Source organism: Eurosta solidaginis, chromosome 3 (assembly GCF_040869045.1).
Source record: "Eurosta solidaginis isolate ZX-2024a chromosome 3, ASM4086904v1, whole genome shotgun sequence".
In the NCBI taxonomy this organism is placed as follows: Eukaryota; Metazoa; Arthropoda; class Insecta; order Diptera; family Tephritidae; genus Eurosta; species Eurosta solidaginis.
This window is the reverse complement of record NC_090321.1, coordinates 232,070,931-232,210,749: the sequence shown is the minus strand read 5'-3', so window position 1 is coordinate 232,210,749 and position 139,819 is coordinate 232,070,931. Positions and strand designations below refer to the sequence as shown.

General features: G+C 37.2%; 9 protein-coding genes across 27 annotated transcripts; 5 read left to right on the top strand and 4 right to left on the bottom strand.

Annotated features, from left to right (window-relative positions):
* The first annotated feature begins 6,199 nt into the window (after positions 1 to 6,199).
* On the top strand, positions 6,200 to 11,282 carry LOC137247009 (cytochrome c oxidase assembly factor 1 homolog). The gene is made up of 3 exons (XM_067778076.1): positions 6,200 to 6,408; positions 10,783 to 10,905; positions 10,966 to 11,282. Exons 1-3 carry the CDS (start codon positions 6,252 to 6,254, stop codon positions 11,118 to 11,120), a joined length of 435 nt encoding a protein of 144 aa, XP_067634177.1. The 5' UTR covers positions 6,200 to 6,251; the 3' UTR covers positions 11,121 to 11,282.
* Positions 11,283 to 14,641: 3,359 nt separating this feature from the next.
* cpa (F-actin-capping protein subunit alpha) lies at positions 14,642 to 25,567 on the bottom strand. Of its 4 annotated transcripts, none has more exons than XM_067775532.1 (5): positions 25,451 to 25,567; positions 24,907 to 25,308; positions 20,427 to 20,596; positions 20,174 to 20,347; positions 14,642 to 17,368 (listed from the first exon to the last, which is right to left on the bottom strand). In XM_067775532.1, exons 2-5 carry the CDS (start codon positions 25,145 to 25,147, stop codon positions 17,093 to 17,095), a joined length of 861 nt encoding a protein of 286 aa, XP_067631633.1. In that variant the 5' UTR covers positions 25,148 to 25,308; positions 25,451 to 25,567; the 3' UTR covers positions 14,642 to 17,092. The 4 variants fall into 4 exon arrangements, with proteins under 4 accessions (XP_067631633.1, XP_067631635.1, XP_067631634.1 ...); XM_067775534.1 differs by having other exon boundaries at positions 24,907 to 25,342; positions 25,451 to 25,544; XM_067775533.1 differs by having other exon boundaries at positions 25,374 to 25,502.
* Positions 25,568 to 26,242: 675 nt separating this feature from the next.
* On the top strand, positions 26,243 to 27,767 carry LOC137245222 (synaptic plasticity regulator PANTS). 2 transcript variants are annotated; one of them, XM_067775536.1, is made up of 2 exons: positions 26,243 to 26,401; positions 26,462 to 27,767. In XM_067775536.1, exons 1-2 carry the CDS (start codon positions 26,330 to 26,332, stop codon positions 26,858 to 26,860), a joined length of 471 nt encoding a protein of 156 aa, XP_067631637.1. In that variant the 5' UTR covers positions 26,243 to 26,329; the 3' UTR covers positions 26,861 to 27,767. The 2 variants fall into 2 exon arrangements, with proteins under 2 accessions (XP_067631637.1, XP_067631638.1); XM_067775537.1 differs by having other exon boundaries at positions 26,262 to 26,397.
* Positions 27,768 to 41,581: 13,814 nt separating this feature from the next.
* On the top strand, positions 41,582 to 42,812 carry mRpL54 (mitochondrial ribosomal protein L54). Its single transcript, XM_067775530.1, has 3 exons — positions 41,582 to 41,779; positions 41,853 to 41,998; positions 42,070 to 42,812. The coding sequence occupies exons 1-3, from the start codon at positions 41,683 to 41,685 to the stop codon at positions 42,229 to 42,231; spliced, it is 405 nt and encodes a 134-aa protein (XP_067631631.1). The 5' UTR covers positions 41,582 to 41,682; the 3' UTR covers positions 42,232 to 42,812.
* A 548-nt stretch (positions 42,813 to 43,360) lies between these two features.
* Positions 43,361 to 48,399, bottom strand: LOC137245218 (transcription factor Adf-1-like). Of its 3 annotated transcripts, none has more exons than XM_067775528.1 (4): positions 47,940 to 48,399; positions 45,657 to 45,777; positions 45,423 to 45,601; positions 43,361 to 44,244 (listed from the first exon to the last, which is right to left on the bottom strand). In XM_067775528.1, exons 1-4 carry the CDS (start codon positions 48,100 to 48,102, stop codon positions 43,946 to 43,948), a joined length of 762 nt encoding a protein of 253 aa, XP_067631629.1. In that variant the 5' UTR covers positions 48,103 to 48,399; the 3' UTR covers positions 43,361 to 43,945. The 3 variants fall into 3 exon arrangements, with proteins under 3 accessions (XP_067631629.1, XP_067631628.1, XP_067631630.1); XM_067775527.1 differs by having other exon boundaries at positions 43,361 to 44,253; positions 47,940 to 48,395; XM_067775529.1 differs by lacking the exon at positions 47,940 to 48,399 and adding an exon at positions 47,094 to 47,256 and having other exon boundaries at positions 43,361 to 44,253.
* A 3,925-nt stretch (positions 48,400 to 52,324) lies between these two features.
* Positions 52,325 to 82,215, top strand: MFS16 (major facilitator superfamily transporter 16). Of its 8 annotated transcripts, none has more exons than XM_067775507.1 (9): positions 52,325 to 52,505; positions 59,618 to 59,783; positions 59,854 to 60,005; positions 60,070 to 60,647; positions 65,892 to 65,927; positions 66,568 to 66,772; positions 69,004 to 69,152; positions 73,138 to 73,339; positions 82,006 to 82,215. In XM_067775507.1, the coding sequence occupies exons 2-9, from the start codon at positions 59,665 to 59,667 to the stop codon at positions 82,170 to 82,172; spliced, it is 1,608 nt and encodes a 535-aa protein (XP_067631608.1). In that variant the 5' UTR covers positions 52,325 to 52,505; positions 59,618 to 59,664; the 3' UTR covers positions 82,173 to 82,215. The 8 variants fall into 8 exon arrangements, with proteins under 8 accessions (XP_067631608.1, XP_067631615.1, XP_067631609.1 ...); XM_067775508.1 differs by having other exon boundaries at positions 52,328 to 52,491; XM_067775509.1 differs by lacking the exon at positions 52,325 to 52,505 and adding an exon at positions 52,604 to 52,675.
* On the bottom strand, positions 82,187 to 90,149 carry Pmvk (Phosphomevalonate kinase). Of its 2 annotated transcripts, none has more exons than XM_067775524.1 (2): positions 90,015 to 90,149; positions 82,187 to 84,029 (listed from the first exon to the last, which is right to left on the bottom strand). In XM_067775524.1, exon 2 carries the CDS (start codon positions 83,788 to 83,790, stop codon positions 83,236 to 83,238), a length of 555 nt encoding a protein of 184 aa, XP_067631625.1. In that variant the 5' UTR covers positions 83,791 to 84,029; positions 90,015 to 90,149; the 3' UTR covers positions 82,187 to 83,235. The 2 variants fall into 2 exon arrangements, with proteins under 2 accessions (XP_067631625.1, XP_067631626.1); XM_067775525.1 differs by lacking the exon at positions 90,015 to 90,149 and adding an exon at positions 89,125 to 89,282.
* A 223-nt stretch (positions 90,150 to 90,372) lies between these two features.
* Positions 90,373 to 114,205, top strand: LOC137245213 (transcription factor Adf-1-like). Of its 3 annotated transcripts, none has more exons than XM_067775520.1 (4): positions 90,373 to 91,021; positions 101,877 to 101,997; positions 108,536 to 108,723; positions 111,888 to 114,205. In XM_067775520.1, exons 1-4 carry the CDS (start codon positions 90,859 to 90,861, stop codon positions 112,190 to 112,192), a joined length of 777 nt encoding a protein of 258 aa, XP_067631621.1. In that variant the 5' UTR covers positions 90,373 to 90,858; the 3' UTR covers positions 112,193 to 114,205. The 3 variants fall into 3 exon arrangements, with proteins under 3 accessions (XP_067631621.1, XP_067631622.1, XP_067631623.1); XM_067775521.1 differs by having other exon boundaries at positions 90,375 to 91,021; positions 111,897 to 114,205; XM_067775522.1 differs by lacking the exon at positions 90,373 to 91,021 and adding an exon at positions 99,636 to 99,735.
* Positions 109,631 to 139,197, bottom strand: Adck5 (aarF domain containing kinase 5). Of its 3 annotated transcripts, XM_067775504.1 has the most exons (9): positions 139,092 to 139,196; positions 138,684 to 138,730; positions 137,987 to 138,619; positions 134,856 to 135,101; positions 129,188 to 129,353; positions 128,778 to 129,129; positions 117,137 to 117,301; positions 116,927 to 117,072; positions 109,631 to 109,879 (listed from the first exon to the last, which is right to left on the bottom strand). In XM_067775504.1, the coding sequence occupies exons 2-8, from the start codon at positions 138,696 to 138,698 to the stop codon at positions 116,952 to 116,954; spliced, it is 1,698 nt and encodes a 565-aa protein (XP_067631605.1). In that variant the 5' UTR covers positions 138,699 to 138,730; positions 139,092 to 139,196; the 3' UTR covers positions 109,631 to 109,879; positions 116,927 to 116,951. The 3 variants fall into 3 exon arrangements, with proteins under 3 accessions (XP_067631605.1, XP_067631604.1, XP_067631607.1); XM_067775503.1 differs by lacking the exon at positions 109,631 to 109,879 and having other exon boundaries at positions 112,381 to 117,072; XM_067775506.1 differs by lacking the exons at positions 109,631 to 109,879; positions 134,856 to 135,101 and having other exon boundaries at positions 112,381 to 117,072; positions 139,092 to 139,197.
* Positions 139,198 to 139,819: the final 622 nt, after the last annotated feature.

Below are 139,819 nucleotides of genomic sequence, written 5' to 3'. Positions count from 1 at the left end.
ACCGTCAAGATCTTTTCTTGTGGCCCCGTTAAGTTTACATCATGCTTAAGATGCTTCCACATTAGCTTGCTATCTGAACTATTGATGTCAATATTATTCTCCATGTATTTAATTTTTTTAAATTTGATTAGTTTTTTGTAGTACTTCGCGACCATGTTATATTCGGTATAGTCACCCGTTGCTCCAGCTTGTGAGTGCAACCGGTATTTTAGTTTATTCTATTCTGTCAATTCTTGGTCATACCATTTATTTCTTAACTTTACCGTACTGTTTTTTTCAAACGTTAGTACTCCCATACAATCTAGTAAACAAGTATTTATATAGTTGACATGTCGTTGACATTCATGCTTCTTATTAAACTGAGATCGCAATTCCTCAGTAGAGCCGTCAAGTTATCGGCAGAATAATTCTCCCAGGATGTTGATGAAATGGCTCTTCGTAACGGGTTTGAATTACTTACTTTTATAGCAAATGAAATAGTTTCGTGATCGGATATTCTGTGGTCTTCAAGATTTACACAAGACAGTATCAGCGTTTGCATATAATAATCTATTTTTGTTTGAGAAGTTTCCGCGAAATTGAAATTTATTTTTTGTTTCATTGCGCTACGAGTACAAATTTCATTCAGTTTGTAGCTACTCGAAGAGTTGATATTTAAGTTTATATTGAAATCTCCAACTAGAAGTGAATTCGTACCTGATTCTAATACTTCTGATAAAATACTCTCTACGTGATTTAAAAATTCACTGTCTCTAGAACTTGGGGAATGGTACAACACACCTATTTGCCACTTAATGTCCACATGCTTTAATTTTACTATAGCACACCATACATTTCTATCAATTGATCGATTAAACCTGACTTTGTACTTGATTTCCTTTTTCAGTAATAAAACGACCCCTCCCGTATGTCTACTATGAGAGTCGAAGCGAATTAATGTATACGGTGCAATATTAATTTCATAATCAAGAATATCTGAAGTTATACGTGTTTCTGAGCATAAAATAATGTCCGGATCCACTTCTATCATTTTTTCGAGCTCTGCTTTATTTGCTAACAAACTACAAATATTCAAGTAGACACATTTCAAATCGAAAACATTTATTACTGGGCTTGTACGTCTTGGTTGCTAAAAACCAACTCGTTGTTTTTCCAGTTTAAGTTTCCTTTGATAAACTGGGCAGTCATGGCTCATTATGTTATGGTAAAATCACACCAGTTATTCCAGTTTCAGCATAAGTGGCGTGAATTAGCAGCATAGTAGTGAGATAAAGTTTTATTCCGTCTCCCCTTCTCCGCTTTCAAATACCGGTACAGACAGCGAGTACTTTCTGGTCCACAGCGTTTCCATAACATGACCTAGCCAGTGTAGCAGACAAGTATCTTGTATGTGTTTGGACTTCAAACTTTGAAGGTGCCGAATCCATATCCAGGCCCCTTTCAAAATTTCTAGTAAAATTTATAAATATGTACATATGTATATGGACCCTTAATCTGTATTACTATATGAAGGAAATGAGTTTTTCGTTGAAATAAAATAAGAAAAGGCTAAGTCCGAGCTTGTATTCCACAGTTGGATTGAAAATATCTTGTGTTCCAAAGTCTAGTACTAGCACCGGCAGTTCAGATTTGTAAGCCCTTCTACAATAGTCCATTTTCGAGAGGATATCTTGATTTTCAGTCAACGTCAAAAAATCGATTCATGTCGGACAACGGTCGTAATGATCTGGAGGCAGAAAACCCGATTTGCAAGTAAGTGCAATAAGAACGATCTGAGTCTGATGTAGTAGCAAAGCTTTGCCCCATATAAAACGTGCGATCACTCACAAAATGTCATCAGTATCCTCTAACGGGAGTCCGAGGCAACATGCTGTTTCAACAGGGTTGGACCAAAGAGATAGGGGTAATTATGCTGTCATGTAGAGACACGTTACAAGCTACAACAACAAATTTTGGGGTTGATTCTAGATAAGTAAGCGTTGAATCATAACGAACTTGAGGTCGCCGGAGCCTCGGATTTTAAAGAAACAGTATTCCCCACGGGTAGGTGAGGTTGACAATTGGGTTGAAGAAAAGGCATACCCATAGTGTACCTATACAAGTGTGTTCACTAAGCGATAAACGTCAAAACTACAAACAGCCTCGCTCACCTGATGGAAATCTCAGGTCTAGAGTCGCATTTTTGGTCTCAACGACAACATTTTTGACTACCAATCGCCTCGACTTTTACAATTTTTCAATCATTCGGCGCATTCGGTAATGGTATCCATTTTGAATTCGCTGTCATTCCGAATCCAGCGAGTGCCTGTCAGAATGCTTGACAGATAAGTCAAGACACTTGTACTTGTACACTATGGGCATACTTGCGGCGGGTATATTGTAAGCACCCGCTAGGGTTAGTATAGCTCACAAATCACTAACAGAAGATTGCGCATTCACGAGTCTAAAGCCGGAGTCATTGGTGCCGTATGTCGTATCGCTGTATCCGTATCCCTAACGTAATCAGCTGTTTATCGTTACGACGGTAAACCAAAACCGAATTGGTTGGCTACGATACAGTTACGACCTTAGCGGCACCAATAATCGATTGCATTGATTCTCATAAGGTTGGTCGAATCAGCTGTTATAAGGTTACCGATACTGTTACCGATAAAGCACCAATGTCTCCAGCTTAAAACTGGCTTCTTTCTGCGTATCACGTCACATTTGACTGCTTGAGCGAATGAAAGAAAGTAGAGTTGGGTCGTTTCGTTCTGAACTTGTTCAATTGACCGGGTCTCTCAACTGAACAAGTGAACTAGATCTTCGATTTCGGTTCTTTTTGTTCTTTTAGTTCATTTGTCTTTTAGTCCGTTTTATCTAATGTTATTCTTTCTCTCTTCTCGTTCGCGAACATTGTAAATTCACACATACATACGCAGAAATTCTGAGCACGAATGTCGATGATGCCACTTACACTAAAGATATGTGTGGTCATCTTTGTGTGTGGCACTGCTACAACAATATATTTATGGACTATTTATGAAAAACACGCTTGTAAGAAACTAATTTTTACATTTATTAAACTTGAAAAGTTCATATTTACAATTTGTGTCTGTACTCTTTCAATTTCCTGGACCTTCCGAAATTTTTAACTTTTTTTGAAGTTAATTATACTTATATATTAACTTATTTATTCATTACTCATTTAAATATACCTACACAAAGCATTGCTACATACACACCCTCATCTATACTTGTTGGTTTTTTCGCGGGTGCGAGGAGCAGTGATCAAATTTGCTTGAAAAAAAAAAGAACAGATGAACAAAAAGAACAACTTGTTCGTTCATCAGAAAAAGAACTAAAGATTCGAATCTCTGAAATGAACGAAAAAGCACAACTCTAAAAGAAAGAGAAAAACAAGAGCTAAAGGAAAATTACGTAAAAATTGCCCATAAAACACAGCTGATCTTTTGTTTACATGCGCAATCTTGTGTGGGTGATTGTGGCATAGCTTACTATAGGGCTAATTAAACTTCCTTAACCCTAACGCAATAGTCGTAACCATACCATCTCCAATTTGCCTTAACCTAAAAATCGTGAAAATTTCATAAAAATGAATAAAACGCAAAAAATGTCAAACATGTTCCACAAAAAATATGTCTCTTAGTCATAAAGTATCCAAAACAATGAATAAAATCTACAAAAGTTATTAAATTCACCAACTCAAATATTTTTAGGTTATGGATATGGCGGGAATTCTAAAGCTGGAGTCATTGGTGCCGTATGTCGTATCGCTGTATCCGTATCCCTAAAGTAATCAGCTGTTTATCGTTACGACGGTAAACCAAAACCCAATTGGTTGGCTACGATACGGTTACGACTTTAGCGGCACCAATAATCGATTGCATTGATTTTCATAAGTTTGGTCGAATCAGCTGTTAAAAGGTTACCGATACGGTTACCGATAAAGCACCAATGTCTCCAGCTTAAAGCCAGAGTCATTGGTGCCGTATGTCGTATCGCTGTATCCGTATCCCTAACGTAATCAGGTGTTTATCGTTACGACGATAAACCAAAACCCAATTGGTTGGCTACGATACGGTTACGACCTTAGCGGAACCAATAATCGATTGCATTGATTCTCATAAGGTTGGTCGAATCAGCTGTTAAAAGGTTACCGATACGGTTATCGATAAAGCACCAATGTCTCCAGCTTAAAACCAATTGGTTGGCTATGGTATGGTTATGGCGTTAGCGTTATGGTATGACACCATTAATCGATTACATTGATTTCCATAAGGCAGGTTCGATCAGCTGTTTTATCTGGTTATGGCATTATAGTTATAACTAAGAGACATATTCACCTTTATCGCGAGTTTTGTTTTCACCCGAAAATATTCACAGTTTTTGTTTACCCTATCGCAGAGGATGGCGAACAAATTTTTCGTGTTGAAAAAGATTTCACCTTATCGGCAACTCTTTGTTCCGGCGAAATGAACAGCGGGTAAGCCCAAATTTGTTCACTTATATTTTACAGGCGAACGAGAGGAAATGAAAAGGAGGATTCAAGGGGGATTCAAGGGGTTGTGTAGCGCAATATATAGCTTCTCCAACCCAATTGTCAACCTCACCTTCGAGCGGCGAATCCCGTTTACCTAACAGACGAGGCTCTGGCGACCCCAAGCTCCTCATGGAACTTGGGAGTGGGGAGGGAGGGATGGCCTGAAGGTTTAATGTGGCCATATAAATCGTTCCCGAGATGGTCGGGCCAGCACCTTAATGGTGCTGTGTTACCGGAGCGTATCGGATCTGTATCCGACAAAGGACCATCACATCGATAACACTCCCCAATGCCTTCAGGGAGTAACTAATCGCTACAACAACAACAACAACAACAGGAAATGAAAATGCTAAGTAATTTTTTGTTTTGAAATTTGATACTCTTATGATTATATGTACTTTTATTATTAGAAATACATCAATAAATAATGCACAATCGGAAGCTGAGTGGAAAAAAGTGAAATTCCTGTATTCCTAAGTATGTAAATTCTATTTTTTATGACAACGTATCAGTCGGCCAAGTTATCCATTGTGGACAAAGCGACGGTTCCAAAATGTTGAACACCTCACTGGAACAAGATTGACTAATACCCATTTCGTCCTTTCCAACGCCTTTTCCCTATGCGAAAAAACGAATACATGTACTCAACTTTACAATTGGTGGAACTCCAAATTTTTGCTTCAATGGTGGCAAGGAGTTGGTAAGAATATCTAGCCAATATTAGAATGCCGGCTTGTTTAGCCTGTAATATTGGCGAAAGCTAATTGAATAAAAATTAACTTGTTATTCAAAAGTGCTGGCAATAGTAATTTTTAGCTTACAGTGAATCAATTAGCTCCAAAGGGTTAGAACTGTCCCTTTATTGTTCCGAATCGCTTTCACATTTATATTCTCCTCGCGCTCAATCAATACCAACCTAATTGCAATACTAAACATTATTTTATAAATTTTTTATTTCTTTTTTTTTGTTGTATTTTAAGGAGATATATACTTTGTTACAAAATGTCCACAATTGTAAGTAAATTATTTGTTCACTGCTAATTCACAATAGAGCATCAGTTGTTTCGAAGTGAACTTTTGTTCGCCCGAAATTGCCGATAGGCGGAAAAAGTTCACCCGAACAAAAGGAGTGAGGGCGAACACTTTTCCGCGTGAACTTCGCGATAAGGGTGTTTTTTGCGGAATATGTTTGTAATTTTTTGCGTTTTCTTCATTTTTATGAAATTTTCACGATTTTTAGGTTAAGGCACATTGGATCGATCACATTGGAGATGGTTATGGTACCATTGGTACCATAGCCAACCAATTGGTTTTTAGTTTTTCGCCATATGCATAACCTAAAAATATTTGAGTTGGTGAATTTATTAACTTTTTGTATATTTTATATATTGTTTTGGATACGTTTTGATCAAGAGACTTATTTTTGGTGGAACGTGCTTGTAATTTTTTGTGTTTTCTTCATTTTTATGAAATTTTCCCGATTTTTAGGTTAAGGCACCATTAATCGATCACATTGGAAATGGATATGGATATAGATATGGTTACGACTATGGCGTTAGGGTTAAGGAAGTTTAATTTGGCCTTTAGTTTGATTCGCAATGGAACAAACCTTTTGTTTTGGGCGATGGCAGCTCTAAATTAACAGCTGATTAAAAAAAAACAAACAAAATGAAATGATAACAAGGTATAAAACAAAACAACTAACAGAATGCGTTTTCCCGCAAATAAAACTCTCGGAAAAATTGCTGTTTATACAGGAGTAGTGTCCATTTCTGCCGTAATGTACATGCGCCATAGAATTGAGGATGGAATAAGAAACTCTGAGTATTATCGGGTAGCAATGCAGACATTGAAGCAACATAAGGGTAGGTGGTACGTATGTATGTATTTCATTGCAAAAAAGCAGAATGAAAATGTGTGCTGGAGTGACAATTGGAGTGGTTGTTGTTGTTGTTGTAGCAATGCTCGCCCCACCTAAATAGCCGCGACCGATCACAAATTGTCATCAATATCCTCTAACGGGAGTCCAAGGAAACTTGCCGTTTCAACAGGGGTGGACCATAAGGAAAGGGGTGTTAGAGGCGTTGGTTCCACATTACAATTAAAGAGATGGTTGGTGTCATGTGGGGACACATTGCAAGCAGGGCATACATTTTGTATGTCGGGGTTGATTCTGGATAGGTAAGAGTTTAACCTGTTACAGTATCCAGAACGAAGTTGAGCAAGAGTGACACGCGTTTCCCTGGGGAGTATGCGTTCCTCTTCTGCGAGTTCTGGATATTTTTCTTCAAGTACTGGATTCACCGGGCAATTCCCGACATAAAGGTCCGACGCCTGTCTATGGAGTTCACCAAGGACCTGCTTGTGTTTTTCCGCTTCATACGGCTGGGTTCTCAGGTGCCGTATTTCCTCAAAATGCTTACGGAGATGACTCCTTAGGCCCCTAGGCGGTGCTGGTTCGTCAATCAGATGTCTGTTGGGATGCCCAGGTTTCTGGGTATTCAACAGAAACTGTTTGGTCAGCATCTCATTTCTCTCCCTGATGGGGAGTATTCTCGCCTCATTATGCAGATGGTGTTCTGGGGACATAAGAAGACAGCCCGTGGCGATTCTGAGAGCAGTATTTTGGCAGGCCTGTAGTTTCTTCCAGTGGGTGGTTTTTAGGCTTGGCGACCATATGGGTGACGCGTAGCACGTAATCGGCTGGCTAATTGCTTTGTATGTGGTCAAGAGCGTTTCTTTATCTTTTCCCCAGGTACTGCCAGCAAGGGATTTGAGGATTTTATTACGGCTCTGAATTCTTGGAACAATTGCGGTTGCGTGCGCACCAAAATGTAGATCCTGATCAAACGTCACACCCAAGATTTTGGGGTGTAGGACAGTCGGTAGCGTAGTGCCATCGACGTGGATGTTCAATATGGTCGACATTTGGGGCGTCCATGTTGTAAATAAGGTCGCGGAAGATTTAGTCGGTGACAATGCCAGGTTTCGCGAGGCGAAAAAACTGGAGAGATCAGGGAGATAGCCGTTTATTTTATTGCATAGCTCATCGATCTTTGGGCCTGGGCCTGTGGCCATTATTGTGCAGTCATCGGCGTAGGAAACGATTGTGACTCCTTCCGGTGGTGAAGGTAGCTTAGATATGTAGAAATTAAACAAAAGCGGGGATAGGACACCACCCTGTGGCACCCCTTGTTTAATTCTCCTTTGTTTTGATGTTTCGTTTCTGAATTGCACCGATGCCTGCCGACCACCCAGATAATTTGCGGTCCACCTTTTAAGACATGGGGGAAGGGTGGACCCTTCCAGGTCTTGCAGTAACGAGCCATGGTTGACCGTATCAAAAGCTTTTGATAGGTCTAACGCTACGAATACTGTTCTATGGTGGGGATATTGATTCAAACCGCAATTTATCTGGGTGCTAATGACATTTAGCGCGGAGGTAGTGCTATGGAGTTTTCTGAAGCCATGCTGATGAGGGGCTAGCTGCAAATGTGCTTGGAAATAAGGGAGCAAAATGGCTTCAAGCGTCTTTGCCACTGGCGATAGGAGAGATATCGGACGATATGACTCACCTACATTAGCTGGTTTCCCAGGCTTTAGTAGCGGGACCACCTTGGCCATTTTCCATTTCTCGGGTATGACAAAGGTGGAAAGAGACAGGTTGAAGACATGCGCTAAATATTTGAAACCCTCTTTCCCTAGGTTTTTAAGCATCGGCATGGCTATGCCGTCTGGGCCCACTGCTTTGGATGGTTTAGCGCGACCAATGGCGTCCTCAACCTCTCTAGCGGTGATGGTAATTGGTGACGCGCTGAGTTTGTGTTTATGTGCGTGTCTATTGGCTCTCCGTCTATCTTTGTCGACCGTAGGATGCATTATATATTGTCCGCAGAAAGCGCTCGCGCATTTTTTCGCATCCGACAGCACCTTATCGCCAAAGGCGATGGAAACTTTGTCTTTGTGCTTAGTCGGATTCGATAGGGACTTTACGGTGGACCAAAGTTTACCCACACCGGTAGAGAGGTTACAACCTCTTAGGTGCTCTTCCCATTTCGCCCGCTTGTGTTCGTCCACAAGCAATCTGATGCGTTGGTTTATATCCCTTATTTGGGGGTCGCCTGGATCAAGCTGTCTTATAAGGTCGCGTTCCCTCGCTAAGCTCGCGGCCTCCGCCGGGAAGTGGGGCCGGATTTCGGGAATTCTCCCGGCGGGAATGAAATGTGCCGAGGCGGATTCAATGACCTTACGGAAGGCACGCTCCCCTTGGCGGGCATCAGTCGGGATAGGGAGGGCAGCAAAGCTGCTGTCTGTTGCAGATTTATATTCTTCCCACTTTCCTTTTTTGAAGTTTATGAAAGTGCGTTTTTCGGTGACGATGAAGTCGGCGGTACGCTCGAACGAAATAAGTATGGGCAGGTGGTCGGATGCCAATGTTACCATCGGCTGCCAGTTGACGCAATTTACGAGTTCTGCGCTCACGATTGAGATATCTGGCGAGCTATGACAGCTTCCTACCATACGTGTGGGGGCGTCTCCGTTTATTGTGCAGAACGTCGTTTCGTCTATTTGATCCGCCAACATCTCACCCCTACTGTCCGCCCGCAAGTTTGAATGCCATAGGTCGTGATGGGCATTGAAATCGCCTAAGATAATGCGATTGTTGCCAGTGAGTAAGGCCTCGATATTAGGGCGGTATCCACTGGGGCAACAGGTGACAGGAGGGATGTAGATGTTGATGATTTCTAGATTTGCATCGCCTGACCGGACAGATAGGCCTTGACGTTCTAAGACATTGTCACTGCGGTCGATGCCAGGATCAAATATATGATATTGCACAGAGTGGTGTATAATAAATTGGAGTGGTCTCATGTAACTGTAAACTTACGCAATGGAAAATGCAGTACAATTCGATGACTAATCAAAGTACGCCTCGGCCCATATGTGTGGGATTCAAGGGGTTGATAAGCACAATACAACCTTTATAGCTCCCAAAACCTAATTGCAACCTCACCTCCGCTAGGGGAATCTTGTTACAAATATGAATGTATCATACACATATTTAGCAGGCGAGGCTCTGGCGACCACAAGTTCCTCATGGAACTAGGGTTGGGGGCGGGATGGCCTAGAAGGTTTATGTATCATATAAATCGTTCCCGAGATGGTCGGCCTAGTACCTTAATGGTGCTTTGTTACCGGATCGTACCGGATCTGTATCCGGCAAAGGACCATCAACATCGATAACACTCCCCAAAATATTCGAGGAGTGTCTTTGTCGTTAATACAACAACAACCCATATGTGTAATATGTTGAACTAGAAGTTAATTGAGATTAAGAGGAATCATGCGAAGAAACAAATACAATACTGCACTTATGCTGTTACGTCACTGAAATATCAGTTATAGGCTTGTAATTTCTTTTGCATCTCAAGTCGGAAGAGCAGAAAGTCCTGTTGAAGGCCAAATGCAATGTTGTTGTTGTTGTAGCAATGCTCGCCCCACCTAATAGCCGCGACCGATCACAAATTGTCATCAAATGCAATGGAAATTCATAGCACATATTATTTACTACTCCCGTTTTTCACTTCGGAATTGTAAAGCTGTTCGCTTCAAACGATGTAAACACTTCTGATGATAATAACATCTCTGTCATCAATGAAATTTACTCTAATAGTAATCGCTTCCAGGATTCCCCGTCTTTTTTTTCGCCGACATAGTTCCCTGTGACATGTACGAATTGGACGACTACAGCCAACCAACGACGGGCAAAAGCAATTTTTTCGTTCTCTCGGCAGTCGTGTCTAAGCAACCGAAAGACTTATTTCCTTTCAGAAGAAATACTATCAATCCGGCAGCACTGCCTATATCTTCAAGGCGATCAGCCATCCGATTCCACGTTATGCAGTGGAAAAAATTACAAACTTGCATTCAGAATGAACGAGGGACAATAAATATATTTTGACGAACTCTCTTAAGTTAATTTGAAAAAATACGCGTTCGCTTCTCTAGGTTCGAATGTTAATTGAATGAACGAATGTAAGGCGCGATAGCCGCCGAGATGATTTTAGACCGAGCTTCTCTTCCAATTTGCGACGTGCTCCCTTTTTAATTTTTCCTACAAATTGGCGGGAGGAGACCTACTTGTTTTATGCCGACTCCGAACGGCATCTACAAGGCAGATGATAACTAAGATAATTAATATTTGCAAATTAAAATATGTATATGTAATTCAATTGCAGGTGCTGCTAGTTTATTGGGTGAACCTATTAAAGATCTGGGTATAGATTTAACCAATAAGGAAAATTTTGCGTATGGACAAAATGCGCATTTTGAAGTGAATGTAAAGGGTCCCAAAGAGAAAGGTAATAACGGTACAATTTATTAAGAAGTTTTTGTGCTGATCGCAATAAATATATATTTAGGCAAAATGTACTTTTGGGCAACGCATATACCTGAGCAGGGATGGCAAACGGATCGTTTAGAATTGGAAGTGCATTCACAACCTGAAAAACGTTATCTTATAAAAAAAGCTGAAGAATTGGTGATAAGTGAAGAAATTACAGAAAATTCAAGTTGAGACGAAGTTATATAAACAAGTAAAGGTGTCTAAGGTGTAACCGAACATTATATACTCGGTGTGAGCTTCAATTTCAGATAAATTTCTTTTCTACCTAACGCTCTTAAAAAAAAATTGTCTCCCCATTTCCTCTTACAATAAAACTTGATAAGTGAAATCTCATTGCTTCAAAACATTTTTTTGCTAAGTTATAGCTACGACCCTTTTAAACTTGTTTTATGTAAACGTGGGCGTGGTCTTTAACCGATCCCGTCCATTTTTCTAGAAATATTTCCCGCTATAGGGCAAATTCGTGTACACAATTTCATTACGATATGTTAATTTTTCTTCGAGTTATGGCTCCCGAAATATAGAATATTGCTTAGTCATAAAAGGGGCGGTGCCACACCTTTTTTTTTAATTTGAAGTTTTTCCTATTTATTGTTATAAATCCACTTGGGGAAATAAAAAACCATTGATATAAAGCTCTTTTTTGCAAATATATAGCTTATTTTATTCCTCCACGACCCTTTTAAAAATCTTTTATATAAAAGTGGGCGTGGTCCTTAACCGATTTCGTAAATTTTTCTTCAAAGCATTCCTTATAGTAAAGGAAACCTATATGCCGAATTTTGTTACGATAGGTTTAACGATTTTTGATTTATGATTAATATTTGAAAAATTGATTTTATCGCAAGTGGGCGATGCCACGCCCATTTAAAAATTGTTTTTCAAATTTTTATCAAAAGTCTCAATAACAGTCCACGCGTCAAATTTCAGCATTCTAGGTGTATTATTTACTAAATAATAAGCATTATAAATTTTACCAAGTAGCGCAACTAACAGCTGATCGGTGAAAATTCGCACATTCACACGCACAGTTCTCGACTCAGTTTCACAAAAAAACTTTAGATTATTTAATTCAAATTTTAAAGTGAGATAATCCTTACAAATTTATGTATACAGAATATATATGGTGTTTTTGTTGTTATTAAAACAATAGTTTTATTTATATTGTAACGATTTTACTTGCAACTCCTCTTATTTGCAATCCTCTGCTAAGTTCGAATCACTAAACTGTTGAATAAATAACTCCAATTTGTAATAATGCAAAATGGCCTTTATTAAGGTACTTCACAATACACTCAACTGTGCAACGAATAGCTTGCTTAATAACCACACTGATTGATAGCTCAATGAAACTCTACTATTCAAAATAATACTGCTATTGCTCGCTAGATATCGTCTTAATCGCAACTGCTTGACAACTCAAATCAAACTGAATTACTTCTTACTCGCCTGCATCGCTTTTATAGTTTACGCTGCATACTTCTAGGCTCTTCGATTTCCAGAAGTTACTAGTTGTTTCGGCTACAAAATCGCCAGCCACAACTACGTGCACAAATTATTGCTCTCTCTTGTGACAACTCAGATAAGGTATATGCATGTGTTTGTAGTTTACAGTCTCCCGCACACACATAAGCGTATAAGTAAATTCATCGGTGTGTGACATCTCATCTCTCGCTGCCTTGTATGTAAATGTTGGTCGTCGGAATGTGTACATGTGTGTAGACGCAATTATTGATTCGTTTATGTAGATACATAATGATTGAATTATTGATGTGCATTCACGTCACTGCTTAGATCGGCTTAGAGCTGGCAGCACTCCTTAGTTTTGCTAATATTCGTAACAATATTAAAGCTTTTATCATTGAATTTCAACGCATAATTTAATTTTGGACTTTCCCTTTTAAGTTAATATATTGTTCTTTTTAGTATTAGTTTTAGTTTGAGTTTTATTTGAATTAATAAATATAGAATAATAAACATTATCATTCTATATATATATATAAAAGTGGGCGTGGTTATCATCCGATTTGGCTCATTTTCAATAGCAATCTATTCTGCATCCAGATAAGCTCGTGTACCAAATTTGGTGAAGTTATCTGAACATTTACCCAAGTTATAGTGTTAACGGACAGACGGACGGACGGAAGGACATGGTTCAATCAAATTTTTTTCGACACTGATGATTTTGATATATGGAAGTTTATATCTATCTCGATTCCTTTATACCTGTACAACCAACCGTTATCCAATCAAAGTTAATATACCCTGTGTGCAAAGCACGCTGAGTGTAAAAAATGGTAATAGTCTAGTTGAGGGGTCGACTGCTAATACGCTACCAAAAATATTGAGAGAGGTGTCAAACGACGCGTCTTGAAATCAGTATTAATAATCCGAAGGCGGAAAATACAAATTTTAACTCGTTCAAAAGATATTAACGAAAAACCGAAAAAAGACCCGCGGGTACCTCCGAAACCGGGGGTGGGATCCATAGTATTTTTGCGCAGAACACCTTTCTGCGTTGGCGGCCTTTGGCCGCGCTTATAAAAAATAACCCTGGGCTACGTCATGCCAAGTCCGGGTGTGTGGTATAATCGTGGCTGCCGCCACGTTGATGCACAATTTTTTTTCAACTACAAATATCTCCGGACAGAGATAAAATTTTTCTTTTCTGCCTTCGGATTATTGTTCTCGAGATTAATTCGCGTCTTTTGACACCTCTCTCGATATTTTTGGTTGCGTATTAGCAGTCGACCCCTCAAATAGACTTTTACCTAAAATTTTATTGGTATGAAGGAAAGTTTTGTAAAACAAACAAAAATATATTTCTTAATTTTAGCTCAAGAGCGCAAGGATAATTAAATCACCATGTGTTTGCTGGTATTATATATTTAAATAATTGGTCGATATTTCGGATTCACTCTAAAACCATACTCAGGACTAAAATAACAAAAGCGTAAGAATAACAAACATTGAGCTCAATAAAAACTCGAAAGTTAAGATACATATATCGTCGGTCCCATGAAAGTCTAGTATAAAGTTCGTGAAACTTGTTAGTTTTCCACTTGAACACCGAACTACATTGGGCATTGGGGAGTGTTATCGGTGTTGATGGTCTTTTGCCGAATGCAGATCCGGTACGTTCCGGTAACAAGCACCATTAAGGCACCAGCCCGAACTTCTCGGAAACGATTTAGTATGACCACATGAAACCTTCAAGCATCACGCCCTCTCACCCCTAGATCAATGAAGAACTAGGGTGTCGCCAGAGTCTCAGCTGTTAAAGTAACAGGATCTCCGCGGGTAGCTGAGGTTGAAAATTGGGTTTAATTTGGTTATATTTTGTGCTGGCAACACCTTGAAAAGGTTGCGCTACACAACCCCTTAAATCAATGTTGGATTTTAGTCGCCTCTTACCACAGGCATACCTGCCGTGGGTATATTCTAAGCCCCCTAACCCGCTGTGCTTGTCTTCCACGCAAATAACAAACAGTGCTAGTTGTCGACGCGAACATGAAGCATGTAAGTCTTCCATATGAGTTCGATTCTTGCTTGGTTTGCATGGCACCTATATCGTCGGGCTTAGGATAATAACAAACATCAAAAACAAAAAAAAATCAAAATTTCAGTCTGCGGGATGCATGTTTATGTGCATAGGTGAATTTAAACTTTGTAAATATTGAAATAATCACTAATTTTTTGTTTCTTTTGTAAACTAACTTTATTAAAACTCCATTTATTTATATATTTTAGTCCCTTATTTAATATATTACTTTTCTTATTTACTGCATTCAACGACAAAGGCGACAAATGGTGATGCAATATGCTACACTGAACTGCTGAATTCGCAATGATAGCCACCATTATACATATATGTGACCCGGTCTATGAAAAGGTGGCTTATGACTAAAAAAAAAACAGCTGTTAAGAGCTGTTTCTCCCAAAAAAACAGCTGTTAACAGCTGTTCCTTGCAATTTCTTTTTTGAGGCCTAAGCCACCTTTTCATAGACCGCGTCACATATTTAAAGATATTTATAATTAGATACGAGTTATATATGTATGTATATATAAGCTTTTGCGGGCTAAGATTAATGCAAGTGTTTCTCCTTTTTTGCAAAGTAAATGTAGGCGAATTCTAAATATCAATGAAAAATATGCATGAGCACGCTTGCGAAGTCGTCGAAAAAAATAAAAATTTGTTGAACAACATGATTTTGTATACTAAATATTTGTGCCAGGTTTGAAAAAATAGTTATTACATGATTCAATCACAAGACAGACACATTTTTTGACAATTGCAACCATTTTGCTCCCCAAGCGAATTTTCGAAAAATATTAGTAGTAGAAATAGGAAGCAATCAGTTTGCAAATACCCGATAAGTACTTAACTGTATAATTCCTTAGAAAATTTTTTTTATTTTATAGTGAATTTATTAACTATGCCTCGATCTATTAGTATGGCTGAACATTGAACATGGGTAATTTTATGAAAAGTGTGGACACCAAGAAATCGGGTACTTTGGTAACCTATGAACATACGAAACCTAAACCAATTCAAAATTCAACGTTCAACGTCAAAACATCGACTATTAAATCGATTCACGTAAGGATGTCATTAGTAAATAATGGATATGCCATAACGAAATGTACTTATTGGCCATGTTAACTTATTCAGGTAAAAGTCTAGAACAGGAGTCTACTGCTAATACGCGTCCAAAAATATCGAGAGAGGTGACCTCGACAACAATAATCCTAAGGCGGAAAAGAAAAATTGTATCTCTGTCCGGAGATATTTGCAGTTGAAGTTGGCAATTTTCATGTGGTTGTTGTAAAGTTTTTGTGCACTGAAAAAGATTTTGTGTACAAAGGGATTTTGCACGCATTTAATTTTGATCCCACCTCATTGGTGGACCGGCCAGGGAAATTTTTCTAAGCTCGGCTGAAGGCCGTCAACGCAACCCGGGGTCATTTTTCGGTTTTTCGTCAATATCTTTTGAACGAGCTAAAATTTTTATTTCCGCCTTCGAATTATTGTTGTCGAGGTCAATACGCGTTTTTGACACTTCTCACGATATTTTTGGGCGCGTAATAAAAGTCCTATTAATTCCGTATGTTCGGAACATTCGTCTCCATTTAAGAATTTGGAGAACCGGTTTATATTTGGAATATTATGAACGTATTCCGAATATTCTAAATTAACAGTTTATTCGGAACGCTTCCATAAATACTTAACGGAAGCTTTCCGAAATTTCATAATAAAAAGGTGAATACTCCCTGTGTAGAAGGACCGCACAAAAGCTTAACTCTTCTGTCAAAGTCAAGGTAGGAATATAAAGTTCTAAGACAATAAGCCATTTTCTTATATTTTCGTTTTCGTCAGTTCATTGCGGCTGCTGAGTAGCGTATCACCCCATGTCGGCTGCCTGTTCAAAATCATGCTATCTCAAAATATTTTTAAAAAATTTCCCAATTCAGGATTAGTAATAAAACTGTCCTATATTAGAGTTAGATTGAAGAACGCTTCATCTCAGAATGCTTTTCGTTAACTCCCTCTTATGTCAAAATGCATTGAACTTATTCTCATGTAGGGAGTTTTGGAAACAAATTTTGAGCTAGTGTATTTTTGAATGAAATGCAAATGCAATGCTAGTGCATTTGAATGAAACGTACGGCATTGTTCAAACAATTTCTGAAGGAATGACCAAACCAACATAACTTTATCAATTTACGAAATATTTAGTAAAAAATTAATTATTCCCCTAAAACCTGTCGGCATTTACGAATTTATTATCACTACTAATATACTAATAAAGGTACTTTTCTACTACAATTTTCGCTGAAGGGGATTGAATTTTCCCCGTTTTCCTTACTTCATAAAAGCAACCCGTCCAAATTTTTCAATTCTCTAATAATTGAATCATGTACTTATTACACATATGCAGTTACATTATAAAATTATATTTTAGAATTCGCCAATTTTTTATGTACTGTTTTGAACTTATTTACGTTTAACAGTTAGGGGAAGGCTGGTAGGCCGCTTCAAAATATTATATTGTTGTAAATGTTGTGCGACTACACCTGCCATCATAACTTTCCCCTCCTTTGACGACGACGACGTTGACGTAGCTTCAAGGTCCACCGTATCTTATTGTGTTTTTAATTCTTTACCAATACTATATGTAACAATTTTCCCCCAATCAATTTTAGTTCTTGTTATTGGCAGAAGGCGTCGCATTGCTTTAAATGTTGTATCGGACATTGTTTGATAATTTTCCGAAATAGCCAATTGATATTCGTTTTCATCTTCTTCAATTAAACGTATGGCTTCCTTTGCGACTTGCTGTTCATTCGATACTACAACAGATTCACGAAATTCCTTTGTAGAAACTAATTGCACATTCCCATCCTCGTAATAATGCACCTATAATACAAGAATATTTATTTCGAAGTTTATACCAATTATACACAGAGCCTTAATGAAATATTTAGTACACTTGTACCACTCTCGTGTTGTTCGTTCAACCACCATCAGCCAGTAAGCTTTGTTTCATAATTAGTATATCGACTTCTTATATGTATTCAAAACCCTCCATCAGCAATTTTTAACGAAAATGAGTTTTACATGGTGAAATGATATCTGACAGCTTTAAAACTTAGCTCAAATGGTATTAATTCTCGATTTTTTAAATTATCCATATCGAAAATAATTTTTATTCGGCCAGGTCCATTGCCCACCGTTGAAAGGCGTCATTCTCAACACATACGCTACAACCAAAAAATATATTTTCTTTGCTCTGCAAAAAACCTCTACCAATAATATTTCTATAAAAGTAATATTTATTCGAAAAACAAAAACTTCTATCGGATTTTTTAATTAAATTAAGCTGAGTTTAGAACAAAACAAGTAAAGGTGTCTAAGTTCTGGTGTAACCGAACATTATATACTCAGCGTGAGCTTCAATTGTACATTTCATTTCAGATAAATTACTTCTCTACATAATACGTGGCACCGCCCGTTTAAAAAAAATTTCTCCCCATTTCCTCTTACAATTAAACTTGATAAGTGAAATATCATTGATTCAAAACTATTTTTTGTTAAGTTATAGCTTATTATTCTAGTATACGACCCTTTCATTTATTGATAAGTTACATTAGTACAATGAAATCTATGATCTCGTATAGTACAACAGTATATGGAACAGCAAAAATACATATAATTCTTAAATCTAGGCAAGATCATAACACAAGAAACAAAAGAAACAAATACAGATATAGAAAGATAAAGCATGAAGTCAATAATCACAGATAAATTATTATTTAGATAGCGAAGCTTGTGAACAAATCAACTAGAGAGTATTGATGTATTTTACCGGTAGTAAGCATATAAAACTCTTCTAAAGTTGCTTTTAGTAATACTACTGTGAATGGACATTGGTATCGAGTTCCAAGTACGAATGGCATTGACAAAGAATAGCTTAATATAATCAGATCATGAGTCCGGGAGGACCTAGTAAAAATTAGCTTATCATAAAGATATCTAGGTTCCTTACATATAATAAGTCTGCAGAGAAAAATACAATTTCTGGCCTTCAGATAGTCAGCTATATCACACCCTAGTAATCGTGTTCTCCAATTCGAAATATGGTCAAATTTGTCTAACCCGAACACAAGTTCGGGATAGCATATAGCCGGCAAAATTAGCTGTATTGCAAGTTTTCTCCTAACATGGAGATGGGTAAACGCCGCTGATGTTCGAAGGTTCCTTAATATATAGTACACTTTGCAGACAATAGAGTTTACATGATCATCGCATGTCAAGCTACTGTTGATGATAAAGCCAAGATTGGTAACTTTTGGCACCAGTTTTAGAACATTACCACCAATATATAGAGGAGGAATATTTGAGAAATATTTGACTAGTTTTATATCTAAGTTGCCGTGGTCTTTAATCGATCCCGTCCATTTTTACTAGAAATATTTTCTGCTATAAGGAAAATATGTGTACACAATTCATTACCATATGTTAATTTTTCTTCGAGTTATGGCTCCCGAAACATAGAAAATTACTTAGTCATAAATGGGGCCGTGCCACAACCATTTTCAATAATTTTAGTGTTTTCCAATTTAATGTTATAATTCAATTTAGAAAGTAAAATTTTATTGATACACAGCTCTTTTTCGCTAAGATATTGCTTATTATTTTCGTCTACGACCCTTTTAAAAATCTTTTATATAAAAGTAGGCGTGGTCTTCAACCGATCTCGTCCATTTTTTCTAGAAATATTTCCTGCTATAGGGAAAATTTGTATACCCAATTTTATTACGATCCGTTTATTTGTCCTCGAGTTATGGCCCCGAAACCTAGAAAATTGCTTAGTCATAAAAGGGGTGGTGCCACGCGCATTTCTTAAAATTTGAAGTTTTCCCTATTTATTGTTATACACTTGGGAAATGAGATAACATTGATATAAAGCTCTTTTTTGCAAAGATATAGCTTATTTTATTCGCCCACGACGATTTTAAAAATCATTTATGTAAAAGTGGGCGTGGCCCTTAACCGATTTCGTTAAAAGCATTCCTTATAGTAAAGGCAATAATATTTGTAAAATTGATTTTATCACAAGTGGGCGGTGCCACGCCCATTTAAAAAAAATTTCAAATTTTTATCAGGAGTCTCAATATCAGCCCACGTGTCAAATTTGTGTATTATTTGTGTTTTCCAAAATGTTATATATATAAAAAGTGGGCAAGGTTATCACCCAATTTCGCTCATTTTCAATACCAATCTATTCTGGGTCCAGATAAGATCATGTACCAAATTTGGTGAAGATATCTCAATATTTACTAAAGTTATCGTGTTAACGGACGGACGGACATGACTCAATCAAATTTTTTTTCGATACTGATGATTTTGATATATGGAAGTCTATATCTATCTCGATTCCTTTATACCTGTACAACCAACCGTTATCCAATCAAAGTTAATATACTCTGTGTGCAAAGCACGCTGAGTATAAAAACAATTTGAGTACACAACGGGATTTCTTTATCTATTGGGGTACCTCATAAAATCGTTTTTTTTTTTTTGCTTTTTGCTCTCCTGAAAAACTGGGGATTTGTCTGATAGAGTACATTGAATAAAAAGCGACGATATGATACTCGCATCAAATCATGAAGTGTTCGTTAAATATTTGCATTGTATTTGTGTTTTTGTTACTTAGCCAACCTGCAATTTAAGCACCCCTTTAAGTTCAGCACTGCCGTTACCAGGCTGCAAGGTAAGAGTCCATTGTGATCTCCATCGGCCATTCCAATAGTTTTTCGGTTGAAATTGATGATCCTCAATGCAAAATGTAAGTACTATTTGGCCTCCTTGTGACTTTCCAAATACAGAGGATACCTTTAATTATACAAAAACATATTCGCTTAATACTTAACATTCATCATATGAAGATATATGTATATGCATGAATACATACGCCATTCCTATAATGGCTGTTTGTGTAGTTGATCGCTTCTAAATCGAGAGCAGCACGCCACGGCTCAGATGCTACGTCAGGTTCCATATCCTGATAGTCACTGGCTTCTTTACGTAGATGATCAAATTTAAATGACTGCCTTGTACGTGGATCATAAAAACGTCCATTGCCTGGGATATTTTTGTATGTTGTGTAAAACGAAAGCAAATAAGTATAAATATATAGTCACAAGTGGAAATGTGTTGCATTTCCTGGTGTGGCACACATACAAGGTTGCGTTAGACTAAAATAAACAATTTTTCTTCGATTGCACACAAATTTCCTGTTTATCAAGTTTTATGAACTTAGTAGTTATCCAAGTTGAATGAAAGTGAAACAGGATTCACCACGGATAGGTGAGGTTGACAATTGGGTTTGGAGAAGCTATATATTGCGCTGGCAACCTGAAGGGTTGCGCTACACATCCTCTGGAATCTGGTATTTTAGTCGCCTCTTACGACAGGCATACCTACCGCGGGTATATTCTGATCCCCGTCCTCCGTCATACTCCGCAGTCTCATATTGAAGTTTCGTAGTCTACATATTTTGAAAAATTGCTGAAGTTCTCTTCCTTGTTGCAATACAACATATAGCTCAGTAGGCTCTTACTTAGATGTGAGACGAATTCTATTTTATTCGAAGATTTTTTGGTTCAAATATCTTATAGCGTCTCTCACAGACCCATCGTAATAGAGGTTGTTCGCTAAGTTCCAACAAATTAGGAGCCACATCGGGAAGGAAGATACTACCATGTTATGTTAGTACTTTAAGCACTTACGTAACTTGAAATTAATTGCAGGTTTGTGTGACCGTCATATTGTGCAAATGTAAATACATATGTAATTTGCGATAACTATTTTTAAATCATACAATACAAAAGATCATTTTGTTCATTCGATGCCGAACATCTAAACAAATATCTACAAATATGATGTTATCGTTAAATTATGACTAAATAGCCTATGAATAGGAAATAATATCTAAGCACTTTTCGTTCAAATTAGTATTCCGTTTAAGGTAAATGAATAAACGAAGGCAACAACAAGCGCAGTAAGACGTTAAAGTGGTATCTGTTGAAGATACTGATTATATTGACGTTAACTTTCGCTATCCTGTAATCAGATAATTATGCGATGAAGTGCATCTACCGGCGAACCAGGCTTTAAAAGGATGAACACAAGTGGGCGAAATGGGAGGAGCACCTAAGCGGTTGTCATATCTGCCGGTGTAGGTAAACTTTGGTCCACTGTAAAGTCCCTATCGAATCCGTATAGGCACAATGACAATGTTTCCATCGCCTTTGGCGACAAAGTGCTGTCGGATGCGAAAAAATGCGCGAGCGCTTTCTGCCGACAATACATAATGCATTCTACGATCGACAAAAATAGACGGAGGGCCAACAGACACGCACTTAAACATAAGTTCAGCGCGTCACCAATTACCATCACCGCCGAAGAGGTTGAGGATGCCATCGGTCATGCTAAACCATCCAAAGCAGTGGGCCCAGACGGCATAGCCATGCCGATGCTTAAAAGCCTAGGGAAAGAGGGTTTCAAATATTTAGCACATGTCTTCAACCTGTCTCTTTCCACCTTTGTCATACCCGAAAAATGGAAAATGGCCAAGGTGGTCCCGCTACTAAAGCTTGGGAAACCAGCTAACATAGGAGAGTCATATCGCCCGATATCTCTCCTATCGCCAGTAGCCAAGACGCTTGAAGCCATTTTGCTCCCCTACTTCAAAGCGAATTTGCAGCTAGCTTATCATCAGCATGGCTTGAGATAACTCCATAGCACCACCACCGCGCTAAATACCATTAGCACACAGATAAATTGTGGTTTAAATCAGAAGCCTTACCATAGAACAGTACTCGTAGCGCTAGACCTATCAAAAGCTTTTGATACGGTCAACCATGCCAGGTTACTGCAAGACTTGGAAGGGTCTACCCTTCCCCCATGTCTTAAAAGGTGGACCGCAAATTATCTGGGTGGTCGGTAGGCATCGGTGCAATTCAGAAATGAAATATCAAAGCCAAGAAGAATTAAACAAGGGGTGCCACATGATGGTGTCCTATATCCACTTTTGTTTAATTTTTACATATCAAAACTACTTTTGCCACCGGAAGGAGTTACTATCGCTTCTTACGCCGATGACTGCACAATAATGGCCACAGGCCCGGGCCCACAGATCGATGAGCATTGCAACGGAATAAACGGCTACCTCCCTGATCTCTCCAGTTTTTTCGGCTCGAAACCTGGCATTATCACCGACTAAATCATCCGCGACCTTATTTACAACTTGGACGTCCCAAATGTCGACCATTTTGAACATTCACGTCGATGGCGCACTACGCTACCGACTGTCCTACACCCTAAAATCTTGGGTGTGACGTTTGATCAGGATCTACATTTTGGTGAGCACGCAGCCGCAATTGTTCCGAAAATCCAGAGCCGTAATAAAATCCTCAAATCCCTTGCTGGCAGTACTTGGGGAAAATACAATGAAACGCTCATTACCACATACAAAGCAATTGGCCAGCCGTTTGCGTGCTACGTGTCCCCTATATGGAAGCCTAAAAACTACCCACTGGAAGAAGCTACAGGCCTGCCAAAATACTGCGCTCAGAACCGCCACGGGCTGTCTTCTTATGTCCCCAGAACACCATGTACATAATGAGGCCAGAATACTCCCCATCAGGGAGAGAAATGAGATGCTAACCAAACAGTTCCTGGGACTTAAGGAGTCATATCCGTAAGCATTTTGAGGAAATACGGCACCTGAGAACTCAGCCGTATGAAGCAAAAAAACACAAACAGGTCCTTGGTGAACTCCACAAAAAGGCGCCGGCCTTTATGCCGGGAATTGCCCGGTGAATCCAGTACTCAGGGAACAGTACCCAAAACTTGCGGTAGAGGAACGCATACTCCCCAGGGAAACGCGAGTCACTCTGGCTCAACTTCGTTCTGGATACTGTAACAGGCTAAACTCTTACATATCCAGAATCAACCCCGACATACAAAATGTATGCCCCGCTTGCAATGTGTCCCCACATGACACCAACCATCTCTTTAATTGTAATGTGGAAGCAACGCCTCTAACGCCCCTTTCATTATGGTCCACCCCTGTCGAAACAGCAAGTTTCCTTGGACTCCCGTTAGAGGATATTGATGACAATTTGCGATCAGTCGCAGCTATTAGGTGGGGCGAAACATTTCTACAACAACAACAACAGTGCTAAATTGACTTATTGTCCATGAAACCCACTCATACGAAGTTAGGGAAAATAATAATTTTAGAATACCTTACTTTAAAACGGAACCATAATGATGGCTTAAAATATTTTGATAAACTTCCAAGCCATATAAAAAATAGTAACGATTCTAAGATAACATCTTTGACTTTTTCATGTTCGTGACACCATGACTGAGCGTGTAAAACTATTAACACCTAAATCTAGTAGCTGTCATTGGATGAACCAGGATTGGCTCGCCCAAAGCAAATACGTAGACTGATGGATCGGAGACCTAAGCATTCCAACCTTCCGTTTGGTTTGGTCTTGAAAAGTTGTTGTTGTTGTTGTAGCGATAAGGAAAAGAAAAGGAACACCTGGTACTGACAGTCGCTATGTTGATCGGAATTAAGTCCTTTCCGATAACAATAATAGAATACTAAAATTATTTTGCCTCTATAATAGATGGTTTGGCAGTATTGGCTGATACTAAAACCAATTTTGCATCTATGTATAAGAGCTGAAGTTGACTTCATAACTCGTAATTTGGAACTACAAATTTCTGTGCCGTTCGGAAACTCATACGTACGTATTTAAGGTTTCACTGCTACAACAACCACAGAAATAATAAGTAAATAATTATGGGTCGGGGAATTGTATGTATGTATGTATTTATTTGCAATTTTTTTTTCTTGTGGTTGTCATTACTACTCGTACTAACTGATGATTTCAGAGGTCTGGTTTCATATGCGCTCTCCGATATAAAACAACGAGATGACAAGAAATTACCTACATTGTAATGTTTTGGTGAGTATTTAAATCAGTTCTATCGTCCCTGATAAGGGTTCTAACAGGGCACGCATGGTGCTAGAATGGGGGCAACGACCTTCGACTATTTTCGCAGCTGCAGATGTACAAAAGAGGAGTGTCCAGCACCTACTCTGTCATTGTCCATCATTTAGTAGGCGTTAGTTGGTCATCCTTGGTAAACCTTTTCTACATGACCTTGCTGAGGTCTCTAGCTATGAAGTCAAGGCTCTAGCAAAATATATAAATTCGACGAAGTGGTTTAACCCGATTTAGGCAGGGTGGGGTCCTCTTGAGACCGTATAGGGTATTACAGTGAGCTGTTACCATAGTGTCCAGCTCAGCCCTTGCAACATAACCTAACCTAATGTTTTGGTGTAGACTTCCATATCTAACACGACTTACCCAAATCATTATATTCTGATATAATAGCGTTATTTTCACTGCCTTCAATATGTACAGGTGTTAACTGCTCTTTATTATATAAAGCAAAGGCATGACTAGCTCCCTCCTTTAATAACGCATCATTATTCAGTAATTGACGTACATCGGTGAAAACTTCATTGAATTCACCAGGCGGTGCATGCATAATAAAATCCGAGACGATTCGCACTTTCTCGGCATCGCTTATTTGTGGTTGGTCCATTTCGTTTCAGTTGGCAATTTAATTGATGTTCGACAATAGTTTTTTAGTAATGCTTTACAATGAATGAAATTTTAAGTGGCAAATTTTGTTGTGACTCAAGCTCTTTAATATCTTCGAACACGGTTATACACATAAAGACACACACCCAAATTTAGTGATCTCTAAAAAGATTTTGAGGTTTTTAGTGAAGTACATCTAAATAATAAAAAAAAAGAACACACTAAACTTTATTCATTTTCAAATCAGTATGATTACATATGTGCCCAGAAAAATATTTCCTGCAAGTTTTCAAAGTTTATTTACCTTGCTGTAAATTTATTGCCTTAAAAGAAATTGTATAGAAAACAGCGATAAAAAATTGACAGTTATGAATCAGTGACAGCCAAGGCGAATTCATTACAGGTGGTGTTATCCCATCAGCTGATTGCTTCTTCTTGATAATTTTCCATACAAAGCCTTGTACTACAACATGTCAGTTAATCGCAATCAATGAAAATTTTCTTTTGACTTGACATTCTTTCGCACGGCGAATTGGTTGAATTCGCTTAGCCACCACCTAGTATAGATTCGCCTTGGTGACAGCAGTGCGAAAAGAGAAACTGAAAGAAACGACAAACCACAAACAATGACAGAAGCAAGGCGAATCTATACTAGGTGGTGGCAAAGCGAATTCAATCAATTCGCCGTAAAGTAGAATGTCAAGCAAGGCGAATCTATACTAGGTGGTGGCAAAGGAAATCAATCAATTCGCCGTAAAGTAGAATGTCAAGTCAAAAGAAAATTTTCATTGATTTCGATTAACTGACATGTTGCAGTACAAGGCGTTGTATGGAAAATTATCAAGAAGAAGCAATCAGCTGATGGAATAAGGCGAATTCATTACAGGTGGTGTTATTCCATCTGCTGATTGCTTCTTGATAATTTTCCATACAACGCTTTGTACTGCAACATGTCAGTTAATCGAAATCAATGAAAATTTTCTTTTGACTTGACATTCTTCAGCACGGCGGATTGGTTGAATTCGCTTTGCAACCACCTAGTATAGTTTCGCCTTGCCTTGGACAGAAGTAAATAGAAAAGTCATCGATAACTAATCGATAAGATCGATGAAAGTATTAGCTACTGTTTGCGAACTCTACCTCCAACTTTTCTTCAAGTTTCGTTGTTAAATAATTTATAAAAATGTGTAAGGAAAATGAAAGCTCACAAAATAAAACCGAGACATCTGAATCAAGGATGAAAGACGCATGGTCTGTAAGTTGTTTCTATAAAACATGTTTAAAGATTAATTCATAACTTCCAATGTTTACACAGATTCGACCATGTTCAGTGTATAGGGATGAGTACGATGATTGCACAAGTATCAAAGCGAGGTTCCACCAGTATTTCATATTTGGAGAAAGTGTAGACTGCTCACAATGGAAAAAAGATTATGATAATTGTAAACGTTATCAGGAATCAAATGGCAATGATGTTGCAGCAAGCGAAGCCATAATACAAAGTGAAACGGACAGGCGTCGAAAACGTTTAGAAGCACATTTTGGCAATACAACGTGGTCGAGGCGGAAACTACCACCGGAAGATTGGTCAAAGCCTTTACCTGACTGGATAAGGAAGAAAAACGAGAACACATATTTAGAGATAAAACAAAAAGAACTTGATGGGCTTACGCCAGCCGAAAAGCCTGACAAATTCTTCTGTGCTATTATGTAGTAGTGCAAAATCCGCATAGATATGTGCACTATTGAAATGTTAATTAGACGAATATTACACAGATTACTATTCCTAATAAGGCTAACGGGGTAAATGCATAATATTAAATTTCTTTTTTTTAATTATCATTATTATTATTTATTTATTTATTACGGCCAGAAGCCTAATTCGTAAATTTGAATATATTACAGTGTTTTATCTTATAGCTAAGGTTTTACAATATTCATATAATTTTGTTTTAAATACTGTTATTTGGTTGCAACTTTTTATATCCATAGGCAGATCATTCTAACTTTTCAACGGCAATTTGAAATTATGTTTGTTCCTCGTATTTATTTGTGAGTTTTCTCAACTAATGCTATATTTTTATTTAAATACTCAGGTACATTTCCATATTTGATATTAAATATGAACATATGTATTTAACTAGCGAGCTTTGCTCATATTGCTTTATACAATGGTTTTTGTAATTGATATGAGAGAAAAATTGTAAGTTTACAAACGGCGATGGTTACTAGGACATGTTTCTGAATTTCACTTCTTCATCAGCTAGCTTTTCGGGAGCTGAGCGTTGAACTCGAATCTCCAACATTCATATCAGTGCAAGCCTTTAGCTGCTAAGCCATATGAATGTCCCGTTGTTCGCTGTACAATTGGTCTGTAAGAGTTGCCTTTTTGTTTATATTTTGTATTTTTTTGTATTTATTAGGCAATTCATCCCAGCACAACAATTTGGCAAAAATTATTTTATAGTGCTAGTCGGTAAAAGGCATAAAATAGGAACAATTTAAACTTGAAACTTAAAGCTAATGACTATGGCTAAGAAAAGGTTACAATAAATAATATATTTAATAAATAGTAAATAAATAAAATAAGCGAATGATAGGGTACATTTGCTTAGAAGAAATCAGTATTTTAATTGTCTAGGCTATTATAGAAACTTGTTAATTCTTTATTGAAGAGCAGAGCATTGCTTATAAGCCTAAGTCTAGAAGGGAGCGAGTTCCAAAGACGTATGGAAGTAATGAAGAACTGGCGATCAGATATTAGCATATGATGTCTGAAGTGGGTAAAGAGAACAGATCTAGACGACTGGAGAAAATTTAGCCTCCGATACAAATAGTCAGGTTCCTTCATATATATTAAGTTATGTAGCGTAGTGAGCGTTTTAAGTTTAATAAGGTTATCGAAAGAAATGTAAGCATGATGAGAGACGTGGTGTAGTCTTTTCAACCCATAGACGTATCTAGCAATGTTGTTATAAACAACATTAAGTTTCCTATTACATACATAGTCACAATTAGAGTAAACCTCACAACCATAAAGGAGCGTAGGTATTAAGTACGCTTTTGCTATTAGTAGACGAATATGTAACGGAGTAAAATATTGTGTAAGCCAGAGTGTACGAAGCATCCCATACACTTTTCCCAATGTGCGGAAGATGTGATCTTTCCATGTCAAGGTTTTGTTAAAAACTACACCTAAATTTTTTGCCGTGTCAACATATTCTATAATAGTGTTGTCTAAAATTAAATTTTCCATTCCACTTTTATCTAGTGACCTTCTATGAATGACTATACATTTCGACTTCTTAGGGTTAAGACATAAGCCGTTCATAGAAGCCCACGTACCAATTTGACATAAATCGCAATTTAAGTTATTAATACATGAACTGGTACGATCACTAGGACAGCACATATACAATTGTACGTCGTCAGCATAAATGTGAATATTACAATACTTGAGAACACCAGGCAAATCGTTTATATACAAAACAAATAACAGGGGACCAAGGATTGAGCCTTGTGGGACTCCTCTTAAAACACTGACGAAGTCAGACTTTCTGCTACCAACACTAACTGCCTGAGTTCGGTCGGCCAAATACGATCTGATTAGGGCTGTTGCACAGTTGGAGAAATTAAATAGGTTGCCCAGCTTCTTGCAGAAAACGGTGTGGTCGACCGAGTCAAACGCTTTTGAATGGTCGAGAAGAGTCAAGAAAGCAGTAAAAATTTTGTCAACTTGTTCTCGAATATCCTCTATCACCGATAGGAGCGCCGTTTTACAGCTACGATTTGACCTGAATCCAGACTGGGAATCTGTGAGAAGGTTATTATCCTGCACATAAGTATTTATCTGGCAGAGCAAAATTCGTTCGAGGACCTTGGAAAGGAAAGGCAGAATAGCTATAAGTCTATACTCCTTGTTTTGCTTGGGGATTCGGATTACCTTAGCAACTTTCCAACATTTGGGAAATACACAGGACGTCAGCACAGAGTTAACCAAGTAGGTTAAGTGAGGAAGGATTTTAGGAAAAATTATTTTTAAAAATTTCGGACATATACCATCGAACCCCATAGCATTACACTTTACTGAAAGAATGGCTTGAACATCACAATCATCGACACTAGCAAACTCAAGAGGACCAAAATCAACATTAGCGCGAATACAATAATTGTAAGCACATATATTGTCAGTTGAGATTGTCAGAGTTACAAAATTTATATTTATCTCGTTAATGTCTACATCAGGGAGGACAGAAATATCGCATTTGGATTTTCCGATACCAATATGTTTAATCGACTTCCAGGTTTCCTTCGAACTCAAAGCAGCACTAAACTTGTTATTATAAAATTTCTGCTTAGCTGACCTAATGGCTTTGTTTGCAGCGGTCCTAGCTGCTTTGAAGCAGTTGTGAGCCTCCAGGGTTTTGTATCTTTTCCATCGTGAGTAAGCAAGTGGAGTGGAAAGACATCTTTTGTTTCACACTTAACCAATCTAAAGCCTTCAACATGTCAGCCGTTCGTGTATCTCTAGGTTTCTGAAGAATAAATCTCATGCATCTATTTTGAAGCTTGTCTACTTCTTTATCCTATATTATGAACAAAATGGGCCGGCAGTACACGAAGTGCGGTTCTAAAATTGATTTGTATAAAATTAGTTTGTACTTTTTTGAATGAATTTTTAAGTATTGTGTAGGATTTATTTTGAATTAAAAGCGCAGCAACGACTACCGCACAAATGGGCGGCTGTCGTTGTGATGGTAGCGTGCTCCGCCTACCACACCGAAGATCCTGGATTCACGCCCCGGGCAAAGCAACATCAAAATTTTAGAAACAAGTTTTTCCAATTGGAAGAAATTTTTTCTAAGCGTGGTCGCCCCTCGGCAGTGTTTGGCAAGTACTCCGAGTGTATTTCTGCTATGAAAAGTTCTCAGTAAAAACGTATCTGCCTTGCAGATGCCGTTCGGAGTCGACATAAAACAAGTAGGTCTCGTCCCACCCATTTCTAAGCAAAACTTAAAGGAGCACGACGCAAATACTATTATAACAAAAATGGAACATATCCAACCTTTCTTACTAAGGAAAAATTTTATCAGGTTTATAGACCTTTATAGAGTAAAGACATCTAAGTTCGAAAGTAACAAGACATTTACATAGGTGCTCGGGTAATAAAGGCGGTGGAGGATTTAACGGCATGAAAAAAGTTGACATATTCATAATCATATTTTAACTTATCCATATCAATTGGCATCAATTATGTGTGCCTTAACCTAAAAATCATAAAAATGAATACACACAAAATTACGATCATATTCCACAAACACTTGTCTCTTAGTCAAAACGTATTCAAAACAATAAATAAAATATACAAAAAGCTAATAAATTCAGCAACTCAAATATTTTTAGGTTATGGTTATAACGAAAAACCAATTGGTTGGCTATGGTATGGTTATGACTAGGGCATTATGGCACGGCACCATTGACCAATTGCACTGATTTCCATAAGGTTGGTTGGGTCAGCTGTTTTATATGGATATGGATACGTCAAGTTTAAACGGCCCTTTAAACATAGCCGTTCATGGTAGCACATACACCCATTTAACCCAGATCACAACTCTCAATTATAAATAAACCTGAGTCATGGCGCAACTATACATATAGTTCCGCCATGACCTTAGATAAGGGCTAATTAAATTTCCTTAAGGCCAAATTAAACTTCCTTAACCCTAACGCCATAGTCGTAACCATATCCATATCCATCTCCAATGTGATGGATTAATGGTGCCTTAACCTAAAAAAAAAGTTAATAAATTCACCAACTCAAATATTTGTAGGTTATGGATATGGCGAGAAACCAATTGGTTGGTCATATATGATATGGTTAGGGCGTTATGGTATGGCACCATTAATCGATTACATTGATTTCCATAAGGTAGATGCATTTCATAGGAGTTTTTTCACTTGTTAAATTAAAGGGAATGCATCAAAATAGTTAAAGGAAATTGGTTCTTTTAAGAAAGAACACTTATTTGTACAAATTTATGCTAAAATATGTATGTACATTCTACCACAATATTATCACTGTTAATACAACAACAACTACAACCACAATATTCTTTATTTTAAGTCGAAAAGTATAGCAACGGTAGAGCTCTTAGTATACATATTTGATGCAGCCATCCAGAAATTGCGCAAGGATTTTTTAATAAGGCTTAAATAGATTTTGGCATATGACGAAGGACGAATTCAACTCAACTTGGCTGCCAGAAAATTGCTTTGCTGAATGAAAGCAGGCAATTCCGGCAGATTTGTGTTATGCGGCCGTCTTCTTCTTATGTTCCGCTGTTGATGTTGCTGTGGCACCAATTCATTACTCATTTCAGTGAATACGACATGAAATGCAATAAATACTGCGCATTGTTTATATTTAATTTCTTAATTTCCAACAAATTTGCAACAATAATTAAACTTTTCAATTTTTTAACCAAAATAAGAAATGTGCAACGAAATTTCAATTGACAAAACAGCTGACTTTGAAAATTCGAAATTCCTATTCCCCAATTATTGTTCTCCCTAGGAGAACAGAATTGGAGGAATTTTTCCGCGGGAATAAAAAAATCCGCGAGAATATTTAGAATTGGTCTGGTTGTGAGGTTAAGCACTGCGACCTATTGGTCTATTGTGCCCTCATTCTCTTTACAACACTTCATCCAAGCCGAGTTCTATGAGAAAATCCAGAATGGTTCTCGGCTTTAGAGAGTGTATGTGACTATTTTCTAGTTTGGATGACCCTAGGATCCTAAGTCTTCGTCTCGCGACTGTCTCACATTCCTTCAGGATGTGTTCTGCAGACTCATCTTCGACATCACAGAATCGACAGAGGCTACTAGCTGATATGCCCAATTTATGCATATGGCACTTTAGCCTACAGTGACCTGTGAGTATACCTGTTAAAATCCTAAGGCTACTTTTTGGGAGGTTAATCATAGCCTTATATCGCTTCGAGTTGTGCCCTCCTATTAGTGCCTTTGCATGCCGAAGTCCTGGACTTTCGCGCCAGTGTTGTTCTCTAAGGCACGCTTCCTTTTGTCTAAAGTCCTCCCTTATTGGCACCATAGGCTCGGGTTCTATTGGCTTTCCGGCCGCTGCCAAACTGTGTACCATAACGGTGTACCATATTATAGTGTGTTCCTGGTGAAGCGCTTCAACCCTGGAGGTGTCCCACGAACATTTGTTCCCCAGCTCTATTTTGAAGCGCTTCTCAAACTTAATTATCTTCCTGGTATCATCTCTGGGAAGTTGGATAAGTGGAATCTGCTCCTGCAGCTTCGCCATGCTCCGTGATTTCATAAGGTAAGTTCTATCAGCTGTTTTATCTGGTTATGGTTTTATGGTTATAAGTCAACATTAATTGGCACTTTAACCCTAACGCCATAGCCGTAACCATACCCATATCCATAAACATCATCAATGTGATCGATTAATGATGCCTTAACCTAAAAATTTTGAAAATTTCATAAAAATGAAGAAAGCGCAAAAAAACTACAAACATATTCCACAAAAAGTAAGTCTCTTAGTCATAACGTATCCAAAACAATGAATAAAATCTACAAAAAGTTATTAAATTCGCCAACTCAAATATTTTTAGTTTATGGATATGGCGAAAAACCAAAAACCAATTGGGTGACTATGGTATGGTTATGGCGTTAGCGTTATGGTATGGCACAATTAATCGATTACATTGATTTCCATACGGTTGGTTCGATCAGTTATGGATAAGTCACCATTAATTTGCCCTTTAAACGGCACTTTAAACATAGCCGTTCATGGTAGCACATACACCTATTTTACCAAGATCACAACCATTGTGTATGATAACTAATTGTGTTATCTTATCTGTCAATTGCCTGACAGGATGTTCAATATGGCTACTTTTTAGGGTTTTGACAGGGTGTTCAATATGGCGGCGCCTATCTTCAGCGGGTGATAGAAAGAGATACAGAATGAGACAGCGATAGTCAATTACAAATCAGGTGATCCAATCACTTTGGAATTTTTACGTCTATGCAGAAGATATCACACTTTGCTATCATTCACAATGATGACTCTCAATTATAAATAAACCTGAGTCATGGCGCAACTATACATATAGTTCCATGACCTCAGTTATGTTCAAGACGTGTGTCGCTCTTGAAAAGTTTGGAAATTAAAAGAAGTTGCGACTTCGATGTGCAAACTTTAAATCTCTGTTTATTCCAACCGAATTCAGTAGAGGTGGTGTTATCCCAACAGCTGATTGCTTCTTCTTGATAATTTTCCATACAAAGCCTTGTACAACATTATGTCAGTTAATCGAACTCTATGAAATTTTTCTTTTGACTTGACATTCTTCTGTACGGCGAATTGGTTGAATTCGCTTTGCCACCACCTGGTATAGATTCGCCTTGGTTTATTCAATAAATTCTTTGTCTTATATAGTAATTTACTTAACCTATACATTCATAAATATCTTAATACTAATAACTAAAAATATGTACATTGAAAATGGGGTATGAGTACATGTATGTTTGTATACAGTCTTTGTATACATGTAGTTTAGTATGCTTGACTCTATACATGTAGTTTTGTATATGTTATTTAGCAACGTCGGCAGATCAATGTGAGTACTTTGGTTAAGGCTATGCATACACGTAAGTTTGTAAGTTTGTACGCCTGTTGGCATATCGATGCGAGTACTTTTTAGTTGGTTCCCATAATGGTTTGTATGTACTAAGCAATTTATTGGCTGTGGACGGATAAGGGTTTCATATTCGGCATTCCATTGAAGTTAGTTAACCGTCTGGGTTAGTTCAATAATTTATGTTGGAAAATATTGTAATATGATTATTACTAAAATATATTTGGAGTTCATGATGCGTATTATTGCAAGTGTGTTACAGTGGGTATGAAGCATAATGCTACATTACAGTGGGTATGCCGTATAATGTTACACCATCCGCCTTATAAAAAAGAGTGTTATATAATTGTTTTGTGAACAATTGTATAAGACTCTTTGTCATATTTTCACTGATTTTGATATTTTATCGTTATTTGATATTGTAGTGAAAGAGGTTGGTTGCTTTGCTTTTGATCTGCTGACTTTGATGTTTTTATTGTTTATATTTTAATGCATATCCCCTTTTTTTTTTTGAAATGTTTACATTTTATTTATATTTTTCTTTTGTTTTTGTATACGTCCTTTTTCAAGATTTAAAATTTTTAGATATAGAAAAAATTTATATATATTTTTTTTCGAATTTTACTTATTTTATTTATCCTGTTTATTTTATTTATTTTATTATTTTATTGCCGGATTTTAAATGTGTCGACCATTCTAAAATTTATTTTTAATATTTGTATGGAAATATGAAACAGAAAAAAAAATTGTTTTCAATTGTTTAGATATAAATTATTATTAAACAATTGAGTAAATTGTTTTCATTTACTTGGGTATAATTATTACTGAGTAGATTGGAATATTTATTTTTAGGTTATTTTCAAGAGATATCATAGATGTACTACTAATTCCTTATTTATTGCTTCTATCACTAGTTTCTAAACTATTTTTACCATTTTTATTCTATCATGAAAACTATATTCTATCGAAATATTTTAGTATTAATATTTTCTAATCTATGAAGTAAGAATATTTCTTACTACTATTCAATTCTATTTAGCGTAGAAGATATTTCCTATTACTATTTCCTATTCTATTTTATCGGAGTTAAAGAAAAAATATGTTTATATAAAAGCGAGTTTTTATAGCTGAAACACCTCATACTTATATATTGTCACGGATATTAGCATCACTAACTTATCCCATCACTAAGGCGATGCTAAGACCATGCCAAGCAGTATATACGTTAATAATCAAATCAAGTATACACATATATAAGGCAGTCCAGAGAGATGTCACACACAGATGCATTTACTTATACGCCTATGTATGCGCGAGAGACTGTAAACTACAAACATTCACATAAATAATTCAATCATTATGTATCTACATAAACGAATAAATAATTGCGTCTACACATATGTACGTATACGAGAAGCGGAGCGGCAATGCACAAACACATGCATATATCTTATCTGAGTTGTCACAAGAGAGAGCAATAATTTGTGCACGTAGTTGTGGCTGGCGATTTTGTAGCCGAACTAACTAGTAACTTCTGGAAATCGAAGAGCCTAGAAGTATGCAGCGTAAACTATAAAAGCGGGGCAGGCGAGTAAGAAGTAATTCAGTTTGATTTGAGTTGTCAAGCAGTTACGACTAAGACGATATCTAGCGAGCAATAGCAGTATTATTTTGAAAGTCAGTTTCATTTAAGCTATCAGTTTGGTTATTAAGCTATTCGTTGCACAGTTTGAGTGTTATTGTGAAGTATTTTAATAAAGGCCATCTTTTTCCATTATCCAATATTGGAGTTATTTATTCAACAGTTTAGCGATACGAACCTAGCAAAAGGGCAAATAAGAAGATTTGCAGCAAATTCGTTACAATTGGTGTCAGAAGTCGGATTGTTGAATAAATTCCAGAGGACAACAAGGACATGGCAAAGTTCGGTGAATTGAAGATCCAGCAACTGAAAAAGGAGTTGGAGAACCGTGGATTAAATACAACCGGCAATAAGATCGAACTTCAAGTACGGCTACGAGAGGTAATGGAGTCGCAAGGAATTGATGTGGACGAGTTTGTCTTTTATCCTGATGGGGACGAAACAACAACAAAAATTGAAGAGAAAAACGAAACATCGCAGACAGTTACGAGCACAGACTTGAACATGATATTGGCTGCAATATCTGCACAAACATCGACAGTAGCATCAATGTCGTCGCAATTGGCATCCCAACTGGAAGCGCAAGAGGCACGTATAACAGAAATGTCATCACAAATATCCACAAATATGTCATCACAACTAGAAGAACAGAAAACGTATATGGTATCTCAGCTGGAATCGCAGGAGAACCGTATAACAGCGAAGATTGAAGCACAAGAGGCACGGATATCCGAAATGTCGGCTCAAATTTCAGCACAGATATCATCGCAAATCTCTGCTCAACTGGAAGAGCAAGAAGGACGTATTTCCTCGAAGTTGGAGGCGCAAGATACAAAAATTTTACAGTTTGAAGAAAAAATCGAGGCCGAGGTGGATGCTTTGAGAGGACGTATCGAGCAGTTGCAACTGAATCGCCCAGCAGTCTCAACTAGTAATTCAAAGGTAAAAACACCATCCTTTGACGGTTCTGTTCCTTTCCAGGTCTTTAAGCTACAGTTTGAGAAGACCGCAGCAGTGAACAACTGGAATGTGGAAGATAAAGTTGCCGCACTCTTCGTAGCATTGAAAGGACCAGCTGCCGAAATCTTACAGACTATTCCAGAGTACGAACGGAACAGTTATGACGCATTGATGGCTGCTGTAGAACGGCGATACGGAAGCGAACACAGGAAACAGATATTTCAAATAGAATTGCAAAACCGCTACCAAAAAGCTAACGAGACTTTGCAGGAGTTTGCTTCGGACATTGAAAGATTGGCTCATCTTGCAAATGCGGATGCACCCGTGGAATACACGGAAAGAGTGAAGATTCAGAGCTTTATAAATGGCATAAGGGACGTCGAAACGAAGCGAGCCACATACGCGAACCCAAAGCAAACATTTTCTGAAACGGTATCCCATGCATTGACTCAGGAAACGGCGTCATTATTGAGTAAACCAGCATACAAAGCTCATCGTGTGGAAGTAGAAAGGCCAGAGTGGGTAGATACAATTTTGGAAGCTCTGAAGGGATCACAACAGAAAAATGCCGGAGTTATGAAATGTTTCAAGTGCGGTAACCCAGGTCACATTGCACGTCATTGCAGTAGCAATTCCAATAGTTCCAACAATGTGGGTGGCCGTAAACGCAGAGCTGAAGGAGACGAGCAAATCTCCAAATCCACTCAATCGTTAAACTAAAGCGAGTCAGCCGCAAGGGGCGACAGCTGGCTCCCTCAATTGAATGCCCCATAATCTCTATCTCGCAAATTGGAAGAAGGTCAAGCAATCTTACTGTCGGAGGACATGTGGATGGAAAGGAACGTTTACTGACTGTAGATACGGGTGCATCCCATTCCATCATTCGATCAGATTTAGTCAACAGGAGAGTAAAGTCATTACCTGGAGCAAGGTTGCGTACGGTCACCGACGAATATAATCAAGTCCAAGGCGAAGTGGTATGTGAGGTATTAATTGGGAAAGTCATGGTTCTACACAAATTCGTTGTGGCGGAGATCGTTGATGAAGTCATATTGGGAGTGGACTTCTTGGTTGACCATGACGTCAGGATCGATATGCGGAGAAAAATTATGCGCTATAAGAACCAGGACATACCACTTAACTTTAGTTTGGAAAAAGGGTTCAGCAGTAATCGGGTACTGGTGGAAAAGACTCGACAAAGACCACGAAAGTCAAAGACAAAAGTTGATAGATCGAATGGGCCAAATAAATCAAAATCAAAAGTACCTGCGAGAGAAACACTGGCATTGACAAAACCTAAAAGACGCAGGAAAACGAAGCAACGAATTTCCGAGAAAGAATGCGAGGGTAGTTTCAAGCCGGAGCGCACTACTGTTGTAAAATGTGGGAACGATACCGATTATGCAAAGAAAATTCGTCCAGCGCAAGCTCTACGAAGTGGTTCATTAACCAAACAACAGAGTGTGAAGGAACGGCCCAGGGTAATGAGTAGTAAGATGAAACACTGGCATGACAAGAACTTTAATTCGGAAGGTTTCTTGGCGGGAGATTTGGTACTGTTAAACAGCCCTCACCGGCGGAAAGGTGTTCCAGCTACATTTCGGTGCAGTTGGGAAGGCCCGTACAAAGTTGTGAAGAAGATCAGTGATACCATCTACCGCATACAAGCCACTGGGAAACCACGGGTTAGAAGAGTGGTACATTTGGAGATGCTAGCGGCAGTAGGTACAGTGGATGAAAAAAAAAAAAAATTTCGTATCTTTGAATGTTCTTTTATATTTTTGATAATTTCATATTTTCCAGCAATTTCTTTGATCTTATTTGTCATGCGATTTCTGCGGCGGCCACCAAGACAGAATCGTCATGACTTTTATGAAGAATTTATTTTTATTTTTATACCGGGGTTTGTCACTTTCACAATTTTTTTTTGGGTTTGTGCAATTGTTTGATCTTAGAGAATTTGGGTACCTACTGTTATTATTTTAAATTTGCCTACTCGAGTAAATATTCAATTATTTTTCACCAATTTGTCCCTCAGGACAACTGTGTTTTTCTTAAAAATTTCAAGTCCTGGATTGACGGTATTTGTACAACTTGTGTACAGCCTGATAAGTAATTGTCCTAAGTAAATTTTTATCATCTACAACCAGGTTTCTTGTATTTCCTACGCTACCATTTTAGGAGCGCGACATGTCTTATTGCAAATTTATATAGTGGTTTAACATATATATATATAGGTTCTCATTGTGACTTTTCTTCATTTTTGTTGTTAATATTGGCTGGTTGTAAAATGTATGGTTTTTTTTTTTTTTTTTTTTGCATATGTCCACTGACTGAAATTTTACTAGGGTTGTTTTATTAGTCTTTTCCTTTGACAGCCTTCAAGGATGTTATTTTGATAACTTCCGTTGAAACTACTATTTTGAAGTTTGCAAATTATTGATTTGTCATTAAATTTGGGCAGGTCTAATGAAGCTGCCTTTAAGGTCATTTGCTACATTTTGAGGGTTAATAATTTAATTGTTTATCGCTCTTCCTCAGCTTTGGGTTTGGAAATTTGTGTAGAAGAGAGAGGGAAAAAAAAATATTAGACGCGCTGTTGCACGTTATTCATTTGCCTATATTTAAATTTCATATAGGTTTTAAATATAGCGGCTATCGCTATGATTAATAGCACTATCGTGCATATTAAAGCACCTAACCAAATGTCTGTAGGTTTTGTGTCTACTTGGGCTTGTGGCTCATATTTTATCAATTTGTTGTTAACTACTTCCTCTTCGGAGGTTTCTTTACCGAATTCATAGCCAGCTATCGTTATCATTATGCCTTGGGCTATTTTTGTCCACCAAGACATCTTGAAAGTTTTCTAATGTTAATAAGAAGTTAGATATTTTGTTTTATAATTTTTTTTTTTATTTTGTCAATATTGTTGATTAAAAATATTTTATATATAAAAATTTTAATATTCCAGAAAAATATATTTGGAAATATTCTTATCCATTTGTATTAAACTAACTTTTAGTATATATATTTTTTTTTTCAGGTGCTACCTAACATTTGGAATTGTTGGGGAACACTTTCCTCATCATACGCATTATTTCTTCCACCGAGGTAGTGGGGTTTATAATGTCCTCAATTGTGGGTTCCCTTTCCATACCTATTGTCTTCCAAAATTTCTTTAAACTCTCTAACTCTTTGGGTAGGTCCCTAGTATGTCGGGTATTTTCGTCCCACCAATAGAGAGGAAAGTCTGAGGAATTTATTTGCATTTTAATAGTAGTGGACTGAGTAATTTAAATTTTTAAATTTTATTAAAACATTTTATGGGATTTCTCCAGAGGCTAGGTGAAATGTTTGAAGTTGATTGATTATTATAAATATTACAACTTACTTTAACATATTCTTTATAAAAATTTAAGATAATTTTTTGAATTTAAGAAATTTTAATTTTTCTGCTACTTCTTTTCCATAAAGAAATTTTACCTTAAATTTTAGTGGGGTAAATTATATATTTTTTTTTGAAATTTTTTTTTTTGAAAAAAATTTGTTTAACGTTTAATACAACTGTGTTTCTAAAAAACTAATTTTCTTTCATATCCTACTTAAAGAGTGCAAAAAAAATCCTAAGCAAAAACTTTCGTTTTTGCTCATTGTTTAGCGTCCATAAAGGCCGCCCAATTTATTTCTAAAATTTTATATACTTAACATACGTAAAAATCGTTGCCAATCGTACTGCTCATCTGGTCCTGCTGGTTTGCTATAGTTGATCTCCGGTCGTCAGTCAGATATTATATTTATGCCACCCTTTTTTATGCGTGGTAATTGCGGTTTGCTGTTTGCCATGAAGTATACCTTTTTGTTCTAGATTATTGTCTTCTTTTGCCTTTGTTCGTTTTTTAAAATTCAAATCGGTTGCCTGACGAGGAGCCTTGGTCTTACATATCGCTCTGGTATGCTTTCAAAATTGTTTGGTGACTCAAATTTTGTGGTAGGATCTTTGAGATTTTCTTCGATATATTTTGCTTCAGACTGTTGGGATTTATGCTAATGAAATCCTTTTGGCATTGCTTGATCAGCAACTTTTGCCTTAAATGTTGAACTGGCAGGATTTTACAGGCGAATCCTGCTTTATTTATTTATTACCGCGACTTAAACATGAAAATAAACAGGCTCTTCTCGCCAGCTAGATATTTTAGCAGTTGTGCTAGTTATTAACCTAGACTGGCAGGATCGCCATGAAAAGTTTGGAAATTAAAAGAAGTTGCGACTTCGATGTGCAAACATTAAATCTCTGTTTATTCAATAAATTCTTTGTCTTATATAGTAATTTACTTAACCTATACATTCATAAATATCTTAATACTAATAACTAAAAATATGTACATTGAAAATGGGGTATGAGTACATGTATGTTTGTATACAGTCTTTGTATACATGTAGTTTAGTATGCTTGACTCAATACATGTAGTTTTGTATATGTTATTTAGCAACGTCGCAAGATCAATGTGAGTACTTTGGTTAAGGCTATGCATACACGTAAGTTTGTACGTCTGTTGGCATATCGATGCGAGTACTTTTTAGTTGGTTCCCATAATGGTTTGTATGTACTAAGCAATTTATTGGCTGTATACGGATAAGGGTTTCATATTCGGCATTCCATTGAAGTTAGTTAACCGTCTGGGTTAGTTCAATAATTTATGTTGGAAAATATTGTAATATGATTATTACTAAAATATATTTGGAGTTCATGATGCGTATTATTGCAAGTGTGTTACAGTGGGTATGAAGCATAATGCTACATTACAGTGGGTATGCCGCAAGGCGAATAGTAAAAGTATAGATTCGCCTTGGTATTCCGTATAATGCTACACTCTCAAACTTTTGAATGCAATTTGACGTAGTTCGATTTGAATTGGGAAGTGATCCTTGTGGACATCGTTTTATTTAATTTAATTTTACTGGCAGCACTCATCCACAAAACCAGCTGATTTTTATTTGACGTTATGTAATATCATGGCGGAACGATACAAGGTGGTAGCATGGTGACATACCTACAAACATAAATAAAAGTTCTATCTACTTTTTTTTGTAAATTCGATGGACAAATGTCAAAATCGTACTGCGCCGGAAGTTGATGTATCAAATAAAAAAGAAAAAGTTTATATCAGCTTTCCCGTGCTTCCACCTTGTATCGTTCCACCATGTGTAATATAGAGCATTTTTTGTATTAAAAACAAACTAAAATTTTGTTTGAAGAAAAATGAATATAAATATTTTTACAAAAACATTGAGTAATATACGACAGAACTGGCTTATACCGGCATTTGTGATACGCTCTTATACCAAGCCTGTAGCTGGTAAGATGAATGCGTACCATTGAATTGATGCGGGAGTTTTGGGATTGTTTATTAAATATGTAAAAATATTTAGCCGCAGGTGGAGCAAAACAGAAGAAGAAACCGGGTAAACTAGGTCCCATAATGGAAAAGAAGGAAATTCCAGTTGAAACAGATGTGAATAAGTTGCTAAACTATGTTTGTGGGAGTAATATTTTAAAAACAGGACAGGACATCAAGGTGTGTATACAAACCTGAAAAGGCATAGGATAAAATCTAATATAATCGCTTCTTTTTATATTTCAACCTAGCTCAAGCCAGATTCAGAATACCCAGATTGGTTGTGGTCACTTAATGTTGATCGTATAATACCTCTTGACGAAATGAACCCTGAAACAAAACAATACTGGCGGCGTATTCGCAAGCACGCTCTTCGACGAAATAATCAGCTGAGAAAATTAAGAAAGTTCTAATTTTATATTTGTGCATAATGTTATGTTCTGCGTGAATAAAAGGTAATAGTCTAGTTGAGGGGTCGACTGCTAATACACTACCAAAAATATCGAGAGAGGTGTCAAACGACGCGTCTTGACATCAGTATTAATAATCCGAAGGCGGAAAATAAAGATATTAACGAAAAACCGAAAAAAGACCCACGGGTACCTCCGAAACCGGGGGTGGGATCCATAGTATTTTTGAGCAGAACACCTTTCTGAGTTGGCGGCCTTCGGCCGCGCTTATAAAAAATAACCCTGGGCTACGCCATGCCAAGTCCGGGTGTGTGGTATAACCGTGGTTACCGCCACGGTGATGCACAAATTTTTTTGTGGGTACAAACACAACAACAACCACATGCAAATCGCCAACTTCAACTGCAAATATCTCCGGACATAGATAAAATTTTTCTTTTCCGCCATCGGATTGTCTCCAGATTAATACGCGTCTTTTGACACCTCTCTCGATATTTTTGGTGGCGTATTAGCAGTCGACCCCTCAACTAGACTATTACCGAATAAAATAAGAGTCGCAATAAAACAAATTCACTGTGGTTAAATTCAAATTGTCTTATCAAGAGGGAAAATCGTCAAAAAACCTACATACATGAAACTTTAGGGGTCTTAGAATAAACCCGCGGCACGGATATACCTGCGACAAAATACCCATATGATTCTAAGGGTTGTGTAACTCAGCCGTTTCAAGGCGCACAATTTATAGCTTATCTAACCCAATTGTCAACTCCACTTAAAGTGGCGAATCATATTTCTTTAGCAGTCGAGGCTCTGACGAACCATGTTTCTCATGGAATTAGGGGGTGAACTAGAAAGTTCAATGTGGTTATATTATTACCGAAATGTAACGGATCATCCGACAAGGGACCATCAACATCGATTAACTTCAACAAGATTAACATACCCCAAAACCTGCGGAGTGTTTAAATCGTTAATTGTAATAATTAATTGTATTTAGTAGTTTAAGTTTTAGGCCTGAACAGACGCAATAATAAATAATTTAAAAGCTTGACAAGGCATTTAATAGTACCATCAGGGTAACATACCTTGGCCGGATATATTTTTTAAATTTTTTAGAAATAAAGTTTAGATATTTAATTACAACAATAAAACATATTTTTCATCCAAGTTTTATTTTTAATTTACATTCAGTGTAAACTTATAATTCAAACTATTCCAAACAGATAAATTGATGCCAACATTTCGGAATCAAATATGTACAAAAATTATTATCAAATTTTTTAACGAACTAATTACCAAGACATAAATTTACTTAAAGCAAATGGCGAAATCCAAACAGTTATCAGATATTCAAGTATATATATAAATATATGTATGTGTGATATTAGAAGTAAAAAGGTTGCTGCTGCTGCTATAGCATGTTGTGAAAAGTCTCCAAACTTAAATTCTATAAGTTCTCCGTTAAAATTGTAATGTAGTTAGTTACCTTCGTTCAGTTGGCACTTCTTAGTTGAATTTTATTTATTTTTTGGTAATGTTGCTGCTTTTTGGAAGTACATTTGCATGTGTGTATGCTGAAATTTTTATCATTGGCTGGGAAACTGTTGTTATCTAGGCCATTCAATTCATATTATTTTTAGTAATAGCCTTTAAATCCTACACCACCCCATACACTTTAACTATTTAAATCAACTTTTGCAATATACTCTCCTTATTCTTAATATTTATTATGTTGTGCCAACAATTGCATATCCGTTAGGTACTTAATAATATGTACCTTTGCCTCCGCTTTTTGTCGTACCCCAAGTGTATTTAGCATGTCAGTTACAACCATGCCAAAGGATTGGTCCTCAGCGCTTACAGCTTGTGTCATTGAGTTTTGGAATATTTTGATAGTATTTAGCATATTGTCATGATTATTCTCTTCTTCAGTGCGTTCACGCTTCAATACTGGTTCGTAAAAATATGGCTTCTGTTCTTTGGGAGCTGCAACGGTTATTTGGGTGTCGCCTGTAACTGTAATTTCTAAACATGAACTTGAGTGTATAGTATGATGCACAAGAAAAAATTAATTAAAAAAATATATTGAAACCGAAAGCAACTTGCGATTAATTAATTACTGTTGTTATAGCTGCAAAAATACTGCTGAAATATTTTGAAGAAATATTGACCGACTGTTATACTTTGTTCGTGTATGCTACCAAAAAGTGGCAATTTTTTTTATCAAATTTCGCCAATTAAACCCTTTGTTTTATTTTCAATAATTTAAGAAAAAACTTATATAAATTTTGTAACTGAAACAATGCAAACCGATATCAAAACCATTTTCCGAAAAACTCGCGAATATTTTTCAAAAATTAATACGACTTGTACTTTGTTAAGACAAAGCTGCATACTCAAAAAAAAAAAAAAAATTCAGAAAGCTTTCTCGAATTTTTCGAAAAAGTTTTCCAGATTGGTTTGTGTAGTTTCAGTTACAAATTCATGTAAAATTGAAAACAAGAAAATGAAGAATTTAATTGGTGAAATTTAAACTGAACCAAAGCAAACCAATATCAAAACCATTTTCCCAAAAACTCGCGCATATTTTTCAAAAATTAATACGACTTGTACTTTGTTAAGACAAAGCTGCATACTCAAAAAAGAAAAAAAATCAGAAAACTTTTTCTCGAATTTTTCGAAAAAGTTTTCCAGATTGGTTTGTGTAGTTTCAGTTACAAATTCATCGAAGTTTTATCTTAAATTATTGAACACAAGAAAATGAAGAATTTAATTGGTGAAATTTTAACTGAAACAATGCAAACCAATATCAAAACCATTTTTCCAAAAACCCGCGAATATTTTTCGAAAATGAATACGACTTGTACTTTGTTAAAAAAAAAAGCTGCATACTCAAAAAAAAAAAAAATGAGAAAACTTTTTCTCGAATTTTTCGAAACAGTTTTCCAGATTGGTTTGTGTAGTTTCAGTTACAAATTCATGTAAATTTTTTTCTTAAATTATTGAAAACAAGAAAATGAAGAATTTAATTGGTGAAATTTGCCGCTGCTCTTTGCGTATTCTTCTTTTTCTTCTTGCAGCTGGCGTTTATTAATATTACAAGCATTCATGTGCACTTTTATGTATAACTTGCATGATGTTTTTGCTTTCAGCTTTATAAAAAACAAATTCGTTAAATTAATGAATATACCTACCATGTGGATGAGCCAGAGCCTGTGTGGATGTTGTAGCAGTACCATTAAATGGTTGGGTAAATACATCAACGACAGTTTGTTGTTGCGGCTGTTGCTGCTGATTTGGATCGACTTGGGTAACCTGGTTGGTAGCCTGTTGAACACTAGTTACTTTTCCCAAGAGAGATTCGCGATATTGTCTGTGTGAAGCGATATGGTTACTGAAGGTTTTTAAGAAACAAATATGAAATTAACCTTATTGAATCCACTAAAAACTGCATTTGCTTGAAGTAACGCCAGCGTGATTCTTGGCATAACTTCATTTCGCGTGCAAACTTGTCGCGCAAGCTCTTCCAGCGTTTGGTGCATTTTTGTTCTGTTAAAAAAGAAGCCAAACAAATATATTCAAGTCTTTATATTAATTAAGTCGATGCATATGCTAAACATCCTACCGAGCATTGGCAAAACTGTGTGGCTGGATAGTGAAACAATCACTTATTTATCCTGTATCTTTTTAAGAATGTGTGGATGTCTGGGTTCACCACTTGAATCCTTTATTATTCAAAAGACAAAAGCTCACCTTTGGGCAAAATTAACATTTTGGTTGCAATGTATACTTTTTACCAACACGATGTAATTTTGAGTTTAGTTTGAAATTGACAAATTATATGGCCGTTTTTTGTGTCTGCTGAACAGTTTGAAAGTGTGGAAACATTCCCTTTTAATAAAACATTCCATTACTGGTAAGGTTTTGCAAAAACATTGACGATATTAGGTGAGTCGAAAAATATTTGTGAAGTGTTGTTAGCAGATATATGTACATAGATCCGGTACGTTGTGGAAATTAGCACCATCAAGGTACTAGCCAAATAATCTCGGTAACGCTTTGACATTAAATGGTTTTACATTTATGCCGTGGTAATGGGCAGCCGCCGTGGTGTGGTGGTAGCGTGCTCCGTCTACCACACCGAAGATCCTGGGTTCAAGTCCCGACCAACGCAACATGAAAAATTTAGAAGCAATTTTTTTTTTTTCAATTAGGAAAAAAAATTCTAAGCTGGGTGGCCTCCGACACTGATTTGGCAAACAATTCTGCCATGAAAAGCTTCTCAGTGAAAACACATGTGCCTTGCAGATGCTGTTCGCAGCAGGTGTAAAACATGTAGGTCCCACCCATCCAATTTCTAGGAAAAATTAAAAGGAGCACAACGCACATTGGAAGAAACGCTCAGCCTGAAAATCCGCGGATATATCGGGTCTTGAATTTATTATAAGTGTTTATATGCCATATTCCCAAAATTACCACAAAAAATCTTTGACTTTTAGGCAAATTTCTCTTAGTAGCCGTGTGTTAGCATTGGACGTACATATATTAGCAGTCGACCCCACTTATAGACTTTGGTAATTCTTTACTTTAGCTCACAACTGCTAAAACTCGTCCAAAAATATCGGAAGAGTTGTCAAAAGACGCGCTTTGGACCCAGGATCACGAATCCGAAAGAGGAAATTGGAAAATTTCATGTGGGTGTTGTAATTTTGATGAATTTGGGTACCCGCAAGAAAAACTGTGAGTAAATGTGTTTTGCGCGGAGGCCGCCAATGCAGAAAGGTGTTCTGAGCAAAAATACTATGGACCCAGTTGTGAGCTAAAGTAAAGTATTACCATAATTGTCCTTGCCTCATTATACTGGCCTCTATTCCCAATGTGTGTGAAAGTATTTATCCGCATGTATACGTGCTATACTCGAAAAGACCAACCCATGCTTATCCGTCACGAAGACTTTAATGATTGCGTTTCGTTGGGCGAGCTGAACAGTAAAACAGTCTAATAGTGCACTTAGTTCAGAGCTTCCTTTATAATCACCTGTTAAACTCACACATATTCACTGGAGGCCATGTTGATCTGATATTATTGGCTTCGTAGAGCTGCCCTTAAAAACCTCAAAATAAATTTCAATATCGTAAATCCAATGCACTTAACACCAACTTTGCTTGATGAAGTTACCATTTTTGGGAAATAATTTACAAAAAAATTAAAATTGTAACCTATGGCCAAAATATCGAGTAATTGACTCAATAAAATTATTTTATTTATTTATAGACGACCAATTTCAGCGCAGACTTGATTTTACCAATAGCAATATTATAGTTGCTTCATTCACACCCATAGTATACACATACTAACAAGCAGGCGACAACTTTGCAGCGGAAAACGACAGCAGGCAATGCAACTCAGCAAGTACAGCAAACGCAAGCAGTTACCAACGGCGACATCGGCACCGACGACCAATTAAAATGAACGAACGAATTATAAAAACAACTATCAACTACCGACAGCGAACCAAGCCAGATACAACTTCACATGTGTAGGCTTATACACACGAATCGAATCACCTATTTTTACATTCACCCGTCGCCATTATGTATCCATATATGTATTTTGTGGGGCTACTGGCCTTAATATGGCAGACATTGTTCTTTAACTAAACTTTTTCATGGGCCAAGAACACATTCATTCATACGTATATATCTACTTACCAGGAACTCCAAGTAGCTCCGCAATTTGCTTCCAGGTTTGTGCTTTCCTTACAAAATGCTTATAATTGTAATGGGAACGATCGTATATAACTGGATTTTGCTTTACGGCCTCTATAAGATTCAAATCGAATTGTGTCTCCAAATTTGCATCCAACTTTTCCATTTTCAATGTTATTGTTTATTTTTGCAAACAAATTTTTTAGAGATTGGTTTTAGCGCTAAATTTCATTTGCACCATTTACTACTGACTGTGCTGCTGCTGCTCACAGAGGCGTTCACACAAAACTTCGCCGTTAACGTTTTATGCACTTGATGTGAAAAATAAGAAATAATTTCTATTGTAGTCAGCAGTCGCTGCCTACAGTGATTTATTTTTCTTTTTCTTTTTATTATTGCGGCAGAGAATTTTCTTTTCTGGATGTTTGTGTAGCCAGACGAAATCACAAACTGCGAAGCGACGGCAAAAACTACCACCACAAGCAAAGAGGATAGAGCACCCAACAAGCATTTCTCTAAATGTTTTTAAAAGTAGCTTAAAGTAAACTTGATTTGTAAAACGACCCATTCAGCATTTAGGTGATTAAATTTTGAATTTCCCTACATATCAATACAATTTGATTACTCTTTCTGACTAAATAATGAGTTATCATACAATTGAACAAAAGAACTAATCAAATATGAATACTTTTGATGATCAAAAACTGAAAATCATTTTTCGATAACTTTTTGGAATAATGTTTGAAGTCCTTTGATGATTAAATTTTAATATTTTATAAAAATCAACAAAAAGAATAATCAAATATGCTAATCTTTCGATGAACAAAACTGAACATAGTTTTTCAACCACATTTTGGAATCATATTTGAATCAAATGTGTTTACTTTAGGTGATCAAAAATTTATAATCTTTTTTTAATTCAGCTTTCTGAATCTTTTATGAGTATATTTGTTGGCTGAGTAATGAATTTTATACTTGTTAAAATTTTACTTTTCATTAAAAATCTTATTTTTTTCACATAGACATGTTTTTTCAATCATGAAGCTAAGAAAAAATATACAAAAATTGTATTATTTATACAAAAGATATTCTTCAAGATAAAAAATAATGTAATGCTGCTCGTGACCGAAGATTTCCCCACCCATTTCTCCACCTTCGGCTTTCCATAAAATACATAATGATTGGACAATATAAAGGCGTTGAAAGCTATTTGAACCCCGAGTAAGTGAAACTAACTTGACATACCTAGATACGGCTTCAACATCCCGTATCGTATCCGTATTTTAAGATGTAGACGATAATAGCTGATGTTGGATGGTGTGGACGGCAGCCACTTGAACCTAACTAACCTAACCTACCTGTGGTTCGAATAACTCACTTCCGCATGCTTTCTTCCCCTGATGAAATAAGATTATTATGTAGTATCTTATTTTGAATAATATATGAAGAATAAATGCATGACAATCGCATTCAAAAATCTCAACCAAAAGCGATTGAAATATGTTCACGAATATGATCAGAAAATGACTGTGAAAGCAATCAAATATTACTCTAAAATTATTAAAGCTCAATTTTACAATGATATCAAATATGAATAAAAAGCGTTTCGAAATAGGAATCATAATGATTGTTCAAGAATAATCACATTTATGGTACATTGGTCTCCCGACGTTACATTAATTTTCGAGTAGAAAATGCTTTTAAATTTGAACGTTTTTAGTCATCTTGATGTATGATATTTAAATATTTTTTGATCAAAATTTTCAAAAAATGCTGGCTGGGAAGCGTTTTCAGTAGTAAATATTTTTTAACTCATTTCAGAAAACGTTTTATAAGCGTTGGAGGAAAAAGTTTAAAAATTGAATTCTGAAAGCAAATTGTAAATGTTTACAAACAACACTAAAAAACTAGCAATGTGTTTTAACTTGGAAATTTTCAAATAATTTCCAAAAACGTTTGTACACGGAAGAGAATAGCTGCATTAAACAGCTCCTTGCATTGTCCAAGAACTCGTTAGAATTGCAGCTATACTTCCTTTAATGAATGTATGAAATTAGGAATTTATGTTTGTATATACATATATTAGCTGTGTTTTTTTTTACATCTATAGACGTTTACGCTTAAACTTTATATGTGCTGCTAAGCATCAAACTTTAAATACACCTCTGAAATTGCTGCGCATAAAATTAGTACTACTAAATTTCAATACGCATTATACTCAGATGTAACTGAAATGTGTGTCTATGTTTTACCTCTACACTAATTCTATGTATCACCTCTTAAAATGATGCGTAAACACAATTCATCGCAACTGATTCAGCTATATGTTATACATTATGGCCACCAGAGGTGTGTGTCTCCGAGTTTAGGTACACCCTGTTCTGTAGCTAGTTATTTAACAACTGCCGCTAGATGGGTCTCCTAAACATTATCTAAGCGAGAATAAGGGTTTTTTTACGCGCAAACGTAAACGTATACGCGTGTAAAAAAAACACGGCTATTATTGTACGTACATATTGAAATTATTAATTGAAATGGAATGAAGCCTAATAAAACTATATATAAAAAGGTTTTTCTTAAAATGTTTTATAAGTTTACATTTATAAGCTTTTCGGCAACGCGCCGTTTTGATTATTTCACGCTTATTTCTAAACAATTTGTAAACGAAAAATCAACGTTTTTTAAGCTTAGTGTTTAATTCAGTAAACTTATAAATTTACATTACATTTACTTTGCTTGTTGGGTATACATTTATAAATATATACACTTTGCTGCTACAACCAAAGAGGATAGATATATCTATCTATCTATCCTCTTTGCTACAACACAACAATCAGTAGACAGAGATAGACGATAGCCGAAAAGCCAGCAAAAACCACGACTTCTTGTTTACTTTATTTATGTTAATACTTTAACTTGTTTTTTAATTGTAATATTTCAATATTTAAAAATAATTATGTTACCTTTTTTAAATGAAAATTTTTGAATCTATCAAAAAAAGAAAATTTTATAATGTAAATAAATTTTTTTTTAACATTTAGAACATTTATTTATTCAAATATTTTCCTAGCACAAGAATTTGGTAAATTATTTTACAGTGCTAGTCAGGAATTGTAAATAATTAAATTTAAAATGAATTAATATGACAATAGAATTAACAACAAGTAATAAACAATACAACAATGATATTAGTAAAGATAAAAATAATACTTATACAAATTATTAGACAATAGGGAAAAAGAAAAAAGGAAACAAGATGACGAGATAATACAATTTCATTAGCAAGAATACAAAAATAGTTTCGGCTTAAAAATCATTGTAAAAAGTGGTTAGCTCATTTTTGAAGTGCCGAGCATTTCCTATTTGTCTAAGTCTTGCGGGAAGAGCGTTCCAAAGGCGTATGGAAGTAACGAAGAACTGCCGTCCAGAGGTTAGAAAACGGTATGTTATGTGCGGGAGAAGTAGCACAGATCTCGATTAATTGAGAAACGTAAGCCTACGATATAAATAATCAGGTTCCTTTGTATATATATTTATTTTTGTGAAGGATAGTCAGTGTTTTAACTTTTAAAAGATTGGGAAAAGAAATATTTAGCAACCTTTCAGCATGATGTGAAACGTGGCCAAGTCTTTTCAACCCAAATACATATCTAGCAATGTTATTGTAAGCAACATTAAGTTTATTCATACACACATAGTCACAATTTGAGTAAATCTCACATCCATAAAGGAGTGTAGGTATTAGGTACGTTTTCGCTAGAAGTAGTCTAATATGTAGGGGAGTGAAATATCGAGTTAGCCACAGTGTACGAAGCATTCCATACACTTTTCCTACCGTGATAGAAATGTGGTCTTTCCATGTTTAGGTCTTATTAAAAAATACTCCTAGGTTTTTTGTAGCGACAACGTATTCGGTGACAGAATTGTCAATAACTATGTTGTCCAAAGCATGAGTAGAGAACGACTTTCTATTAATAACGATGCATTTCGACTTTTTGGGGTTAAGACATAGGCCGTTCTTAGAAGCCCACACACCAATTTCATTCAAATCATAATTCAAATTATTTTTTTTTTAATTTTGTTAAATTAAAATTTAAAATAAATAAATAGAAATATTAATAAAATAAATAGTTTTTTCATATTAAACTGTAACTACATTGAGAAAACATCGAGTAATTTGCCAAGGAATCTATTGAAAAGGTATGAAAGGTTTTAAAATTATAGACGTTTTTCCCCGAAGGGAAAAGTTTTAAATTTCTCAATTGTACACATCCATACTTTAAGAACTCATTTTCCCTACAATGATGGAAACATGTTTGCAACGTGTGAACAAATTCTCTTTATTAGAACATTTCAGTTGTTGGCAACGCAATGGTTTGACCTGTCATATTTTTGTCTTTGTTGTCACCGCTACCTCCTGCACAACTTTATGAAGTTGTAAACAGCTTTAAATATTCCTTATTTTATGTTTCATATATCTAACTTAAATCGCTCATGAAGTAAATAACTAAAACATTTTAAAAGCAATAAAACTAATTTCGGCAATCAATTGGAGGTAAATTGTAAGCGGTACGTAAAGCATCATTTTTATATTCTTAGGGTGAAGTTTGTATATTGTATATATACATTACACACACACATATATATATATATATATATATATACAAATCAAATATGTGAACAGTGAAAAGACAAAAGATACAATTTAGGTACAAAAGCCTTTGTTTATTAATAAAAAGGTTGGTGCCAACAAAGCATCAAATTCATATTTTCCGCTGCATGGTGAATCATTTAAAAAATGTTTTGCAATGGAAGTAAACGGTTTTTTTTTTTTAATTTATATAGAAAACAAAAAAGTGAGACACCGATTATGTATATGTGCCAGAACTGGTGATACAAATAGTTTATGAATCTACATACAAATATAATATTACAACGTTGCTTCAGTTTAGACGCACAAAAACCAATGTCCCGAAGTATTTCAAAAAAAAAAAAAAAAAAAAAAACGATCCGTTTTCGCGATAGCGGAGCTAAAGATATCCGCAAAAATACTACCCATCTCTTGTTGTTGTTGTTGTTGTAGTGATAAGGTTACTCCCCGAAGGCTTTGGGGAGTGTTATCGATTTGATGGTCCTTTGCCGAATACAGATCCGGTACGCTCCGGTAACACAGCTCCATTAAGGTGCTAGCCCGACCATCTCGGGAACGATTTATATGGCCACATTAAACCTTCAGGCCATCCTTTCCTCCCGACCCCAAAGTTCCATGAGGAGCTTGGTGTCGCCAGAGCTTCGTCTGTTAGTGAAACGGGATTCGCCGCTCGAAGGTGAGGTTGACAATTGGTATATTATAAAAATTTAACTGAGTGTAAACTGCAATTAACATCTCACTTAAAAGGTTGTATGTAGCCCCATTTCGGAAAAATTTTAGTTGGAGGGTTTTATCTTATACCCGGTCCCAAAATGGCCAAAGCCGAAGATACAGTTCAATGCCCAAATTATATCTTCAAAAAACTTGACATCTAAATTCTCATCATCTTACTTACTTAATTGGCGCTTAACCGTCTACACGGTTATGGCCGTCCAACAAGGCGCGCCAGTCGCTCCTTCGCTCCGCCAACCGGCGCCAATTGGTCACAACATGGGAGTTTAAATCGTTTTCCACCTGGTCCTTCCAACTGAGTTTGGGCCGCCCACTACCTCTGCTTCCATAGGCGGGTTCCGATAGAAACACTTTCTTGGCCGGAGCATCATCCTTCATTCGCATAACATGGCCTAGCCAGCGCAAACGCTGCGTTTTAATTCGCTGGACTATGTGGATGTCTGCGTATCATTAAATCTTCTTCGGTACTCGCCAACGCGTAGAGGTCCATAAATCTTTCGAAGAACTTTTCTCTCAAACACTCCCAAAGCCGCTTCATCTGCTGTTGTCATGGTCCATGCTTCTGACCCATATAGCAGGACGGGTACGATAAGTGACTTGTAGAGTATGATTTCAGTCGCCGACTATCATTCAAAGCGATCAGACGTCTATTAGTGTTCACTACTGTGCTAAGTACCGCTATTCTATTTACTTTTCAATTCTTTTGTTGTGTCATTCTTACACGATTTGCACGTGTATAATTTCGAGTAACCAAATTTAACAAAATTAAAATTATATAGCTATTTTGCCAACATGCCGTGGCCTACGGATAGGCCACCAAATCGATTTTCCGCTTTGGCGGATCTCGATGATAATCCGGTAAAAAAGAAAAAAACAAGCAGTAAACAATTTGATTTTCCACTACTCCCCCACAAAGCTACCCCAACCAATAACCCCAAGTTTATCCTAATATCATCTGCTGATAATAATACCAGTCTTTCACAATTAAGCCCATTCGCGATCCAAAAGTGGGTTGAATCTATTTCCACGGAAGTAGAATCGATCTCGCAGATTAGGGACGGCAACCTCCTAATCCTAGCACGCAATGCTTAAGTCGCCGAAAAGTTCCTAAAAGCTAAAACCCTCCTAAATATATGTCCAATCAACGCAAAACTTCACGACAGTTTAAACTCTGTCAAGGGTGTAATATACGCTCCTTGCTTGAAACACGTGCCAGAAGATGAAATCGTAAACGAGATGAAAAGCCAAAATGTCACCGGTGTATATAAATTTTCGCGCCTAATTGAAGGCAAACCCACCATCACCGGACTAATGGTCCTCACATTTGATCTTTTCCGTCTACCAGAATCCGTTGATATCGCCTGGTATAAAGTAAAAGTACAACCTTATATACCTAACCCCATGCGTTGCAAAAAATGCCAACTACTTGGACATACCCAAAAACGGTGTATAAAGGACCCAATGTGCAATGGGTGCAACCTCCCACCCCATTCGCCGGAAAAATGTACAAGAACCCTTTGCGCCAATTGCTCTAGTGACCACCAATCATCATATAGGAAGTGTCCCGAATATATCAAAGCCAAAGAGATTCTCAAAATATTAACGCTAGAGAAGTGCAGCATCGGAGAAGCACGCCGAATGTACAAGGAAAGACTCCCTTTCCAACAACAAGCAGCCTCATACGCTAACATGACCAAAACAAATCCTCCTAAAAAATCCAACACAACAACCCATCCTCAAAAAACCAACACAACAGCCAATCCTATCAAAAAAACCAACTCCTCATCCATTTCAGAAACAAATACTAACCCACCACCTTCACAAAATATATACACTACTAAACCAATATCAACCCAAGTAGAAAAACCTCCATCCAACACAATAAAAACAACCGAAAACAACAACATAACCACCACAGAATCAAATAAATCTACCTCATTCTCCACCCCAGAGCCTCACAGCTCGGTCAATTTAACAACTCCAGTTTCCTTATCCCAACAATCTCCAAATATATCTCCATTTTCCCAATTTACCGAAAAATTACTAAAAACCAATGACTATTTTGTCAATATTTCTAAAGACATAGATGACTCTATGGACTCTTCCTAAGAAGATCCATAGAAAAAGCTTTATTCTAAACAGCAAACACACCCCCTACATCTCTATATATCCCATCGTTTTTGTAAACCCTTGTTTACAAAAATCGTATAGTTAAATTTTTTTTTCTGCACTTATGGACTTCAATATTCTTCAATGGAATATGAAAGGTTTCATAAATAACTACTCAGAACTTCAAATACTTCTCAAACACTACAACCCCTACATCATAGCAATCCAAGAAACCCACTGTAGCAATAATTTCACTCCAATACTCCCTAAAGGATACAAAGGCTACTTTACTAACGCCGTCTCAAACACCCAGTCAAAACAAGGTAGTAGCATTCTAATCAAAGACTTTATACCTCACAAACGAATAAATATTAACACCCAACTTCAGGTGGTTGCCGCCGAGGTTTAAATGAATATTAAGTTCACTATTTTGTCCGTCTACATACCACCAAATGAAACCTTTAATAGCAGAGATCTAACAAACATTTTTTTGGCTATTAATACTCCTATCATTGTTCTAGGAGACTTCAACAGTTGGAGTAACTCATGGGGATCTAGGGTGATCAATCACCGGGGAAGACTTGTTGAAAATTCAATTACACAATGCAACCTATGCGTTTTGAATGATGGTAGCGCAACTCACTTTTCCACCCACGCCACTTTTACACATATAGACATTTCACTCTGTTCACCCTCCCTTCTTCCAATAATCTCCTGGCAAACGATCGACGATCTGTACAATAGCGACCACTTCCCAATCATCTTGAAAATTTACTTTAACACAAATAGACCAAGCAGAATTCTTACTAAATCTCGCCGACTGGGACACCTTTGCAAGATTGGTAGACCTAGAGCTAGAAATTAGAACTCCTACAGCCGCGACTAATCACGATGCAGCAAACTTCGCTAAAGCCATTCGAGTAGCTGCAAACCAATCTATCCCACAAGCTCGAAATACCAAAAGACATAATGTGGCCTGGTGGAGCAGGGACCTAGCAGAACTAAGATCAAAAAAAATTAAAGCTTGGTATGATTTCAAAAATAATCCCACTACTCAAAATCTAGTTCTTTTCAAAAAAAGCAATGCAAAATTCCGTAAAGAAATGAAAATTCAAAAGAAAAATAGCTTTAGGCAGTTCACCGAATCTATTAACCCTAACTCTTCCATCACGTCAATATAGAGCAAAATTAATATGCTCGACAACAAAAAAACAGCGAAACCCCCAATAGCGTTGAAAACCAACAATATAACCACAACTGATCCAAATACCATTGCAAATATATTTGCCTCCGAATGGTCCGACTACTCCTCTGACTCCAACTTCCCAAACGAATTTCAATTAGCTAAAAGCCAAGTAATCGATCTTTCCTCAATAACCAACGTTCACACAAAAGCTAGGGCCATCGAAAAAGCTAATGGGAAAACGCCAGGTTTCGACCGTGTCTCGTATGCCATGATGTAGTCGGCATCTCCTTTTGCCAAGTCCCGTCTATTATTACTTTACAATCAAATTTTTGACTGCGGTGTAATTCCACAAAGCTGGAAAACAGCCACAATAATTCCCATCCCTAAACCTAATAAAAACCAACTCTCAACTAGCGGATATCGACCGATCTCACTATTGTCCTGCCTTTCAAAGAGCAGTAGCTAATCGTATATCATGGTTTACGGAAACCCTACATCTCGTTGATTCTTCCCAAGTAGCATTCAAGCCAAATAGAGGATGTACAGACGCTCTACTTCATATACACTACGTGTGCAAAGCACTATCTGCCCGTCATCACGCAACTATTCTTTCGGTTGACTTCGAAAAAGCGTTTGATCGAATTGGTTCACATGTCATTCTCAATTGCCTACATAACTGGGGCATTGGCCCAAAAATATTTCAGTTTGTCAAATCCTTTTTATCAAATAGACAATTCAGGGTAAGAATTGGTGATACTTTCTCCAACGTCTACCCACTTAATAACGGAATTCCTCAAGGATCTCCCCTATCTGTTGTCCTTTTTTCTATCGCATTTAACGAAATTAGTAAAATTATCAAAACAAACAATTCCATAGAGCACTGTCTCTATGTAGATGACTTGTACATTCTCTGCAAGAGAGATGCTACAGAAACAAAAAACATACTTGAAAATATATCGAACGACATTGTGAATTGGTCTAAATATTCCGGAGCCAAAATATCATTGAGCAAAACAAAAAACTTTCACGTATGTAGAAAACGCAAATGCGATTTTAACAATCTAAAAATATCAATTGACAATGTCGAACTAGAGAATGTGAAGCATCTTAAAATATTAGGTATTGTATTCTCCAACAATTACAGATGGAATAACCATTGTCTAGAATTAAAGAAGTCATTAGCTGCCAGAGTAAATTTTATATCATATCTTTCAAGCAAAAAATGTCACATTCACATAAATACATTAATTTATCTCAGTAAGGCACTAGTTTTAAGTAAGATCGACTATGGGCTATACCTTTACGGAAACTCTCCGAAATCCACACTTAAAATATTAAGTCCGAGTTACCATCAAACAGCAAGATTGTGCACCTATGCTTTCCGAACAACACCAGTAAGAAACATCTTGGCAGAGACGAATCTACCCACACTGGAAGAAAGAATCCACCATATAGAGACATGATTAACTCCCAAAATAATGATTGAATGCGATTCCATTATATATAAAGACGTAAAAATGATAATGCAAAGTTCGCCTGGCAGCAGTCCAAGACTGCGATCTGCTCTGTATAGAATATTCGATACCGCAACAAATTTGGGACTACTATACGTTGAAGAAGAGGCTCAAACTAATAACCCCCTGTGGGCGATCCGAAAAACATCATGCGACCTCAGCCTGTCCAGATACAAAAAACATAACACACCACCTAGCATATATTTACAACTCTTCCAAGAACGGAAAGCTTACTACGAAGAAAATGAATGGAAATTCTTATACACAGATGGGTCAAAAACCCGCCAGCTACTCTGTCGTAGACACTAACGGTTACGTACTGAGGGTACAAAACCTAACAGATATTGCTTCAACTTTCACCGCTGAAGCCGTAGCCATACATCATGCTATACTTATAGCAATAGAAGAAAACACCAAAACTATCATATGCACCGATAGCCTGTCGGTTTTGAAAGCAGTTCTTAACCCAACAATCTCGTCAAAAACAATTCAGATGATCAGAGATAACCTTATTGATCACAACGAAACACTTAGACTTCTCTGGATACCAGGACATGTAAATATTTCAGGCAATGAAGCAGCAGACACCGCGGCTAAATCAGCTAGCAACTTGCCTGTAACGGCAGATAGCACCATTGAAAAAAATGATATGCGACGGTTCATTCTACACCGTCTACGACAAGAAGATAAAGAAAAATGGAATAGCTACAACCACCAACACTATAAATCAATTAACCAAGAACTGGTATCTCCAACCTATCCACCAAACATCTGGAAAAAACAAATTGAAATCTATTCTCGCATTCGCCTTGGGCATACAAGATGTACGCATGAGTATCTGCTCTCAGGAGAGCCTGCACCAACATGCGCACTCTGCCAAAATACATTAACCTTGAAACATATTTTCTCCGACTGTACCATACTACAAGCAACAAGAAACATCTATCTAAAGAAAAATTGGATAACCATTCTAAAAAATCCCACAAACGACAACCTAAACGCAATATACAATTTCATCAAAGCTATTAAAGCAACAATCTAGCAAACCAACTCAAAAAACTCCTGTTAATTACATATATTTAAGTTATAATATAGAGCCGATAGCCCTGGCAGCTAGTGCTCACTAGTCTATTTAACTAGTTAATTTATTTAATTATGTTAATAAATCATAATAATAATAATAATAATAGAGTATGATTTTCGTTCGCCGAGAGAGGACTTTACTTTTCAATTGTCTACCTAGTCCAAAGTAGCATTTATTGGCGAGATTGATTCTCATCATCTCCGCTACTCATTATGTACAAGCAACCTTGACTGGGAGATAAAAGTTTCTCTATTATAATAGCATTCTTAGTACGATAAGTAGCATAAGTATATCTATACATTGGATATGTATAGACATATGAATTAACAAAAATAGTGTATTTGTACATACATACATGAATATTCATGATAAATAGCTTATTTCTTGTATATAATTTTTCCACAGGCTGTATAGGCGAATTTGCTAGTTGCAGTTGAAGCTCAATTATTTGTATGCATCAGCATCGCTATCGCAAAAATATTAACATGTTTGATATTCCATTAGGAGTGGTGGCTGCACAGAAGTTAAGCACAGTATGTTGTCCACGTTTGCAAGTGCGCAAAGATATAATGTACGTATAGCGCACGTTGAAATAATAGCATCACTTGTAAGGTAAAATAACAAAAAACGTTTATTTCCAGATTCAAAGGATCTACAATTGTCCTTACCTATTTAGCGTATACGGCTTATCATATGTCCAGAAAACCTATATCAGTCGTCAAATCAGTATTACATCAAAATTGTTCAAATCCAGCCAATACCACTGATAGTGACTGCGGCTATCCACCTTTTGGTTTGTTATACAAACAATAATTATTAATATACCAAGTACCTAACAATCATTCTTTCTTTGACAGACGTGCCAGATGCATCTACACTATTTGGTACACTCGATTCAGCATTTCTTGTTACTTATGCCATTTCGATGTTTGTCTCTGGCATTGTTGCTGAACGCGTTTCATTGCGCTATTATCTTAGTTTAGGCATGCTATTCTCAGGACTGTTTACACTACTTTTCGGTGCTGCTAAATCATGGAACATACATAGTATGTTGTATTTTGTTTTAGTACAAGTTTTAGGAGGCATTGTTCAGACAACCGGATGGCCAGGTGTTGTAACTCTAATGGCACGTTGGTTTGGACGTTCGAAACGTGGCCTCATTTTTGGTATATGGAATAGTCATACATCAGTTGGCAACATTTTGGGCACTTTAATTGCCGCACATTTTGTGGAAAGTAACTGGATGTTATCGTTTGCTGTGCCGGGTGCTATTATAGCTGGCTTGGGATTTGTAATGTTTTTATTTGTTGTTGATGATCCAGAAATTGTTGGTTTACCATCAACTAGCCATCATGCACATTTACCAGTTAGTCATAGTGATGCAGATTATGAAGAGGAAAATGGCAATACGTCTGTTGTGGCTAACTATGAAGCGGTAAGTTGTGGATGATCTTATCGCGTAACTTTTTTTTTATATACATATATATTTACGTGTTAAGTTACTGAGTTCTTTATACATCGAGCTGCGCAACGGCGAATTTTTAGGTCTTTACTTAAATGGTTGCCAGTGAAAAGTAACAATTACTTTTGGATCCTGAGGGTTCGCCATTGTTCTTGGCATCCACATGAGATCTTCTTTATTTTAAAACAAGAACAAAGATAAGAAACACGGAATCTATAAGTTAACCTATTAACATATCTTTGAATATAAAACTTTTAAATCGGTCAACAAATGGTTAATACTGCAACTAAAAATTAATAGAAAAACAGCTTTATTCAACACGATTTTAAAACACGCTTACACTTATTCATAGCTCAACAGTTTTAGAGTGGATTATTAATATAACTACTCACAGTAAAAGTCGAGCAGGCAAGTGGGTTCGAGGGTATCGGGAAGATCATTAAACATTTCAACATTTATAAGAATCTAGGAAATTTAGTTTATTCTAAGGATGTGTTTATTGAGTGAATATTTCCCACAGTCTGCTATACAATTATCTAACACGAAATTAGGAAACAAAGCAAGAAATAAAGAATTAGAGCAACCCAAACTCTGAACTATTCGATCATGTACTTTTAGGCGAAATTAAATAATTAGACAATTAGTACTCTAGTCTTAACTGACCGGTCAGTTCAACCTAACCTAACAAAGCAGTACACCATTGTTTTTGGAAACACTTTAGCATTGGATTGATTAATTATTTTATTTATTTAAAGTCGACGCAAACGCAAAGCGATCTACTATTTTTTGTAATAGAACAAATAAATACAAAAACATCCTTAAAATGAAATTCATAAGATTTGCGAAAAAATTGTGCCGGTATATAAAAAGAAAATTTATAAATCTCCCTGGCACAATAGTGAGCTCAAAAACTAAAAAATTTGAGAAACAAGTTCTTTAAAAAATATAATTTTACTAATCAGCGTCGATTTTATGATTTGTTTATTGTTTATAAGAAAAAATTTAACAATCTTTATAAGTCTTTATATGCTAAGTACGTCCGTAATTTTGAGGTAAACATCAAGAGCAATCCGAAGAACTTTTGGAATTACATAAACTCCATGAAGAGCGTATCTAGCATACCGAAATCAGTATGCTACAATAATATTATTGCCAACTCTGTTAATGAGGCTGCTAATCTCTTTGCTGACTTCTTCTCGGCAAACTTTATCACAGATAATGATTTAACTGTGGAAGATACAGATAACATACACAAGTTAATTAAGTCTCCCTCCGCTAATAATTTTGGGTCACTTACTCTCACTGAGGCAGACATAGTTGAGGGGATTATGAAACTTAAAAATTCCTCCAGAACTGATGTTGACAATCTTTCAGTTATTCTATTGAAAAATTGTCCTTCGCTAGTACGACCGTTAATGATTATATTCAATAAATCATTGGCATCGGGTATTTTTATTGATGACTGGAAACAAGCATCCGTCACTCCCATTTTTAAGTCTGGCAACAAAAGTAACTGTTCTAATTACAGGCCTATTTTCAAATTGTCTACAACTTCGAAGCTTTTTGAATGTGTTGTCAATGCCAAGCTTTACTTTAGTATTAAGCACCTGATTTGCGCCAATCAACATGGTTTTGTCCCGGCCAGATCTACATTAACGAACCTCGCTGTCTTTTCTGAGGATTGCTACGCGGCATTTAGGCGGGGTTTTCAGGTTGATACAATATACTTAGACTTGTCCAAGGCATTCGATAAAATTTCTCATAAAATTTTAATTGCGAAATTAGCTTGTTATGGGTTCCACTCTACGTTCCTACAGTGGATTAAATCTTACCTGCACGAAAGAAGTAATGTTGTAAATATTGACGGTGTTTATTCGAAACCATTTTGGGCCACCTCTGGAGTGCCCCAGGGCAGTATTCTGGGCCCTTTACTATTTATCTTGTTCATTAATGACATTAGCTCTTGCTTCTCATCTACCAAATTTCTGCTTTATGCTGATGCTCTCAAGATCTATTCTGAGATCAGTTGTTATAATGATGTCGTTGTTCTTCAATCTGAGATTAATAAGCTTTATATCTGGTGTGTTAAGAACCGTCTTTTCCTTAATATAAGTAAGTGTCACACTGTGACGTATGGTAAACTGCTGAGGCCACTTCATAACTCCTATCATATTGCAGACACTTTTCTTCGAACGACTCTTGAAGTTAAAGACTTGGGGGTATACTTCGACTCAAAGTTTAATTTTAACACTAACGTCAGCTTCACAATTTCTAAGGCGCTTTCAATGCTTGGTTTTGTCAGACGCCATTCCGCAAACTTCTCTGACCCCTACACACTCACAGTTTTAAATACGTCCTTTGTGCGGTCCAAACTTGAGTATGCGGCTTTCATTTGGCGGCCTTACCACGCAGTTCACATCAACCGCCTGGAGCGGGTTCAAAAAATCTTTATGAGCTTCGCACTTACTTCATTACGATTCTCTGAACCGATCCCGTCCTATATGTCTCGATGCCAACTAATATCCTTACTAGCCCTAAACAATCGCAGAATTCTTTTGGCCTCGTTGTTCATTTTCGATCTTTTCACGGGCAAAATTGACTGCGTGTTGCTTCTTGAAAGACTATGCTTAAATACTCCCTGTAGAAACCTCCGCCACTTTGAAATCTTTTTCATAGGGCTGAGTAGAACTGTTTGTAACTCAAAAGCGCCTATTAACAAAGCCCTATCAGAAATTAATTGCTTCTCAAGTGTTTTGGATATTGATTTCTCCGACTCAAAATATGCTTTTCAACCTAAACTAAAAATTACTTAATCTGTAATAATATAAATTGTTTTTGCTAGTATTTTCCATACAATACAATACAATAATACATGTCAAAAAATTTCGGGAGAGGTGTCAAATGAAGCGTTTTAATTTCGGAAGCAATAATCCTTGTAATACTTGTACTCTGTCAAGATATTTTTGCAAAAAAAAAAAAAAAACAAGTTTAAGACTTTCATGTGGTTGCCCAACAAACATTTAGGTTAGAAAACGATTAGAAGACGAATCGAGTTCTAATGTATTTCTCTAAGGTAGAAGGTTAGAGGACGATTTGCGAAACTGTCGCGAATTATAGCATTCCCGACAAAAAGGGGACTTCGTTCTCGATATCGAGAAAAGGGTTAGAATTCTAATCGAATTCTAACGTCAATTGCTGATGGGTTTCTAATGAGAATTTTTAAGTGAGGCGAAATTAAGTTAAGTTATTTAAAATCAGCGAAATTTTCATTGTTTCATTATATCAGATACTTTTATTTGGTTATAAGCTTATAAATTATAATAAAATAAAAAAAATTCAAAATCCTATCGTATGTTTCACAGTTTTCAGTACTAGTTATTGTGTTGGAATTTTCGCTTCCACTTATTTCCTCAGGATTGAGCTCGGCATTGGTTTAAGGTACGGATGAGGAAGCGTTTTCTTCATGCCATTCAAATAGCCCTTCAATAATCGGCTCGCTTTCCCTTTTTAACTTTCTTGGATTCATTTTCACTTACTAGTATTTATTATTATAATTTCTCAGCTTATAATATTTCCACACAACTTGTCACTATTTTTATTTTTTTTTTTGTATAACACTGTAACTGATCATGTCGTGCGAATAATCGATAACTGTGACAATATTCATAACATCGCATTTCTAGTGTTATTCGAATAGTTTCACAGTCGAATTCTAATCGAGTTCTCTAACCTAGTTTTTGATTCGAAATGCATTAGAGAACTACAATAGAATTCTAATGTAAAACTACAATATTGCTCTAACGTTAGAAACTGTGTTTGCTGGGTGATGTAATTTTGGTGATATTGTTGTACACAGAAAAGAATTAACTAAAAAGGCGTTTTGCGCTAATACAATTTTCACCAGTTTCGCAGCCTTTTGAGGGTAATTATTCGATTTTTGTGTATATCTATTAATAAAAGAACAATTTCTTATTTCCGACTTCTAATTATTGAACTACATTACAGAATTCTTGAATTCAATTCTGCTGACATTTCCTTTTGTGTCTTCTATTCCCCTTTACATTTACCAATTCCTCTTAAAAGAAATCGTGAAATAAAACACGGAATACAACAAGAATTAGCAACAAAAATTTTAGGAACTGCTTGGTACGGGCGCTCCTGAACTACTTCCCCCTTTATCACTCTCTTAGTCTATGTCATGATCGACTTGAGTTCAATGATTTTCTAATGTAAAAGGGACTTACACTTTGCAGGTCCATGTACAATGGCTTAACATTCTAGGTCACTTCTTTGCTATGGAAAACTATACTAAACTCCCTTTATTTATGCTGACTTTGCGAAGACAAACCTAAATTTGATTTAACCTGATTATCATTGAATGTCCTGCATACTTATTAGTATCGAGGTTACAGATATCCCTATTCGGTTTCGGGTGTATTAAATTAGACGGCTTTAACGGTTAGGGCCACCTAACATTTACGGTTTGCATCATTTTGGCCGTCACATCTGTCTTAATGCAAACAACTTTTCTTTACAACATTCTTACAAACTATATAAACTATTCAACATGAATACGAGTGCATGAGTGAATAACCTTTTTGCTACCTTTGCTTTAAGGAGCCCAAATCCGTGCACTGTGCACTCAATTTCAAATTGAGGGCTGATAAAAAACAGCAATTTTTTACAAAACGTTTGCTAATAACTTTTTTATAGAATTGAATGATAATTATCCACCACCGGATTATGATCAAAACGCGTTTTCAGGTACTCCTTTGACCATTTTTGTGGTATTGTAAGAGTTTTTGTCAAGTAAAAAATTACCATTTTTTATACGTGGAGTCAAGTAACCACGGTTGTAAGGAATAGGGTGAACTTTTAAAACTTCTATAATATTTCTTCATAGCGCCAATCAATATTTTTTTTCATGCGGATACCCTGTCCATGATTATTTTAGCTGGAAACTGTGTTTAATATGTCTGCGACGGACCAAAATTTTAAATCCCATTTTTAATTTAGGCAAGATTTTAACTAAAGAGTATTTTAGTCAGCGACTATGATTACGGGCCAAAGAATTTAAAAGAGGTACATAGAAAAATAATATGTTATAAAAATTTGACATTGCATTAATTGTTCAGTTAGTCAATTAATAAGAACCTTAAAGCCTACATAAACATTTAAATTTGTATATTGTAGAACTATAAATTTTTTTCATCGCAGAACATTGGCATTCATGGTTATGCAGACGATTATACTGTAAGTGCATGCTTTGCTTATTCTAATAGCGTTTTCTTTTCTGGCTAAAGTGTTACACTTTTTGTACGCCGCGCAAGGGTTGTTGTTCTATTCTAAAAAACAGGCAACACATTTACGGGGTATTTCGTTCTTTTGTGAAAATTGTTGCCTGCTCGCAACGCAAAAGCGTTACACTTTTACCCTGTATAAAATTGCGGTGTGGCAGTGCAACTCTGTGAAACTTTCAATTCGCTCTTAAGTTCCACAAATACTCTGTTAGTATGAGTGAATATAGTGAGTTGAAATGTTCTTTGTATGCACTATAAATGTTTAAAATTTTCTGGGGTTAGGAGTAACTCTATTAAGGCTTTACCATTTACTTAGGCAACAATTTATTTCAGAAAAGAAACGCTATAATATGTGTAGAAATACATATATATGTACATCTGTAGATGTGTATGTATACATAAATTATAGTAATATTTTAACTTAAATTTTTGAAATTGGAACGTTTTATTTTCAACTGAAATTTGAAAATTAGTTTGTGATCTCGTTTTTTAGAACAAAATTCCTAACTGTTGGGCCCATGTTTTTGTGTATTGTCTAATTGTTCTCAAGATTTTAATATTCGTATTCATAATATTTTACACTTATATTTTAGGAAATCAATCATCGTGCATCTGAACGTACACCCATCTTGGCACGCATCAGATCGCAGTCAAATACACATCAAGAACGCAATGCTGTTGGTATATTTCAAGCTCTGGCAATTCCTGGTGTCATCGAATTCTCTTTATGTCTATTTTTTGCTAAACTTGTTAGTTATACATTCCTCTATTGGCTACCACTTTACATACAGTCTTCAAGTAAGAATTTTTTATTATTCTAATTACTTTAGGGTTGCTCTCTCTGTCCGGAAATCGTAGAAACTTTTCCATTTGACTGTCAGAAGTTTTCTACATGCAACAACGAAAAACATTTGTGAACAATTTCGTGCGGTTACTCTTCTAAACTCAAACCCATGATAAAAACACTCTCTCTTCTGTTCGGCCATAATTTGTATTTTGATGTTTTTGCGCAATATAATACATAAATATCGATCTCATAACAAGAGGAAATCAAACAAGTAAGGAAGGTTAAGTTCGGGAGTAACCCAATATTACATACTCAGCTGAGAGCTTTGGAGACAAAATAAGAGAAAATCACCGTGTAGGAAAATGAACCTAGGGTAACCCTGGAATGTGTTTATATGACATGGGTATCAAATGGAAGGTATTAAATATTAGTTTAAAAGGGAGTGGGCCATAGTTCTATAGGTGGAAAGCGCCATAAAGGTGGACCCGAGGTGACTCTAGAATGTGTTTGTACGATATGGGTATAAAATTAAAGGTACTAATGAGGGTTTTAAAAGGGAGTGGATCTTAGTTGTATATGTGAAGGCGTTTTCGAGATATCGAACAATATGAGGACCAGGGTGACCCAGAACATCATCTGTCGGGTACCGCCAATTTATTTATATATGTAATACCACGAACAGTATTCCTGCAATTATTCCTAGGGCTTTTGATTTCGCCCTGTAGAAATTTTTCATTTTATTCTACTTAATATGGTAGATGTCACACCCATTTTACAAAGTTTTTTCTAAAGTTATATTATGCGTCAAAAAACCAATCCAATCACCATGTTTCATCCCTTTTTTCGTATTTCGTATAGAATTATGGCATTTTTTTTAATCATTTTTCGAAATTTTCGACATCGAAAAAGTGGGCGTGGTCATAGTCGGATTTCGCCCATTTTTAATACCAAGATAAAGTGAGTTCAGATAAGTACGTGAACTAAGTTTAGTAAAGATATATCGATTTTTGCTCAAGGTATGGTGTTAACGGCCGAGCGGAAGGACAGACGGTCGACTGCGTATAAAAACTGTGCCTGGCTTCAACCGATTTCGCCCATTTTCACAGAAAGCAGTTATCGTCATAGAAGCTATGCCCTTACCAAAAATTTTCTTTTATTTTTGTATTTTGTTGCACCATATCATTACTGGAGTTGAATGTTGACATAATTTACTTGTAAAGATATTAAATTTTTTGTTAAAATTTGACTTTTAAAATATTTTTTTTTTTAAGTGGGCGTGTTCGTTATCCGATTTTGCCAATCCGATCCGATTTTGCCATACATAGTAATAGGAGTAACGTTCCTGCCAAATTTCATTATGATATATTCAACGACTGCCAAATTACAGCTTGCAAAACTTTTAAATTACCTTCTTTTAAAAGTGGGCGGTGCCACGCCCGTTGTCAAATTTTTTTACTAATTTTCTCTTCTGCGTCATAACGCCAATCCACCTACCAAGTTTCATCGCTTTATCCGTCCTTGGTAGTGAATTATCGCAGTTTTTTGGTTTTTCGAAATTTTCGATATCGAAAAAGTAAGCGTTAGTTATTAGTCCGATAGCGTGAGTTATAGTCCGATTTCGTTCATTTTAAATAGCGATCTGAGATGAGTGCCCAGGAACGTACGTACCACATTTCATCAAGATACCTCAACATTTACTCAAGTTATCGTGTTTTCGGACGGACGGACGGACAGACATGGCTAAATTAATTTCTTTTTTTCGCCCAGATCATTTTGATATATAGAAGTCTATATCTATCTCGATTAGTTTATGCCGTTACAGGGTACCGTTATGCGAACAAAATTAATATACTCAGTGAGCTCTGCTCAGCTGAGTAAAAAAATAAGCTAATTTGTAATAAGTAATATATTCAAATTTGTTTTTGTACCGGGTAGGTGCTTTTATCAGGCACAAACCCATATATATTTGAATAGAAAATTTATAAACATAACAAGTAAACACTGAATTTTTAATATAAAATATACATTTTATATTTAACCTTTGGCGCTAAATGCAGTATCAAAAGGATATTACTTTCGTCAGTGGTGCGTTCTCTGAGTGTTTTATATTTGGTATAGAAAACGTGGAATATTTTCTGCGTTTACTACGCTTCCTAGACTGAGAGAGTTGAGAGTTGAAACTGAATTTCATAGAATACACTACTTTCATATTTAAAAAATATTTATTTTAAACTTTTTTCAGCTACATTAAGCCCTAGCGTTGCTGCCGATCTATCCACACTATTCGACATTGGCGGCATTTTTGGTGCAATCGCAGCAGGAACAGTATCAGATCATACGGCAATGCCAGCAACAACTTGTCTTGTTTTACTTGTTTGTGCAGCTCCATTGGTAAATATTAAAATACATTTGACGACAGAGGAATCACTTTAAGCTTTGTTATGTTGTGCGTAATGCGCTAAATTTTCTTTATACATACATGTAGCAGATGTATTTCACAGACTCAAAGCCAAGGCGAATTCCAGGTGTTGTTATTCCAACAGCTGATTGTTTTTTCTTGATTATTTTCCATACAACGCCTTGTAGTTTAATATGTCAGTTAATCGAAATCAATTAAAATTTTCTTTTGCCTTGACATTCTTCTGCACGGCGAATTTGTTGAATTCGCTTTGCCACCTCCTGGTATGGATTCGCCTTGGTTAATCGAAATCAATGAAAATTTTCTTTTGACTTGACATTCTTCCGTACGGCGAATTGGTTGAACTCGCTTTGCCACCACCTGGTATGGATTCGCCTTGCTTCAAGCTGTACCAAGGCGAATTAAGTATCAGGTGTTGTTATCCCAACAGTTGATTGCTTGTTTTTGATTATTAAAACGATGAATATTTACTTTTGACTTCTGCTCGGCGAATTGATTGAATTCGTTATGCCATCACTTTGTATAGATTCGCCTTGAGCTGTACCGATATTCTATAAGAACTTGAATTAACAAATGCCCACTTCGATACTGTATTTGAACCATGATAAAACCGTTGGAAGTCGATAAAGCAGTGCATGCACAATTCCATGCTAAAATCGTTCGAAGTCGTGGTCAAAACCCACGCAAAAATTTTGTGTTCATTTATTTCACAACCAATTTCATTATTTCCCCGTTGTTTCACACGCTTTGGCATTCTTTATTTATGGGACTCCTGTTGGAAAACGAAAATAAATTGCCAACATGAAATTTAAATTTCAAATTTGCCATCCCGTTGGGCAATACCCGTTTTCACTTGTGTAGCATGTACGTGGCCAAATTTGACCAAGGGTAAACCAAGCATTACGAAGTGGATCTAAGACGTTATACTTTTTGATTGCATTTTCTTATTTTCTACAAACTTCGTAATTATAGCGTTTTGGTATGGAGCTCCTTAAACAAAAATATAAAAAATATGTAAAATCAAATGAAATTGACATAGAATTATGGTGAAATTACTTGAAATTGAATTCAAAAATAGCTTTTTCCACACCACCCGGGAGGTACGTCGTTGGCGCGCTACCGATGTTATTTTTGGGTGCTCGGTTCCCCAGTAGGCCTATATCACCCACATATATCGCCCATTTACTTCAATAGTTTCATAATTCAAAAAATACAAACTAGTTAAAAATGAAGAAATGTGCTAAAGGGATTTAGCCTATTTCGCACCACCCGTTAGGTATGCAATTGGCGCTTAATACATATGTAATATGTAAGGGTGACACAAAACGAAAATTTCGAATAGAATAGAGGATACCTTCACAAAAAATAATATAAAAATATAAAAAAATTATGTAATGGGAGTGAAGGCAGAGGTTACTACAAAAAATTAAAATTAAAGAAAAAAAAATTAAGTGAATAAACAGTTCCATATAAAAACACAATTAGTGGACTTAGATTTTTTTCGGGTTTTAATGTTATCATTGTGGAAATATGAAGATTCTAATGTTCGGATATTTAATGTTGGTATTCCCATTGAGATCTATGTACGTAATTAATTTATATTAAATTTGTAAACACTCCATTTCATGAATATATATGACCATATCTACCATAAAATATCGTCTATAGGCCTTTGCACTGCGGCTGATCCATACGAATCGATTCTTATAACTTTTATATGATTTTACGTATGCTAACTATGCGAAACAGCCTGTCAAGAGAGTCTTTAGTTGTTCCACGTGCAATTTTTAAGCCGAATTTCAAAAGCAACGAATACCTGCATTTCGTTTTAATATTATAGTGAAGTGTGAAAAATAAAAATCTATATGTGACCCGGTCTATGAAAAGGTGGCTTATGACTCAAGAAAGAAATTGCGAGAAATAGCTGTTTACAACTGTTTTTTTTTTTGAGTCATAAGCCACCTTTTCATAGACCGGGTCACATATATATAAATATAAAAAGAATGGCTAAAATGTGTTAGTTGGTCGCCGGTGTTTGAAGAAACGCGTCGGTCAATTTTGTTCAAACTTTCACACAAGTTGCGTATACCTCACTAGGTGGTTATTACATAGGTTTGGTTGCGATCGACGTACAGGGTCTCGAGATATAGGCCGAAACGTGGACCCGGCTACCCCTAGAATGTGTTTATAGAATATGGATATCAAATGAAAGCTGTTGATGAGTGCTTTAGTACATAGTAATATATTATACCGCTGGGTGACTAGGGTCTCGAGATATAGGCCAAAACGTGGACCCGGATACCCCTAGAATGTGTTTATAGAATATGGATATCAAATGAAAGCTGTACATGAGTGCTTTAGTACAGAGTAATATATTATACCGCTGGGTGACTAGAGGATCTCGAGATATAGGCCAAAATGTGGACCCGGATACCCCTATAATGTGCGGGTAATATGGATATCAAATGAAAGCTGTTGCTGAGAGCTCGTAAACTAATTTTCATTGTGATATTCGATTTAGTCGCATCAACCTAGAAAACTGATAAATATGCATCCGAAGCCGAAATAAAGACATGAATTAATAATACCCATATACCTATTTACATACATCCTATTCAATTTGCCTGAAATTTGGTATATAAATTTGCCTATATTAGTATTTACGATCCATTTTACCGGGAAGGGGACAGAGATTAGGACTAGGACTGGGACTGAGACTCGGAGTGGGACTGGGACTGGGACTGGAACAAAATACATACCGCCCTCTGGGACAGGCAATAAGGGATGAAGAAGAATGAGAAGAACCTGAGAGAAGAGAAAAGAGAGAAGAAGGAGACTGAGAAAGTGATAGAATGTGACGAAGATGGAGGTAGATGAAGCGAAAAAGACGGAGTGCGGAGTGAATGAAAGGATTAGGAAAAACTGAAGAGGGGGGAGGGCAGATTAAAACAGCTTATTAAAATGTATGCAGATGGACCAAATTTAGGGCAGAACAACGTCTGCCGGATCTGCTAGTTCTTCTTTATATTGTAACGAATTTTGGGAAATTCCGCTTATTTGAAACCTTCTGCTAACGTTCGAATCGCTAACCTGTTGAATAAAACACTCCAATATTCTGTATTGCAAAATGGTCTTTATTAGACTGCTTTGGGAGTAGTACAATTATATTTCACAATTATACTTCACTTCGCAACTGATATCGTGTTTAATATAAGTTGATTAGTCATGCCTCAGCTTGCGCTGCTTTTATACTCTCTGTTGTCTCGTCTGCATATTTCTACTAATGTCTAGACGTTTCGCCGTCTAGAATAGTTGTATCTCCTACTTGGTAATTTCTATATACATGTATATTTGTAGTTTATCGTATAGCCATATGCGGGTGTATGCGCGAGTACTACTTCGGCTGATGATTACATGTGTTTATGGGTATCTCTTCGTGGCCTTGTATGTATATGTGTAAATGATGATTGATTTGTTTTCGTACATGAGATTGGCAGCTTGCTTTATTGTTGTTGTGCCTTTGCCTACTAACAGCTTAGTGATGCTAAAATTCGCCACAATATTATAGCATAGCTTACATAAATGTTATCACTTTGTTGTATTAACGATAAAGACACTCATCGAATGCTAAGGGGAGTCGGGATCGATTAATATGACCACACTAAACCTTTTAGGCCTTCCTACCGCCACCCATGGTTCCATGAGGAATTTCGGGTCGCTAGAACCTCGCCTGCTATACATATATGTTTATGATACATTCATATTTGTAACAGGATTCCCCTCGCGTAGGTGAGGTTGACAATTGGGTTGCGGAAAGTTTGAAGCTATAAAACTATGTATTGCGCTTATCAACCCATTGAGTCCCGCTGTCCTTTTTTCGTCAACCTAAACGCATAACTTAACTTTTACATTTTTTAATGATCTTTTTTCTAATTTTCTTTTTCTTATAATTTTCAGTTATTCCTTTATGTGCATTTTGGCAGCATATCACTTTTCATAAATGTTATTTTACTGGTAATGGCTGGTTGTATGGTAAATGGTCCTTACGCACTTATAACAACATTTGTTAGCGCTGAATTGGGACAACATCAATCGTTGTCACACAATTCCAAAGCATTAGCTACAGTAACCGCGATTATTGACGGAACTGGTTCAATAGGTATGTACACTTTCTAATTCATTTTGATCTTGGCCAAGTTGCCTTGTAGTATGTAGTCCGTCGCAACCGCCAGCTGAGTGCGCGAATACTCTACTTCATGAGAAAAAACTGTATTACAGACATATTTTTTTTAAATACGCTCTATCTTTTATTAGGTATTATTTTTAACATTGGCCGATCTTCTAAAAATTAACAAACAATCGTTTCTCTAATACCTTTAATTTCAAAAATGCCCGGTTTTAACATTAAGGGAGTTCATGACTTTGTGCAAATAGTCTAGCGTCATTGCATTGATGCACAATAGATCCACACAAAGGTCGCAGTGCTTCCAGGCCTAATAATAGCTGTGTTTTTTTTGCATCTATAGACGTTTACGCCTAAACTTTATATGGACTGCTAAGCGTCAAACTTTAAATACACCTCTGAAATTGCTACGCATAAAATTAGTACTACTAAATTTCAATACGCATTATACTCAGATGTAACTGAAATATGTGTCCATGTTTCACCCTCTGCACTAATTCCATGTATTCTATGCGCGTCCCCAATCTATCACAACTGATTCAGCTATATGTTATACACAGAAATACAATAGAGGGTTGTGTGTGCGCTTTTCGGTACACCTTGTAGCTGTAGCTAGTTGTTTAACCACTGCCGCCAGATGGGTCTCCTAAGCATTATCTAAACGAGGATAGGCGTTTTTTTCACGCGCAAACTAAACGTATACGCGTGTAAAATAAAACACGGCTATAGAAAGTTCGGATATCAAAGAGTGGCTTTACGGATTCAACACAAAGCGTGGCAAGTCCTGAAACTCGCTCTTGAGATGAACACGATATATGAAAGTTTTTGATTGTTGAAAGGACGCTGAAGGAACGTTCTGCACTAGCTACAGTGACACGTATAGTGCAAAAGATACGTAAAGCAACACAAATGTTGGGGAAATCGTATACGAATTTTTAAAATATGTAGATGGCATTTAGCAATTCCAATGTTGACAGACCTTTATCAAAATTTGCTTCGTAAATGTTATTCAAGTGAATTATTTCGCATTCTAGGCTTTGAGAAATGTCCGACTCAAATTTCTCATAGCTGCAAATCGTTCAGTAATGCCAGTGATTGCCGAATCAACGATCACCAGTAGTATCTTGTTTTTAAAATCAGACTCTGAATCATCCGTAATCATCTCATTTAAATTATCTTCAGAACGTGTTTTGGGTTTTCTATTTCGAATGTCCGGAAACTTTGGCGAGATGTTCAATTGAATAGCAACTGTTTTGCATTCCTTTAAAATTTTTTCCCATTGGTTCCTGATCGACTTCAAATCAGCTAGTAAGGCATCTAGATGTCGGACCTCAACATCTATGGTGGCGTCTCTAGCTTGGAGGACCACGTTTTTTTCATTAATGGTAGTCAGTATTTTGAACCAAATTTAGGACAACAAGATACATTCGAACTTGTTGATGTACTTGAGAATGTCGCAGTCAAATTTGGCTTTTGTCTGAAAGACTATGAAGAGAGTTCGGTACATTTTTTTTAGGATGTCCCATCGTTGTGGAGTGCTGCTGAGAATAGTAAAACATTTTTGTACAACTCCGAAGAAAGTAAAATGCAGCCGTACAACATCAGCATGCAACATCAACACCACAAGGCGAATAATCAGCATTCGAGTTTTTGTCGAGAATGTGACGTAGTGCTCCGTTGTAAGCTCCTTTTATATTGGCGCCGTTATCGTACCCTTGTGCACGGCAATCTTTTAATGGGATTTCATGTTTACCTAGAGTATGGCAAATTAGGTCAGCGATTTTCTGACCAGTTTTTTGGTCACAATTCACGAAAGCCAAAAACCGTTCTTGAATTGTAAAACTTGTTGCTTTCGAATTGAAATGGAGTTAGCGCAAAATGAACGTAGTCAGCGTGACTAGCATCAGGCATAGCATCAACGATAATAGCAAAATACTTGGCTTTCTTGGCTTGATCTACTACAGTTTCTCTCACGTGCTTTGCACAAATTTCTATAAACTCGTTCTGAATGTCTGGGGAAAGATAGTGCAATTGTAAACATTTGTGCTGCTGTTGTGAAATCCTAACTTTCTCCAAATGGTCTCTAAGTATCGGATCATATTGGCTTATGAGATCTTAGATGCCCAAAAAAATGTCCATCGTTTCGTTTACCAAGATATATAATTTCGCCTTTGAAAGCTAGACCTCTTTCACCCAAAAATAAAATAGTATCCAAAATTCTATATAAAATTTCTTACCAGTTTTGAGTTTCAGTGATTAGCTGTCCATTGATAAGTATATCAATTGTAGCCTCCTTTTGAATTAGATTTTGTGATCTTGAGTATTTTCGTGTGATGGCAGGTTATCGTATAGCTTCTTCCATACCTGGAATTTCGAATATCCTCACAACAAATTTAGGTCGATTTAAAGTATTGGTGCTTAACAGACGACATGGTAGGCAATGAAAAGCATTGCTACGGGCACTCCGCACTAACCAGTCACGCTCCACTTTCTCTCCATTTGGCAAGATTCTGTTTAACAACGAGGTAGGAAATGCCTCGTCATGACAATCACGTTGAAAAATAACAGGACACTTTTGATGACCTCATGTAAACATACATTTTTATTTGATGTTTTTGTCTACTCAGGCCCAGGCAAAAAATTATCAATATTCGTTGCTTTTGAAATTCGGCTTAAAATTTGCACATGGAACAACTAAAGACTCTCCTGAATTAAAAAAAAATGCCTTTCTTACTTACTTTCTTAATTGGTGCTTAACCGTCTAAACGATTATGGCCGTCCAACAAGGCGCGCCAGTCGCTCCGCCAACCGGCGCCAATTGGTCACACCAAGGGAGTTTAAATCGTTTTCCACCTGGTCCTTCCAACGGAGTGGGGGCTGCCCTCTACCTCTGCTTCCATAGGCGGGTTCCGATAGAAACACTTGCTTGGCCGGAGCATCACCTTTCATTCGCATAACATGGCCTAGCCAGCGCAGCCGCTGCGTTTTAATTCGCTGGACTATGTTGATGTCTGTGTATAGCTCGTACAGCTCATCATTAAATCTTCTTCGGTACTCGCCATCGCCAACGCGTAGAAGTCCATAAATCTTTCGAAGAGCTTTTCTTTCGAACACTCCCAAAGCCGCTTCATCTGCTGATGACATGGTCCATGCTTCTGCCAAATACAGCAGGACGGTGCGATAAGTGACTTGTAGAGTATGATTTTCGTTCGCCGAGAGAGGACTTTACTTTTCAATTGCCTACCTAGTCCAAAGTAGCATTTATTGGCAAGATTGATTCTTCGCTGGATTTCAGTGCTGATGTTGTTGCTAGTGTTGATGCTGGTTCTTCGTTTTGTCCTCATTCACCATCAAACCCATCTTTACCGCTTCTGTTTCCAGTTTGGAGTAAGCAGAACTAACAGCGCGGGTGTTTAGGCCGATGATATCAATGTCATCAGCATATGCCAGTAATTTTTTTTTAATTTATATGCATTTGCTGCATTTATATAACTACTACAATCAACTCACAAAACACAAACAAAATTTAATACTTGTACATACAAATTACAAATTCTTTGAAAGCCTCATTCACTTGATTTGCATTGCGTTAGAAATTTAAGATTGCGCTCACAATCCTTGTAGGCCACACCTAATCCAAAGCTTGCCCCCAATATGGGTGCCCAACCACGACCACCAATTAAAATCCTGCACAAAAGTCCGAGTCCAAAACCGGCACCACCTTTAAACATAGCGCTCGTCATGCAATATTCCATAAGCTTATCGACCCTTTCCTCAGGCAAAAGATCCATTGCACGCTTTTATAGTATATTGTTTCAGTGCGGTTAAGTTCTGCAGCTAGTATAATTTTCTCCAGCATCAAATTAAAGAAATCGCACGATAGGGGGTCACCCTGTCTGAAACCTCGTTTAGTTTCGAACGGTTCGGAGAGGTCCTTCCCAATTCTGACTGAGCTGATGGTGTTGCTCAACGTCATTTTCCACAGCCGTATAAGTTTTGCGGGGAAACTAAATTCAGACATAGCGGCATATAGGCAGCTCCTTTTCGTGCTGTCGAAGGCGGCTTTAAAGTCGACGAAGAGGTGATGTGTGTCGATTCTCTTTTCACGGGTTTTTTCCAAGATTTGGCGCATTGTGAAAATCTGGTCGATGGTAGATTTACCAGGTCTGAAGCCGCACTGATAAGGTCGAATCAGCCGGTTCACGGTGGGCTTCAATCTTGCGCAAAATACACTTGAAAGGACCTTATATGCGATATTAAGAAGGCTGATTCCACGATAGTTGGTGCATTTTGCAGTATCCCCCTTCTTGTGGACTGAGCAAAGAACACTTAGATTCCAACCGTCGGGCATGCACTCGTCCGCTATTTTTATACTCAGTTGAGCAGAGCTCACAGAGTATATTAACTTTGATTGGATAACGGTTGGTTGTACAGGTATAAAGGAATCGAGATAGATATAGATCCATATATCAAAATCATCAGTATCGAAAAAAAATTTGATTAAGCCATGTCCGTCCGTCCGGACGTCCGTCCGTCTGTCCGTTAACACGATAACTTGAGTAAATTTTGAGATATCTTGACGAAATTTGGTATGTAGGTTCCTGAGCGCTCATCTCAGATCGCTATTTATAATGAACGATATCGGACTATAACCACGCCCTCTTTTTCGATATCGAATATTTCGAAAAATCGTAAAATTGCGATAATTCATTACCAAAGAGGGATAAAGCGATGAAACTTGGTAGGTGTGTTCAGCTTATGACGCAGAATAGAAAATAACTAAAATTTGGGACAATGGGCGTGGCACCGCCCACTTTTAAAAGAAGGTATTTTAGAAGTTTTGCAAGCTGTAATTTGGCAGTCGTTGAAGATATCATGATGAAATTTGACAGGAACGTTACTCCTATTACTATATGTATGCTTAATAAAAATTAGCAAAATCGGAGAACGACCACGCCCACTTTTAAAATTTTTTTTTTTTTTAAGTGAAATTTTTACAAAAAATTTAATATGTTTACAGTATATAAGTAAATTATGTCAACATTCAACTCCAGTAATGCTATGGTGCAACAAAATACAAAAATAAAAGAAAATTTCAAAATGGGCGTGGCTCCGCCCTTTTTCATTTGATTTGTCTAGGATACATTTAATGCCATAAGTCGAACAAAAATTTACCAATCCTTGTGAAATTTGGTAGCGGCTTAGATTCTAGGACGATGACTGTTTTCTGTGAAAAAGGGCGAAATCGGTTGAAGCCACGCCCAGTTTTTATACACAGTCGACCGTCTGTCCTTCCGCTCGGCCATTAACACGATAACTTGAGCAAAAATCGATATATCTTTACTAAACTCAGTTCACATAATTATCTGAACTCACTTTCTATTGGTATAAAAAATGGCCGAAATCTGACTATGACCACGCCCACTTTTTCGATATCGAAAATTACGAAAAATGAAAAAAGTGCCATAATTCTATACCAAATACCAACAAAGGGTTGAAACATGGTAATTGGATTGGTTTATTGACGCAAAATAAACCTTCAGAAAAAAACTTTGTAAAATAGGTGTGACACCTACCATATTAAGTAGAAGAAAATGAAAAAGTTCTGCAGGGCGAAATCAAAAGCCCTTGGAATCATGACAGGATTACTGTTCGTGGTATTACATATATAAATAAATTAACGGTACCCGACAGATGATGTTCTGGGTCACCCTGGTCCACATTTTGGTCGACATCTCGAAAACGCCTTCACATATACAACTACCACCACTCGCTTTTAAAATTCTTATTAATACATTTAATTTGACACCCATATTGTACAAACACATTATAGAGTCACCCCTGGTCCACCTTTATGGCAATATATCGAAAAGGCGTCCACCTATAGAAATAAGGCCCACTCCCTTTTAAAATACTAATTATCACCTTTCGTTTGATACCCATAATGTACAAACGCATTCTAGAGTCAACCCTGGTCCACCTTTATAACGATATCCCGAAAAGGCGTCCGCCTATAGAATTAAGGCCCACTCCCTTTTAAAATACTCGTTAACACCTTTCATTTGATACCCATATCGTAAAAAAATTCTAAAGTCAACCCTGGTCCACCTTTATAACGATATCCCGAAAAGGCGTCCACCTATAGAATTAAGGCCCACTCCCTTTTAAAATACTCATTAACACCTTTCATTTGATACCCATATCGTACAAACAAATTCTAGAGTCACCCCTGGTCCACCTTTATATCGATATCTCGAAAAGGCGTCCACCCATAGAACTAAGGCCCACTCCCTTTTAAAATACTCATTAACACCTTTCGTTTGATACCCATATCGTACAAACGCATCCTAGAGTCACCCCTAGTCCACCTTTATAACGATATCCCGAAAAGGCGTCCACCTATAGAACTATGGCCCTTTCCCTCTTAAAATACTCTTTAATACCTGCCATTTGATACGCATGTCATACAAACACATTCCAGGGTTACCCTAGGTTCATTTTCCTACATGGTGATTTTCCCTTATTTTGTCTCCATAGCTCTCAACTGAGTATGTAATGTTCGGTTACACCCAAACTTAGCCTTCCTTACTTGTTTTTGCTATTTTGCTAAGAAGCTGCTGCATGCGCCTTACCAACTCCTCGCCGCCGTACTTGAATAGCTCCGCAGGCAATCCATCAGCGCCCACGGCCTTGTTGTTTTTCAAAATTTCTTAGTACCTCTAAATCGCGGGCCCCCTGAGAAACCCCGGGCGTGGGGGGGATCCCCCTCTCTCGTCGGGCCTGTATGTATCACCTGGGGCGTGTCCACTATTGATCGCAACTGATGAGCTATACGATATGAATTATAGCCACCAGAGGTTTGTGTCTCCGATTTTAGCTACACCCTGTTCTGTAGGTAGTTATTTAACCACTGCCGCTAGATGGGTCTCCTAAGCATTATCTAATGTAATGTAATGTATTTATTTATTACGGCTTTCCTAAGCCTAACTTAAATCTATTTTACATGTTTATAATTATCTTCTGGACTATGCAATCTAGAATAGTTACATCTATGTCCTACCTTGGAGTACTATGGATGGGAGACTTCCAGATCATGCGAACGATGATAAGCGTTTTTTTTACGCGAAAACGTAAACTATACGCTGTAAAAAAAAACACGGCTAATAATCATTGCACTGAAAACTTGTGTAGAAAAAAATACGCAAATCTTTTTTTTTTTTTTTCAACAATGAAAAGAAAAATTTTGTAACTGTTAATACAAAAACAAAAAAACCAGGAAAAGAAATATACAGCCCAATTCTAAACAAAAATTCCGTGCGAGTTTTTTCCCTTCTCCCATTCCTCGTATTCTAAATAAAAATTCCTTGTGAGTTTTTTCACTTCTCCCTTTCCTCCTATTTTAAACAATGTTCGAAAAAGCGGAAACCGGTTATGGGAGAAAAGTAGGTATTATGAATGTGAGGGAGAGGGAGATTTTTCTGCCATTTCATAGGAGTTTTTTCACTTGTTAAATTAAAGGGAATGCATCGAAATAGTTAAAGGAAATTGGTTCTTTTAAGAAAGAACACTTATTTGTACAAATTTGTGCTAAAATATTTATTTACATTCTACCACAATATTCTCACTGTTAATACAACAATAACAACAACCACAATATTCTTTATTTTAAGTCGAAAAGTATATCATAATCAACGGAACGGCATATTTGATGCAGCCATCCAGAAATTGCGCAAGGATTTTTTAAGAAGGCTTAAATAGATTTTGGCATATGACGAAAGACGAATTTAACTCGACTTGGCCGCCAGAAAATTGCTTTGCTGAATGGAAGCAGGCAACTCCAGCGAATTTGTGTTATCCCGCCGTCTTCTTCTTTTTATGCTCCTCTGTTGATGTTGCTGTGGCACCAATTCATTACTCATTTCAGTGAATACCACATGAAATGCAATACTGTGCATTGTTTATACTTTATTTCTTAATTTCAAACAAATTCGCAACAATAATTAAACTTTTTTATTTTTTAAACAAAATGAGAAACGAAATTTCAATTGACAAAACAGCTGGCTTAGACAATTCGAAATTCCTATTCCCCAATTATTGTTCTCCTTATGAGAAAAGAATTGGAGAAATTTTTCCGCAGGAATAAAAAATCCGCGAGAACGAAATTCCGAGGGAATATCTAGAATCGGGCTGATGGTATACACCCTTACACCAGTGCTGAAACCATATTAGGAGGGAGGGCGACAAAAAATATAAAGGAAAATACAGAGAAAATAAAGTCATATAGGTATTAGGGCCTCATTCTCTATTACAAAACGAACATTCATTTCGCCTCAGAGACGAATCACTAGTGTATTTGCACTGTGTGAAACGATGGGCATATCATTTGACAATTGCTTTCGCCTTCCTGTTGGACACAAAGTAAGAAACGTAAAGGGAGAACGACAGTGATAGAGTATACCATTGCTAGACGAAATCGTTTGGAGGCGAATCGTTCGTCTCAGCTATCGTTCGCAATACAGAATGAAACCGTTAAAGTTGCTCACGATCCCCACCTTTTATTAGCTATTATTTTTAACATTGGGTGATCTTCTAAAAATTTAGAATCAATGTAAATACATATGTTATCTCTTTTTTCTTTTTAGGTGCCGCTGTAGGTCCTTTCATTGCCGGTTTAGTATCACAAAGCGGTTGGAATAACGTGTTTAATATGCTTATATGCGCCGATATATTAGCTATGGTTATAGTATTGCGTGAAGTAATTAAGGAAATAGTTAAGTTACGTCGTGGTCGTCGTATACGTATAGAATGAACTCTAGCACAAAATCGAAAATAAAAATTTGTGAATACCTTTATTGTTTTTGTTTAATTTAACTGGAACGTCATTACGTTGTAAGCTCTGTATATATTTAATAAGACAATTAAAATAAGATAAACAACTTATATTGCAACAAATATGTTATCTATTATGCTTACTCTGATTTTGATGAGTTCTTATATAAATGCTATATAAAAATTTAACTTATTCTTATGCTTATTATATTGAAGGCAACAGCCGAGCTGGCCACAAGAGGCACCACCGACCATATCCTTCCGGGAAATGACTCGGTAGGTATACCCATGGCCACTTTCAGGATTCGTGTGAACACAAGCACTATAAGAATTGCAAATGGACTATGGTCAGCCATATCATCGTGTGAGACATCCAGGCTAACCTGGCCCTCATATGACAAGGGGCGCAAAAGAGCGCTTCTGATTTTAAACAAATCAGTTCTATCGTCCCTGATAAGGGTTCTAACAGGGCATTGTTTAATAGGCACACATGGTGCTAGAATTGGGGCAACGGCCTTCGACTATTGTCGCAACTGTAGATGTACAGAAGAGGAGGAGAGTGTCCAGCATCTTCTCTGTCATTGTCCAACGCTTAGTAGGCGTAGGTTGGCCATCCTTGGTAAACCTTTTCTACATGACCTTGCTGATGTCTCTAATTATGAAGTCAAGGCTCTAGGAAAATATATAAATTCCATGAAGTGGTTCGACCCGCCTTAGGCGCGTGGAACCAACGCCTCTAACACCCCTTTCATTATGGTCCACCCCTGTTGAAACAGCAAGTTTCCTTGGACTCCCGTTAGAGGATATTGATGACAATCTGTGAGCGGTCGCACCTATTGAGTGGGGCGAAGCACTACTACAACAACAAGAACAACAACCCGCTTTAGGCAGGGTAGGGGTCCTCTTTGAGCCCGTATAGGACATTACAATGGGCCCATTGGCGGCCTAAGTAGTGAGCTGTTACCATAGTGTCCAGCTCAGCCCTTGCAACCTAACCTAACCTATGCTTATTAAAATGTTCTAAACTTACTCTTAATCTAAAACTAAATATTAAATTGCATTCGTATAGCCTTAATACATTCCTCTCCATTAGCTACACAATTATTCTGCAACACAATATCCCATTGCTTAAAGTCATCTAAATCACATTCGGATGCAACATCATCGACACCGCTTTTGAATATCCAACCGCGTTCAACACGTATTCGATCTTCAACATCAATCCGTATTGTAAATACTATTGAACCGTATGTTTCGCGAAAATATTTAATATCTGTTTTCCGTCGTATATCGCTTACGATTATAATTTCTGCCTTTACATTCAACATTGCCGTACGACAGAAATAGCCACAATCTTTGGCACGCTGTGAATCGCTCCATTCTATCATATCTTTACGATATTTTTCCTTGTAGGGGCCGTCACTAAGTAAATCCTCTAAATTGAGGTTCAATCGATTAGCCCATTCAGATTTAATGGGTTCTGATATTCGCACTATTTGGCAACGTTCATTAAGTATGCATTTAAGTGTATTAGCTAGATAATCTTTACCAGATTTTCTTTTTCCGCTAATAAGCAATATTTTTTTGATACTGTCCATTTAAAGAAACAATTTAAAAATGATATGATATTTTCGGTATATGGAATGTATTTTCAGTATAGTGCTGATCTCATTGATGCACCATCACGCTATTTATGTAGACGTGTGTGTGAGAATATGTGTCCACTTTAAGAATAAGTTATTTAAATTCTATGCAAATGTTTGATAGGGAAATAACCTTTGACAAGTTTGTATCTTTTGTTCTTAAAGATGATATTATCACTTCTGAACTGTAATATCTGTAATGCAAAAGAGTAAAAAAAAACAAAACCATGAAATTGATCTTTTGTAGTGTTATAAAAAAAATCAGTACCAAGGCGAATTCAGTACCAGGTATTGTTATCCCAACAGCTGATTACTCCTTCTTGTTTACTTTCCATACAACGCCTTGTACAATAAAATGTTGCCTCGTATGGATTCGCCTTGATTCAGTACGAAAATTTACGATAATTTTTAAAATTTGTTTCTATTTATTTTTATATATATATATTTTTTTTTGTTGCCTTCAAGGCGAATTCAGTATAGATTCGCCTTGGCTGTTTTTATACTCAGCTGAGCAGAGCTCACAGAGTATATTAACTTTGTTCGCATAACGGTAATCCGTAACGGCATAAACTAATCGAGATGATATATCAAAATGATCTGGGCGAAAATAGAAATTCATTTAGCCATGTCCGTCCGTCCGTCCGTAAACACGATAACTTGAGTAAATTTTGAGGTATCTTAATGAAATTTGGTATGCAAGTTCCTGGGCACTCATCTCAGATCGCTATTTAAAACGAGCGAAATCGGACTATAAGCACGCCCACTTTTTCGATATCGAAAATTTCGAACAACCCAAAAAGTGCGATAATTCATTACCAAAGATGGATAAAGCGATGAAACTTGGTAGGTGGGTTGACCTTATGACGCAGAATAGAAACCTAGTAAAATTTTGGACAATGGGCGTGGCACCGCCCACTTTTGAAAGAAGGTAATTTGAAAATTTTGCAAGCCGTAATTTGGCAGTCGTTGAAGATATCATGATGAAATTTGGCAAGAGCGTTACTCCTATTCCTATATGTGTGCTAAATAAAAATTTGCAAAATCGGATGACGAACACGCCCACTTTTTAAAAAAAATATTTTTAAGTCAAATTATAACAAAAATTGAATATCTTTACAGTATATAAGTAAATTATGTCAACACTAAACTCCAGTAATGATATGGTGCAACAAAATACAAAAATAAAAGACAGTTTCATAATTGGCGTGGCTCCGCCCTTTTTCATTTAATTTGTCTAGAATACTTTTAATGGCATAAGTCGAACAAAAATTTACCAATCCTTGTGAAATTTGGTAAGGGCACAGCTTCTATGACGATAACTGTTTTCTGTGAAAATGGGCGAAATCGGTTGAAGCCACGCACAGTTTTTATACACAGTCGACCGTCTTATCTTCCGCTCGGCCGTTAACACGATAACTTGAACGAAAATCGATATATCTTTACTAAACTTAGTTCACGTACTTATCTGAACTCACTTTATCGACTATGACCACGCCCACTTTTTCGATATCCAAAATTACGAAAAATTAAAAAAATGCCATAATTCTATACCAAATATGAAAAAAGGGTTGAAACATTGTAATTGGATTGGTTTATTGACGCAAAATATAACTTTGTAAAATGGGTGGGACACCTACCATATTAAGTAGAAGAAAAAGTTCTGCAGGGTGAAATCAAAAGCCCTAGGAATCATGGCAGGAATAATGTTCGTGGTATTACATATATATGTAAATAAATTAGCGGTACCCGACAGATGATGTTCTGGGTCACCCTGGTCCACATTATGGTCGATATCTCGAAAACTCCTTCACATATACAACTAAGAGCCACTCCCTTTTAAAACCCTCATTAATACCTTTAATTTGATACCCAAATCTTACAAACACATTCTAGAGTCACCCTTGGTCCACCTTTATGGCGATATCTCGAAAATGCGTCCACCTATAGAACTAAGGCAGACTCCCTTTTAAAATACTCATTAACACCTTTCATTTGATACCCATATCGTACAAACACATTCTAGAGTCACCCGTGGTCCACCTTTATGGCGATATCTCGAAAAGGCGTCCACCTATAGAACTAAGGCCCACTCCCTTTTAAAATACTCATTAATAATGATACCCATATCGTACAAACACATTCTAGAGTCACCCCTGGTCCACCTTTATGGCGATATCTCGAAAAGGTGCCCACCTATAGAACTAAGGCCCACTCCCTTTTAAAATACTCATTAACACCTTTCATTTGATACCCATATCGTACAAACACATTCTAGAGTCACCCCTGGTCCACCTTTATGGCGATATCTCGAAAAGGCGTCCACCTATAGAACTAAGGCCCACTCCCTTTTAAAATATTCATTAACACCTTTCATTTGATACCCATATCGTACAAACACATTCTAGAGTCACCCCTGGTCCACCTTTATGGCGATATCACGAAAAGGCGTCCACCTATAGAACTAAACATACTCATTAACACATTTCATTTGATACCCATATCGTACAAACACATTCCAAGGTTACCCTAGGTTCATTTTCCTGCATGGTTATTTTTCCTTGTTTTGTCTCCAAAGCTCTCAGCTGAGTATGTAACGGTCGGTTACACCCGATCTTAGCCCTCCTTACTTGTTTTGTATTTATTTTTATATATTTTTTTTGTTGTTTTCAAGTCGAATTCAGTATAAATTCGCCCTGGCTGTTTTTCTTACTTAACTTCACTTTAGACGAATAGCAATTTCTTTTTTTTAATATATAAAATGGATGGCTCTGATGGCTCTTGAAGTAGTCGAGAGAAAATAAAAGTCCAAAAATATCGGAGAAGCGCCAAAAGAAAATTTTATTTCTGAATATAAAATATATATATATACATATACCCCGGACCGCTCCGAAACGGGGGTGAGATCCATGGTATTTTTGCGTAGAACACCTTTTGCGATGGCGGCCTTCGACAGCGCTTATAAAAAATTACCCTGGGTGGGTTCAATATTGCTTTTCTTCACAATCTTTTTTGTGGTTACAACAAAACTATCGAAATTACAACAACCATATGCAAATTTTCAATTTCTCTTGCAAATATCTCTTAACTGCAATAAAATTTTAAGATTCCGCTTTCCGATCCGAGGTCCTGTGTCCAAAGTGCACCTTTTAACACCTTTCCCCATGGACGTTTATTAAGGGTGTCGTGCTTTCGCATAGAATTACCGAACTTTTCCCATAGGAAAGCTCTTGGAGGAGATTTGATATCGAATTTGGTGTCAGTTATCGCGCAACGGAAACCTGCCGTAACGTATTACGCAATGGCCAAAATCGCCTAGGCGGTTACGGGCTATTAAATGATCTTTTTAAACGAATTAATTTCTGCCCTTGTTGAAAAGGTTTAAGGCTTATTTTTTTTGTTCGGATCATGTTGTTGTTTTTGTAGCGATAAGGACACTCCCCGAAGGTTTTGGGGAGTGTTATCGAATATTGATGGCCATTTGCCGGATGCACATCCGGTACGTTCCGGTAGCAGACACCATTAAGATACTAACCCGACCATCTCCGGAACGAATTAGTATGCCCAAATGAAACCTTCTAGGCCTTCCCGCGCTCCCACTCCCTAGATCCATGAGGAAATTGGGGTCGCCAGAGTCTTGGCTGCTAAAGAAACTGGATTCGCCACGGGTAGGCGAGGTTGACAATTCGGTTGGGAGAAGCTATAAATTGCGCTGGCAACCCCTTGAAAGGGTTACGCTACACGTCCCATTGAACAAGGTATTTTAGTCGCCTCTTACGGGCATACCTGCCGCGTGTAAGTTCTAAGCCCCCTAATCCGCTGGGGGATCATCGTGGGCCGCTGTCAGTTTTAAATTTATTTTTTTAATAACCCTGTATTGGTCAAGTTCAAAGAGTTTTTATGCCACGATACTACTTTGCTATCTAAACAGACTTTATAGGTCGGTAGTATAAAATGGATTTGAACCATTTTATATGATACTGTTGATTCGTTCTGCTTATATTAGAGTTTCGTTCGATTGGAATTGTTTTGTGGTTATTGGCGGTATAGAGCAGCTTTTATGTTGAACCCAATATTATAGGATACCCCTTCATAACAAACGTAATAGGACATTGGTGCAAACCAAGGCGAATCTATACTATATTCGCCTTGTGCGCTAGCTCTAGTTTTCGCCACGTATTTATATCCGGTAAAGGACCATCAACATCGAAAGCCTTAGGTGAGTGTCTTTATCTTTAACACAGCAACAGAAACTTATTTTGAAGGCCTTGGATAGTGTTATCGATGTTGATGGTCCTTTACCTTATGCAGATCCGGTAAGTTCCGGTAGCAAGCCCGACCATCTCGGGAACGATTTGTTATGAGCACATGCGACCTTCTAGGCCACACCGCCCTCCCACCCCCTAGATCCATGAGGGGTTCGGGTTCGCCAGAACCTCGGCTGTTAATGAAACAGGATTCGCCACGGATAGGTGAGGTTAGGTTGACAATTGGGTTGGAGAAACTATATATTGCGCTGGCAACACCTTGAAAGGGTTGCTCTACACAACCCCTTGAATCTATTTGGTATTTTATTCGCCTCGTTAAGACAGGCCTTCGGCCACGCGTAGATAAAATTACCTTTGGGTACGTTGTTTATGTTATAGCCATACATATCCTCCCGAAAGTTTTGGAGAGTGTTATCGATGTTGATGATTCTTTGCCTTGTTGTTGTTGTTGTTGTTGTAGCGATTAGGTTACTCCTCGAAGGCTTTGGGGAGTTTTATCGATGTGATGGTCCTTTGTCGGATACAGATCCGATACCCTCCGGTAACACAGCACCATTAAGGTGCTGGCCCGACCATCTCGGGAACGATTTATATGGCCACATTGAACCTGCAGGCCATCCCTCCCTCCCCACCCCCAAGTTCCATGAGGAGTTTGGGGTCGCCAGAGCCTCGTCTGTTAGTGAAACGGGATTCCCCGCTCGAAGGTGAGGTTGCCAATTGGGTTGGAGAAGCTATATATTGCCTTGTGTAGGTGCGGTTGACAATTGGGATGCGGAAGCTGTGAAACTATAAAGCTCTTAACTGCGCTTATCAACCCCTGGAATGCCTCCTTTGGGTGCGTCTAACACCGGTTTGGGGCTCAAAGTAGAATCCGTGCTGAACACCTTTTTGCAGAAGTGTGTGTACAACTAAATTACGAAATTACAAAGCAGTAAAAATTTTTCTCCGGATTCTTTTTATTGTAGTCAAAACGCGTGCTTGGCACCTCCCGATAGATACTTTTGGATGTAAATTAGATGACTACCTCTGGTTTAGATTTGTCCTCGTGTCTCTACTCGCAGTATCTTTCTTTTACAATAAAGAAAAGGTATTTATACATAGCGCTCGCCTTTCCACAGCTTTCTCAACATTTAGCAACCACAGCAGTGTTGTATAAAGAATGCTTCCTGTGTAGATTTTTTGGTAATAGTCTAGTTGAGGGGTCGACTGCTAATACGCTACCAAAAATATCGAGTGAGGTGTCAAAAGACGCGTATTAATCTTTAGAACAATAATCTGAAGGCAGAAAAGAAAAATCAAAAGAAAAATTTTATCTCTGTCCGGAGATATTTGCAGTTGAAGTTGGCGATTTCCATGTGGTTGTTGTTGTGTTCGTACCCACAAAAAAATTTGTGCATCACCGTGGCCGTAGCCACGGTTATACCACACACCCGGACTTGGCATGGCGTAGCCCAGGGTTATTTTTTATAAGCGCGGCCGAAGGCCGCCAACGCAGAAAGGTGTTCTGCGCAAAAATTCCATGGATCCGACCCCCGGTTTCGGAGGTACCCGCGGTTCTTTTTTTTTTTTTTGGTTTTTCGTTAATATCTTTTGAACGCGTTAAAATTTTTATTTTCCGCCTTCGGATTATTAATACTGATATCAAGACGCATCGTTCGATACCTCTCTTGATATTTTTGGTAGCATATTAGCCATCGACCCCTCAACTAGACTATTACCCAAATATCTCCAGACAGAGATAAAATTTTTCTTTTCCGCCTTCGGATTATTGTTCTCGAGATTAATACGCGTCTTTTGACACCTCACTCGATATTTTTGGTAGCGTATTAGCAGCGACCCCTCACTAGACTATTATCCGATTTTTTTTCAGGTAATGGATAAACATGTTCGTACACATTTTGTTTCTTTACTTACATATAGATCCTTAACACACATTTGAAATTTACTTAGACTCCAATTTTGTCGTATTAACCAATTAGGTTATAGTAAACAATGAATTGGTCCTACCAGCAGCCGAAAATATGTCACAAGTTAGAACAAAAATTAAAATGAAAACAAAAAACAGCTGTTTGAGAGATGTCAACTAGTTGGGAGATGTTCGGAGATGTCTTTATAAACAAAAAACGCGCTGCCAACTATCGTGAAAACATTAGAATGTAGGCAAAATATTTATTTATTTATATTTAGCTATTTTTATTTACTTAAATATTTGGCGGTATATACTATAAATGCATTAATAGTTAGAATGATTAAAGCAAAGTTTCTAATAAATAATACATAATATAAAAACAACATATTAAATACATTGCACCTGTCTCCGGAGTGGCATCTCTGCTACTGCGCGCTGCGTAACAAATTGCCAAGCCGAGTTGGCTTTTCGGTAGCCATCATCGGCTTCGCTTTCGCCGTCATCCATCTCTGTCCGCAGTCGTCATTTGAGTCGCTAGCATAACATTTGCGTCGCTTCGCAGTCGTTCTGCACAAAGCTACAGAAATAGCAAATATCTACCTACTTTCTTCTAGAATAAAAAAACAAGTTGCTCTGCCTCAATTGAAAAAAACCTACTGCAAGCAGCGACTGTTGACTGCAATAGAAATTAGAGATTTTTGTGCGAAAAACCAAGAGTTAAATCGTTGACGGAGTTCTGTGAACGTCTCGGTGGGCTGAAGCAGCATATTAAACGTGCAAGTGCAATACGACATCCAACCGTTAATAAATCCAAAAAATTTTCGATTGAAGTAAATTACAAAAACAAAAATGGATAAACTGGACACTAATTTGGAGCAGCAATTTGATTTAAATTTAATTGAAGCAGTCAAAATGAATCCGGTCATATATGATCGTTCCCATTATAATTACAAACATTTTGTAAGGAAAGCGCAAACTTGGAAACAAATTGCAGAATCACTTGGAGTGCCTGGTAAGTACCAGAAATACTACATAATTGTCTTCTCTGTGCCATAATATGGATATACACATATCCATACATCTATACATACACATGTTTAAATGGTGGGTTGTTGTAGCTAAAGAAAATCCCTATGCAGCTACATATGTATATTGAGCACCACTATAGTCGCCGCATTATAAAACTAAAAAGACGGCCAACGTCACTGCTACAACAACAACAACCAGCAAATATGTATAAACGAAAATCGACTGCGACATTAACCCACCGTATATCGTATGGGTCAAAAATGACAAACATATCGCACACTAACTACAAAAGAGTCATAACTTAAAATTTTTCAAAATCGGTTTTTTCCATAAACCAATTCACAGTACACATCGCTAACTGCCCCTTAAATTTCGTTGTCATTATTTTCTTCTTTAAGCTGGAGACATTGGTGCTTTATCGGTAACCGTATCGGTAACCTTTTAACAGCTGATTCGACCAACCTTATGAGAATCAATGCAATCGATTATTGGTGCCGCTATGGTCGTAACCGTATCGTAGCCAACCAATTGGGTTTTGGTTTACCTTCGTAACGATAAACAGCTGATTACGTTAGGGATACGGATACAGCGATACGACATACGGCACCAATGACTCCGGCTATAACTGGAAAATTACCGTTATGCCAGTTTTGGTGTTGATTGCATCGCTTGCGCTGTATCAACTACTGAGTACTATTTTTAGTTGTGTCAATGTGCTTAAGAACAAGTGAACAGTTTTTTTACACATAAAACGTATTATTTTAAATTCTGGCAATCTTGTTGCAAACAAGTTTTAACTTTGCTGTGTATTAATTAAAACTGTGTCTTTTTATACGTAAAGAGTAAGTAAATTTGCTTGTATTATTGTAAAATGTGCCTTTTTTGATTAAATAATTTATTTATTTCATTCAGTCTAAATATAATTGTGATAATTCAAAATTACTATATATTTCGTCCGTAAACAAATAATTACAACGAAATTTCGTCAATCCATTTTATAATGAAGGTCTCCTTTGTAAAACTGGATTTCAGTATAACATTACAGACGTTTTCACATAAACCGTTTGTCTTCTCTCCCGAACATTTACATTTTTCAAGTTTGTGACTCTTTTGTTATTAGTGTGCGATATGTGCTGTGCATCTGCATACCAACTCCAAGTTACTTATACATAAATAAAAAATTTCGCGAAAGAAAGCTCATAAATAAATTATACTACTAGAAAAACAATTCCTTGAATTGTGGTGTCATGAAAAAAGCCACACTGTGAATATGAAGCATGGCACTAAAATATAATACGATGAGTGGTGGGTGGGTTAAGTGTATAAATAAAAGCGAACTTTATTGTACACAAAAGACGGGAGAGGCGAATGACTGGTTGGTATGCTGCTTTGTGTATGTGTATATTGGATACACAATCGCAAATGCGATGGAGCAAACAGAGCACAGCGCGGGCAGGTTCCCCATGTATAGATTTTGCTGCACAAGGCAGCAACAGCAACTTAAACTACAACTGCACAAAAAGCAGCAGAAAATGTTCGAGATACCAGTATGGCGGCGATGTGCTAAATTAAAATTGGAGCCCCACACCACAATCAGCGCTAGCTGGTTGGCTGCCAGTTGTGCAGAGGTTTTGTTTTTCAATGCTTACGATTAAAGCGGCGCACAGTCAAGCGAAATACTATCAAGTGGATGAATGATTTGCATGATGAGATTGACAGTAAAAACTTGTACGACAAAAATTCTTTAAAAAGTTATTCAAAAGACGTTGCAATATAAAAAAGAGCGACTTCTGGGCCAGTATTACGTGTTACGATCAGTGACTGAAAACCCTAACCTATTGTGATTAAAAAAATGATTTTCGATCACGGATGGTAGCACGTAACACGAGCCCTGTATTAATGAATATCTTGGTGACCGCAAAATTGACAAAGCTTGCTATAAACTATGTTAGGCGTGAATCGGTATTTGTCTTCATATATTTTACAAGCTTAAAAATTTTGCAGGTATTAACAATTTTCCATCTTTATAATGCAATAATAGCTGTGTTTTTTTACATCTATAGACGTTTACGCTTAAACTTTATATGGACTGCTAAGCGTCAAACTTTAAATACACCTCTGAAATTGCTGCGCATAAAATTAGTACTACTAAATTTCAATACGCATTTTACTCAGATGTAACTACAATATGTGTCTATGTTTCACCTCTACACTAATTCTATGTATCACCTCTTAAAATGGCGCGTGTCCACTATTCATCACAACTGATTCAGCTATATGTTATACACTATGGCCACCAGAGGTTTGTGTCTCCGATTTTAGGTACACCCGGTTCTGTAGCTAGTTATTTAACCACTGCCGCTAGATGGGTCTCCTAAGCATTATCTAAGCGAGGACAAGCGTTTTTCTTACGCGCAAATGTAAACGAATACGCTTGTAAAAAAAAAAAAACGGCTATTAGGGGGACTCATGAAAGCATATAAACTTATAAGGTGTAAAATTATATCCATTTACACACGCGGTTATATGAACGCACCTAGTAATACTCTTGATAAACTTGATTGTTTATCAGCTCTATTATTGCCAAACAAAAATTCTTTGATTGTTATACTAATTAAAAAATGCCAAGATTAAGTGAAAAATCAAAACTAAAACGCCTTTACTTGCTGATGTTGGAGATTTCTTATGAAAATGCCTGCTGTAATGTCTGCAAGGTTGCATTCCTTTGAGTTTACCGCGTTTACACAATGAAATGTGCGCGTAAATTTATACAAATTGTGTAAATGATTTTTCATACAAAATTTGACAGCTCGTTTACGCACTAGATAAATTTATACGTTTACACACTTTATAAGGCATTTATACGGTTACATGAGTCCCCCTATTAACAATCGACATAGAGCAAGAGTGGCAGAAGCTGAATAGGTAAACCAAATTGTTTAGCCTAGGATTATACCACTTTTGCGCTGATAACCATGAATACAGAATTAGCTAGGATTTAATAATGGGAATAATCATAAGAGAGATTTAGGTATGATTATTCACCGTTAATTATTTGGTTCCGAATTTGAGTAATGCTATACAACTGTTTGCTGGGTTGGAAATGTTATGGTATACAACAGGGCTGCCGGAATTGGTACTTTCGTACCAAAATTGGTACTTTAAAACGATTTGGTACGTTGGTACGTTGTGTTTGATTTTGGTACTTTTTCCTAGAAAGCGATTTTTTATTTATTTTAATCTATTTTTCATATACTATTTTTGTTAGTCAATTAGAAGTACTGAGATGTAAACCGGAATATTAACACATTTAAATCGACAACACTGTCAAAGTTATCGCAAAGCCATCGATGTTCGGAAACATCGACTCTCAGTGCGAACTGCGCATCTCTACAATTGTTTTTCACTACGCAATAAATAAGCATTTGTAGAAATCAGCCAGCATTTCATAGAAATATAGTGATGGATAAGTAGGAACGCTTAACTAATTTAAAGTGCAATAAGATGATTAAATTTGTGGCTTGTTTGCAGGTTCATGATTAAAAGACAAAAAGAAAGTTGCAACAGAACAAAGATGGTTCAGCCTTTTGTAAGGCATGCAATAAAGGCTTAATCAATCACCTGACTCGTTTAAAAAGCCATGAAACTGTTACTGCCCATATTCAAAGTATGGAAGCAAATACCAATGGACTCCTTTTTAGATGCAAATAAGCACAATGGTACAAAACGCTGAGCTTACATTGGTGATGTTCCCGATAACGCACAATTTACCATTCACATTGATGAATTACTTGCCCGAGTTGCTCGCTGAATGCTGTCCTGACTCAGAAGTGGCAAAACATTTGAAAATTGCAAGGACTGAAGTTACGGGATTAACGGAAACAATTTTTTAGTACACTGAAAGACTTAGGCAAGGTGCACACGAGGCTACGTGTCATAGAGGCGTATTAGACGCTGCAATCGAAATTTGTACGCTTTGATGTCGAACATGTACTTGCACACGAGGCGTAAGCTGCATGAAAGCGACAAAGCATGAAAGCTTCATGTAGCTAAGCGTACAGCAATGTTGGTAAAAGAAGTTTGTTTAAATTTTTTTGTATGCAAATTTGTGTAATTAGTTAGAAAATGTTATTTTAGTTAATAAACGTGCGTGACATGTATATTACCAAAGCGAAAAAGAGTATTAAACACCATAAAAGCTGGGTTAGACATTCTTGAAACGATTAAAAGGCTAACAAGTGTTGGAAACTAGAAATCACTTTTTTCTCTAGTCTGCGGTGGTGTAAAGTTGCCTTTCATAATTTACAAAGGCACGGGGATGCAAACAACTTTTGATACCTATTTTTCTTTCGTTTCGGGGACGGATATACCTGAAGAAATCTAATTTCTTATTTTTTTCAATAATTGTTCGCTTTTTGTAGCGACGATCGAAAGTAGCTTCGTGTGCAGATCTTGAGGCGTAGAGAAATCGTAGCTACATGACATATCTTGTACGCGTCTATGAAGCTACGCCTCGCGTGCATCTTGCCTTAGTTTCGGAACAGTTTTTTTTTTTGGTACTCTCAAAAGCCTTTTGGTACGAAAAAAAGTATGTAAGTGGCAGCCCTGGTATACAATTTAATTCATAAATATTTAGCACTTTTTGGATACTACTACCCACCGTGTGAAGTTTTAATTATTTCCCTTCATCAGAAACGCGGTCGGTGACAGCGATAGCCGATGTCATGTAGCCAATGAAGCTACAGCGCATGCCTCTCCCCCACCGCAGCCAGCGTCTTCAGCGTTGACGACATTACATATTTTTCGCTGTGCCGGGTGAATGTTAGTCGACGTTGCTGACTGCTTGCGTTTGCTGTACTTTTTGCTCAGCCGATCTGCAGTCACACAAATCAAACAAAAACAACGACGGCACTCTCGTAGGAAAACCATTGTGCGTGAATGAAATAGAAATGTATTTGTAAGGTATGTAATGTATGTTAAAGCAGTGCAGCTGATATATTGTAGCCGCTTGTCAACGCAGAAAGGGAATCACAAACTACAAAGCAGCATGGCATAGATATGATATATATATCTTATGTATTATATATGTCCTCTGGTAGAGGCAACGACAATTGTTTGTACGTTGTGTGCGTTGGCAACGCTTTGCAGTTTACCTGGTCTCTTTTCCAACCGGTCGAGTATTTTTTTAGTTGCTACGTAAGCGATTCGGTCTCCGTCTCGGTTTGATAGGCTTGCCGTGCTTGCAGTTTAGTTCAGCCGCCGTTTTCTTAGTTCGCAGCTGCGCATTTCCGTCATTTGTTTCGCATTCAACACGTTTGTTTATGTTGGACTTTTTTCATTCTATAAAACTGTTTCGGTTGTAAACAAAGTATGTCGAAGTAGGTATATCCCAGCGGGATGGACAAATATACACTTTTTGCTGCTAATTAGAATTCAGATAAACATTTTTTGTTTTGCCAGAAGAAACAATTTTTTTTTTAAGTATTAAGATCAAGTAATATAGTCGAAGGTGGCGGTCGTGGTGGTGTAATGGTAGCGTTCTCCGCCTACCACACCGAAGATCGCGAGTTCACGCCCCGGGCAAACCAACATAAAAATTTTAGAAACAAGTTTTTTTCAGTAGACGAAATATTTTTTAAGCGGGGTCGCCCCCTTGGTAATTAATTTATCCCACAATGGCCGAATCTTCTGTCGCTTACGTGCGTATATCTTAGAATTTGCTCGAAGCATACACAAAGCATAGAATTAGCAACGGCAGGATATGTATCGGTACCGGTATCACAAAACATTAGATATCTTGAATAAGAACAATACCCACTCAATAAGAATATAGCATGTACAAGTCGCATTTCCTCGCGAGTTACATCAAAGTTCTCGTTTCCTTCGTAAACGGCACACTTTTTTGAGTTCAGCATTATGAAATCAATCAGCTCATCATTGTAAAATTTCAAACCACTCCAAGGTGCTGCGAGAATCGTTGAGAAAGTCAGGCTTACTCCAAATTTGCTTTTCATTTATTGAAAGGTCTTTTTTTGGTTTTAAATTTGTATGGCCGAGCAGTCCACTCATATGCCCAGGGTTGTCAAAAACAGTATGAGTTGCCAGATGTTAGAATATAATTTCTGTCTCTTTCAGTTTAAGTCAAATGATGCATGTGTGTATCCTTGATTTAAAACTTTGTTGGTGTTTGTCCAATGTAAATTTATTGTTGTAATGAAGAAAATGTTCATCATATTAGATTTTATATTATTTTTTTTTTATTAAAATTTGTTTATATTCCTTTTATAATCATGTGAATATATTGTTGAGTGAATATGTATGGTGGAGCAGTCCACCCATATGGCCAGGGTAATCAAAAACAGTAAGAGTTGCCAAAAATTTGTTAGTGTTTGCCCAATGTAAATTCATTGTTGTAATGAAGAATTTTCATCATATTGAATTTTTTACAAAAAAAAATTTTTTTTTAATCAAAATTTGTTTATATATATTTTTTTCCATCCACATAGTGCCATGTGGTGACTTGTTTTCTTTATGTAGATTATTAATTTTTTTAATTGTAAAGTTGTAATTCCAATTGTAGAAATTTGTTTGTGACGTTTTTATAGCAGAGATAAAGTTATGTATATATTTCAACTTATATGTATTTTAAAACAATAACCAAAAACTTTTTAAGTATTTATAAATTAATTTTTATAATTTCAAGAATTTTTATATGTATCTTTATTGAATTTATTTCACAATATTATTAAATATCGGCGCATTTTGTTAATTTATATCAATAGTACTGTATTTATTTCATTTTTATTATTGAAATTGTTAATTTATGTTTAAATTGAATATACATGACTGTACATTTTGCGTAAAAATTCTCACAGTTATTTTCAATGTACCGCTTTGTAGCTCCGTAATATCATACGACTATGATAATAGATTTTAGGTAAATTAAAATTTTAATATTGCACATTATTACAATTTATATTTTTATAAACAAAGTTTATTTAATTAGATAACCATATATTTTAAGTTTCACACTGTACTTTTCTTTTTTTTTAACAAATCACATTTTATTACGTTTACGCTTAAGCTTTATATGGGCTGCTACCATGCAAAAATTGTTGGATTCCATTTTCTTCATCTTGGAGTACCCTAACAATACTCCTTTGCAATGCGTTTGCGGACCATCATTAGCCGATCATTGCTCGTTATTTAACGACCGTGATCACAACACGATGACGATCGAACAGAGTTGCCAAAAGTAAAACATTGCATACAAATAACTGATAATAAAATTTTACTTTGGCAACTCTGATAAAATGCAACAGCGCACTGGTTTTATGTATACATACTATAGTATAGAGAAATATTAGTTTCTTTATTCACGCAAATGCTAAATAACATAAGAATATTCGTAGTATAAAATATAAAAGTTGTATTGCGCCTCTTCATTTACTTTCATTTTAAATTAAATTCACTCCGATAATTCTTTCCGACAACACAATTCCTCTTTAGTACTTTGGCATATGATCCTCTGTGGGTGCACCATGGAGTACTACAGTGAAAGTACTTTGGAATGTACTCTCACGTATGTACTCTATGGAATACTCACAAACAAAGCGAGTGTGGGATCACCTACTCCTCTCCTAGGACATCGCAATGTTAATTGGAGCACATTTTTTGTATGAATATAGATTCGATTTGGAGCAGTCCTATACTCCCAAAGGAGTATTCCTTACATTATTTATAGAATACTCGCGTTTTTTGAAGGGAGAGGGTTGCGTGTCCGCTTTTCGGTACACCCTGTGCTGTTGCTAGTTGTTTAACCACTGCCGCTTGATGGGTCTCCTAAGCATTATCTAAGCGAGGATAGGCGTTTTTTTCACGCGCAAACGAAATGTGACAGAGGAACGTTGTCATCACTATCATCCGAATCTGATTCATCTTGCCGCCCAAAAGATTCTCTTTTCAATTCACTACCACCTTTCCTTATTATATGTAACTGTCCTCCAGCTCGCAATTGATTTCCTGGCAGATGATTAAAATCTCCTTCAACAGCGTCGTCTTCGTCAGTATCCCCATCACTTAACAAGTGATTTTCGGGAGGGTAGATGTAGACAGCAGCATCCAAAACATCGTCTTCATAAAATTTTGAAAAATTCGAACCAAAGAAAGCTCAACAGAATGGACATGTCCACTTAAGCTGAACAAATTTTCTTAAAAAGTTTTTGCAAAATCAGCTGTGCTCAACGCACCAAAAATGGGGCGTCGCAAAACATCGCTCACAAAACTTCACAGAAACAATATGCACATTTTTTATTTTAGTTTAACATTTTACTTGGATAAAACTATTAGCATAAACCAAAAAAAAATCACATTTATAAAAAAAAAAGAACCACACAAACTTATTATTTCGCGACATCGTAAATCGTACAAAACATCAATCACTCTTCACTAGTTTGATAAATAAGCTAAGGTTATGTTGAAAACGAAGTACGTGCTGGTGTTACCGCTTATTACAAAAATAACAAACTGAACCATTTACTGATATTGCGATACCTTGTAACGTTACGACGTGTATTAGGATAGCAGCTAGTTGGGAATTTTCGGAACATCAATATCTTCACCGGTTGGCCGTACATCCAGTATAACAGTTTCCGATGGATTTTTCAATTTCCTGTGCAACACTTATTTTTTCCCCTGGTTTGTTTAATTATAAATACCATTTTTTTAAATAAAATATTTGCCCGTAATCTAGGTTTTTTAAGATGTACCTATGCCTTAAATAAAGCTCCTCATGGAACTTGGGGTGGGGAGGGAGGGATGGCCTAAAGGTTTAATGTGGCCATATAAATCGTTCGCGAGATGGGTGGGCTAGCACCTTAATGGTGCTGTGTTACCGGGGCGTACCGGATCTGTATCCCCTCCCATGTCTGGTTAACTTTGAGTTAAGAATATAACTTGTCATTCTTATTAAATTTCATATCTGAATCTACATTGTCTCTATTGTAGTTTTATTTGACGCTCTATTTTTTCACATTGAACAAATCATAAAACATATACATTAGGGTGGAGTGGTACCCTATGGACTTTTTTGTGATGGCCTAGCAATGAAAAGTCGTATTTATAAGAGTTAACCAAAACCACCAAATATTATTTTCGTAGGATGGCGTTTCGAAGTGCCCCAGTCCCAAGAAGTTGAGCAAAAGAATCGCGTTTTTACAAAGCTCATTATTTACATATTTATTTTATTTCTTTTTTAATATACATAACTTTAGTAAAATTACATATTATAACTAAAAACGAGAAATTTTAAATGGTGTTTTACAGTTTTTTGTTGATAATAGTATGTTTCTAATCAAGTGTATAAGTAAGAGTTTTACAGGCACATAGTAGGCTTTGAAATCAATGAGCACAATAACAACAATCGAAAGTAAATCAATGACAAAAAAAAGACAAAAAATTGTACCTACCGTCTTTTTCAAAGTTGAGTTGCGTTGGGGCACCTCTAAACATAAGATGAGTGATATAAAAATTTTCAACCATATTTCTGGTCCAGAAAGGCAACTTTCTGGAGGTCAGCAAAAACGCGATTTCGAAAAAAAAAAATAAATTCACTCCACCCTAATATACATACATACATATGAGACAAACAGATTTGCAAATAAAAGGCTCTGACAAAGAAAAAAACTCAAAAATTAACTAATCCTCACCAGTTTCGGATCAAATTGTTAATCTAAAAGATTGAAACATAACTTAGCTGACTTTGCAAAACCGCCTATCGACCAATTGCATTGATGGCATTCAAATTTTACAGGAGAGTAGAAAAAATATTTTTAAACGGTTTTATTATGCTTGACTTGACAGGCTGGCCGCACGGCCGTTGTGACCGAAATTTGTAATTGAAACTTGGAATATAGTTTAATTGTCTGATCAACGCCCTTGATCATTGTAAATTTCATTGTGAATGATGACAAAGTGTGATCTCTTCTGCATAAACGTCAAAATTCCAAAGTGATTGGATAACCTGATTCGTATTTGACTAACGCTGTCTCATTCTGTATCTCTTTCTATCACCCGCTGAAGATAGGCGCCGCCATATTGAACAGCCTGTCAAAACGCTGAAAAGTAGCCATATTGAACAGCCTGTCAGGCAGTTGACAGATAAGAGATCACACTTTGTCATCATTCACAATGGTAAATTTTACCAAGTAGCGCAACTAACAGCTGATCGGTGAAAATTCGCACATTCACACGCACAGTTCTCGACTCAGGTTCAAAAAAAAACTTTAGATTATTTAATTCAAATTTTAAAGTGAGATAATCCTTACAAATTTATGTATACAGAATATATATGGCGGTTTTGTTCTTATTAAAACAATAGTTTTATTTATATTAAAGCTTTTATCAGTTTTATTTTTAACTTTAAAAAATCTCCGAACACCATTCCTTCATTATATGACATTCGACTGCCTAGTCCACTGCCTTCCACTCTATTCGCAACATAACCTCTACTTAAGCTGTCAAACTATATAGTAAACAATGCCCTTGATTGATGAGGAGTGTGATGGATAGTGCCTCGGACCTACCTAATTATTTTCTAGCTTTTAGTATTATTATTACTTCATGTAAGTATTGCTTTCAATAAAACCGTTTAACATAAATTTTGTTTTTTAATTATTTTACTACATCCCTTTTTTACACCTTTGCAATTTACCGATACCCGGTTTTGCAAAAATATCGATGTTATGTAGTTCAATTTAACATATATATGTAAATGTACGTAAAAAGGAATCCCATGGAGGTTATAATTTTTAAGATGGGATTTTACTTTACATTTCCAGAACAAAAATGTACGAAACGTTGGAAGAGCTTGCGTGACAAATTCGCAAGGGAAATGAAATTGTGCCAAGAATCACGTTGGCGTTACTTTAAGCAAATGCAATTTTTAGTGGATTCAATCAGGTAATTCAATATATCGCACACTAACTAAAAAAAGAGTCACAACTTGAAAAATGTAAATGTTCAGGAGAGAAGAAAAACGGTTTATGTGAAAACGTCTGTAATGTTATACTCAAATCCAGTTTTACAAAGAAGGAGACCTTCATTATAAAATGAATTGACGAAATTTTGTTGTAATTATTTGTTTACGGACAAAATATATAGCAATTTTGAATTATGACTATGACAATTATTTCATCAAACAACTAAGGAAGGCTAAGTTCGGGTGTAACCGAACATTAAATACTCAGCTGAGAGCTTTGAAGACAAAATAAGGGAAAATCACCATGTAGGAAAGTGAACCTAGGGTAAGCCTGAAATGTGTTTGTTATGAGTATCAAATGGAAGGTATTAAAGAGTATTTTAAAAGGAAGTGGGCCATAGTTCTATAGGTCGACGCCTTTTCGAGATATCGCCATAAAGGTGAACCAGGGGTGACTAGAATGTGTCTGTACGATATGGGTATCAAATTAAAGGTATTAATGAGGATTTTAAAAGGGAGTGGCCCTTAGTTGTATATGTGAAGGCGCTTTCGAGATATCGACCAAAATGTGGACCATGTGTCGGGTACCGTTAATTTATTTATATATGTAGTACCACGAACAGTATTCCTGCCAAGATTCCAAGGGCTTTTGATTTCACCCTGCAGAACTTTTTCATTTTATTCTACTTAATATGGAAGATGTCACACCCATTTTACAAACTTTTTGCTAAAGTTATATTTTGCGTCAATAAACCAATCCAATTACAATGTTTCATCCCTTTTTTCATATTTGGTATAGAATAAGGCATTTTTTTCATTTTTCGTTATTTTCGATATCGAAAAAGTGGGCGTGGTCATAGTCGCATTTCGGCCATTTTTTATACCAAAATAAAGTCAGTTCAGATAAGTACGTGAACTGAGTTTAGTAAAGATATATCGATTTTTGCTCAAGTTATCGTGTTAACGGCCGAGCGGAAGAAGGGACGGTCGACTGTGTATAAAAACTGGGCGTGGCTTCAACCGATTTCGCACAGAAAACAGTTATCGTCATAGAATATATGCCCCTACCAAATTTCACAAGGATTGGTTAATTTTTGTTCGACTTATGGCATTAAAAGTATTCTAGACAAATCAAATGAAAAAGGGCGGAGCCACGCACATTTTGAAATTTTTTTTTTTTGTATTTTGTTGCACCATATCATTACTGGAGTTGAATGTTGACATAATTTACTTATATACTATAAAGATATTCAATTTTTTGTTATACAGTGTACTCTCTTTTAAACGGACACCTAAGAGACTGCCAAATTTGTCCGCTTATGAGAAAAGTATTATTGTTGAATGTTTAAACAGTTTTATTTCCAAAACAAGAATATTAATACATACAAATAAGACTGCGTTAGGAGGTTCATAAAGCTTTGTTCATAAATTAAAAATATTCAAAATAATTGTACGGAAAGATATTGTAACGAATTTACTGCAAATCCTCTTATTTGCCCTTTTGCTAAGTTCGTATCACTAAACTGTTGAATAAATAACTCCAATATTGAATAATGGAAAAATGGCCTTTATTAAAGTACTTCACAATAACACTTATACTTTGTAACTAGCTGGCTTAATAACCAAACTGAAACTGACTTTCAAACTAATACTGATATTGCTCGCTAGATAGCGTCTTAATCGAAACTTGCCCATAGTGCCTCTACCGCTGATGCTTTTATACTCTGCGATTTCTTCGTGGCATCTTCTAGGCGCTTCCAGAATTTTACTTAGTTATAAATTTCTCAGCTACAACTACAGATGTATAATTTCTCATTTGAGTAATACTTGCACAAATTATTGCCCTCTCTTGTGACAACTCAGATAAGATATATGCATGTGTTTGTGCATTGTTTCTCCGCTGCTCGTATACGTACGTATGTGTAGACGCAATTATTGAATCGTTTATGTAGTAGATACATATTGATTGATCTATGGATGTGCATGATATCACTGTTTAGCATCGGCTTAGAGTTGGCAGCACCTCTTAGTTTTGCTAATATTCGTAACACTGCCCTCCACCTAAGTCTGATCGTCCCGATCAGACAAATCTCCCGATCTAAACGTCGCTAGGATCTCCAGATGTACCACTCTTCTACTCCGTGGTTTCCCAGTGGTTTGCATGCGGTAGATAGTATCACTGATTTTCTTCACAACTTTGTACGGGCCTTCCCAACTGGACCGAAATTTGGCTGGAACACCTTTCCGCCGGTGAGGGTTGTTTAACAAGGAACCTTCCGAATTTTGCTTCTCGTTGTACCTGCGTTTCATCTTACTACTCTTATTATTCTTGATCATTCCCTCGCACTCTGTTGTTTAGCCAATGAACTTCTTCGCAGAACTTGCGCTTGACGGATTTGCTTCGCATAATCAGTATCGTTCCCACATTTCACAACAGTAGTGCGCTCCGCCTTGAAACTACCCTCGCATTCTTTCTCGGAAATTCGTTGCTTCGTTTTCCTGCGTGTTTTAGGTTTTGTCAATGCCAGTGTTTCTCTCGCAGGTGCTTTTGATTTTGCTTTATTTGGCCCATTCGACCTATTAACCTTTGCCTTTGACTTTCGTGGTCTTTGTCGAGTCTTTTCCGCCAGTACCCTATTACTGCTGAACCCTTTCTCCAAACTGAAGTTAAGTGGTATATCGTGGTTCTTATAACGCATCACCTTTCTCTGCATACCGATCTTGATGTCATGGTCAACCAAGAAGTCCACTCCCAATATGACTTCATCAACGATCTCTGCCACAACGAATTTGTGTAGAACCATGACCTCCCCAATTAAGACTTCACATACCACTTCTCCCTGGACTTGGTTATACTCGCCAGTAATCGTACGCAATCTTGCTCCAGGTAATGGCTTTACTTTCCTGTTGACCAAATCAGATCGGATCAAGGAATGAGATGCGCCCGTATCTACAGTCAGTACACGCTCCTTGCCATCCACATTTCCTTTAACGGTAAGACTGCTCGATTTCCTTCCAGTTTGCGAGATAGGTATCACACATTCAATAGCTGGGGCAAGTTCTCGATCTTTACATTTGAATCGCTCTTGTTTATCTCCTCCAGCTTTACGTTTACGACCAGCCAAGTTGGGACTACCATGACCGGTGCTGCAATGACGTGCAATGTGACTTGGGTTACCGCACTTGAAACACTTCATAACTCCGGCATTGTTTTGTTGTAATCCCTTCAGTGCTTCCAAAATTGTGTCTACCCAATCTGGCCTTTCCACTTCCACGCGATGAGCTTTGTATGCGGGCTTACTCAAAAGTGACGCTGTTTCCTGAGTCAGTGCATGGGATACCGTTTCAGCAAATGTTGGCTTTGGGTTCGCGTATGTGGCTCGCTTCGTTTCGACGTCCCGTATGCCGTTAATAAAGCTCTGAATCTTTACCCTTTCAGTGTATTCCACGGGTGCGTCCGCATTTGCAAGATGAGCCAATCTTTCAACATCCGAAGCAAACTCCTGTAATGTCTCATTTGCTTTTTGGTAACGGTTTTGCAAATCAATTTGGTATATCTGTTTTCTATGCTCGCTTCCATAACGTCTCTCGACAGCGGCCATCAATGCTTCATAGTTGTTCCGTTCTCCCTCGGGAATCGTCTGTAGGATTTCGGCTGCAGGCCCCTTCAACGCTACGAATAGAGCAGCAACGTTATCTTCAGCATTCCAGTTGTTCACTGCTGACGTCTTCTCAAATTGAAGCTTGAATACCTCGAAAGGATCAGATCCGTCAAAAGATGGAGTTTTTACCTTCGGATTGCTCGCTGGAACAGCTGGGCGATTTAGTTGTAACTGTTGCATAAGACCTTTCAACGCTTCTATCTCGGCATCAATTTTGTCCTCGAGTTGCAAAATTTTTGCATCCTGCTCTTCCAGTTTCGCAAAGAGCTGCGATGATACCTGTTCCCAAATTTTTGTCGACATTCCAGATATACGTGCCTCTTGCGCTTCCAGTTGAGATGACATATATGTCTTCTGTTCTTCCAACTGAGATGACATTTGCGACGCCATTTCTGAAATGCGTGCCTCCTGTGACTTCAGCTGAGATGCCATTGTCGATGTTTGTACAGATATTGTGCTCGTCACTGTCTGCGGTGTTTCGTTTTTTTCTTCCATTTTTGTTGTTGTTTTGTCGCTATCACAATGAAAGACATACTCCTCAGCATTGTAGATTCCTTCAAATACCATAGCTACACTTAGTCGTTTTTGTAGCTGGGATTTATCGCCAGAAGTAGCCAATCCACGGACATCCAACTCCTCCTTCAGTTGCTGGATCGTCAATTCACTCAACTTTGCCATGTCCAAGTTGTATTCCCAATCTTCGGAATTTATTCAACAATTCTTCTTCTGACACCAATTGTAACGAATTTACTTGCAAATCCTCTTATTTGCCCTTTTGCTAAGTTCGTATCACTAAACAGTTGAATAAATAACTCCAATATTGAATAATGGAAAAATGGCCTTTATTAAAGTACTTCACAATAACACTTATACTTTGCAACTAGCTGGCTTAATAACCAAACTGAAACTGACTTTCAAACTAATACTGCTATTGCTCGCTAGATAGCGTCTTAATCGAAACTTGCCCATAGCGCCTCTACCGCTGATGCTTTTATACTCTGTGATTCCTTCGTGGCATCTTCTAGGCGCTTCCAGAATTTTACTTATAAATTTCTCAGCTACAACTACAGATGTATAATTTCTCATTTGAGTAATACTTGCACAAATTATTGCCCTCTCTTGTGACAACTCAGATAAGATATATGCATGTGTTTGTGCATTGTTTCTCCGCTGCTCGTATACCTACATATGTGTAGACGAAATTATTGATTCGTTTATGTAGTAGATACATAATGATTGATCTATGGATGTGCATGATATCACTGTTTAGCATCGGCTTAGAGTTGGCAGCACCTCTTAGTTTTGCTAATATTCGTAACAATATGTTGTGACGTTTTTTGAACCTTTCCAGCCAGCCGGATGATGCACTAAAATCGTCGTAATTGAGTCTCACTGCAATTTCTTTAGCTTTGCTCCTTATAAGTGTACCTGACAGAGGAATGCTATTATTTCGATCCTTCACAAACCATTCGTAGCACAATTTATCAATATTAAGGGCTTTGGGCTTCAGCAGACTCCTTTTTCTCTCCGGGTTGACGTCAGTGTCCCACAAACTTAAAATTTGATCTTGGTTTTTGATAATGCTAGCAGCTTGCGTTTTGCTGATCTTACATTTCTTTGCCAACTCTCGTACACTTAGTTTTTCTTTCTTATGAATTTCAATGACATTAACTTTGTCTTTAATACTCAACACTACTTCAGGCATTGCGATTCACGTACGTACATACACAAGAAGATATGTACTAACTACGTGTATGCAATACATACATTTTTATGTTTTTTACTGTATTGAAAACAGGGTCTTCGTATTTAGGGGATTCCCCTACATCCATGCACGTATTAGTGAACAAGCAACAGCTGTACGAATATGGTAAAGAGTAAATTAAAAAAAAGTGTTGTAAGCTGTCCGGTTATGCGAAATTAAAAAGCCCTTTGGGGTAAAAAGCAAGTGTCCGCGTCCTGTTATGGGAGGGTTGTCCGCTCAAAAGGGAAAAACTTAAAAAATGCTTAAGGATTTTTTTGGTACTGAAAAAATTGTCCGTTTATGAGAGGTGTCCGCTTAAGAGAGGTGTCCGTTAGGAGAGAGTACACTGTAATTTGACTTAAAGAAAATTGGGTGTGTTCCTCATCCGATTTTGCTGGAATATAGGAATAGGAGTAACGCTCTTGCCAAATTTCATCATGATATCTTCAACGACTGCCAAATTACGGCTTGCAAATCTTTCAAATGACCTTCTTTCAAAGGTGGGTGGTGCCGCGCCCATTGTCCGAAATTTTACTAATTTTCTATTCTACGTCATGTTGACCACCTACCAAGTTTCATCGCTTTATCCGTCTTTGGTAATGAATTATCGCACTTTTTGTGTTTTTCGAAATTTCATCAAGATACCTCAAAATTTACTCAAGTTATCGTGTTTACGGACGGAGGGACGGACGGACATGGCTAAATAAATTTATTTTTTCGCCCAGATCATTTTGATATATAGAAGTCTATATCTATCTCGATTAGTTTATGCCGTTACGGATTACCGTTATGCGAACAAAGTTAATATACTCTGTGAGCTCTGCTCAGCTGAGTATAAAAATAGTACTCATTAGTTGATACAGCGCAAGCGATGCAATCAACACCAAAACTGGCATAACGGTGATTTTCTTGTTAAAAAAGAAAATAATGACAACGGAATTTAAGGGGCAGTTAGAGATGTGTACTGTGAATTGGTTTATGGAAAAAACCCGATTTTGAAAAACTTTAAGTTATGACTCTTTTGTAGTTAGTGTGCGATATGTATTCAGATAATAATAATGTTTATGTTTTATACGATTTAATACAACTTTGCTATAAATATTTTTTATTTAGACAATATCGCGAATCACTTTTGGGTAAATGTAATACGATTCCACAAAATACTAATCAAGTTACGCAAGTTGATCCAAATCAGCAACAGCAACAGCAACAACCACAACAACAAGCAGTTGTAGATATATTTGCACAGCCGTTTAATGGTAGCGCTTCAACATCTGCACAAGCCCTGGCACATCCTCATGGTGAGTTGAGTTAAAAAAAAAAATTTATTTTTTTAGTTGCACACGCACGCATTTAAGCTGTTAGCAATTTCGAAATATATTTTGGCGATGTTATGTGTCGAGTATTTTATAAAGTTTGGTCTGCGAAGTCTTATCCCGGAATCAGGGTAAGGGAATTTGCACGATAGAGATTCGCTTTATATCGCAATGTTCAGAATACGCGATAAACGAGGGAGACCCCATATACGCCAATGCAATTTTTGTTCTCTACAAAACCTTTTCTTGCTAAATAGGGGAGGTATAAGTAAATCGTGTATACAGTTCGGTGTTGTTGTTGTATTAACGATAAAGACACTCCCCGAAGGTTTTGGGGAGTGTTATCGATGTTGATGGTCCTTTGCCGGATATAGATCCGGTACGTTCCGGTAACAAAGCACCATGAAGGTACTAGCCCGACCATCTCGGTAACGATTTATATGGCCACATTAAACCTTTAACACCATTCCTCCCTCACGCCCTAGTTCCATGAGGAGCCTGGGGTCGCCAGAGCCTCGTCTGTTAATTAAACCGAATTCGCTGCGGTAGTTCGGTAGGTTTTGAATATGGAAACTGGAAGGTCCTCATAACTTCAAAATTGCAGATTTTTGACTAACCTCCTAATCTAGATGTGCGCTTAAATCCACCATTTCGACCACGGATCGTAAAACGTAATACAGGCCCTGGTCGCAAGACGTACGTACGCTTGGAAAAAAGGAAGGAGCTTGTTAAAATTTGTGTGATATTGCCAATTTTTTGATGATTACAACTTTTAGTATTTTTTTTAAGTTGGCGTGTTCGTTATAAAATTCTGCCCAATGCTTACCACGTTTCTTTTTTCTTTTCATAAATTCAACACACATTTAAAGTTTCATCACTTTATCGGTCTTTGTTAACGTATTATCGCCATTTTTTCCAACAATTAGAAATCGAAAAAGTGGGCGTGGTTATGTGTGACCGCACGACATGGATCAATCAAATTCGTTTTCTCTCCTGATAATTTTGATATAAGTTAGTTGTAGCTCGATTTTTTTTGCCATTACGAAAAACCGTTTTCCAATCAAAATTATAATACAACTGTATACAAGTACACGCTGTGTGTAATATTGTAAATTTTCCACCCTGGAAAATCCATAAACAACTGAAAAAAAAAAGGAAAATAAACAAAAGAAATGCGGTCTGATAAAAAATATTTTACAGGGTTAACACTTTTTTTAGTCATAATTCAGATTGTGAGTTTTTAGTTGGAAAACGCTTTTAGAGTTTATTTGAGGTGCAGTCGTGAATAAATATTTGACATTTGGGAATAGAATTGCGGTTTAAATCAAAAGCCACCGTGGTGTAATGGTAGCGTGCTCCGCCCACCACACCGTATGCCCTGGGTTAACACCCCGGGCAAAGCAACATCAAAATTTTAGAAATAAGGTTTTTCAATTAGAAGACAGTTTTTCTAAGCGGGGTCGCCCCTCGGCAGTGTTTGGCAAGTGCTCCGAGTGTATTTCTGCCATGAAAAGCTCTCAGTGAAAATTCATCTGCCTTGCAGATGCCGTTCGGAGTCGGCATAAAACATGTAGGCCCCGTCCGGCCAATTTGTAGGGAAAATCAAGAGGAGCACGACGCAAATTGGAAGAGAAGCTCGGCCTAAAATCTCTTCGGAGGTTATCGCGCCTTACATTTTTTTTATTTAAATCAAAAGCCCCACCATAGAACATTACTCGTTGCGCTAGACCTATCAAAAGCTTTTGATACGGTCAACCATGGCACGTTACTGCAAGACCCAAAATCTTGGGTGTGACGTGTGATCAGGATCTACATTTTGGTGAGCATGCAGCCGCAATTGTACCGAAAATCCAGAGCCGTAATAAAATCCTCAAATCCTTTGGTGGCAGTACTTGGGAAAAAGATAAAGAAACGCTCATTACCACTTACAAAGCAATTGGCCAGCCGATTGCAAGCTACGCGTCCCCTATATGGTCGCCAAGCCTAAAAACTACTCACTGGAAGAAGCTACAGGACTGCCAAAATACTGCTCTCAGAACCTTATGTCCCCAGAACACCATCTACATAATGAGGCGAGAATACTCCCCATGAGGGAGAGAAATGAGATGCTAACCAAACAGTTCCTGTTGAATACCCAGAAACCTGGGCATCCCAACACACATCTGATCGATGAGCCAACACGGGATTCAAGGGGTTGTGTAGCGCAATATATAGCTTCTCCAACCCAATTGTCAACCTCACCTTCGAGCGGCGAATCCCGTTTCACTAACAGACGAGGCTCTGGCGACCCCAAGCTCCTCATGGAACATGGGGGTGGGGAGGGAGGGATGGCCTGAAGGTTTAATGTGGCCATATAAATCGTTCCCGAGATGGTCGGGCCAGCACCTTAATGGTGCTGTTACCGGAGCGTATCGGATCTGTATCCGACAAAGGACCATCACATCGATAACACTCCCCAAAGCCTTCGGGGAGTAACCTAATCGCTACAACAACAACAACAACAACAACATGAGCCAACACCACCTAGGGGCTTAAGGAGTCATCTCCGCAAGCATTATGAGGAAATACGGCACCTGAGAACTCAGCCGTATGAAGCAAAAAAACACAAGCAGGTCCGCAGTGAACTCCACAAACAGGCGTCGGACCTTTATGCCAGGAATTGCCCGGTGAATCCAGTACTCAAAGAACAGTACCCAAAACTTGCGGAAGAGGAACGCATACTCCCCAGGGAAATGCGAGTCACTCTAGCTCAACTTCGATCTGGATACTGTAACAAGTTAAATTCTTACCTATCCAGAATTAACCCCCACATACAAAATGTATGCCTCGCTTGCAATGTGTCCCACATGAGACCAACCATATCTTTAACTGTAATGTGGAACCAACGCCTCTAACACCCCTCTCATTATGGTCCACCCCTGTTGAAACAGCAAGTTTCCTTGGACTCCCGTTAGAGGATATTGATGACAATTTGTGATCTGTCGCACCTATTGGATGGGGCGAAGCACTGCTACAACAACAACAATTGAGAAAAGAATTTGGTACTCATTTCGCTCTATAATTTGCTAACAGTTTAAAAAGAAGTGTACTTTGTTTTTATTATTTAATTATTGTTAAATATCATACCATAAACATAAGTTCACATTTAGTAATTACAGTTACAGGCGACACACAATTGGCCGCAACCGCTAAAGAACAAAAGCCATACTTTTATGAGCCGCCGCTCAAGCGTGAACGTATCGATGAGGATAATCACGATAACAATATGTTAAATACAATTAAGATATTCCAAAATTCGATGACACAAGCGGTAAGCGCCGAGGATCAATCATTTGGTATGGTGGTAACGGATATGCTAAATACCTTGGGCGTACGACAAAAGGCTGAAGCAAAAGTGCACATTATCAAATATTTAACGGATATGCAATTGCTAGCGCAGCACAATAAATATTAAATTAAACGCATAGCGAAAAACATACATATTTAATGTGTGTGGGTGTATACAGCAGCAGCAGCTTTCTAATAGTCATCATTATAACATGTACCAATTAATAATCATCAAATCACAACAAAATTATCATTAACATAGAATGTTGCACTTAGATTTACAATTTCGAGCATCCCCGAATACAAATGAGCGCATTTTTGTTTGTTGTTGTTTTTTTTTTTTGTCCGCATTTTCATTGCGTATGTAATATTTAGTATGTAACAATTTTAATTAACTTTTTAAGAGATGTTCATAAATAATTTAAATATTTTCTTTATACCAACAAATGGTATTTTGTGTTGTGTAAAACACTTGAAATTCATAACTTGAAACAGGTAAAATGTTCATATTTTCGATGCCTTTACAAAACCATCTATCTGACGGCGTCAGTTTGCAATTGGATTTAAACTCAGTTCGCAGGTAAAGTGCGGTATAAACATCATAAGAGAACGCTCAAGAAAAATTTCGTATACATTTCTTTTCTTCAAAAATGCGAGTACTCCATAAATAGTGTAAGGAATACTTGTTGTTGTTGTTGTTGTTGTAGCAATAAGGTTGCTCCCCGAAGGCTTTGGGGAGTCTATCGATGTGAGTGTCCTTTGACGTATACTGATCCGGTATGCTCCGGTAACACAACACGATTTATATGGCCACATTAAACCTTCAGGCCATCTCTCCCTCCCCACCCCAAGTTCCATGACAAGACAAGAAAGTTATGTTCAGCAATGCAGAAAATACTTTAAAATTAACATATTCGAATTGAAAATGCTCTTACGTTGAAGAGAATACAACACTAAACATGAGACAAAGAATACTTGCGAAAATTGCAATTTCATCATAATTTTTAGGGTCACTTGTCAAGAAATAATAAGACGCTCATATATATCTTGGCGAAACCAGGGCTCCCCTGTGCTAAAAAAAAATCTTTAGAAAATGGTAGCAGAAAGCGTATGAGTTTTCTTGAGAGGTAGATACTTTTAGATAATCGAAATTTTTCTTGAACGTCTCTTTGTATGAAATTTTTCTTTTCTTGCGGTGTGGATATCGCTATTTAATATTGGACAATTTTTAAATATTCATTCTTTTAGAAATAAGAGCAATATTTCAGATAATATTGAGTTTTGAATAGTCTTTGGATTTTAGAGAACTTTGAATAAATCCAAATAAGCTTCCTTACAGCCAGTTATCCATACCCAAAATCAACTCAAATCTAAGTTGGGTTTTAAAAAGCGTAAATTGGATTATAGAAATAGTAAATTCGATTTTTCATGCGCTTTCTTAGATTTGCATTTTGGGTATAAAATAAAGAGAAAAAGAACACTTACCACGTTTAATTTATAGCAGCTCACTAGATTTTTAACACAGTGGGTTCGATAATCGTCATTTGTAAAAATTTTAAGTTCGAATCCCCATAACATGATTTTGACGGTTGAAGTTGTATGTCTGTAATTCAGTTTTGGCAGCTTTACAACTGGTCGAGCGGATGATCACGATGCTGGTCGACTATATATGTATGTACATTAGGACACTTTTTTCCGAATTTTTATTTTTTCAATCAGCTGCTTATATTATGATTATTAGGGGAGGGCAAAGGCGGACTAAGCTTATATAGAAAGAATGTTAATGGGGAAGGTTCTGGGTGGAAAAAAGCGCTCTAATGTACATAAAATATACATATAATTTAATTTGTTTTGTTTCAATTTCAGTTGAAAGTACTCGTTTGGATTTATACAAAATACCATGAAAAAAATTTGATAAAAATTGCCGAAGGCACTTGCTTCAACTTATCTAGATGTAATACCTTAAGTTATCTAAGAATTATAGAATGTAGGAAATCACTGTAATATATGCAATTCTACATAATTAAAATATATTTATGTATGAACTTTTAAATGACAGAATATTTCTTTTTACTTTGTGTATTTTATTAAAGAGTTTTTATATGTTAAGAACCGCCACTCGACACTTTGGCAACGCAACCGTATTTGTGTTTATTTTAATGATTGTATTAAATTAATTAATTAATTCTCTTTCCAAAAATTGCAATCAGGCAAAGTGACTACACCGTATTAATATTTTATTTTATTATTTTAGGGAAATTGCGCTTATTCCAAACCTTCTGCTAACGTTCGAATCGCAAAACTGTCGAATAAATAACTCCAATATTCAATAAGGCAAAATGGTCTTTATTAGACTACTTTGAAAGTACTTCACAATAACACTTATACCTTCACAACAAATAGCGCGCTTAAATCAAAACTGATTCTGATTCCTCAGCTTTAAGATGAATTAATATGGCAATAGAATTAACAACAAGTAAATAAAACAATACAACAATAATATTAGTAAAAATAGAAATGATACTTCTACAAATATGATTATTAGCTTAAGCAAGTAGAAATCAGCAATTAGACAATAGGAGGAAAGGAAACAAGGAAACAAGATAAAATAATACAATTTCATTAATAGTTTCGGCCTACAAATCATTGTAAAAAGTGGTTAGCTCATTTTTGAAGTGCCGAGCATTTCCTATTTGTCTACGTCTTCCGGGAAGAGCATTTCAAAGGCGTACGGAAGTAACGAAGAACTGCCGTCCAGAGGTTAGCAACCGATATCTTATGTGCGTGCGAAGAAGCACTGATCTCGATGAATGAAGAAACGTAAGCCTCCGATATAAATAATCAGGTTCCTTTGTATATATAATTTTGTGAAGGATAGTCAGTGTTTTAACTTTTAAAAGATTGTGAAAAGAAATATTTAGCAACCTTTCAGCGTGATGTGAAACGTGGTCAAGTCTTTTCAACCCAAATACATATCTAGTAATATTATTGTAAGCAACATTAAATTTATTCATACACACATAGTCACAATTTGAGTAAATCTCACATCCATAAAGGAGTTAGGTATTAGATACGCTTTCGCTAGAATTAGTCTAATGTGTAGGGGAGTGAAATATTGAGTTAGCCACAGTGTACGAAGCATTCCATACACTTTTCCTACCGTGATAAAAATATGGTCTTTTCATGTCAAGGTCTTATTAAAAACTACTCGTAGGTTTTTTGCAGCGTCAACGTATTCGGTGACAGAATTGTCAATAACTATATTGTCCAAAGCATGAGTAGAGAACGACTTTCTATTAATAACAATGCATTTCGACTTTTTGGGGTTAAGACATAGACCGTTCTTAGAAGCCCACACACCTATCTGATTCAAATCATAATTCAGATTATTTACACACAAAGAGGTACCATCACGGGGACAACATGTATATAATTGCACATCATCAGCATAAATATGGACGTTACAAAACTTAAACACATTTGGCAAGTCATTAATGTACAGAACAAATACCAGAGGGCCCAGGATAGAGCATTATGGGACGCCTCTGGAAACATGTAGCAAGTCAGACTTTCTACTGTCTAAACAAATCGCCTGAGTCCTGTCGCCAAGATACGATCTAATAAGTGAAATTGCATGACTCGAGAAATTAAATAAACTTTTCAGCTTCTTACAGAGGGTGTGGTCGACAGAGTCGAAGGCTTTAGAGTGGTCAAGAAGGGTCAGAAAAATAATATGATTATCATCAACTCGCTCTCAAATGTCTTCTATCACAGATAGAAGTGCGGTTGTACAGATTCTCTTTGACCGGAAACCGGACTGACAGCTGATTGCTTCTTCTTGATTATTTTCCATACAACCCCTTGTGCAACAATATGTCAGTTAATCGAAATCAATGAATTTTTTTTTTTTTTTTTGATTTAACATTCTTCCGCACGGCGAATTGGTTGAATTCGCTTTGCCACCACCTGGTATTCGCCTTGATCCCCTGCTTGGTTATCAGCTATATACATGTATACCTATTTGTAGTTTAAGTTTCTCTTATAGATATATGCGGCTGTATGCGTGAGTACTACTTCAGCTGATGATTACACGAATTTGTGAGTATCTCTTCGTTGCCTTGTATGTACATATGTGTGTAAATGATGATTGATTTGTTTACATACATACGAGTGGCTGCTTAGTATCAGCTAAGTGATGCTAATATTCGTCACAATATATAGGATACAGTTAACCGAAAAACAGCAAAAGCTGCCGTGAGAACACATTCAGCATGAATTGGTTGCTTTGTTGTTGCCAAAGTATCGAGTAACGGCTTTTAAGAAATAAAAAATCGTTAGTTTTACGAAGAAATTTTAATTTTGTTTTTGTTGTAGCTAAAAACACAACACTTCCCTCAGGTTTTGGCGACAGTGATTTGCCCGTGATAAATTATATACGCTCTGGCATTTTGTAATTGAAGTAATGGTTGTTGTTGTTATTGTTGTAGCGATAAGGTTACTCCCCGAAGGCTTTGGGAGAGTCATATTGACGTGCGAACGATTTGGTTTGTATAAATAGAACCATCTCTCCAATTAGATGTTTTTGAGCTGAGCGATACTACATAACGTGAAGAAAAAGCTGGAGATTGAAGTGAACCATTTTATGGCATAGGATTTTTTTCGTATGCCACGTACAGTAAGCATTCTATAGCGTGCTAAGTTTGAGTCAAAAATTCGATAAAGCCCCTTTGAATCGTGTTACGCAAATTTATATATGTATGCATGTAGGTATAATACTTTTTTACAAACAACAAACGTATTTAAACAAAGCTTTCTAACACAATTTGCTTAACTTAATATACATATGTACATATCTACATACTTCAATAGCTGAAGCTTGTTGTCTATCAATTGAAATCTTGTTTTGTTATGTCACTCAATAACGTTCGTGCAGATTCAGGCGCCCGATTTAGTTTGTATAAAATAATCAAGTATAAATTAAAGCATTTCCACCGAAATGAGGATACCCTAAAGCATACATTAAAATTGCTTAATCTCAAATGCAAAAAAAAAATTAAAGAAATACACTTACCATAAACTGTATTCGAAGATAAATCGTCTGTATAACCACACTACGTAACTACATATTGATTTGCGTTTAGCATAAATACAATGCTGTGCACATCGTGCCATTGTGCGAGGTCTATCCACAACATCACCATGCTGCCGTCCAATGGCACGCACAGTGTTTAAATTTCTTTACAAAAAAGGAAATAAAAATCTTCATTTAGATATATGTGTGTAATCGATTTATATTATTATAATATGCACAGATATTTTCACATGAATGTATTAAAATACAGTAAAATCGCACAAAAATGAGCTCTCGAGAAGTTAGATTAGGTTAGGTTGAGGTGGCTGCCCGAGGGCACACTTAGGCCAGTATTATTAGGCCCGTTGTGATATCACGAAACTACACCGTTACCTTTCCTCTTCGAACCATTTTTAGGACCTGATAAAAGCTACCAGGTCCTTGACGTCATGCTCCACAACCTGGCTCAGATTATCAAGAAATGGAGCACCCAGAAAGCGCTGCCGTGCTCCGCTTAGTGCTGGGGAGTTGCAAATGAGGTGAATCGCCGTTTCCTCCTGTTGTTGTTGTTGTAGCGATAAGGTTGCTCCCCGAAGGCTATGGGGAGTGTTATCGATGTGATGGTCCTTTGCCGGATACAAATCCGGTACGCTCCAGTACCATAGCACCATTAAGGTGCTAGCCCGACCATCTCGGGAACGATTTATGTGGCCACATTAAACCTTCAGGCCGCCGTTTCCTCCTCCTCATCCTCTTTACAACTCCTACAGCATCGACGACAAGGCGCTCCTAACCTTTCTGCATGCCTACCTATGAGGCAATGACCAGTTAGTGCCCCACAAGTGTGGAAATTGTATCCCTTCTTAGGTTGTACACGTGACTGGATCTTTTAGGATCCCACTTAGGCCAGGTTTCTTTCGATGTTCGACACCACGGTGTTTGTAGCCATCTTTCGTCGGCTTGATGGTGGATATGCTCTTTTATCATTAGCTTGCATGTAGCTAGGGCATACCTAAGCGTTCTTGGCCAGGAAGAACCTGTCTGGTTGTACCCTGCCTATCATCTATGAAGGAGAGCTGGAGGTCGAGGTCCTTTGAGTATACTCCACCTCCAACTCTACCGTTTAGCTTGGAGCTGTCCATGTATATGGAAATGCTGCTGCCAATAGCAAGGCACCTATCCAACTCCGTCCAATTATCCCTGGGGGTGTTTATCTTAGAGTTGGTTTCCGCAACTGTTGCGGTCGCATAGCGATCCGTGCTAGGAGGAAGAAAACTGTATTAGTTTAGTATACTTGAGTGTCCTGTGGTCTTGTTGTTCCAACACGACAACTCCCTTAGACGCAGGGCTGACGTTGCCGCCCATTGATAACCAGCTAGATCCAATGGAAGGATGTCAAGAAGACAGAAGTTAATCGCTCCTCAAAGTTAACCGAATTTGACAGTCCATGTACCGCTCTAAAAAGTTAATCATTGGTTAACTTTTCCAAGATATAAATTTTTTCAAACTCTACTATTTGATTGGAACAGTAAATATTTCAGATAAGTTAAAACCCCTTGGGACATTTCGGTTAACTTTTTCGATAGTCTACTGTATATCAAAACTTCACCATACATGCTCCAATTTTCCAGTAAGCGGTGACAAATCTGTACATGCTCGAATAACCAACAGTTCAACATTATTGACAAACTCTTCTTAGTTGACTGCCTCAATAACAAAACAATAGAGCAATTCTTCAGTCTAGGAATCGTAGTAAACGTAAAAGTATTCCGTGGTTTCTAGACCAAATATACAACACTCAGAACGCCCCACTTGCACAAGAAATATCCTGCCAATCTGATCCTGAATTTAGCGCGAAAAGATAATTATAAAATTTTTCTTTTATAATATATTTTTAAATTTTTGAGCTGAAGGCCAATTTAAATAAAAACACAACTTTTTGTATTATAGTTGTATAATTTATTCTTGTCGATATTTCGGCTTTATTCTAAAGCCATCTTCGGGACTAGGGGTATAAAAAAAAAACAAACCATTAGAACGTATTCTACATAATGTTTACGTATATACATATAATAAGCGACTTACTCATATAAATATGTTCGATCGACTAAATTAGCAATGGCCAAAAATCTTTGTTGAAGGTACAAAAAGCGAAAGTATGAAAAATAAACAAATGTACAGAATACCGCAAATGTAAACAAATTTTCAAGAACAGTAAGTATAAACAAAAATTTTACAATAATAAAATACATGTAATAATAAGACATAACTTAGTATGTATATCAACCCCCTTTTGCTTAGTTGTTGTCTTGAAGTATGCTGGATGCTGAATATTCTTATTTAAGTGAGCGCGGTGTATGTTGCTGTTGTTTCAAAATCAAATTGCGATAAGCACTCGCACAGTGGGCAGTGTCCATTTTAAAATTAATTCGTTTTTCACTAGGAGTGTTCAATATATGTAGCATTTCTAAGGTATAGCGTTTTTGGTAATGTTTTTCCTTCTCCAATATATTTACGTTCTCAAAATCAGGGTGATGTCCTGTATCTTTGCAGTGGGCAGATAGGGCCGTCTTATTTCCTGAAAAACTGTTCCTTAATTTTATGTTTGACCTGTGACCGGAAATCCTTGTCATGAGCTTGAGTTTTGTTGTCCCCACATATACCTTCTCGCATACGCGGGACCCGTCGCCGTTGCATGGGATTCGATAAACTACGTCAGATTTCTCGAACTTGGGGATCTTATCCTTTATGTTATTAAAAACTTGCCTTAGTGTATTTTTGTACGTGAACGCTAGATTATAGCTATCCTTGTCGTATAGATTGGAGCTCCTTATCCTCTCCGATAATCTTGGAACATATTCCATTGTCAAATACTTTTTGTTAGCCGCGTCCGTTCTTTTTTCTTCATTATTTTTCGTGGTATGAAAATTGTGGATAAGTCTATTTGTTAACTCTTTGGGAAAGTCGTTCTGTTCCAGGGTTACTTTAATTATTTTAATATTTTTCTCGTGGAAAACCTCATCACTGATTGTGAGAACCCTTCTAATAAAATTTTTCGCCGTGTTTATTATTGTCCTTCTTTCATGCTTGGAGTTGTAGCTTATCAGCCTTCCAGAAGACGTTGGTTTCTGATACCAGTCAATAAGTAACTTATTATTCTTTCTGACTATTAACGTATCGAGGTAGGGGAGTTGACCATCCCTTTCTATTTCTACTGTAAATTGTATGTTCTTGTGGTACGTATTAAGCATGTGGAGCATATTTTGAATGTGTTCTTTTTTGACAACAGCAAAGATGTCGTCCACATATTTTGTTAGCAGCCTTGATTTTTCTTTGGACTCTAGCTCAAATTTTGTCAGTAGCTCTTCCATAACTATATCCGCTATAACTGGCGAGGCTGGTGACCCCATAGGCATTCCTGACCGTTGCTCATATATTTTGTCATTATATTTAAAATATCTGTTTTCTTTTATGCAAAATTTAACTACTGTTAAGAAAAACTCTTTGTTCATCAACGTATATTCTTTGATATCATTCCACCTCGAGGCTATGATTTCAATCGCCAAATCAACAGGAATACTGGGGAATAACGAAACCACGTCAAATGACACCAAACTCTCATCGTCATAAATATATGTGTCTTTGACCTTTTCTTTGAATTCTTTGGCATTTTCAACGTTGTATGTAGACGATTTCGTTATATTTTTGAGAACTCGGACAACATATCTGCATAAATTATAGGATGGGGCATCTATAGACGAACAAATCGGACGAAGGGGTATGCCTTCCTTGTGGATTTTTGGCAAACCGTAAATTCTGGGTGTGATAGCGATTTTACACGTCAAATGGTTCTTTTCTTTTTCATCAATGCATCCATCATTGAACAACTTAAGTACCAATTCGTTGTTCTTGTCCTGTAATTTGTTCGTCGGGTCTCGTTTTAGAACTCGATAAGCGGAAATGTTATTTAATATATCCTGCATTTTTCTTGAGTATTCCGTCCTGTCCATCACTACAGTGGTGTTACCTTTATCAGCACTGAGTACTAAAAGTTGTTTGTTATTTTTCAGAAATGACTTCGCGGAATGGAGTGTGTGGCATGTAAACTTATCTCGCAATGAGGTTGTAGTTTTGCTTAAATTATCACCTATCAGAGCCGTTAGATTATTTCTTTCAATTTCTTGCCTCTCTTTATCTTTTACTGTTTGTATCGCATTTTCTCCATCCGCTATAACTTGAAAAATCGGAAATTTTCCTTTCTCTAACGGCATTACATATTTTGGACCTAGAGATAGCAGCCATTGAATATCTTTTGGGATGTCTAAAGATGTATTATTAAAAAACCATTTTGGTACCACCCTAATATTCAATTTATCTTGTTCTTTTTGTCTGAGGATTTCATACTTTTTTGTTTGTGTTTGTTTAACACGGTCCGTGAGATTATGCAACAGAAGTTCCTCACTTTGAAAAAATGTAGCTGAATGCTGAGAGTCGAGAGTATACTCGATTAGGGCCTTTAAGCCAGTTATCTCTCTTCTCTTTGCTCTACTTTGCTCATGCTTAATACGTATGATAATGTTTAAAAGTTTTATTTGAACTTGTCGATATATGTGGATATGATCTTGGCAAACTTACGTGGTATTTTCTTGCTGCATATGTTGTTGTTTAAAGTGGTCTCGATGTTTTTTGTTGAGTTCTTGATGAAGTTGGGAGTTAAACTGCTTCTCTTGCACCTCTCCAAGAATTTTGTTGATTCTGCCAATCTTGTTACATGTCGTGTGATTTGTTGGTAGCGTTTTATGGTTTGTTTGATCCGAGTATCATATTTCACTTTGATTGTTTTGTACACTTTGTGAGTGTTGTTGTTTTCTTGGTGTGCTCTCCGTTTTAACATTTTGATAAGAATTAATAGCCTTTATATTAAATAATAAATATAATAATAAATAAAAAAGAAAACAACAACACTCACAAAGTGTACAAAACAATCAAAGTGAAATATGATACTCGGATCAAACAAACCATAAAACGCTACCAACAAATCACACGACATGTAACAAGATTGGCAGAATCAACAAAATTCTTGGAGAGGTGCAAGAGAAGCAGTTTAACTCCCAACTTCATCAAGAACTCAACAAAAAACATCGAGACCACTTTAAACAACAACATATGCAGCAAGAAAATACCACGTAAGTTTGCCAAGATCATATCCACATATATCGACAAGTTCAAATAAAACTTTTAAACATTATCATACGTATTAAGCATGAGCAAAGTAGAGCAAAGAGAAGAGAGATAACTGGCTTAAAGGCCCTAATCGAGCATACTCTCGACTCTCAGCATTCAGCTACATTTTTTCAAAGTGAGGAACTTCTGTTGCATAATCTCACGGACCGTGTTAAACAAACACAAACAAAAAAGTATGAAATCCTCAGACAAAAAGAACAAGATAAATTGAATATTAGGGTGGTACCAAAATGGTTTTTTAATAATACATTTTTAGACATCCCAAAAGATATTCAATGGCTGCTATCTCTAGGTCCAAAATATGTAATGCCGTTAGAGAAAGGAAAATTTCCGATTTTTCAAGTTATAGCGGATGGAGAAAATGCGATACAAACAGTAAAAGATAAAGAGAGGCAAGAAATTGAAAGAAATAATCTAACGGCTCTGATAGGTGATAATTTAAGCAAAACTACAACCTCATTGCGAGATAAGTTTACATGCCACACACTCCATTCCGCGAAGTCATTTCTGAAAAATAACAAACAACTTTTAGTACTCAGTGCTGATAAAGGTAACACCACTGTAGTGATGGACAGGACGGAATACTCAAGAAAAATGTAGGATATATTAAATAACATTTCCGCTTATCGAGTTCTAAAACGAGACCCGACGAACAAATTACAGGACAAGAACAACGAATTGGTACTTAAGTTGTTCAATGATGGATGCATTGATGAAAAAGAAAAGAACCATTTGACGTGTAAAATCGCTATCACACCCAGAATTTACGGTTTGCCAAAAATCCACAAGGAAGGCATACCCCTTCGTCCGATTTGTTCGTCTATAGATGCCCCATCCTATAATTTATGCAGATATGTTGTCCGAGTTCTCAAAAATATAACGAAATCGTCTACATACAACGTTGAAAATGCCAAAGAATTCAAAGAAAAGGTCAAAGACACATATATTTATGACGATGAGAGTTTGGTGTCATTTGACGTGGTTTCGTTATTCCCCAGTATTCCTGTTGATTTGGCGATTGAAATCATAGCCTCGAGGTGGAATGATATCAAAGAATATACGTTGATGAACAAAGAGTTTTTCTTAACAGTAGTTAAATTTTGCATAAAAGAAAACAGATATTTTAAATATAATGACAAAATATATGAGCAACGGTCAGGAATGCCTATGGGGTCACCAGCCTCGCCAGTTATAGCGGATATAGTTATGGAAGAGCTACTGACAAAATTTGAGCTAGAGTCCAAAGAAAAATCAAGGCTGCTAACAAAATATGTGGACGACATCTTTGCTGTTGTCAAAAAAGAACACATTCAAAATATGCTCCACATGCTTAATACGTACCACAAGAACATACAATTTACAGTAGAAATAGAAAGGGATGGTCAACTCCCCTACCTCGATACGTTAATAGTCAGAAAGAATAATAAGTTACTTATTGACTGGTATCAGAAACCAACGTCTTCTGGAAGGCTGATAAGCTACAACTCCAAGCATGAAAGAAGGGCAATAATAAACACGGCGAAAAATTTTATTAGAAGGGTTCTCACAATCAGTGATGAGGTTTTCCACGAGAAAAATATTAAAATAATTAAAGTAACCCTGGAACAGAACGACTTTCCCAAAGAGTTAACAAATAGACTTATCCACAATTTTCATACCACGAAAAATAATGAAGAAAAAAGAACGGACGCGGCTAACAAAAAGTATTTGACAATGGAATATGTTCCAGGATTATCGGAGAGGATAAGGAGCTCCAATCTATACGACAAGGATAGCTATAATCTAGCGTTCACGTACAAAAATACACTAAGGCAAGTTTTTAATAACATAAAGGATAAGATCCCCAAGTTCGAGAAATCTGACGTAGTTTATCGAATCCCATGCAACGGCGACGGGTCCCGCGTATGCGAGAAGGTATATGTGGGGACAACAAAACTCAAGCTCATGACAAGGATTTCCGGTCACAGGTCAAACATAAAATTAAGGAACAGTTTTTCAGGAAATAAGACGGCCCTATCTGCCCACTGCAAAGATACAGGACATCACCCTGATTTTGAGAACGTAAATATATTGGAGAAGGAAAAACATTACCAAAAACGCTATACCTTAGAAATGCTACATATATTGAACACTCCTAGTGAAAAACGAATTAATTTTAAAATGGACACTGCCCACTGTGCGAGTGCTTATCGCAATTTGATTTTGAAACAACAGCAACATACACCGCGCTCACTTAAATAAGAATATTCAGCATCCAGCATACTTCAAGACAACAACTAAGCAAAAGGGGGTTGATATACATACTAAGTTATGTCTTATTATTACATGTATTTTATTATTGTAAAATTTTTGTTTATACTTACTGTTCTTGAAAATTTGTTTACATTTGCGGTATTCTGTACATTTGTTTATTTTTCATACTTTCGCTTTTTGTACCTTCAACAAAGATTTTTGGCCATTGCTAATTTAGTCGATCGAACATATTTATATGAGTAAGTCGCTTATTATATGTATATACGTAAACATTATGTAGAATACGTTCTAATGGTTTGTTTTTTTTTTTTTTTTTTTTATACCCCTAGTCCCGAAGATGGCTTTAGAATAAAGCCGAAATATCGACAAGAATAAATTATACAACTATAATACAAAAAGTTGTGTTTTTATTTAAATTGGCCTTCAGCTCAAAAATTTAAAAATATATTATTTAATATAAAGGCTATTAATTCTTATCAAAATTTTTCTTTTATGCATTCAAAAATTTTACAAACTACCGCGCACAAAAAATTGTTGTTTTCTTAATGAAAAAGTAAGATTCAATATTAGGGCAACTCTCTGTCTAGTATACGTATTTAGATTTGAAAAGGTGATTAGCGGCGAAGATGTAATATAAAATGCATATTTTCGGCATCAAAATATTCTTCGAAGCTGTCGTGCTCAAAAATTATTGATCTTATTTTTTAAATTTCTATTTCCAACATATTTGTCAAAATTATAAATTTATTTTTTAAATTTTTCAAATATACATGAGAGCAATTATCTCATTAGGGTATTTTCTCTCTCTAGAATCCATAGAAAACGTAGAAAGTTTTCCATTTTACTGCCAAAAGTTTTCTACACGCTACCAAGGCGAATTCAGTACCAGGTGGTGTTATCAGAACTGCTGATAGCTTGTTCTTGATTATTTTCCATACAACGCCTTGTACTACAACATGTCAGTTAATCGAAATCAATTAAAATTCTGCACGGCGAATTGGTTGAATTCGCTTTGCCACCACCTTGTATGGATTCGCCTTGACATGCAACAACAAAAAAATTTGTTATTAATCAATTTTGTTTACTCAAACATTTTCTATATTAAAAACAATTTCGCTTTCAGCCTGAGCTGGGACCAAGGCGAATTCAGTACCAGGTGTTGTTATCCCAACAGCTGATTACTTTTACTTAATTATTTTCCATACAACGCCTTGTACTGCAACATGTCAGTTAATCGAAATCAATGACAATTTTCTTTTGACTTGACATGTACGGCGAATTGGTTGAACTCGCTTTGCCACCACCTGGTATGGATTCGCCTTGGCTGGGACCTACATGTTTTATGCCGACTCCGAACGGCATCTGCAAGGCAGATGAATTTTCACTGAGAAGCTTTTTATGACATAAAACAATCGGAGTTCTTGCCAAATCACTGCCGCGGGGCGACCCCACTTAGAAAACCCTTCTAATTTAAAAAACTAGTTTCTAGCATGTGGATGTTGGTTAGTCCGGGGCGTGAAACCTGGATCTTCGACGTGGTAGGCGGATACTATCTAATGCATATATCGTTATCTTAATTTACAAAGGCCCTAACCAATAAATTTAAAATTTTATAGGACAATCATAAAACGTTTTATTTTTATATTGACAACATGCAGATATGGCTTTTTAAAAGTGTAATAACTCTTTATTGATTTTAGCAATTCAAAACTTTTACGGGAGGAGTATTTTAATGTATCACCAAAACTGTGGGAAAACGCATTTTCGAAAAATCGGTCGCTTAGGGCTTTTGTGAATTAAGCTAACGATATACAAAAACAAGTAAGGAAGGCTAAGTTCGGGTGTAACCGATCATTACGTACTCAGCTGAGAGCTTTGGAGACAAAATAAGGGAAAATCACCATTTAAGAAAATGAACCTAGGGTAACCCTGGAATGTGTTTGTATGACATGGGTATCAAATGGAAAGTATTGAAGAGTATTTTAGAAGGTAGTGGGCCATAGTTCTATAGGTGGACGCCTTTTCGAGATATCGCCATAAAGGTGGACCAGGGGTATCAAATTAAAGGTATTAATGAGGGTTTTAAAAGGGAGTGGCCCTTAGTTGTATATGTGAAGGCGTTTTCGAGATATCGACCAAAATGTGGACCGGGGTGACCCAGAACATCATCTGTTGGGTACCGCTAATTTATTTATATATGTAATACCACGAACAGTATTCCTGCCAAGATTTCAAGGGTTTTTTATTTCGCCCTGCAGAACTTTTTCATTTTCTTCTACTTAATATGGTAAGTGTCACACACATTTTACAAAGTTTTTTCCAAAGTTATATTTTGCGTCAAAAAATCAATCCAATTACGACGTTTCATCTCTTTTTTCGTATTTGGTATAGAATTATAGCATTTTTTTCATTTTTCGAAATTTCAGGTTTCGCCCATTTTTAATACCAAGATAAAGTGAGTTCAGATAAGTACGTGTACTAGTGGTGGGTAATGACACTATTTTTTGAGTGTTAACCCAGTAGCACAGGCATACTTTGCAGTGTTAACACATTGTGTTGACACAATTGTGTTATAACAGATTATCGAAAGTCGATATGAGTGTAGGCACAATATCAGAGCACAATACTGTGTTACTTACCTCTAACGCCACGTTTGACGCCATTTAGAAGAGTAAATCATGGCAACATTTATCTTCTTTCATAATCCAATTTTTCAAAGTCATATCATCTGGTCAAGAGGATAGTAAGTGCCCCTGTGGACACCATTTTTTTATGAAAAAATCAAAATAAAATAAAAATTTTGAGAGCGCAGTGAGAATTTTAAAATCTTTTTAAATGTCATCCTCTCACCGGTTTTATCTTGTAATATTTGTATCATGTGTATAAATATGTTTTGAGTGAAGTGTCATTGGAAAGTAATACAATCAACACACAGGCACAATGGACTATCTATGTATGTGCACTTACGATCTGAGTGTCATTCTCTGTGCTATAGAGCGTGTTACTGTGTTATGAGCATTTACCAGTTTGAGCGGCATTGCACAGTCAGCTTTGTGCCATCGAGTGTGCCACTGTGTTATAAATTAATCGATAAGTGTGCGTGTGCGTGCCGTACATTACTGTGTGTTAACACAATAACACAGCACAGTGCTGTGTTACTCAGCCTTAACGTGAACTAAGTTTAGTAAAGATATATCGATTGTTGCTCAAGTTATCTTGGTAACGGCCAAGAGGAAGGCCAGACGGTCGACTGTGTATAAAAACTGGGCGTTTTCACAGAAAACAGTTATCGTCATAGAAGCCCCTACCAAATTTGACAAGGATTAGTAAATTTTTGTTCGACTTATGGCATTATTCTAGACAGATTAAATGAAAAAGGGCGGAGCCACGCCCATTTTGAAATTTTCTTTTATTTTTGTTTTTTGTTACACCATATCATTACTGGAATTGAAGGTTGACATAATTTACTTATATACTGTAAAGATATTAAATTTTTTGTTAAAATTTTACTTTAAAAAATTTTTTTTTTAAAAGTGGGCGTGGTCCTTCTCCGATTTTGCTAATTTTTATTAAGCGTACATATAGTAATAGGAGTAACGTTCCTGCCTAATTTCATCATGATATCTTCAACGACTGCAAAATTACAACTTGCAAAACTTTTAAATTATCTTCTTTTAAAAGTGGGCGGTACCACGCCCATTGTCTAAAATTTTACTAATTTTCTATTCTGTGTCATGAGTTCAACCCACCTACCAAGTTTCATCGCTTTATCCGTCTTTGGTAATGAATTATCGCACTTTTTCCATTCTTCGAAATTTTCGATATCGAAAAAGAGGGCGTGGTTACAGTCCGATTTCTTTCATTTTAAATACCGATCTGAGATGAGTGCCCAGGAACTTACATACCAAATTTCATTAAGATACCTCAAAATTTAGTCAAGTTATTGTGTTTACAGGCGGACGGACATGGCTCAATGAATTTCTTTTTTCGCCCAAATCATTTTGATATATAGAAGTCTACACATATCTCGATTAGTTTATGCCGTTACGGAGTACCGTTATGCGAACAAAATCAATATACTCTGTGAGCTCTGCTCAGCTGAGTATAAAAAAAACGCAATATATGTATTTAGAAATTAAATTACCTTACAACAAATAACATATTACGCGGCATTTCTTTCAGTGTATTCATGATGAGTTCAAAATTTTTCTTAGCCATTTGCTGAATATATTCAATATCACTTTCACTTAATTTTGTTTTAATTCTACCACCATGTATACGTATAGGTTGTTGAAAAAGGACCTCAGCAAATTTCATATGATCTTTTATGCCTATTTGTTTGGCGGCAGCTTTCATTTTTTGTTCATCTTTCAAAACTGTTGCCTCCCAAAACTCGCATAGTGGCAAGCGAACCGATTCCGGCAAAAATTCATAAAGTCCATGATCCAGCAGCACCAATTCAGCTTTAAACGTATTCGGACTTTTGCGTACATAAACTATAACGATGGCAAAGTAGTTTTATTTTTGAATGACAGTACAGTATTAGTATTTTACCGTTTCCAGGATGCGGATCAGCATGTACAAAACCTGTATTAAATATTTGTTCTGCAAACATTTTGAAAAGCTTCAAATCAATATCACTTAAACTAAGTTTCTCATATTGTATGCGTTCAACGTCGCTTATTTTGAAGCCATCAATCCATTCCATAGTGAGTACACGCTAATATAAAATAAAATAATTGTAAGGCGCGATAACCTCCGAAGAGATTTTAGGCCGAGCTTCTCTTCCAATTTGCGTCGTGCTCCTTTTTAATTTTTCCTACAAATTGGCGGGACGGGACCTACTTGTTTTATGCCGACTCCGAACGGCATCTGCGAGGCAGATGAGTTTTCACCGAGAGCTTTTCATGGCAAAATACACTCGGAGTGCTTGCCAAACATTGCCGAAGGGCGACCCCGTTTAGAAAAATTTTCTTCTAATTGAAAAACCTTATTTCTAAAATTTTGATGTTGCTTTGCCCGAGGTGTGAACCCAGGGCGTTCGGTGTGGTAGGCGGAGCACGGTACCATCACACCGCGGTGGCCGCTAATATAGTGAACGTTTAGTAGGATTCAATTCTTATTTAATATGTCTATTACGGTATCCGACGGATGCCACTCACGCGAATGCCATTCGATTCGCGCTCCCCTCACTTGTTGAAATTTATAGCATTCTCATAAACGTCTTTACCGACTCACCAAGCGGATTGTGTCAAGGGGTGAGAACAACACCGCATGCGATAGAAGGTTTGTAAGGAATAGGGCACCGGACATTTTCGAGCTGGCAGACATAGAAGTAAATTAAAAAAATTTTAATACACATGCGAGTTGTTGTTGTTGTTGTAGCAGTGCTTCGCCCCACCTAACAGCTACGATCGATAACAAATTGTCATCAATATCCTCTAACGGGAGTCCAAGGAAACTTGCTGTTTCAACAGGGGTGGACCATAATGAAAGGGCTGCTAGAGGCGTTGGTTCCACATTACAGTTAAAGAGATAGTTGGTGTCATGTGGAGACGCATTGCAAGCGGGGCATACATTTTGTATGTCGGGGTTAATTCTGGATAGGTAAGAGTTTAACCCGTTACAGTATCCAGAACGAAATTGAGCTAGAGTGACTCGCGTTTCCCTGGGGAGTATGCGTTCCTCTTCCGCAAGTTTTGGGTACTGTTCTTTGAGTACTGGATTCACCGGGAAATTCCTGGCATAAATGTTCGACGCCTGTTTGTGGAGTTCACCAAGGACCTGCTTGTGTTTTTTTGCTTCATACGGCTGAGTTCTCAGGTACCGTATTTCCTCAAAATGCTTACGGAGATGACGCCTTAAGCCCCTAGGCGGTGTTGGCTCATCAATCAGATGTCTGTTCGGATGCCCAGTTTTCTAGGTATTCAACAGGAACTGTTTGGTTAGCATCTCATTTCTCTCCCTGATGGGGAGTATTCTCGCCTCATTATGTAGATGGTGTTCTGGGGACATTAGAAGACAGCCCGTGGCGATTCTGAGAGCAGTATTTTGGCAGTCCTGTAGCTTCTTCCAGTGGGTAGTTTTTAGGCTTGGCGAACATATAGGGGACGCGTAGCACGCCAACGGCTGGCCAATTCCTTTGTGTGTGGTAATGAGCGTTTCTTTGTATTTTCCCCAAGTACTGCCAGCAAGGGATTTGGCGATTTTATTACGGTTCTGGATTTTCGGAACAATTGCGGCTGCGTGCTCACCAAAATGTAAATCCTGATCAAACGTCACACACACCCAAGATGGGCGACATTTGGGACGTCCATGTTGTAAATTAGGTCGCGGAGGATTTAGTCGATGATAATGCCAGGTTTCGCGAAGCGAAAAAACTGGAAAGATCAGGGAGGTAGCCGTTTATTCTGTTGCAAAGCTCATCGATCTGTGGGCCTGGGCCTGTGGCCATTATTGTGCAGTCATCGTCGTAGGAAACGATATTAACTCCTTCTGGTGGCGAAGGTAGCTTAGATATGTAGAAATTAAACAAAAGTGGGGATAGGACACCACCCTGTGGCACCCCTTGTTTAATTCTTCTTGGCTTTGATGTTTCATTTCTAAATTGCACCGATGCCTGCCGACCACCCAGATAATTTGCGGTCCACCTTCTAAGACATGGTGGAAGGGTAGACCCTTCCAGGTCTTGCAGTACGTTGACCGTATCAAAAGCTTTTGATAGGTCTAGCGCAACGAGTACTGTTCTATGGTGGGAGTTTTGATTTAAACCGCAATTTATCTGGGTGTTGATGGCATTTAGCGCGGTGGTGGTGCTATGGAGTTTTCTGAAGCCACCCTGATGACAGGCTAGCTGCAAATTTGCTTTGAAGTAGGGGAGCAAAATGGCTTCAAGCGTCTTGGCTGCTAGCGATAGGAGGGATATAGGGCGATACGACTCTCCTATGTTAGCTGGTTTCCCAGGGTTTAGTAGCGGGACCACCTTGGCCATTTTCCATTTTTCGGGTATGACAAAGGTGGAAAGAGACAGGTTGAAGACATGTGCTAAATATTTGAAACCCTCTTTCCCTAGGCTTTTAAGCATTGGCATGGCTATGCCGTCTGGGCCCATTGCTTTGGGTGGTTTAGCATGACCAATGACATCCTCAACCTCTTTGGCGGTGATGGTAATTGGTGACGCGCTGAATTTATGTTTATGCGCGTGTCTGTTGGCCCTCCGTCTATCTTTGTCGACCGTAGAATGCATTTTATATTGTCGGCAGAAAGCGCTAGCGCATTTTTTCGCATCCGACAGCACTTTATCGCCAAAGGCGATGGAAACTTCGTCATTATGCCTAGACGGATTCGATAGGGACTTTACGGTGGACCAAAGTTTACCTACACCGGCAGAGAGGTTACAACCTCTTTGGTGCTCCTCCCATTTCGCACGCTTGTGTTCATCCACAAGCAATCTGATGCGTTGGTTTATATCCCTTATTTTGGGGTCACCGGGATCGAGCTCTCTTATAAGGTCACGTTCTCTCGCTAAATTTGCGGCCTCGGGCGGGAAGTGGGGCCGAATTTCGGGAATTCTACCGGCGGGAATGAAACGTGCCGAGGCGGATTCAATGACCTTGCGGAAAGCACGCTCCCCTTGGCGGGCATCAGTCGGGATAGGGAGGGCAGCAAGGTGGTTGTCTGTAAAGGATTTGTATTCGTCCCACTTTCCTTTTTTAAAGTTTATGAAATTGCGTTTTTCTGTGACGATGAAGTCGGCGGTACGCTCGAGCTAAATAAGTATAGGCAGGTGGTCAGAAGCCAATGTTACCATCGGCTGCCAGTTGACGCAGTTTACGAGTTCTGCGGTCACGATTGAAATATCCGGCGTCTCCGTTTATTATGCAGAACGTCGTTTCTTCTATTTGATCCGCCAACATCTCCCCCCTACTGTCCGCCCGCAAGTTTGAATGCCATAGATCGTGATGGGTATTGAAATCGCCTAAGATATTGCGATTGTTGCCAGTGAGTAAGGCGCTAATATTAGGGCGGTATCCACTGGGGAACAGGTGGCAGGAGGGATGTAGATGTTGACGATTTCGAGGTTTGCATCGCCTGACCGGACAGATGCGCCCGGACGCTTTAAGAGACTGTCCCTGCGGTCGATGCCGGGATCAAATATATGATATTTCACAGAGTGGTGTATGATAAACACGAGCCCGCCTCCATTTCCGCTCTCGCGATCTTTTCTGTGGACGATATACCCAGAACAGGTCTGCAGTGCAGATATTGCTGTGAGTTTAGTCTCTTGAATCGCAGCAATGCGGATGTTGTGCCGCTTCATGAAATCGACTATCTCCGTAATCTTCCCAGTTAATCCATAACAGTTTAACTGCAGAAGTCTGAAGTGCATAGGGGGAGACGTCGCCACTCTGGGAGTAAGTGACGGGTGACTACGCCTGAGTTGTGGAAGGCTAGGACGTAACTGCTGTTGTGGCCCTGGGACTGGACGTCCTTGGGTAAGCATTGGGGTACCCGGTGTATTTGGGTATGCGACCTGGCAACATGGCGCAATGAAACCCGTCGAGGGGTTGCCGTCGCGGAGACCAGAACATCTAGGAAAGTGGCAACGTCCATTGCAGGCGCTGCATTGGGCGGATGTAGCGAACATATATATTCTGTGCTGGGAAACGGTGCAAAGGGAGATGGGGACTAAGAGTCTGTTTCCCTGAATTACTCAATTGCTGCCGGAAAAAGAAAAGAGGGGGGGGGGGGGGGGGAGAGACGGGGGCAGGGGCTGATGCTCGGCATTGTTCCCGACTCTACTACGGAGTTTGTAAGTATGAGTGGGAGCACCCATAAGAGTTGGTGGCGCCGTGGGGCGCGAGCAGCAGCGGGTACTTGTTGTGGCTTGCTGAGCAGTGGGGCTGTTGGAAGGTAGTGGGGCGCTAGGGCGCAGACTACGGGACGTCCTAGGACGTGAACAGCAAGGAGCCACAAAAGATTTATGGAAGTTACGTGGACGTCTGGTTTTGGGATCTAGCCCAGAACAACCTGTCCGATGCAACCATCCCTTACACGAGACACATTGACAAGAGTATGACCGTCCTAAAAAGATTCTTTTCCGGCAGATGCAGCAAAACCATTTCTCAGGACCGGGGTCAAAATACGGACCCGGATTGGGTTCGATACCTTCCCGGAGCAAGAGAGTATGGAGCAGTCCTGCTGCAAGGAGCTGCTGGGAGGATGACAATTTGTGGGAGGGACGCAACAAATTAAATGGGGTTACACTGAAATCGCAGTCCTTGGTCGGGAAAAAACCTCCGAGTCGCTCCGGTACATAGAACCGACGGCCTTGGGAAGCGACACATGCGAGTGTACATTTTTTATTTAAAAGATCGTTAAATAATTCCGAGTTAACAAAAATGCTTATAAACATCTTTTAAGCATAATTTGCAGTAATATCTCTCTCGTGTTTAAGTCCACAGCAATAAGTCGCCATAAAAAGCTTTCCTTATGTCTGCGAATATTAGCCGAAGGAAGCTATCAAAATTCAGTTGGTAAGACTACATGCTAGGGATGGCTCAGTTTCGAAGGTGTTTTCAGAGGTTCTTAACGTTATGGAAAGCAAATTGTGCGAAAAGTGGATTCACGATGAGCAAATGGAATCCCGGAGTTACTTCTTCAACAAATCTAAAATTCCTGGATTGATGGTACGCACGTAAGGATAGCAAAACCTTCAGGAGCGAGCTCCCCTTTTTTTTATAACCGCAAAGGTTTATAGTCTTAACATACTAATTGTAAGTGTGCTAAATATTTATTGTATTAGTTTGAAGCAATGTGTTTAAATTTTTAGATATGTAATTATAAACAGCGCATAACTACGGTACATTAACTGGATCAACACACGAATATTACATAAATTTTACTCAAAAATATAAAAAATAACCATCCTTTCATTGAATTCCATTCTATTTTAACTTTATTGCGCGTTATTTAAAATGTTTCTTTTCAATCCAGTTTTTTAGCGAATGATACTTAGAGCAAGCGACAGATATTGCGTTTCTATTACGGTTATCGGAATGCAGTGAATCAACGAACTGCTTTATCTACAAAATTTTATTCGCGAGCTGCATTGCCGATCGGTTATGAGAATACCAAATTTTCTGAATTCGATTCGCCTTCTCCGCGGTTGGCATTCGTCGGATACCGTAATAGGGGTGAATATTTAAAAACTCATATTTACCGACTTTGTATGTTCCCAGTATATATGTGGTACATGTACATATTTAAATTTAGCAAGATCTTTGGCACAGCGTTCAGCATTTCGACCCTCATTTTCAAAATCTAGCTCTTGCATTAAATTTTTGCGTAGATCACGTAATATCCAGCCAAAATTGTAGTTTTTAAAAAATAGTTCAATTATATCTTGTAAGAACATTATTGTTCCCAAATCGCTAGTAAAACGTTTCTGCAAGTCACCATATTGAACCTAAATAGATATATTCTTTTTTAATTTCATTTAGAAGTTCTTTACGTACCTAGGTGGTTTAGCGTTAACAACTGCAACCAGGCTCGGTGCCTCGGGGCAGCTTGAGCGCCGACCATACGGCCATAGTAGTATAACGTTATCAATCACAAGGCGAACAGACTACCTGATTCCCTATCTGCGCTTCGAGGGCGATCTTAAGGCCACGGACGAGGTGATACATGTGTACACAGATGGTTCCAAAGTAGTGGAAGGAGTAGGGTCTGCGGTATATTGTGCTGATCCGGAAATAAACAGATCCTACAGGCTGCCGGATTACTGTAGCGTTTTCCAAGCGGAAATAGGAGCCGTAACCAAAGCAGTAGAAACCCTGGAAAAAAATAGCCCAAGCTGCAATCGTGTTAACTTTTATATTGACAGTCACGCAGCAATTAAGGCAATAATCTCGCATAGCACAGCATTTAAATGCGTGTTAGAGTGTAACAATCCCTGGAGAGAATCGGGACAGGGAGAAGCATACATCTATATTGGGTCCCAGGGCATATGGGAATAGATGGGAATGGAAAAGCGGATGAACTAGCTGAAAAGGGCGCATCCCTTGAAGCCGGCTCCGCAGAGGTCCCAATTAGACTGGGCGAGAATAAGCGAAGGCGAGAGGTGCACATGATCGACCAAGCAGGAAAGGCGTGGGTTGAAGCGCGGGGCTGCAAAGTGTCGAAGATTATGTGCAGGTCTTACAACCTTAGACTAACAAAGTTGCTTATATCATTAAAAAAGAGAGGACTGTAGACTCGTGACGGGTATTCCGACTGGACAATGCCTTCTGGCGTCACATGCCTTTAAATTAGGCTTTGTCAGTGATAGCAGATGTAGGAAGTGCGGGTTGGAGGAGGAATCGATCGAGCACGTTCTGTGCTCTTGTCCTGCGCTTGCCAGGCTAAGACTCCGGCTATTAGGAGTGATACAGCTGTCAGATCTAGAAGCAGCAAGTGGCTTAAGTCCTAGGAAGCTTCTTGTATTTGCCAAGAGGGCGGAGTTATTTTATAACATAGGTCCTGGTTTTTGATAGGGGTTTTCAGTTTGGTCGTTAAAACAAACTTCTGGTAACACTACGGACTTATTCAGTCTATGTGAGGTTCTCATGGACCGGCCAGTTCAACCTAACCTAACCTAGGTAGTTTATATGAAGAGGAGTTATGCTAAGCTCTTTATAAAGTTTATAAACCTTTTTAAAATTACATTTCTATATAAACATTTAACTATGCGGGCTTTATGACCCTACTTTTTTATGAATAAGGGGTAAGACTTAGTTTACATATAACAAGATTATCTTCATAATAATCTAGTTGCTAGGGATGGGTGCATTTGTGAACGGCTAGATTAACAATTATGGATTTATTGCAAACCATAGAAAGTGTAAACGTGGTCTGAGTGAATAAAAGTGAATTTCATATATGAACATATCCGTGAACAAGTAAAGGCGTCTAAGTTCGGGTGTAACCGAACATTATATACTCAGCGTGAACTTCAATTGCACATTTCATTTCAGATAAATTACTTTTCTACATAATACGTGGCACCGGCCGTTTAAACAAAAAAGTCTCCCATTTCCTCTTACAATAAAACTTGATAAGTGAAATAATATCATTCATTCAAAACTATTTTTTGCTAAGTTATAGCTTATTGTTCTAACCTACGACCCTTCTGAAAATCTTTTATATAAAAGTGGGCGTGGTCTTTAACCGATCTCGTACATTTTTTCTAGAAATATTTCCTGCTATAGGGAAAATTTGTGTACCCAATTTTATTACGATCCGTTAATTTTTCTTCGAGTTATGGCTCCCGAAACATAGAACATTGCTTAGTCATAAAGGGGGCGGTGCCACACCCATTTTAAAAAGTTTTACTGTTTTCCAATTTAATGTTATAATTCAATTTAGAAAGTAAAATTCTATTAATATAAACCTCTTTTTCCCTAAGATATAGCTTATTATTTTCGTGCACAACCCTTTTAAAAATCTTTTATATAAAAGTGGGCGTGGTCCTTAACCCATTTCGTTAATTTTTCTTCAAAGCATTCCTTATAGTAAGGGCAACCTCTCTGCCGAATTTTGTTACGATAGGTTTAAAAAAGGGAAAGGAAAATTTTTCTACTTACTATTCCAAAAACAAAATACAATTTTTCAAATTTAGAAAAATTAAAAAATAACAATAATTATCATTAACGATTTTTCATTTATGATTAATAATATTTGTAAAATTGATTTAATCACAAGTGGGCGGTGCCACGCCCATTTTAAAAAATGTTTTCAATTTTTTATCAAGAGTCTCAATATCAGTTCACACGTCTATTTCAACATTCTAGGTGTATTTTTTACTAAATAATCAGGTTTTTTGTGTTTTCCAAAATGTTATATATATAAAAAGTGGGCGTGGTTATCATCCGACTTTGCTCATTTTCAATACCAATCTATTCTGGGCAGGTAAGCTCGTGTACCAAATTTGGTGAAGATATCTCAATATTTACTCAAGTTATGGTATTAACGAACAGACGGATGGACGGACGGATGGCCAATCAAATTTTTTTTCGATACTGATGATTTTGATATATGGAAGTCTATATCTATCTCGATTGGTTTATACCTATGTAACCAACCGTTATCCAATCAAAGTTAATAATAAAATAACAAAAAATAGAACGAATACCTAATTAATATCTTACTTTAATTAAACAACAGTTTAATCTATGAAATATCTTTTTGGAGATAAAATAACCAAACTGAGACGGTCTAGAAGTAGGCAAGATTTAGGTGTCTTTCCCAGAGCAGCTTGAAATTATAAAGCATAAACGCAAATCATAAATTAATTACAATGCATCTATAACCAACCTTCACCGCAACATCCTCGCCACTTTTTAATTTTGCTTTAAACACTTGTGCCAAGCTCGCCGCTGCGATGGGCGTATAATCAAATTCTCCATATATAGATTCGGGTGTATTGCCAAAATCTTTACGAAAAACTCGTTGTACATCGGTTTTTGTTGTAGGTAAACATTTATCTTGTAATCGTTCTAATGTAACTGTATACTCTTTGGGTAGTATGTGATTAATGGCAGCAACACCTTGACCCATTTTTATATATAAACCACCGTTCAAAAGGCATGTCTCCAAAAGGCGTTCGGCGCTTTTTAAATGTACGCGTTTTAACTGTGTATCGTAGTCGACATCGTTCTCATGCGCTTCAATGAAAATATAATCAACTGCTATCAGCGAAGCAGCTTTTAATGATCTTAGAAAACGTATCGCAGCTCCACAGTAAATTAATTCATTGACGACTCCATCATATAATATGGATCCTGCTAGTGCGGTAGCAAAACCAATTCCTATATATTGTGAAGACCTACGTGAAAACTTCCCATTGCTCATATGCATACGCTTCCGGGAGGTATGAATTATGTTTATAAATTTCGCATTTATAATATCTTTGTATGTAGCACGAAGAAATTGCTGGTAGCGCGCTGACTGCCAATAAATAAAAAATGTAATTAGTAGAATTCATTGTTTTCAATATTTATAAAATACTTACAACTATTTTGTGCATTTCCTCTGAAATATAATCTTGAGTTATATGAACATTGTAAATTTTACCAAGTAGCGCAACTAACAGCTGATCGGTGAAAATTCGCCCATTCACACGCACAGTTCTCGACTCAGTTTCAAAACAAAACTTTAGATTATTTAATTCAAATTTTAAAGTGAGATAATCCTTACAAATTTATGTATACAGAATATATATGGCGTTTTTGTTGTTATTAAAACAACAGTTTTATTTATATTAAAGCTTTTATCATTTTTTTTTTTTAACTTTGAAAAATCTCCGAACACCATTCCTTCATTATATGACATTCGACTGCCTAGTCCACTGCCTTCCACTCTATTCGCAACATAACCTCTACTTAAGCTGCCAAACTATATAGTAAACAATGTATATGAATGCCTTGCAGAACATATGATTTTACTAATCAAAACAAAAAACATATGTTTCGTTGCTTTTCTAGGAGCATGGTTCTAGGAGTGTGAAGTAATCGATATTACCGACCACTGGAAGCGATATCTAAAGGATTGTGAATGAAACTAACACCCCTATTATGAATTTTCATACGATAGACGATAAACGCTTGCTAGCGTATCGTAAAAAATCAGCTTTCATATTGCGATTTCCACACGCCCGATAGATGCGCTATTGTGAATGACAGCAGAGTTTTGTTTACAAATTTTTGTGAATATATACGAAACAGATAGCAAAACAAAACGTAAATACTAACAATTCAATTGTCTTGTACGTAAAAGTGGCAAACATTTTTAAAAGCTGTAATAATAAAATATTTTCTACTACCTATGTATGTTGCCTTTTATAAAAACTCAAATGAACAAATTGACGAAACTTGCATAGAGCCATAGAAAAAAGAAAATTGAGAGATGCTTCCAATCTTCTTGAAATGACAAAATCGTACTGCGCCGTATTTTGATGTATCAAATCAAAAAAGCTTAAAATCAGCTGTCCCATGCTGCCACCTTGCGCCATGGGTAGAAGGCAGTTTGCGCGCCCATAAAAATAGGTAATCCATTTCAAATATTTTGAAGGTTTGTGCCACTTTAAGGCTTCTTGCCCAGGGTGTTGCAACAGAGTGTTGGGAATGAGGCTTTAGTTGGGTCCTTTGG

Excerpts from the sequence above, each read along its gene's own strand:
- LOC137247009 (XM_067778076.1), top strand. The coding sequence starts at position 6,252 with ATGCGTTTTCCCGCAAATAAAACTCTCGGAAAAATTGCTGTTTATACA. Across the intron at positions 6,409-10,782 it reads GACATTGAAGCAACATAAGG|GTGCTGCTAGTTTATTGGGT; the intron begins GTAGGTGGTACG and ends ATTCAATTGCAG. Across the intron at positions 10,906-10,965 it reads AAAGGGTCCCAAAGAGAAAG|GCAAAATGTACTTTTGGGCA; the intron begins GTAATAACGGTA and ends ATATATATTTAG.
- cpa (XM_067775532.1), bottom strand. The coding sequence starts at position 25,147 with ATGGACCAACCACAAATAAGCGATGCCGAGAAAGTGCGAATCGTCTCG. Across the intron at positions 20,597-24,906 it reads ATCAGAATATAATGATTTGG|GCAATGGACGTTTTTATGAT; the intron begins GTAAGTCGTGTT and ends AAAATATCCCAG. Across the intron at positions 20,348-20,426 it reads ACAGCCATTATAGGAATGGC|GTATCCTCTGTATTTGGAAA; the intron begins GTATGTATTCAT and ends GTATAATTAAAG.
- LOC137245222 (XM_067775536.1), top strand. The coding sequence starts at position 26,330 with ATGTGTAAGGAAAATGAAAGCTCACAAAATAAAACCGAGACATCTGAA. Across the intron at positions 26,402-26,461 it reads GGATGAAAGACGCATGGTCT|ATTCGACCATGTTCAGTGTA; the intron begins GTAAGTTGTTTC and ends ATGTTTACACAG.
- mRpL54 (XM_067775530.1), top strand. The coding sequence starts at position 41,683 with ATGAATATAAATATTTTTACAAAAACATTGAGTAATATACGACAGAAC. Across the intron at positions 41,780-41,852 it reads TTATACCAAGCCTGTAGCTG|CCGCAGGTGGAGCAAAACAG; the intron begins GTAAGATGAATG and ends AAAAATATTTAG. Across the intron at positions 41,999-42,069 it reads AAACAGGACAGGACATCAAG|CTCAAGCCAGATTCAGAATA; the intron begins GTGTGTATACAA and ends ATTTCAACCTAG.
- LOC137245218 (XM_067775527.1), bottom strand. The coding sequence starts at position 48,102 with ATGGAAAAGTTGGATGCAAATTTGGAGACACAATTCGATTTGAATCTT. Across the intron at positions 45,778-47,939 it reads GGAGCTACTTGGAGTTCCTG|AACAAAAATGCACCAAACGC; the intron begins GTAAGTAGATAT and ends CTTTTTTAACAG. Across the intron at positions 45,602-45,656 it reads TTTTTAGTGGATTCAATAAG|ACAATATCGCGAATCTCTCT; the intron begins GTTAATTTCATA and ends CGCTTCACACAG.
- MFS16 (XM_067775507.1), top strand. The coding sequence starts at position 59,665 with ATGCATCAGCATCGCTATCGCAAAAATATTAACATGTTTGATATTCCA. Across the intron at positions 69,153-73,137 it reads TTGTTTGTGCAGCTCCATTG|TTATTCCTTTATGTGCATTT; the intron begins GTAAATATTAAA and ends TATAATTTTCAG. Across the intron at positions 73,340-82,005 it reads TGACGGAACTGGTTCAATAG|GTGCCGCTGTAGGTCCTTTC; the intron begins GTATGTACACTT and ends TTTTCTTTTTAG.
- Pmvk (XM_067775524.1), bottom strand. The coding sequence starts at position 83,790 with ATGGACAGTATCAAAAAAATATTGCTTATTAGCGGAAAAAGAAAATCT.
- LOC137245213 (XM_067775520.1), top strand. The coding sequence starts at position 90,859 with ATGGATAAACTGGACACTAATTTGGAGCAGCAATTTGATTTAAATTTA. Across the intron at positions 101,998-108,535 it reads TTTTTAGTGGATTCAATCAG|ACAATATCGCGAATCACTTT; the intron begins GTAATTCAATAT and ends TTTTTTATTTAG. Across the intron at positions 108,724-111,887 it reads AGCCCTGGCACATCCTCATG|TAATTACAGTTACAGGCGAC; the intron begins GTGAGTTGAGTT and ends GTTCACATTTAG.
- Adck5 (XM_067775504.1), bottom strand. Across the intron at positions 129,354-134,855 it reads ACTGGGAACATACAAAGTCG|CGTGTACTCACTATGGAATG; the intron begins GTAAATATGAGT and ends ATTTTATATTAG. Across the intron at positions 117,302-128,777 it reads AATATGTTATTTGTTGTAAG|AAATTTAAACACTGTGCGTG; the intron begins GTAATTTAATTT and ends TTTTTTGTAAAG.